This window comes from Antechinus flavipes, chromosome 2 (assembly GCF_016432865.1).
Source record: "Antechinus flavipes isolate AdamAnt ecotype Samford, QLD, Australia chromosome 2, AdamAnt_v2, whole genome shotgun sequence".
Classification (NCBI taxonomy): Eukaryota; Metazoa; Chordata; class Mammalia; order Dasyuromorphia; family Dasyuridae; genus Antechinus; species Antechinus flavipes.
In genome coordinates, this window is record NC_067399.1 from 32,838,985 (window position 1) to 32,959,004 (window position 120,020).

The 120,020-nt window shown below is 43.2% G+C and overlaps 1 protein-coding gene across 1 annotated transcript; it reads left to right on the forward strand.

The window, feature by feature from the left end:
* The first annotated feature begins 19,067 nt into the window (after window positions 1–19,067).
* On the forward strand, window positions 19,068–68,607 carry ATOH8 (atonal bHLH transcription factor 8). Its single transcript, XM_051974380.1, has 3 exons — window positions 19,068–19,984; window positions 40,001–40,192; window positions 67,319–68,607. The coding sequence occupies exons 1-3, from the start codon at window positions 19,202–19,204 to the stop codon at window positions 67,322–67,324; spliced, it is 981 nt and encodes a 326-aa protein (XP_051830340.1). The 5' UTR covers window positions 19,068–19,201; the 3' UTR covers window positions 67,325–68,607.
* The last annotated feature ends 51,413 nt before the right edge of the window (window positions 68,608–120,020 follow it).

Here is a 120,020-nt window from a genome sequence, read left to right on the forward strand (position 1 = left end):
GCTATACACAGGAGAAATTGGATTTGATCAGAGAGAGAAAGAAGGCCCTAGCATTAAAGTGTATTGGGAAAAGTTTTTTTTTTTAATAATATATTATTTTCTCCCAAGGACATGTTAAAAAAATTTAAAATAGTTTTTCTTTTTAGTTTTGAGTTCCAAATTCTCTCCCTCCTCTCCTCCTCTCCCTCCTCTCCCTCCTCTATGAGATGGTAAACAATCCGATCTAGGTTGTAACTGTGAAATCATGTAAAACATTTCCATATTAGTCATTTTGTAGGAAAAAACTCAAACAAGAAAGAAAGGAAAAAAGGAAGGAAGAAAGGAAGAGAATTCAGGCTAGATTCAGATGTCATGAGTTTTTTCTCTGGAGGCGGGTAGCATTTTTCAGCCAAAGCCTTCTGGGATTGAATCATTATATTTCTGAGAAGAGCTAAATCATTCGCAATTCTTTATCATACAGTATTGCTGTTATGATGCAAACTTTTCTCTTGGTTCTGCTCCCCTCACTTTGCATCAATTTATGTGAGTCTAGGAATGGTTTCTTGCAGAGACTGAGATGTTAGCTGGGACATGAAGGAAGACAAAGAAGTTTGGAGGGGGGGAGGAAGAGGAAGAGAATTTCAGGCATGAAGGACAGTCAGTAAAATGTCTGAAACTGGAAGATGAAGTATGATCTTCAAGAAGCTTATATTCCCAAATTGAGAAGACCATATGTAAATACCTATAAATAGGACGGTTCTTAAGCTACTTAGTGACAAATATCATGGACCATTATCCCCTTTTCTCTTCTCTAGGCTAAACTCCATATATATATATATTGGTCTTAAACCATCTTGTTTGCCACATCCTGGATATTCTCTAAGTTTCATTTAATATTCTTCCTTCAACTGATTCTCTTGTAACGTGTCAAAATGGGCACACACATGCTTTTGCTATCTACTTGGTAGATTAGTTGAAAGGCTTAAATGATATGAAAGTATACTGGGTTCGAAATTATGGTTAGTGGTTATTTTTAGTACAGACTAGTGGTTCTTAAACTTTTGTTTTCAGTATCTTTATCCTATTAAAAATTATTGAGGATCTCTCCAAAGCGTTTTTGTTTATCTGGATTATATTTATAGACATTTACCATATTGGAAATAAAAATGATTTTTGAATTTGTAGACCCTCTAAAAGGGTCAGAGATCCCCAGGATTCTAGACCATACTTTGAGAACCACTGGTACAGACAATTTAATATTCTTCGAGTCCAGAGAAAGCCCATGTTAGTGGGCACCTGAGTAGGGGAGTGCCATGATGCAGTACACAGAGTAGGGGAGCATGAGATCAGGGCTTGAGTGCCAATTCTGCACTCAATTGTGCAGACTTTGTGTGCACCTTGTGTGTGCACTTTGACTGTTGTAACATCCATTGACTGAATGGAGGCTATTACTATTTTGCGAAAGTAACTTACAAGTCTTGTCCCTCTGTAGGTCTTAGCTACCTCCCTCTATAGGAGTGATCTCTCAGGTACCTAATTATTTCTAACATACTGTTACTCAACTCCCAGAGTTCTTTGCGGGTTAGTATTTACTCAAAAATAGAGCTTGTGAGCCCCCACCAATGCATTCACCTTTACTATTTAACTAGAAGATATATTACCAAAAAAAAAGATGTGTAATTAAATAACATGGAGGAAAAAAATGGCAGTCAAATAGTTCTCTGGGTATTGCAGTGCACAGAGTGCCAGGATGAAAAAGACTCATCTTCCTGAATTCAAATCTCGCGTTAGATGCTTACTAGCCCTATGACCCCGGGCAAATCACCTAACCCTGTTTGCCTCAATTTCCTCATCTGTAAAATGAACAGGAAAAAAATGGCAAAACGCTTCAGTATCTTTGCCAAGAAAACCCCAAACGGCGTCACAAAAAACCAGAGATGACCGAAATGCCTAAACAACAGCAAAAATAATCCTCCCATAAATATAAGCACAATTAGTGGAAAGAATGGGCACATACAGAGAAATATGCCGAGAGATACATGGGATAGTGTGGAGTAAGAATAAGTCTGTTGCCTTGACATAACTCACTCCATTTTATGATGGGCCACCATTTTGTGAAGCCATATTTTGCTATCTATTTTTCATATTTTTTTCAATATTAAAATAAACATATGTGTGGTATAGGCTAGTAATCAACATGTGTGTGATCATAAGCAAGAAATGCTTATGGGACCCCCAGACAGGACAGACGATCAGTGGGACATTTCATTAAGTGACTTTATCATTAGATTATGTCATTAAGTTTGTGTCATCATTAGATTATGTCATACCAATCGTTACTTGGCAAACAAACAAGATCATTGGCTTCTATTAGGAACCTGAGCATACCCAGTGAATGCCCATAGCTAGAACTATGGGAAACCCATTGTTCCTTTCACCTTTCAGTCTTCTCCTGGCTTACAACTAGGGCTGGCTCCTATGTTCCAACTCTCCTGCATCTGAGATTCGAGCAAACCCACAGTGTTCCCTTAAGGAAACTTATTTTATTTCTTTTGCTGAGACTTTTTGGGTTAAATGACTTGGCAAAGCCACCCAGTAAGTGTTAAGTATCTAAGGTCAGATTTTTAACTCAGACCCTCCTGACTTCAGGGCCAATAGTGTATCCACTGAACCATCTACCTCCCCCAGCATCATTCTCTTGAAGCAATACTGAGTGATTGAAGACTTGCCTCCTTCCTAGGGAGATCCGTGGCCTCTGGATGGGCAGAAAAGGAACCTAATCCTTTTTTTTTTTTTTTAATTTCTCCTTACTTTCTTTTTTTAAAAATATATTTTTAAATTAAATTAAAATTTTAAAAATAATTATAACTTTTTATTGACAGAACCTATGCCTGGGTAGTTTTTTACAACATTATCCCTTGCACTCACTTCTGCTCTGACTTTTCCCCTCCCTCCCTCCACCCCCTCCCCTAGATGGCAAGCAGTCCTATACATGTTAAATATGAAGGAAACTAATCCTAATGGGGCTGATAGCTATATCTCCTCATAGATAAATACAAACTAATGTTTGCAGTCTCTGCTTAATCAAGTGTGATTATAGCAATCAAGGTGTCTAAGTCTAATGTTTTCCCTTGCACTAGTTAAAATACATAATGGTGAATCAGTTTTGTGCAAGGGCTGTGTCTTAAAGCATGGTCCACCCATGGACAGGAATACTGCTTGCTGGAGACGTGGCTGTGATGCTCCATCCCTCCTGGCTGTGAAGCTGCTGTCTCTGCTGAAACTTCGCTCCTCCTCGGGTGATCTCTGTTTCCTGACACTGCACTGATCTCATGGAGGCTCCTGGTTGCCGCCATCCCAGCCCTGAGGTCTCTTGGTCAGAACTCTTAGGAGTTAACTGAACCAATGGACCAATTTCATCTCAAGTCCCCAGCTGGGTAGGAAGCAGAGGGAGCCAGCTCTTCCGCATAGGTGGATGAGAGGGCTCCGCCATGGCCCTTTTAGTATTGAGCCTGTGGTCTTTTCTGCTATAATTCTTCTCAAAGCAAAAAGCCCCAGCATGCTCAAGCATGGAATTAGGAGCAGAAACCAAAGAGCTTGTAGATCTTTCCTCTCTTAAGGAGATCTGTTTGCTTCTCCAAGCCCTACTAAAAAAGTTTTTCCTCTCCAGGAGAGTTTTCAAACTAGGCTAAATTCTTTGGGACACGAAGCCATAACCACTAGAGTTAACTAGAGTTCTCAGGTTTAAATTGATCTTTCCAGGCTAATTCCCATTTTCAAGGTCAGAGTGGCTGAATCTCAGGATTTTCACTGATGGTTAAAAACTCTATTGCATCTCTCCGTATAATGCATTCTCAATGACAAACTGTACCTAGTCAGCATCCATTTTAGAGGCTGATTTGCCAATAAATTTCTAATGGCCCTGCGGGCTCACGGTCCCCTTTTTCTATTATAAAACTCTTCTGGAATTAAATATAGATGAGAGGAAGGGGCAAACTACGGACGACCAAAAAGCTAAGCTCAGGAGGAAATTCATTGCTTGCCTTGAGGTTTAATTTGAATGGGAAACAAAGACTTTCCAACACTCTGTAAAAAGTGAATCTTTTCAACTAGCAAACCCTGAGGTGTTTGAGAAAGCTTCTCGTTGTTCTTTACTAAAAAGTAAACTCCCTGAGGGCAGCTAGGTGACTGCAGTGGAGAAAGTGCTGCACCGGGAGTCAGGAGGACCTGAACTGAAATTTGACCTTAAGCACTTAACACTTCCTAGATGTGTGATCTTGGGCAAGTCACTTCACCCTGTTTGCCTCAGTTTCCTCATTTGTAAAATAAGCTGGAGAAGGAAATGGCCAACCACTTCAGTATCTCTTCCAAGAAAACTCCAAATGGTATCATAAAGAATCAGATAAGGAGGGAAAACAACACAACAATGACAAGCTCCTTGTTGTAAGGACTTAATTGAGAGAATGAATTCTCTGGATTCCCAGTTGTGAATGGGTTGAACACCAAGACATGTCAGAATGACCCATAGGATCCCTCTTTCACTTTTTTCAGTCTGACGGCTCATGTCCCTTGGGATTTCTTCTGTTGGTGGAAGTTCATCCACTAGTTCCCAGCATGCCTCCTTGACTCTAGTTGAATCAGTCTTCCTAATATGTGCTGCTCTGGTTTTTGTCTTTGTTTCCCCGGTGATCGGATAGCATCCGACGTAGTAGGTGCTTCATAAAAATGTAGATGACTCCCACAAACATTTAGGTATCTGTAAGCTCATCAGTGTGGATACCACTTGGTATTGGTGCAGGTCACAGCTCTCTCCTGACTTCTGCTCCTCTATCAGTGAACCAACCGATAAGCATTTATTTAGCATCTTCCACTTTAGTCACTGTGCAAAAATCCGTGTCCTTCGCTGAATCCTCCATACAACACAATGGAGGCTTCTCTCTGATTTTTTTTTTTTCACATCTCAAGGCAATGACTGGATCACCTCCTCTTCCAGTTATTCATGTTCTGGATGGTTGGTTTCTTTATAGTACTCCTTTGAAAAAGCTGTTTAAAAAACAGTATTCCCCCCACCCCAATTACATGTAAAGATAATTTTCATTATACAATTTTGGAAAGATTTTGAGTTCCGAATTTTTCTCCCTCCTTCCCTTCCCTTCTTCTTTCTCAAGACAGCAAGCAATTTGATATAGGTAATACATGTGCAATCATATAAATCGTATTTTGTGGTAGTCTTTACAGACAAGTAATCACTGGGTTTTTCTTATCTTATACCTTTGAGCATGGAATTATCTTCAGAATCAGACGCAAGGAGTTGAGAGGTTTTTTGGCAGAGGTACTGGATGATTTGCCATTTCCTTCTCTAGCTCAGTTTACAGATGAGGAAACGGAGGCAAATAGGGTTAAATTACTTGCCCAGGATCACACAGTGTCTGAAGTCAGATCTAAATTTAGGGAGATGAGTCTTCTTGACTCCAAGCTCAGCAATCTACTCTGTATCCCATTTAGCTGCCCAACAACAATAACAGCAAATACAACAGTGCTGGATCAAGATTATTTTGGGTTCCTGGACTATTATAATAGTCGAGGCAAGAATGCTAAATTTGGAGTCAGAAGGACTGGGTCAAATTCCTTCTAGACTTCTTACTAAGTATTTGAGAGGGGAAGCACCTAGTCCCTTGATTTCACTGTTACGGGAAGGAAATGTCCTCTATCAGGGCGGGAAGGCACCTTCTCTGCACTTTAAGGTCTTAGAGAGTTTTCTAAAGCACTGGAATGTTAAGAGACTTGGCTAGGGTCACACGGCTAGTGTGTATCAGAAGTGAGATTTGAATCCAGATCTTCCTGGCTCTGATGTTAGCTCTCTATCTGCTATACCATGGCTGCCTTTGTGTCACTAATTTTGTGTATCTGGGTGAATCATTTAACTTCTATGAATCGTATTTTCCTCATCTGCAAAATGGGTTTATAATTGCACCTACTTCCGAGGGTTATTGTGAAGATCAAGTGAAATATCCACGTAAAGTGTCTTACAAACCTTAACGCTCTGTGTGGATGTCATCTGTTTCTATTAATAAAGCTCTTTATAGTTTTCAAAGCCCTCTGCAGGTATTAAGTTTAAGTTTAACAAACAGCTCTGTCAGCTCGACACCGTAGTTACCCTCATCTTAATTTCACAGATTAGGAAACTGAGGTTTAGAGGCTTTAAGTGTTTTACCTGTGCTCACGCAGTGTCAGAAACAAAATTCAGTCCTAAGTGTCTATGATTCTAAGTTCCTTTAGCCCACACTCAAAGTGGGGTGTAAACCAGAGAAAAGAACTCTTCTCATCCAGAGCTTCTTAAACTGTGGGTTGTGACCCCAAATGGAGTCGTGTGACTGAATGTGGCGGTTGTGAAATTAAATTTATTATCAGTAAATGTTGACTTTGTGTACCTCCCCTCTTTGTTGCTTGTTCAGTGACCAGCCTAGTAGAGTTTCGGGAGGCTCAGTACCGGAACGAACCCCAGATGATGTGTTGTTTTTGCATAGGGTGAGGCTCATGAATTCTTAGCACCAGAGACTTTAAGTTGGAAGGGACCTTTGAATACATCTCCTTCAACCACCTTATTTTCCAGGTGAGAAACTGAGTCCCACAGGTCAGAGTCCAGATGTGGACCAAATGGGATTTAAATCCTTCTCCGCTATGTCACACTGCCTCCATTTGGACGCAGTAATCTGCAAAAATCATCAACTAAAGCACAAGGAGGAACTTTTCCCAGCAAAGAAATCAGAAATACCCGAAAAGGGGAAGTAAAAAAAAAATCAGGATTCATTTTCCTCGAAGATGGGGAGGGGGGGAAAGAGGAATAGAAAGCTCTAGAAATATTAGAAAATAGGTGAATCTTGTTTTCCCAGTTTTCCACTTTAGGCAAGAAGAGGTTTGAAAATAGCATTTCCCCCGGGGATCTGCCATCTCTTTGATGTGGGCATTCTCTCAAAAATGCAAATAGAAACCCATCTCTGCTCCCCATCCTTGGTGGCTCCTGTCAATCTTCCAGCCTCCTTCTAGGTTTTCTCGTGTTCTGTGGGACCAGTAGAGCGTGGGCCACCTGTCCATCAGTCAGTCATTGCTCTTTCTCCCCACATGACCATTAACAAACAGCTCTGTCAGGTCCACACCAGAGTTACTCTCGTTTTAATTCTGTCAGGTAGTTACTCTCACCTTAATTTCACAGATTGGGAAACTGAGGCTTAGAGGCGTGTTAAATATGAATCACTATGCTCACCAGGGTCAGAAACAAAATTCAGCCCCAAGTCTTTTTTTTTCTGGTGTTATATATGATCAGTGACAGCCCTTGCAGAGTTTCTTCCACATCATTCTGCCTTTGTAATGGGTCCCAGCCTGCTCACACCCATCAGGAATCTCTTTTTGTTGCCCTTTGGGTGACCCCCAAGCATTAATTCTTCTGAGACTATAGTTTTCTGCAACTCAAAGCTATGACGTTTCTCCAGAAGAATCATTTTTTAAAAAGATAATCCTTTAAAAAACAATTTAAAAATTGTTTTTAAAGGAGACCATGATCTAGTCACCTCTCTGGGTCCCAGTTTCCTTATCTGTAAAATGGGTATAGTAACTGCACCTACCTCCCAGGATTGTTGTGAGGATCAAATGAGATAATAGTTGTTAAGTGCTTTGCAAAGTTATAAATGCTACATAAAAGTGCAATTATGATCATTAACGTTATCATCATCATGGGATTTGTCACCAAGACATTATTAACAGAGCCACAGAGTTTGTACTAAGCCCTCCTCATCTCCAGACGTGAGTAACAAATACATATCCGAGGGGATTTAAGAATTTGATGTGAAATCTCTGTGATAACTTCCTCTCCTCGGTCCCCTCCCCCAAGAAAAACAACTTCCAATTCCGTCCAGAATGCATTCCTTGATTATGAAGTATTCCCTAAAAAAGTCAAGGGGGAAAATGCTTGGCAGCTTTGTAGCGTCCCGGCCCCATCGAAAAACTATTTTTACAATTCTGTGAAAAAAAGGCTTCTCTGAAGTCAGAGATGGAAGACTCTAAGGGACGGAGGCGCTGGATGCAGGGCTCATTTATGAACAGTGAAAAGAACTAAAAGGCAGCTTTCGGATCCCTGGTCCTGTCTGGCCCGAAGCCCAACTGACTCACTCGATTTGTGTGTGTGATTTCTCTCATTCTCTTAGAAATCACTTTGTAACTATTTTATAACTTTACTTATCTGGGTATCTATTTTCTATTTAGCTATCTCTGTACAGGCAATTTCACCCTCAGTAGAGTGTAAGTTCTCTGCGGGTGCCAATTTCATTTTTATTTGAGTAAGATCCAGAGTCTGGCATGCAGTAGGGGACTCATAAATGCTTATTGAGTGAGATGAATTGGAAAATGATTGTTGATTCATGGAGGTGGCCCAGGGAGTCAAGCAGAAGAGTTCAAATTTTACTTCACCTACTTCCTAGCTGTGTGATCCTGAAAAAATCACTCAGCCTCTATCTGCCTCAGTTTCTTCTTTTATAAAATGGGAATAATATCAGCACTTCTATCCCAAGATTGCCTCGAATATAGAATGAAGAAATATTTATGAAGCACTATAATTAGTGATTATTATTATATTAAATGTGGAGTTGGTATTGATCCTAGATTCATACCATAAATTCTATGGAGAGTCAGCTAGCTAGCTAACTAAATCACTTTATTTATTTTCTTTTTAATTAATGGGACAAAACAAGCATTCCCATAAGTAAATTATAGTAAAAATGGTTGTACATGAAACTGAAAATCTATTATATAATCACTTGTTGTTCCTTTTAAATATACAACAAAGTTGTATATTTTTTTCTTCTTCCCTCCCCCTATTTTAAGCTCTTATTTTGTGCCAGACACTATGTTCAGCATTGAGCATATACTTTATGTATATATAAAATATTTTATGTATATATAATATATACATGTATGTATGTATATTTATGTATATAATGTATATATAATAGTATTTATTTATGTAGATATTATATTTCATGTATATATAATGTATATATGTATGTGTATATGTATTTATGTATATAATGTATACATAATATTATTTATTTATGTAGATATTATATTTTATGTATATATACATGTACACATATGTGTATATGTATTTGTGTATATATATGTGTGTATGTAATATATTATATATTAATATGCCATGTAAATAAATAATTAATTTGCTTATATGTGTAAGCAAGCAAGATATTTCTTACCCTCAGGGATTTTACATTTGAATGGTTCGTTTCAGTTGTGTCTCACTTTTCATGAGCCCATTTGAAGTTTTCTTGCAAAGTTCCTGGAGTGGTTTGCCATTTCCTTCTCCAACTCATTTGACAGATGAGGAGACTGAGGCAGACGGGGTGAAGTACCTTGCCCAGGGGCACACAATTAGTCTGAGGCTGGATGTGAACTTAGGAAGAGGATTCTTTCTGACTCCAGGACTGGTACTCCATTAGCTGCCCTATATTTGAATGAGAGAAGATAGGAATGAGACAAGACGAGGGGAGTTGGAGAGAATATAAATAAAGTCTGGTCCTGGAGAAAAATAAAGCAAAAAGATTCAATGAGCAGATCTGGGGAGAATAAAGGATGAAGGCAGCCTCATGATGGAAAGTTTAGAGGTCTGCTTTCTTTAGGTAAGAGGAAAGAGGTCTATTTCCGGCCTCATGGGAAGTCAGGCTGCTGTCCATCAAGGTGGTGTGGGTTGAGAGCCCTTGGGAATGTCAGGAACAGGGACCGAAGCATTGACCTCCTGGAGACCCAAAGGATTTTCCCACTGGGTCAACTCCATCAAATAGCAAAGTTCAGAGGGAAAAATACTCCCTTGAAAGCATTTCCATTGGTTAGCTCCATCAAATAGCCAGGCAAAGTTCAGAGGGAAAAATACTCCCTTGAAAGCATTTCCATTGGTTAGCTCCATCAAATAGCCAGGCAAAGTTCAGGGGGAAAAATACTCCCTCAAAAACCTTGTTGGATGGACCGGATAAGGTAGTTTAGTCCAAAGAGTTTGGGTGGCTGGGGCAGCGGGCCAGAAATATCCATAACTTAGAATCTCAATTGGGTGACCTGGAATTGAGGGAAGAAAAAGAAAATAGAAGTAGCAGCCTCCAGAAACTTCATGTGCCCTCTGGGGCTCACCAACGAATGCACATATTCTGGATCCACTTGTGCCCATCGTTGTTGCTGGGGCTTTGTTGGAAGACCAAGGGGGAACAGAATGGGCAGCCCTTCCTGGCTCAGCTCAGTCTCATCTCATGGGGATCACACTCGAAGATCATCTAGATGCCTCTGGCTGCATATGTCCTCCCCCTGCAAGCACAGTACCCATGCCCAGCTCCGTGGCTGATAATGCCCCAAATAGGAGATCAGAAAGATTCCTCTAATCACTGTTGTTGCAAGGACTTCTTCCTACAATTGTTTGGTTTCCCCCCCAAAAGCAATCAGGGTTAAGTGACTCGCCTACAGTCACACAGCTAGTGTCAAGTGTCTACATATTTAATTTCAGGTTCCCCTGACTCCAGGGCTTGTGCTCCATCCTCTGTGCCACTTAGCTGCCCCTCTTCCTACAATTTGCCGATTTCTTGCCTTCTTGAGGAAGAGTATGATACAGGAGAAAAAGAAATCAAGAAAATGGGGTTCTGTGAAAAGAGACAACTCAGAAAGATTTTAGCACTCCAATCAATGCAAAGTCCAGCCAGAATCAGAGAACTCATGATGAAATGGAGAGCCTGCCCCTGGCAGGGAGGGAATGGATTCAGGTTGCAGTGAAACATATTTTGCTTGGACATGGCCAAAGCAAGTGTTTTGACCGACTATCTACTCTGTTTTCCAAAGGTTTTTGTTTTGTTTTGTTTTGGAAGAGGGAGAGGACAAAGGAGAGAATGAAAGAAAATTGTTATTAAATGAAAAACAAATTAAAAAAAAGAAATCTCCTATTTTCTCCTTGAAGTATCTGTGAGATTAAAAATACTTCATCTCTCTCTGGACCACAATTCCTTATCTGTACTCTGGGAAGGATGCGCTACAGTGTCCCTAATATCCCTTCCCAGCTCTTACATTCTATGATTCTGATACGTTGGGATTAAATACATTGTCCCCAGAGACTTCCTGCTAAAATGCAATTCTATTACCTGGGAAAGATATCATTAACAGCTCTGAGCAATCCCCATATGGCTCAATTTGCCCTGTAAATATCTTATATGTTTGGAGTTATTTGCACGTTGTGCGCTGCGAGTTCCCTGAGGCAGAAAAAGGTTTTGCCTTTTTTTTTTTTTTTTTGTAATTGTTAGCGCTAAGTGCATTGTAAAAAGGCATTAAGTAGATATTTGTTGATTTTCTGTTGACTGCCTACCTTGATCAAAGTCTTGCTGGAATGAGAGACTGGAGGAAGGCTTTTTGCTGTGGAGGCAGGGGTGGCAAATTTTGGGGACATGAGAGACTGCTTGAGGAAAGCATAGGGCAGGACCCAGAGCAAGCTGGAGGCCGTACCAAGGCCCTGGGCATCCCAAGCTGACTCCAGCAAACTATTATCTTTTTTTCAGCCATGATTTGATTTCCAACCTCCTTCACAATATGCCCCAAATTCTCGCCTTTCTTGATAGCTGATTGGTCTTTTTAACCCATTTGTCAGAACTAGAAAAAAAGAATAAAAAGATATTTTCCTTCAATTCAGCCGCAGTTGAATTGGTCAGCGACAAAGACCAAAAGAAGTCATCTCATCATTCAATGAAAACAGCTGATTGCTCTTGTAATTGACCAATTTCATTAAAGTGGCCAATTTGGTCCGCAGAGCATGGGTTACAGTAAATGGTAAAGCTGGTCTGTTTGGGCATCTGATCCCTCTTCCTATCCTGGGCACCCCTCCTTCTGCCTCTGGGGAGGGGGCACTTCTTAATTTCTAGCCCCTGTGCTTTCCCTTTCCTGCTCCTATGGAACCAACCTGTCCTGTATTCCATGATCTTAGTACCCTGCCTCCTGGCAAGGGCCAATTGGAGAAAGTATACTTCAAGGGAGATGCTACTGACTGATAATTAATCCGTTTGCTGAGGCAGGGAGGTACAATAGAAAATGCCCTGGACTTGGACGGAAAAGCCCTGTGCTTTAGGCTAAGCTCTGTTGCTTACTAGCTGTGACCCAAGCAAATCATTCAACCTCTCTGGATCTCAGTTTTCTCATCTGTTAAATGAGCATAATAATAATAATAATTGTACAGCATTTCTAACCAGACCATTGGGGAGATCATTCATTTTTTTATGTACTCTTAATACAAGGGATCAATTCTGAGGTAGAGATTTAAGGAACTGAGGGGAGGGATTTCTGGGTCCTGGAAGGTCTAGGCCATCATGTAAGCTACTGCCAGTTTTTTGTAGCTACGGGGTGCCACCCAGGAACCCTAATGCAGCACCAATTTCACTCTTCTGAAGCAGACACCCCTACAGAATCATAACATTTTAGGACTAGTTACAGGCTTAACAAAGGAAAAAACCTTACACATCATAGTACAATTCCCCCTCCCTCCATTTTACAGGAGGAAACTAAGGCACTCTAAAAATTAGTTGACTAGCTCATGGTCACACAGATAGTAAGAGAAGAACCATGATTCAAATCCAGGTCTTCTTATTCCAATTCTAGATTTATTTGAGCAGTTGGAGCAAGCAAGGCTTTCCAAAGCATTCCTAAGAAGGAACTGCCCTTTCCCCACCATATGGACTTGAACACATGACAAGTAAAAGCCATGTCCTGCCCGGGCAGGCCTGAGCCTCAATTTTGAGCTTCCTGTTCTATGTTTGTCTTTATATGCTCTTTCCCCTCTCCCTCTCTTTCCAATTTCTTTTATGTGTTATTTTTCCTTCATTAGAAAGTAAGCTCCTTGAGGCAGGAATTTTCTTGCTTGCTTGTATTTGTATGCCTTAGCTTATTACAGTGTCTGCTTGATGAATCAATTTGTCTTTCTTGGTCTCCCTCCTTTTCTTCCCCCTTCCCTTCCTTCTTTACTTCTTTCTTCCCTTTTCCCTCTCCCTCTCTTCCTTTCCTTCTCCTTCTGTGTCTTTATTTCTTCCCCTTCCTCCCTTCCTCTGATCTTTCTTTCTCCTTCTCCTCCGCCCCTGTCTCTTTCCCTTTCTCCCTCTCTGCCCCCCTCTGTCTTTCCCCCAAAATTCCCTCCCTCCCCCTTCTCTCTCTTTCTCTCATCTCTCCTTTTCTCTCCCCCTCTTACTCCTCGATCTCTCTCTTCCACTCCCTCCCTCCCTCCCCCTATAATTTTTGATAATCAAGCTTTAATCCCAAAATTGAAATGTCTAGACTTATAGAAGCCACCTTGAGAATTTAAAAGGTTTGTAGAGTTTGAGATTGCTCCAGTGCTCTTGGAGAGAACAACCTTTGGTCAAAGGATGAAGCTGATCCTTGACCTGGTTTACATGGATTTTGAGAGAGACAGTGCTAAGTCAAGGTGAAATGTAGTGATTATCCAATTGAACCTCGGGTTGTTTTATTGTTCTACTTGTATGATACAACCTCCCTGAAGATGTAACAGTAGTTACTAGTCACTGATTATTTAAGCTTTGTCGATGTGAATTATGAATCTTTTGTGTCTTTTAGCATTTCTTTGGTATATAGAAAATAATACTTGTTCCATATTTGATTCCCTTTATGGAGCCATGCCCTCAAAACACTGATGAAGTCATAGATCCTTGAATTTATTTTGTATGTTTTAAATTTATTTACTGTGTGTAGCTTACCTTCTCCCCCCACCCAGACTGCAAGCTCCTTGAGGAAAGGGACTGTTTTATTTTTATCTCTATTTTCAGAACCTAGAACATAGTCCTTGTTTGATAAATGGTTATTGAATTGACTGAAATTTGGTAGTCAGGGATTCGCTATTAATTTCTCTTAACAAATGAGGAAACTGAATCCCATTGGTCAGGTAATTACCAAAAATACAGAGCCCTGTACTAAATGAATTATGGAACAAAAAAGAGGAGATTCTTAAAAAGAGGTCCTTCCTTTCCTACTTCTCCCTTTTCCATTGAGAAAGAAGCTAAAGGCAGAAAGCCCTAGGCGGGCATCTCTGAATAAGTCAGTCCTGGTCATAGCTTTTGTGTCTCTGGACTTTATCTAGTCCACATGTTCCCAAGACAAGGACTTTTCCTTCCCAATCATTTCAGGCTAAAATATTGAGCTCCTAGGATAGTGAGACTCACATCGAACCAATTTCAGCATAGTGGAAGGAGCTCTGGGGTTTGGAGTCGGAAGACCTGGGTTCAATGACCCTGGATGAGTCCTTTACCATATCTGAGCTTCCTCTTCCACATATGTAAAATGTGGAGGTTGGGAGGCTGCTGGAAAATCCCTGGACAGGAAGGTCCACTCTTTAGTGTGTGTATTATCCAAGGCAGTTGCTTAGTTGCTTGCTGAGTGGCAGTGCCTCCAGTAGAGGGCCACCAGGGCCAATAATAGTAACAGAGATGTGGTGGGGTTGGGGGCGAGCAGAATCCACATTTATGTGGTGCTTAAATGAGATATAAGTGATCTTATGGAAGTACCAATCACTCAATCAAGAAGCATTTAGAAAGGGCCCACTATGTGTCAGACTGTGCTCTGGCTTCAAAAGAGTCTATTTTCTCCTGGGGGAGACAAGTTTGCAGATAAAAAGAGGCTTTATAATTATTCTGTGGGAAAAAAAAGTTCAAATAGTGTCATTTTTAATTTACAAGTTTAAAAAAAAACCCCACTATGGTTCAGGGTGGGAAAGTCAGATCATAAAGCGAGAGCCAGAAGGAATGGTAGAGGTCACCTAATCCCACCCCCTCACTTTATGGCAGAGGGAAAGGAAGCTCAGAGAGGGGAGGTAGGGGACTGGCCCCGGGGTCACACAGCTGGTGGAGCCCACATCTTGTGGCTCAGGGCCTGGCGCTCATTCTGCGACACCAGGCTGAGAAGGGAGCCCTTAAATGATTCCATCTGTTAACACATCTCATTCCAGCTTTGCAGGCTGAGAAGCTTGTAACTAACAGCCTAAACGCAGCCTGTGGGTTATCTGCTTCCCAGAGGCCCGGTGCTCACAGATCACTGTGACTCGGTCACTTCACTGGGCATTTTTATGAAAGGTGGGCTTCCCTCTCATCCGGGCTGACAGTATAGTGACCGCCTCAGGCCAGGTCCCGGGGCTGATCATCACGGAGGCAATGACTTCCATGGTCTCCGATTTGATCCCTGGCAAAATCAGTGCCAGATTTTGTTTGGACATAGATGAACTTTAGCCTCGCTGCAGCTCAGAACTCAAGATTCATCAGCCTGAATCATAAGCTCCTAGGGAGCCTAAGCAAGAACAGTCCCAGAGCAAGAGGATTTAGAGGAGAAGTCTGTAAGCCTTTCCTTATATAAATGATGTATTCCTTTAACAGGCTGGGGAAGCCTATAGACCAGTGGTTCTCAAAATATGGTCTAGAGAATCCTGGGGATCTCTGAAACCCTTTTAGAGGGTCTATAAATTCAAAAATAGTTTTTATTTCCAATATGGTAAATGTCTATAAATGTAATTCAGATAAACAAAAACTCTTTGGAGAGATCCTCAATCATTTTAATAGGATAAAGATACTGAAAACAAAAGTTTGAGAACCACTGCTAGACCTTCTCAGAACATGATTCTAATTAGTTACATAAAATAAAAATGCATAGGATTATAAGGAAAACCAATTCTATTTAAATAGTTGTCAAAATAGCTAACATAAAAACAATTTCACTGATTCCAGGGAGGAAATCCAACTCTGGTGATTTTTCAAGCTGGAGGAAACCTTTGAGCATTCAGAGTACAAAGGAGACCTCCCTACAGTAGCTCTGAGGGGGAGTCACCTGGAAACCTGGGAAATGGAATCAGGGACCAGGGACTTTGCTGGGAAATAGAAAGTGCCCTGATCTTGGAGATAAGTGTTCTGTGTATGAACACTGACTTATGTATCTCAATTCTGGTAAGCTGCTTTTCTTTGCTGAGCCTCAGTTTCCCCTTTTGTTTGCAGGGTGTAGATAACCTTTAGAGCTCTTTCCAGCACCTCATCTTATGAACAGCAGCAGAGACACTGATGCATTGGAGTGGAGATCTAAACTGTTACCCTTTCCCCTTCCCCCTCATCCTCCCTCCCTCCCCAGGGGAAGCTTCTTCATGCTGAGCTTCTCTCTAGAGCACATCCCAGACCTTCAGGCTCCTTTATGGTCTCCTTGAAAATAGTGACCGTTTTTTTTTTTTGCCTTTCTTTTTATCCTAATGCTTAGCACAGTGCCTGGCACACTACTGGGGCTTAATAAATGCTAGCTGACTGCTCAGATCTCTCGTGGTCCTACTTGTAATATTGTATTATATTGTAATCTATTTGCATCTTATTTCCGAGATCTTAAACTCCAAAAGGGCAGGGACTTTTTCTGTCGGTGTTTTTTGTTCCCTTGGCAAAGCCTAGACATTTTAAACACAGTAATCTACATGTAACAGGCAGCTAATAAGTGTTTATTGAATGGATAAATGACCTCTCTGTGACTCAGTTTCTTATCTGTAAATGAGGAGCTTGGACAAAATGACCCCTAAATCTTTAAATCTATTTTTAAGTCTATGATTGTGAGACCTTCCCAGGAAGTAAAACAGGTATTTGGGGTAGAATAAAAAATAAGGAAGAAGATAAGAGTCCTGTGTGAAGAGCGAAAGGTTTCTGGGGGTGACAGGTACAGGGCTGTGCACAAACATCTTTCTGTGACTCTGAACTTAAAGACTGCTTGGGGGTAAATGGAATGATGGAGGATGGGAGAAGATACTTTTTTACTCTCCTTCCAGGAGATAGTGTGGAGGGAAGGCTTCAATGTGAATCCTTTCCCCCGCCCCCCTCACCCCACCCCAGTCACTTAAGTACATCGCTTCTTTGTACAAAGCTGTTGGGATGTGTTCACTCTAGATAGACCGTGCACTCCATCAAAGCTGGAACTTTTTGCCTTTCTTTTTATGTTCAGTGCTTAGCATAGTACCTGGAACATAGTAGGTACTTAATAAGAACCTGGTGACTTGTGGATCCCACTTCCCCTTTCCATTTCTGAGACCACCTCACATCAGATTTCCCTTCCTGGGAAGAGACTGGCCTAGATAATCTCCCCAATCCCTTCGATCTCTAACATCCGGTTGTTATTATCTTCTCTCATTGATGAAGCCCAGAGTTCAGGCATTAAGAATGGAGGTTTTCCCAGTCCAGACTTTTGCAATCTATCTGAATATTACTGGAATACTGCTGAATAATTTGGGAATTAAGGAGATGAGCCCGGAAGTGGTTCCATCTTAAATCCCTTTTTGGGATTCATTGGCCCATAAACCTAACCCAGAAGGGACTTTAGAAGCCAAGTAATCATTGGAGCATAAGTCCAGAGTGGAAAGAGCCTTAAGAGGCCACTAGTTGAGGGACTGGAACAGCAAGGTGGCAGCTAAGTGAGTGCCGGGCCTGAGGCAGGAAAGCTCATCTTCCTGAGTTCAAATTTGGCCTCAGACACTTGCTAGCTGTGTGATGCTGGGCAAATCATTTAACTGTGTGCCTCAGTTTTCTCATCTGTAAAAAGAGTAAAAGAAGGAAATGGCCAAGAAAACACCAAATGGTGTCACAAAAAGTCAGCTATAACTGAACAAGTTGTGGGATCATATATTTGGAGCTGAAAGGGACCTTGGAGACTACCTAGTCCATCCTCTTTATCTGACAGATTATAGGACCTTGAACATATTCTGTAATCTCTACCTCAGTGAGAGAGACTCAGCCCAGTGCTCAGAGAGGTGGCTGTCAAGTGACTAGTTCAAGTTCAAATGAGTAGGGCAGGGGGGATGTTTGAAGCCAGATTCCCCTGAATCGGAACCCAGTCCTTTCCCCACAATTCCATGTTGCCTCTGAAGTAATCCTGTTTGCAAGAATGAGCCCTGGACTGGGTTAGAAGACCTGGTTCTGAAATCTAGCTTTGTCACCCACGACTCTGACGAGTGTAATTGGGGACCTTCAGTTCAGGAAGACGAAGGAGAAGATCTGTAAGGTGCTGACCCAGACCCCTCCCTTCCAGCTGCTTTCTGTCGATTTCTGTCTCTTCCTCCCTCAAGGTGAAGTCCAGCAGAGCCAGCGCTATGTCTGTCAGCCAAAACAAGACAGCGTTTTCCCCTCCCTCCTACCGCTCCCTCTAACATCATAGCCTTGAGACTCAGAAGGGAGGAAATGTCAATAAACCACGTGCAGGTGATGAGTATTCTAAAAGGACATGGAAAACTCTAGGCAGTAAAAAGTAAATGAAAATCAACTTTGGGGGGATGAGGCAGAAGTTTATAGGAATTACGGGGAGAGAGAGAGAGAGAGAGAGAGAGAGAGAGAGAGAGAGAGAGAGAGAGAGAGAGAGAGAGAGAGAGAGAGAGAGAGTGGACAAAGGAGATTGGCAGCACAGCTGTTTTGAAAAATGCTTCCTGTTTCTTTAAAGGAGCTCATCTGGGCGGCTGGAGGCTGGAAAGTCTCCTGGCTGTGGGAGCAGTCTCCCCTAACAGGCGGCCTGCTGACTGATCTCACTAACAGGGCTTCTGTGTAAACTGAGGCTAAACAAACACAGATGGATCTCAGCGTGCATTCTCCAAAAATGCTGGCAATGCGGCAGCGACTTCAGATGACACCGTGAGCGCTCCGGGAAGAGGCAGCCTCACATCGCTCCTGAGGAGCCCCAGCGGCGCAGCTGAGAGAAGAGAGGGAGAGGGAGAGAGGGAGGAAGGGAGGGAGGGACAGAGAGGGGGAGAGAGAGAGAGAGAGAGAGAGAGAGAGAGAGAGAGAGAGAGAGAGAGAGAGAGAGAGAGAGAGAGAGAGAGAGAGAGAGAGAAGAGGAGGGAGAACGAGAGACAGATTGAGAGCAAGAGAGACAGAGACACACAGAAAGAAGAGACAGGGAGGAAAAAAGGGAAAGGAGGGAGGGGGAAAGTGGGGGGGGTAAGAGAGCGGGAAAGGAAGAGAAGGTAGGAGAGAGAGAGAGAGAGAGAGAGAGAGAGAGAGAGAGAGAGAGAGAGAGAGAGAGAGAGAGAGAGAAGACGGGAAAAGATCCGGGGGGACAGTACGGGAGAGAAGTCCCGCTATCCCCGAACAGGGTCCCGGTCCCCCTCCCCCGGCCCTCACCTTGTCCCTGGCAGGAGCCTAACATGAAAAGCCTCCCGACCCTCGAGGGGGGGCCGTGGCCGACTCTCTGCATCAAGGAGGTGAGCTGCCCCAAAAAGCTCAAGAGGAAGCCCCAGGAGGGGCCGAAGCGCGTGAACGGCTACAAAAGTTTCCGAGCGGACTTGAAAGTGCCGGAGCCCGCGGCCAATGGACTAAGGGAGCGCACCGAGCGGCTGATCCCGGCCAAGGAAGCGGCCGTGGCGGCTGCGCCGCCCGAGGAGAGCCCGGAGCTGCTGCTGCTACCGGCGGACCGCGGTGGCCGAAGCTGCGGCGGGGGTCCCGGGGGCGGCGAGATCTTGGACATGCGGAAACGCTGCTTCCCCCTGGGGCCCGGCCGAGGTCCGCCCCCGTCGCCCCCGCCGCTGCCCGCGGGCCTGGCGGCTCCCCCCGGGAGCCGGGAGCGGCGAGAGGCTCCGCAGACTTTCGGGGAGCAGAGCGTGCGTTCCCGGATCGTGCTGTGCCCGCCGCCCCCTCGCCAGAGCGCTCCGCAGCCCCCGCCGCCCCCCGTGCCCCCGCCGCAGCCCCCGCCGCCGCCGCCGCCGCCGCCGCCGCGTCCCGCGGGAAGTTCCTTCTCGTCCATTTCACACGTAATTTACAACAACAGTCCCGAGTCTTCGGCGGCTTCGCCTCGGAAGCGCCTGGGCGAAAGTGCAGGCGCCTCCTCGGAGATCAAAGCCATCCAGCAGACCCGGAGGCTGCTGGCGAACGCCCGCGAGAGGACCCGGGTGCACACCATCAGTGCCGCCTTCGAGGCGCTGAGGAAGCAGGTACGCCAAGCACGCTCACACCCTCGCGCACACGCCCAGCTCGCCCTCCTCCCCGTGGACCAGCCCGAGGCGGGGGGCGGGGGGCGGCGGCCCCGAGGGCCCAGCTCCTCTGCCTCCCACAGCGGCCGGCTCCCTTGGGTGCCCCGGGTCTGGGGATGGAGAGGGGGGAGAGGCTGGTCCCAGGAGGAAGCGTCCCGGGAGAGATCAGGATTCCCCCTGAGGCTTCCCGCCGATGTGGGACCTCATGGCAGCTAGCATTTATACCTCGCTTTAAGATCCACACAAAGCTTAGCGCGTTCCGTTTCCAGAGCCTCAGTTTCCATCTCTGCAGAATGTGATGGCCTCTGAGATGCCTCCTGTAGTTAATCCCTCCCGCACCCCCCCCCCCATTTAAACATGGCCCAGAGGCTTCTTGGGGTGGGGGAGGCCATTTCTCCTTACTATCTGTCCGCCCGGGGCTGGGGGGAAGCTGTACTTCCTCTCCCCTGCGAGCCCCCAGCAGCCTGTAGGAGTTCTGAACCTCCCCTCCCACAATCCGTGGGGCTAGTCTTTCTTACTGAAGAGGTGTCTGCTTATCTGCCTGGAGATGGGGAGGGAGGGAGATCGGAAGAAAGAGCGCCTGGGATGAGAAGTGACCTTTGCCCCCACCCGTCGGAGGAAGGGCTTGCCCCCTTTGATGGCGATGGTGATTTGCCTGGAATGTCTCCTTTTTCCTGCTCCTTAGACCTCCTCGGGACTCTAATCCAGCAACAGCCCTTTCCGGAGTCCCCATAATGTCTTACTGTCCCCCCTCCTATTATTCTGAATTTAATTTATGCTTGGACATATACATGTTCTTCCCCCTTCCTTCCTATTAGAAGGTGGGGGTTTTGAGACAATCTAGGGTAACCCAGGGTCACACAGGGTCAAGTGTTGGAGGATGGATTTGAATTCAGGTCCTCCTACTCCAGGGGTGGGAGCTCTATCCACTGCACCAGCATGGAAGCTTCTTGAGGACAGGAAACTTTTTTCTCCCTTTTGGTTCTGTGGCTCCTATTACTGTCCCTGGGCACATAGTAGGTGCTTTCTTAATTTGTGTTACATGAACAAATGATGTTGACGTTGATGGTGATGCTGATGAGTCAGAACTCCCGGGGTCAAGGGCTGCCATTGTCTCCTGAACTGCTTTGCAGCTGGAGAGAAAGACAGATTCCTATGACTGGGCAATTTGGTGCCTCCTGACTTTAGACCTCATATTTCACTTTCCTGGCAGCTGAAAATTCCTGTCTTCAAAAGCACTCCCTTGGGTTGGAAGAGGAGGGGGGAAGGAGGAGCAAAGAGAAAGGCGAGGCGGCCTGGAGTCCCATCACAGGGCTGAGTGGACCTCCCTCTCCCCCAGTCCCCGGCTCCGGCCTGAGGTGTGTGGCTGGTCGGTGCTGGAAGCCAGGAAGAAGCAGAGAGATTAGGAAATAGGGCATCTGGAGAAGGAGGGAAGGCTGGCCTTCACTTGCCTGGGAAGTGCAGGCTCTTCTCTGTTCACAGCAGTGTTGCTGGATTAGTGCGCTGGGGAAGGACTGGGGGAGGCAATCCTTCTCCTTCCCCATCCCCACCCAAGCCAGAGCCAAGAAGTTCCCAGTCTCTCAGCCTCTCTGAAGGCACTCCTCTGTCCTGAGGCACCTTGGCTCCCACTGAATGCATCTGGGGCACTTAATATCTCCCGTGATAGTATTTTGGGGGACACTCAGGATCCAAGAAGAAGTCAGGGATGACAAGATCCAAGGCACCCTCTCTTATCCTTTTAGCAGATACGTTGCCGGTGACCGAGGGTGGGAGCCAAACTGATCATTGGGCTCCTCTCTTTCCTTCATTGGTGAATTATCAGCTTAATCGAAACTCTGACCTTGAGTACTGTTACTACTAGTACTAACATCACTACTATTAGTACTCCAGCTACCACCACCACTACTCTTCCCACTACTATTACCTCTACTACTACTCTACTTTCTGACTCCCAAATAGTCAGCACTTTATTATTTAATATTTACTTTAAAATAATATTTAATATTACTTATTATTATTTTGCTGAGACAATTGGGATTAAGTGACTCACCCAGGGTCCCACAGCCAGGAAGTGTTAAGTGTCTGAGATCAGATTTGAACTCAGGTCCTCCTGACTTCAGGGCTGATGCTCGCCACCTAGCTGCCCCCGGCACTTTATTTTAAATGGGCATTTCCTAAATACTTCTTTGCTTTGCAGCAATAAGATCTTTCGAATTTATGAGTACTTATAGCTCACTTAAGGATTTGCAAAGCACCTTACAAATGCTACCTCATCTGATCCCCACAATAACCCTGTGAGGTATTTGACAGATGAGAAAACTGAGGCAGACAACTACTAATCGACTTGCCTAGTAAGTGTCTGAGGCAGGTTTGAACTTGCAAACTAGGTTCAGCCAGGGGTTCCCACCTAACTGCTTAGATTTTATTAGTATTCTTTCTCTTTTTACACTTTGCTTTCTGCCATGATCAGAAGGTATATCTGGGAGACTGGGGAAAGAGGTACCTTAGAGATATCATGGTTTGGGAGAGACAGGACATCTGAGTTCTTATTTTCCCTCTGCGACTGAGTGAATATGAACTTAGTAAGCAAGTCCTTCACCTTTCAGCCTCAGTTTCCCTGTCTCTAGAATCAGGGGGTTGGAGTGGTGATTTCTTAGCCCCCTCCCAGTTTAACGCTCAATGGCACACACCTCTTGGAAGAAAGGTCCTGAAATGACTTTACTTTTGAACTAAAATGATCATTTTAAGAGTAGAGGCAGTAGAGAGAAGAGGAGAGTTTTCAAACAATATATTTAGAAAAAAGCTTTTTTATTCCTGGGAAGGTGAACCAGGGATAGATCATCCCCAAGCAGCTCCCCTGTGATGGCTCCACTAGCACCAGGCAGAGGTCCCTTTGGCACTGTCCCGCCGTGGGGCAGATGTCCTTTCCGTCTGTGGCTCTGTGGCGAGGGGATCCTGCGGCATCCCGCCATCTCCGATGGGAACGTGCATGGGCTCGGACATCAGCTGGCACCGACACTGCTACTTTGTCTGGTGCTTTGTAAACATTTGCTCTTCTTTTAATTGATGCTATTTATTTTTTAACATCAAATTCATTTCTGAATCTAGCCACTGAGGCATCCTTTGGAACAAAGACTTGAAAAAGTGACTCTGGATTTGATGGCAAATCGAGTATCCCATCCCTGTAGTTCCCCATTTCTGAAAGGAAGATAGAGAGGCGCACTTTTCAATATTGTATACAACGCTTTTACTGAATTCACTAACGCTTAAAAAGAACCTAGTGTGTTCAATGCACTGGGCTAGGTGCTAGAGATAAATAAAACAGGGTCCCCGTTCACAGGGAGGAAGCAGACAGAGGAAACCTGGAAGACTAGTGTTTGAATTCTAATTTTTAACACATATTAATTGTGTGACTCTGGGCAAATAATCATTTCTGGGCACCAGGCCAGTGGGGTCAAATAGAAAAGGAGGCTACTAAAATGCCATATTGACTTAGAAAGCCACATATTAACATTATCTATATCCCACAGTATTTTAATTTATTTTACTAAATATTTCCCTATTCCATTTTAATTTGGGAGGATGACTGGTAGCTGTGCTGCTGCCTTGCCATGAGTCAGACACCCCTCCTTGAGGCAGCTTTCTAAGACTACAAGGTACAGAGCTGCCTTGGGAAATGGGGTTCCCTATCCCAAGGAGAGCTCGTCACGTTCCTTTGTCCGCTCTCACGTATAATCTTAGTAGAATTGCTAAGGTTCCCGCATGAATAAAATACATGGCAGGACTGGGTAAGTAGGTAAGAGAGGTGGGAGCAAAGTGGAATGGAGGGTCACTTACAGGGAGGCTGGGGTGTAGGGAAACAGGGAAGGACTTTCTAAAGGAGGTGGAAGCTCAGTCTGCCTCAAAGATTGAGTGGGCTTTCAGCAGCTGGAGATGTGGGGAGGGCGTTCCAGGCCAAGGAAATAAGCATTTATATAGCACCTACTTGTGCCGGGTACTGTACTGGGTTACATATATTATCTCATTTGATCCTTACAACAACTCTGTGAGGCAGGCCTGCTATTATCCCCATTTTACAGGAATTGAGGAAATTGAGGCAAATAGGTTAAGTGACTTGCCCTCAGTCACACAGCTAGTAATTCAGATCTTCCTGACTCCAGGTGCAGAGTTCCATCCAGTTCTCCTCTGAGCTCCTCGTTCCAGGGAACAGCTTGTGCATGGAGATGAGAAAAGGTGGAGTGTGAGGTATAGAAGTGAGAGGAGACAGAGACTAACTCCATTTGCTTATAATAGACAGAAGAGCCTGGACTACTTCTTCAGGAGGCAATGGGGAGCTATAGAAGGTTTAGAAAATTATTTTAATTAATATATATATTACATATATATACATTACAAATACATATATATTTCTATGCACAAGTATATGTGTGTATATATACACAAATCATCTACACATATATGTTTACATATGTATGTACATACACTTGTTTACATATATATGTACATATGTGTGTATATATTAGCAGTGGAATGATGTGATCAGAACTGGGTACCAGAAACACAAATCTGCTGCTTCCTGTGAAAGCTAGAGAAAGAAAGGGGGAGAGACTAGAGATCATGGAGCTGGGGAGAGGTCTGGTCAAGAGGCAGTTGCAACAGTCTAGGCGAGAGGTAACAAGGCCCTTTACAGGCTGGTGACATTGAAGATGGAAAAGCTCCAGGAATGTGGTCCATGTAAAACATGTGGCAAACTCTAAAGTGCTTATACAAATGGCAGCTTTTATTAGTAGTAATAATCTTATTAACCTCAATCCAATGTTGGATTCAGCTCAATCCAACAAGCATTTATTAAGCACCTACTGTATGCTAGGAGCTGTGCTAGGTACAAGAACAATGACAAAATTAAATAATCCTTGCTTTCAAAAAGCTTATATTCTATGTGTGTATATGTGTATATATAAACACATTATAAATGCACACACATATAATATATAAACTGAAGGGACAGATGGGAAAGAGCTTTCAGAGCTGGAGTCCACAAAACATGGTGACTGATTTAAATCTTTTAAAAGCTCTTTCCATCCATTTATTCCTTCTACTGTGTCTGTGAGGTCATCCAAAGAAAGTATAATTAGACCCATTTTACTGGCTGGAAAAATTGAGCCTCAGGAAACTAAGTGGGCTGTTTAAGGTCATGAGATAATTCGGCAGTGGAGCCATATTTATATTCCAGCTCTTTGGAATCCTGGCCCACGCTCTTTCCACAGACCCAACTTTATCAGCTCCATCAGGCTTCCTCCAGACCTGGGGGATTTACTAACAATCCATGTTTGGAAATGAAATTGGCAAGCTCAGGGTTTCTCTCTCTTGCAAAGGAGCAGAGCAGCTCTCACCCCCTCCCCACTCCATCCTCCCTTCCCCATTAAAGGTTTATTAAAGGAAAAGTTCTCTTTTTCCAGCCTTAAGGGATCCCCAGCAAGGGGAGTGAGGGATCCAGAGCATCATGGGATTTTACAGTTGGCAAAGCCCCTGGGATTATCCTTGTCTGTAGATGACGAAAATGAGGTCAGTGACCTTCCTACAGTAAGGTTATACGGGAAGTAAGTGATGGAGATGGGTTACAACTTAGGTCTGATTAGGAAGCTAGAGTACTTTCCAAAGTACCAGTACTTTCCAAAAACTGGATGTCCGAGTTTAAAGATGAGGAAACTAAAGTCTGGAGAGAAGTACCCAAAATTCATGCTGATGGTCATACAGCGATCAAATCAATAGAAAAACCAAGACATGATGATGATGGTGACGGTGATGGTGGTGGTGGTGATGGTGATGATGGTGATGGTGGTGAAGATGATGATTTTGGTGGTGGTGATGATGAAGATGGTGATGATGGTGATGATGATGATGATGGTGATGGTGGTGGTGGTGGTGATGGTGGTGATGGTGATGGTGGTGATGGTGGTGAAGATGATGATTTTGGTGGTGGTGATGATGAAGATGGTGATGATGGTGATGATGATGATGATGGTGATGGTGGTGGTGGTGGTGAAGATGATGATCTTGGTGGTGGTGATGATGAAGATGGTGATGATGATGATGATGATTGATATTTTTATAGGATTTTAAGAGTTACAGAGCTATTTATATATACATTATCATTAAGACTTCACAGCCATCCTCTCAATCAGCACTTGTATTCTTGTGGCCATCCGGCAGGTGAAGCAACCAAGGAGTGGAGGAATTAAATCACTGTTCCTTCTGGGGCCACATAGCTAGGAAATGTTGAAGGCAGAATGTGAACACAGGTTTTTTTTGGACAATGTCTCCAGGTCCCCAGAGTCCCAACCTATAATTTTTTCTGTGATCCCCACCCTCTTCTGTACATACTCTGGGTGGAGTTAAATTGGATGAGTTACCCCTACCCAGATGTGCTGGGACACACACACACACACACACACACACATACACAGTGGCCAGCTGCCATGGACTGTTCCTGGCTAGTCTTTTTTTCTTTCCTTGTCATCACATGAGAGGCGGAGTTTGAACACAGACCCTTGAGGACAAATCTAGGACAGCTCTCCATACACTTGTCCCTTTCCTTAAACATATACGTTATCACCAACCCATTTGGTTTATACAAGCATCCCCTCCTCTCCAGTATCCATGCCTTGGTCCTTTACTTTCTCTGTCTTGGTTGATCAGATCCCTTTTCTCATCTCTCCTTCCATTAAGGGCGAAGGATTTGCACATTAAACATAATCGCTGTCGTTTCTGGGGAAACCCCTTTGCCTTCCCTTATATATTTCAAAGCTCTCACACTTACATTTTAATGCTAACAATGAGAGCTGTCCAAAAGTAGAATCAGCTGCTTCGTAGAAGGCGGTGCATCCGTCCTGGCTGGAGTTCTTCAAACAAGGGCTGGATGGCTACTGACCAGAGTACCGTAGATGATCCTAGCACTGATCTGGATTGGACTAGATCCCCTTGAAGTTTCCTTCCAGTTCTGTGGCCTTGACACCCAACCCTTGCTCTGATGTTTATGTAGGGCAGTTGTTTCTCAATTTCCAAACATTTGTTATTGGTCCATCCTTAAACATCTAGATCAGGGGTCCTCAAACTACAGCCTGCGGGCCAGATGCAGCAGCTGAGGACGTTTATCCCCCTCACCCAGGGCTATGAAGTTTCTTTATTTAAAGGCCCACAAAACAAAGTTTTTGTTTTTACTATAATCCTGCCCTCCAACAGTCTGAGGGACAGTGAACTGGCCCCTTATTTAAAAAGTTTGAGGACCCCTGAATCAGGTAAGGGGAGCCCTCACTCTTCTCTAGGACAGTGACTTGAATCCATGGATGGCTTCTAACTCCAAGTCCAATGCACTGAAAACCTGACTCTGTGCAGTCGAGTTGATGAATGAGAATAAGGAATGTATCTGAGCAACAGGGCCTCCCTCCTTGAATGTTTCTTCAGGCAGGAGGTATGACCTTTCCTTTGGGTGTGAGTAGGATGGAGGGTCCTTAACCTTTTCTGTGTCTGGTAAAGCCAATGGACTCCCTTCTTAGAGTAGTGTTTTTTAATGCATAAAATACATAGGACTGCAAAGGAAACTAATGATAATGGAAAAAGGGGGGAAAGAGTTGGATCCCTGATTATGACCTCCTGCCTTAGTGAATCACAGAATCTTGGAGTCGAAAGAGATCCCAGAATTCTTCTAGTCCAATTGAATTTAGATCTGCAAAAGACCCTCTCGACAACATCCCAGATAAGTGGCTGTTTGTTGTGTCTTTGCCTGAAGTCATCTAGCAAGGGAAACTCAATACCTCCCTGGTCAGTCCATCCTACTAAATACTTTTTATTACCTTGTATTAGCCATTATTTGTGTTCAAGTCTTACCCTCTCTCCCAATAGACTTGAGAGTGGAGTTGTAATTCTTTTCATCCTTCATCTTTGTACCTCCCTTGGGACTAACAGGGCTCTGTACAAAGTAAGTGCTCAAACTTGTTGAATTAAATTACAAGTTGTCATTTAAAAGGCTATGAGGGAGCTCTTCTTTTCTCCAAATACCTCCATGTCCAGAGCCCCTGCTATAAAAAGTATGTCATCTCAGAGTAGTGCTATCAATGATCATTATTAATGCTAGATAACATAATTAATGATAATTTAATAATGATAACTATTAACTCTTAAACATTGAATAACATGATCATTAATAGAGATAAATGTAAATTTTTACAGTCGGGTTTAAAAAATCAACTTCACAAGAAAGCTGATCTCAATAGCAGTTTATCCTCAAATGGTTCTCCAACAACAGTGTCCTGTGGCACCCACGGAAGCTAATGTGATATTAGGTCAAATTAAGAAAGCTACAGTTCACAGAACTAGGGAGATAATAGTACCATTGAACTCTGTCCTAGAGTACAGTTCTGGGACTTTGATAAGCTAGTTGGAGAGGCTCCAGAGGAGGGGGGCAGTTGTAGGGCCTCAGAATCATGCTATTTGAGATTGGGTCAAAAGATCTGTGGATGTTTAGCCTGGAGAAAGGAGGAGTCAGGGTGGGGGGTAATGATCAATATGTTCATGGAATTGAAGAGCTCTTATACAGAAGAGGGGTTACATTTGTTTAGTTCAGAGTAACAGGTGTGCTTAATTAAGGAGAAAAACATCTTCTAATAACCGTTCTAGTTCAGTCATGTCCAAGTCTCTGTGACTCTATTTGGGGTTTCTGTGGCAGAAATATTGGAACGAGTTGCCATTTCTTTCTCCAGCTCATTTTGCAGATGAGGAAACCAAGGCAAATAGGGTGAAGTGACTTATCCAGACACAGCTAGTAAGTGTCTGAGACCAGATTTGAATTCAGGAAGACTGATTCCAAGTCCAGAACTCTGTCCATCTACTGTGCCACCTAACTCCTAACAGAGCCATTCATAAGTAGAACGAGCCATAAGAGGGAAGGAGTTCCCCATCTTTGGAGGTTTTCAAAAGCTGGAGACTGGATGACTACTTGTCAAGGGTGATAGAGACCCTTTTTCTAGTACAAGTTGAGTTAGGGAGCTTTTGAAGTCCATTTCAAGACTTGAGAGAGAAATAGATACAGAAAGAAAGAGAGAGAGAGAGAGAGACAGAGAGAGAGAAACAGACAGAGACAGAGAAACAGAGAGACAGAGACAGAGAGACACAGAGACAGACAGCGAGAGACAGAGACAGAGAGACAAGAGAGAGAGAGACAGAGAGACAGAGAGAGAGATACAGACAGAGAGACAGAGAGAGACAGATACAGAGATAGAAATACAAAGACAGACAAATAATCAAAGAGAGAGGAAAACATAGAGACAGAAACAGATAGAGACAGAGAGACAAAGAAACAGAACAATGGAAAGATAGAAACAGAGAGGTAAAGAGAAAGACAGAGAGACAAAAAAAGACTCAGAAACAGAGAAACAGAGACAGAGACAGAGAGAGATTTCTTATGTGTACACACGAGCTCTCTCATTTCTAGCCTCCTATTCAAGCACAAATTCTACAACATCAAACCACCAGCAGAGCAGAGCAGGGGAGGGTGGGGGGCAGATGGAAAGCCAGCAGTGCACACTTAGCAGCCCAGATGCCCAGCCAACAGCCTTCATGGTTGTCAGATTAAGACCATGTATGCCCAGCTGGAGCCATGCCCTGGAGCCATGGTACTACAGACTCTGCAGGGAAAGATTGTATTAGAGGGATGGGGACTGGAAAGGAAGAGGGGCAAGGTAAAGAACTGAGAGGGAGGGGGCTGCTGGGATGGGAACCTCCCCTCCTTTCCCCTTCCTTCTCTCCTCTCTCCTTCTTTTCTCTCCTCTCCCTTCATTTTCTCTCTTCCATCCCCCCATTTATTGCTGTGTTGCTTGGGAAATATTTGTTTAGTATGTGGCTGTTCCAGCTCCCCAGACAGCTTGTGAGATACTTGGAAAGAATGCTGGATTTGCAGTCAAAGACCTTGCTTCTAATTTTGCTTCTGTTACTTCCAGTCTGTGTGATCTTGGACAAGTCACTCTCCCTTTGTTCTTCTGCCTCTTGGTTGGTTGGACAAGGGGTTTGGACTTGAACATATCTGTGGATCCTTCTGGCCAAATCTCCTCCCTGATAGAGACCACATCTCTGGTTCTTTGTGATGTTAGTTAGATAGTACTCATGAGGCAGGGGTCACATGGATTCCATCCCTACAATTCTCTTCCTCCATCTTTTACTCTTCTTCTTGGAGGCTTCTTGACTGGCTCCCACCATTGCCTCCCAAAGGCTGGCTCCCATCATTATCTCCCAAAGACCCTCCCACCATTATCTCCCAAAGGCCGGCTCCCACCATTGCCTCTCAAAGACCGGCTCCCACCAATGTTTCCCAAAGGCCGGCTCCCACCATTACTTCCCAAAGGCTGGCTCCCACCATTACCTTCCAAAGGCTGGCTCCCACCATTACCTTCCAAAGGCTGGCTCCCACCATTACCTTCCAAAGGCCGGCTCCCATCATTATCTCCCAAAGACCCTCCCACCATTACCTCCCAAGGACCCTCCCACCAATGTCTCCCAAAGGTCCAGCATTGGTTGTAAAAGGGGATCTGAGAAAGGAGTATGGTTGAGTATCACACAACCACACCCAACATCTCAAGTAGACCCAGCTTTCAAGCAGAAAATAATGGGTCTGGAGTGTCTTAGAAGCCTCTTCTCTCGGGGTTTCCATGGCGTTGCTCTCATCCCATTTGCATACTGTCCTGCAGTCGTCCTGTGCTGGTTTTTCTATATGCATGCCCACTAATTCTGGCTGTCCCTTCTCCCTCTCTCCTTTCTCACTTAGCCATCTCCTCAGCTCCCATAAGTTCAACGATCATCTCCATATAGATGATTCCCTTACCTACATATCCAAATCTTTTCTCTCTCTTGACCTCCAGCCTCCCATCTCCAACTGACATATCACACCCAACACATCCAAAGGGAACTGGTTATCTTTTCCCTCAAGTCCTCTTCCTTTCCCAATTTTCTCATTGTTTTTGAAGTCACTCCCTCCTTCCCAGTCACCCAAATGTGGCACCTCAGTTCCAATCTGGAATCCTCATCTCTCTTGTCAAAGCTTGTCATTTCTGACTTTACAGCATCTCTCCCATATGTCCCCTTCTGTCCATTCACAGAGCCAGCCCCCCGCTACTCCCCAGTTTAACTGCTTACCACCTGTTGTCTGGACTATTGCAACGGCCTCTAATTGGTCTCCCCGCTCCATTCCATCCTTTATTTAGCTGACAAGGGATTCCTCCAGGGCAGAGATGAGAACATGATCATACCAATGAGCCTCAGAGGCCCTACGACCTCTAGGATCAAAAATAAAGTCTTGATCAGCATTTAAAGTAACCATCACAACGTGGACCTTCCTACGTTTCCCATCCTGCTTTCTTCCCCTGTATACGTTCCGTTACTCGCTGACACTGGTCTTGCGTTCCTCAAGCACTACACTCTGGCTCTTGATGTTATGTCCCTCTGGTGTCCCCCATAGCTGGAACGCTGCCTCTCCTCCCCTCGGCCTCCCGGCTTCCTTCAAGGCTTAGGTCAGACTCCACTTTCTGCCCTTTCCCGGGCCCTCCTCTGCTCCCACCCCATTGCTGGTGCCTTCTCCAATTTCTCCTGAAGTTTGTGCATGTCGACTGCTCCTCGAGGGCAGGATCCTCCTGACGCTCAGTGCTCAGCACAGTGCTTGGCACAAAGTGGCCCAACTCGGTGAAAAGCCAGCAGTGCTCCAGATCCATCTGCCTCTAGGAGGCTAATTTTAAAGTATACACGGACACAGACATATCGACACACCAATGGTAATGAAACTTAGCAAGGATCTTAAATAGTCACCAAGCATAGGGAGGAGAACATTATTACAGGAGACCCCTATATGCAACTCATCTCCGGGAGAAGCCCCTGATCCCAGGTCCCGGAGCCCAGATTCCCCTAGGAGATAATTCTAGGTTCCTCACCTGCCCCAGAGGCTCCTGGGCCTTCCTTCACTTCCCACCTCTCAATGGAGGGACTGTCAGAGCCAGAGAGTCAGAGTAGAAAGGGCCCTCTGGGATCTGACCGGGGATGAACCAGTCTTTCCGTGAGGCAAGATGGCCGTTGTTTGTTATTTGCCCCTCATTCTCGAAGAGGACCATGACATTAGGGAGGGGATGCCATGGCATGCGAGTGCATTGGATTTCAGCGAGGGAGGCTGGGCAAGGTCACCTGACCACAAGGTCTCCTCAGCGGCCGTCTGGGTCCAGCAGCCAGATCCAGATCAGACTGAGCCGTGGAGGGGCCAGCTTCCCTGGGGGTCACCTACTGAGCATGTGTGAAAGCCCCCAAGCCAGAGAGCACGTGTTCTGTGTTCGAGGCCCAAGCCTTCATTGTGAAGATGAGGAGACCAAGGACAGGGCTTTTCCCTAGATTACACTGGCGACTAGTCTGGAGAGAGTAAAGTCAAGGCTCTGCCTTTAAATTCAGGACTCTTTTCACTCCACCATGCTGCTCCATGAAGGGCAAGTCTTTGTTGGTCTTTGTATCCCCATGCTTAGCACTGGTAAAAGAATTTATAATAATAATAATAATAATAATAATAGCATTTCTGTAGAATTATGAGGTTCATTTGACCCTCATCAGAACCCTGAGAGGCAGCTTCTATTATTATCCTCATTTTACACATGAGAAAACTGAGGCTGAGAGAGATTTATGTGACTTGACCAAGGACTCATTGTCTGAGGCAGGATTTGAATCCAGGTCTTGCTGACTTCAAATCCAACACACTCTCCCTCGGGCTCCGCAGCTGCTTCAGAAAGCTTGTCCAATAGATTAGTGATTCTTGGGCCCCTTACCCTCATTAAGAATGAGTGCCCCAAGCAGCTGGGTTTCCCTTACCCAGAATGCTGTTGACCAGGCTCAGGCAGACAGTCTGTCCCTCTTGTTGAGGTCACTGCTTTTCCAGGAGGTATTTCTCAGGACTACAGCTGCTGGTGGGGGGGAGGGAGGGAGGGCCCAGCAAGGATTCCGGCCTGGTCAGGAATCCAAAGGAACCTCCCTCATCCTCCCCCCAGAGCCTGAGACCGGATTCCTCTGGGGATGGGGGGAAGGGGATGAAGGGGCGAATGAAAGGGATCAGATATTTTTCAAAGAGGAGCCACGCTCTTGTAAAGTCAGCTCTTCCACAGGCAGGCAGAAGTTGTGAGAGCAAATGGCAAACAGGAGTTCCTGCTCTGGACCATGGCAGGAGTTCCCAGCCCCCCTTCACCACTTCCCAGCCAGCTGGCCCAGTCCTCACCTGATGCACCAGACCCCTTTCTGCTTCTTTCCCCTTGTTACCCCCCCTCCTCCACAGGGTACTAGCCAGCCCAGACCCCCAGTCTGAGAGCATCTGACTTGTCTTGCCCCAGGGAACATTGCTGTCACAGAGCCAAGGGCTAATAAAAAAAGCTGGATGTTTAAATGAACCTTCTGGAAATTCTTTGGGCCAAGCCTCCCAGAGAAAACAATAAGACAGGGCCGGTTCTCACAGTGCTGCCCTTGCTATCGCTACCTTCCAGCAGCCTCAAGGAGCTGTTGACCAGCTCACCTCCCCTGGTGCCCACTCCTCTCATTTCTTTCTGCCCTCACCTTTCGTTTGTGCCCATCTGGACACAGGGCTGGGCTCTGTGAGCCCCAGAGGGTTCTCAGCTGCTCACTGAGTCCTTCCCCTCCTGGAGGCCTGGTCTGACTTGGCCTAGGGAGCTTGGGAGTGAAGCTGGGGGCTGAAGCACTGTGGCTTCTCACCCCCAGCCTCCGGGACTGGTACCCTTCCTGTGCAGCACGCCTTGTTTGTTTGTGTGAGCTGATAAAGGAGTTTGGAACAGGGAGGGGGGAAGCACCATGTTCCCCTGGATTCTTGCTGGGAACAACCTCAACTCATTGTTCTGCCAACTTTTTTTGGATGGGCCTGAGTGGGAGGGGGTAGCAGGGACCTTGGAATGTCCTGGAGTCGCCTTTTACTTCTGGTGGGTTCTCCTTCTAAGAGGCTGTATGGTATAAAGAGATAAGGTGCTGGCCCTCGAGGCAGGAAGAGCTGTACTCCCTTCCCACTGGTGACATTTCCTGGCTGGGAAACCTGGCATGGAGGACCAAAGCTCACCTCTTCAAGCTTTGGCTTTTTCATCTATACAATGGGGATGAGAATTACTAGAGCACCGCCTTCTCAGAGCAATATTTCGAGACTCAAATGAAATCAGCTTCTTAGGGCCTTTGAGGAGTTTCCTGTCCTAGATTTTAATTCAATTTAGGAAGTATCATTAATCGCCTACCAGGGGGCAGCAAGCACTGTGATAGGTTTTAGGGATTCAAAGATAAAAGTGAAAACCACCCACTTCTACCCTCAAGGAGCTTACATTCTACTGGAGGGAGGCAATGTATAAGTAGATGAGTTTGAGTACCCACTCTCCTGCTTCCTAGTGGTCCGATCTTTGGCAAGTCTTTCTGAGGAAACTGAGTTTCACCTCATTATAAAAGGAGTCAGTTGAACTAGGTAACCCATGAGGCCCCTTCCAACTTCAACTACAAATTTATGATCCTTTAAACTCTGAGAATCTCTGATTCTGAGAGGCAGTGTGGTACAGTGGGAAAGCCCAATAAATTTGCAGCCAGGGTTCAAATACTATTGACTGTGTATGATTGCAAGCAATTCACATAATATCTCTGAGTCTTAGTTTCCTTGTATAAAATGAAAGATTAGATTTGATGTCCTCTAAGGTCTTTTTTCAGCTCTAAATTGATGTGATTCTCTGATTCTGACTGAGAGTAAAAACAACACAAAACCAAGTGTAACTATGAGGTAGTGGTGGTGTGGGTGTGGGGGTTATGTGGATGTGTGTATATGTGTGTGTACTTGGTAAGCTAACTCTAAAGGCCAGTCCCAAAGGAGACTTTATTTCAGTAATGTTTGGATTTCCTTTAGGAACCTTCTGTACCAAACTCTTGGTATCAAAAAGTACTCTGAGCCTGGGTGAAAGGGGACAGCCCCTGCTTACTTAGGGGGAGAATTACTCAACCAGGAGGATGATTGGGACATTGGAATTGACTCAGAAACCATTTGGATATTCCGAAAGATCCTTTCCCCACTCACTTGACACTGTCCACCAGCCTTCCATTATAATAATCTATCTCCTCAGCATTCCCCTTCCTAAATTATACTATAGGAACCTTCAATTGTTTGACATTTGTGACCTTGACAAGTGACTTCACATCCACTAGGTTAATATATTTAAAATACAAACTAATATTCTCTGGAATTTGATTCTCAAATATTCATAAGAAGACACTTGGGAGACAGTTGGGCCAGACAGACATAATGACATGTGCCGTGGCATATAAAATTTGTCTTCTCTCCAAAGCCTTTTCAACCCCTTCATTCAAGGAAGTTTCAGATGAGAAAGTGGGAAGAAAGGATGGGGATCGGGGAATGGACAGGGAACGAGACAACAGAGTATTGGACTGTTTCATGGAATGCATTCTCCTAAAGTGAAATTCAGGACTGGCAAATGTCAAGTCCTGTATGTGGGCTCAAAAAGTCAATTTCCCTAGTAGAACTTGAGAGAAGCATAGATAGTCAGCAGTTGTTCTGAAAGAGAGCTGGGCCCTTTGGTGGACTGAAAGCTCAAAGCATCAGCAAGGTCAAGTTGGTGATATATTAAGAGAGACCTAAATTCCAGGAATAGAGAAGTGATAGATTGACATTGTACTCTGCCCTCATTTAGAGCATTATGTTCAGTTCTGTTTAAGTTCAGAAGTGTTTAAGAAGGAAATTGATTAGCTGGATGGTATCCATTGGCAAGTTAACCCAGAGGATCTGTTGAGGGAACTAGATATGTTTATTCTGGAGGATACAATCCTTGTATTTGAAGGCTCATGTGGAGGGAGGATTAGTTTTCTTATATTTGGCCTCAAAGGGCAGAACCAGGAATAGTGGGTAAAAATTGCAAAATGGCCAACTTGGGCTTGATATCAGGAAAAAATTTCAACAAATTAGAGCCTTCTAATGGTGCAATGGACTGATCTCAGAGGTGGCAACTTCCCTTTCTTTAGAGGTCTTCAAGCAAAGGCTGGGTACAGTAGTAGTAGAGTTGGACAAAATGACCTTTGAGGTTCTTTCCAATTCGAGGATTCGAGCCTTAGTTCTAAGGCTCTTGGGAAGCTCTAATTGGGCTATTCAGTTTTTATGTGTCAACTAGTGGTTTCGATAATGATAATAATAGTATACATTATCAGGGAAAACTGTCCATTTCTACAATATTGTTTGTGGACCTAGGTATTAAAACAGGGGAAACAAAGAAAAAAAATCTAGATTGTTTTTTGAGCCTCAGTTTCCTTATTAGCAAAAATGGTGGGTTGGACTTCGTAATCTCTAAACTTCCAACTCCAGTATTTTACAATCTTAAATTATGAGGATTATGGTCATTTATGTGACTTCCTTTTTTAAAATGCTGATTTATTATGTAACACTACCAATTGACTAATCATTATATGTGACTGATTGACTTTATTGTAAATTTTGTTTACGTGAAATCCTTTCCATCCATCCATTCACCCAGCAAATATTTGAGTGTTTACTCATTTATTGTTTTTGATTTGTTCAGTTTCAGCTGCAAATGACACTTTGTGCCCCACTTAAGGTTTTTTTGGCAAAGGTACTGCAGTACTATTTCCTTTTCTGGCTCATTTTACAAGTGATAAAATTGAAGCAAACAGGGTTAAAGGATGTGGTCAGGATCACACAGCTAATAGATATCTAAGGCTGGATTTGAATTCATGAAGAGGAGTTGGGAAGACGTGTTCAAAACTAGCTTCACTCTAGCTGTGTGATTGTGGATAATCACCTCCTGTTTGCCTGTTTCCTCATATGAAAAAGACGATAATAATAGCACCTACCTTCTAGAGTTGTTAGGATCAAATAAGATATTTATAAAATTCTCTCAGTACAGTCTCTGACAAATAATAAGCATTGTATAAATGTTAGCTATTATTGCCTAGAGCAGTAGTATCAGATTCTAAAGTTAAAGAGCAAGATGATTAGTTGTTCTTCTGTTTTTTTTTTTTTTTGATAAGGCAATTGGTGTTCTTGCCCAGGGTCACATATCTCATATCAAGTGTCAGATGCTGGATTTGAATTCAGGCTCTCCTGAACTCAGATTCTCCTGATTCCAGGGCTCGTACTCTAGCCACTGTGCCATCTAAATGCCCTAAATTGACTAATTGTTCAGCGAGCATACTTTCACTCTCAGGAAACTAAGTGTTGGAATTCAAATGCTACTTTATGGCACTTTAAAAATATATCTTGGTCTGGATTAGTGGAATAAGGATGATCTGAAATAGTTGCATTATTCAGATTCACACTGCATGTTTCCATTGGGTTGGAACCAGTCGCCTCATTTTACATAATTATAAGTTTGAATGGTGTGAGGTCAAATACATTGGATCACTTCAGGGGATTCCTTATTGGAACTAATTGGGACCCAGCTCTATTACACAAATGTCCTTTGTTAACTTGCCAGGATCTCTGTGCAGCTAGGATAGGCCCTTGGACCAGTTCCTGTGCTCTGAGTCCCAGGTTAGTCCTTAAAGGGTCCCAGGGATTTCTCAGATGTAGCGTACACCGAGTGCTCCGTTAGGGAAAAAGTATTTTGTGTGGAAAATTCAAAGTCTTGACTGTACCTGTCTAGGACAACCTAGATTTTCCCATCATCCCTTATTGTAGTAGAGTGAGAGGTAAATAGGCCTCTCTTTTAACAATGATGATAACTAGCTTTTATATTAGGGCTTTTAAGACAGGTTATCTCATTTATGAAGTTAGTCAGTCAATAAACATTTATCAAAGGCCTATTGTATACTAAGCACTGTGCTATACTTTGGAGATACAAAGAGAGGAAAAAGTCCCTGCTCTCAAGAAGCCCATAATTCAATGGGAGAGACAACGTGCACATTATTATGTTCAAACAAGATATATACAGGATAAATAGGAAATAATCAACAGAAGAAAGACAACAGAATTAAGGAGTGGGAAAGACAATGAAATGTGATTTAAAAAAAAAAAAAAAAAAGAGTGCTGACCTGTAATCCAGGAAGTCTGGTTTCATATTCTACCCTTGACACTTACTAGCTATGGAAAAGTCACTTCAATTGTTTGCCTCAGTGAAATGGGGATTTTTAAAAAGCCTTGTAGTACCTGGCTCACTGGAATCTCCCGAGTACCATCAACCAAGCCTGCTTTCCTTTAAAACTCAGCTCAGACACCACCCTTCCCAATTTCCCAGTGCCATCCCAGCTACATTAGTGCCTTATACAATTAATTTGTGTTTGTTTTTTGCATAGGGAGATATCTCAGAGTAGTGGACAGAGTTGGTCGATCTTGGAGATATCTATGAGAACCTGAGTTCAAGTGTCACCTCAACATATATTGGCTGTGTGACCCTAGCAAATCCACTGAATTTCTCATTGCTCTGGCCACACTCTAAGACTCAAAGTATAGAGAAGGTGCTAATCTCCAAGGCGAAGAAGGAAAGGGAAGAAGCATTGATATAGTATCTACTATATTCTAAGAGTTTTATGCAAATATTATCTCATTTGATCCTCACCACAATCCTGGGAGTTAGTGCTGCCATTTTACAGATGAGGAAACTGAGGCAAACAGAGATGAACACACTAGTAAGTTTCCAAGGCTCGATTTCAATCCAGATGTTCTTAACTGCAAGTCCAACACCCTGTGCACTTATCTATATTTTTCCTATAACATTGAAATCACAGTCCCTATCCTCATATTTTGTATATACTTAAATGTCTACACGATTCTCCTTGGAAGCTGGCACTGTATTATTTTTGTCTCTGTAGGTGCTTAATACTCTTTGACTTTTGACTGATTGGACTTTTCCCTGATGGGGTTTCTAGATCCTTCACCATCCTAATCAGTTTCTTCCAGACATTTTCCAGTTTATCAAAAATAACTGATATTTGTTTGGTGCTTTAATGCTGTAAAACATCCAAACTGTAAAGTTTACACTATACAGAGTTCTTTCCATCTGTTATGTCATTTGAGCCTCATAACAACCCTATGATACCTCATATCATATGAGCATATAAATGCGACAGCAGATATTGTCACACAACTGGGACATGTCAAAGGTAAGATTCCTACCCGGGATAGCCTGTCTTCACAGCCGGCTCTCTATCCACGATGCCGTTTCTTTCCCTTAATGTCCTCAGAACGTGGTGACTAAAATTGTGCGTTACACTCCAATACTTGGAGCTCAGCATGGACTATGATTGGACTTCTTGTGACCTAAATCCTCTTCCATTTGGATTACCTGTCAAAGATCTTTCTAAAATCTTCAAATCATTTTCCCACCGGATCCAGGAAGCTCTGTCGGGAGAAGCCCTCCTGCCTAACAATAATCTAGACCTTCTTGCTGAGTTCTCATCAGCTCATTCAATAGTACATTTCCATTAGATTGTAAGCTCTTCGAGTCCTGGGACTGCTTTTTGCCTTTATTTGTATCCTAGGCCATAGGCACTTAACAAATATTTATCGAATTTAGTTGAATACTCTGAATCTAAGCAATGGCCAGACTTTTCTTGCAGTGGGACCTCTGAAGAGCCGAGGGTTTGATCTAGAATCGTTCTCTGAGTCACGCGGCTTCGTCCACTTCATTCTATTTGTCTTCATGGAAAAAGATACCGACCTGAATTCAAATCTCAGCTCTGCTAGGACCAGTCACATTTCTTAGGTCCCATTTTCCCCGTCTATAGGATGAGGTAGCTGCGCCTTCTGACCCAGACTCGATGATTCTAAGTTGTAACCAATGCAAAGATGTTATCCCCATCTTCCCACGGCCCCCTCGTGATCACAAGTCACTATTGTCGCCCAAGCTGTATCTCTCGGCCTTGTATCTGTCACTAGCCCTTGCCCTAAACGTTTTCTGTTGTCCTTTCTAGGTTCCCTGCTATTCTTATGGCCAAAAGTTGTCCAAACTGGCCATCCTGAGGATAGCCTGTAACTATATCCTTTCCCTGGCCAGGCTGGCTGACCTGGACTACAGTGCTGACCACAGTAACATGAGCTTCTCTGAATGTGTGGAACAGTGTACCCGGACCCTGCAGGCAGAAGGCAGGTCCAAGAAGAGGAAGGTAGGTTCTGCATGACATCATGGGGGATGGTTTCATCATGACCTTGTGAGGGAGAAGAGAGGAAGGCTGGCTCATGAGTTTCGAGGGTCTGTTTGGGGAAGTCTTCTCTAACGCTATCATAAGGGGATAGGCCCACAATGTCAAGGGCAGCTGGTAGCTGCTGGAGCTCTGGAAATCAAAGGGTTAAGTCCTCCAGGGCCTGGGAGAAGAGAGGGATATGTGGAATAAAATAGCTCCGGCCATCCACATATAGTAGACACCATGAGACACTACACTTGCCAGAAAGATTACTTTATGGAGAACTCACACATGGCAAGCGCTCCCAAGGTAGTCAGAAAAACTGATACAAATTCTAGAGAACTTTGGAATTGATTGTAAGACATGGGAGACACTGGCACAGACCATCCAGTATGGTGTGCCCTCATCAGAGAAGGTCCTGTGCTCTATGAGCAGAACAGAATTGAATTAGCTCAGAAGAAAAGCAAGATGCGCAAAGTTAGAGAGCCCACCCCAAATGTTCATGGGGACCTGTGGCAGAGCATCCCGAACTCCTATTGGTCTGGTCAGCAACAGTCGGGCACATGGTAATTCAACTCTAGCATTTTGGTGCTCTTCAAGAATGAAGGACAACCACCAAGGAGTGGATTGTTTTGGGTAATGGATGTTAAAAGAAAAGAAAAAATTGGTAAATGGGTCATACATACCCATGGAACTGTTCTAGGTGGGACCATAGTTCTTATAATGAGAGTCCTCTCTCTGGAACATTGAATGTTTAAGTGTGTAACAACACACTGGGCCTCAGTTTTCCCGTCTGTAAAGGGGGGGAGGATCATACCCAATAATTAGTCTGTGATGCTGTGTAATGAAAGAACTATGTTCTTCAATGAGGGTTCTGCCAGGTTGTTGTGCTGTGAGGAGTACTAGCGAGGCGGCGCTCAGTGACAAACTGCAGGTGTTCCTTTTGAGCCTCAGTTTTCTCATCTGTAGAATGAGTCTGGGCTAGAAGATCTTTAGGGTGTCCGCTAGCTGGAGGCATTTTTTTGATTTTACGTGACTGGAATGAGGCTGGCAGAGGGATGCAGACAAATTTTTTCAAGGACAGAATCAATGAGAACATAGGGGATCCCATGCCCCCCACTTGGGTTAGGGACCCTTAAAAATCGGGGCTAGATTCTAGGGATCTCAGAATTGGAAGTGACCTCAAAAGGCTTCCAGTCTTAAAACAGAACTCCCTCTGAGATCTCTCTAACAAAAAATTGGTCCTTTAACCTTTGCCCAAAGCCTCCGTTGAGAGGGAAAAGGATTTCCTCAGCTAGATCATTGCACTTTGGGATACCCCCAATCTCTGGAAGAGTTTGAACAGCCTCTTGACAACTCCCCCAGAGTAGCTATGACATTGGGCAAAGCGGGAGTCTAATCCCTCTCCCTTGTGACAGTTGTTGAAAAGCTTGCCGGGTCAGGGCTTTCCCATGTGCAGGCTGAGGGAAAGGGGGAGGAGAGATGGGGATTCTGAATGCTAGGGAGGCCGCATAGTCAGTCACTCAACAAGCACTTCGTAGGGGCCTACTATGTGCTGGAATGTGCTAAGCGCCCGGGTCCTAAGAAAGCTGCTGTCCAGCGGCCCTCAATTTCACTGGGAGAGGTTCTCTGGGCATGTAAGTCACGGGCAGGTAAACGGGCTCCATCCGGGTCAGAAGGTCTGGCGTCTTGTCCCGACCTCTGCCTTTTACTAGCTCTGTGACCTTAGGCCCATCTCTCCCCATCCCCGACCTCAATTTCCTCATCTGAAAAAGGCTGGACTGGTGATTTAGGGTGTCTTCCAGCCCCGAAGCTGGGCTCCGACCTCCCCTCTGCCCACATACTCCCTCCGCGGGCACACATCCCTTCTTTCCTCGCCTCCACCCCCGTGCCCTCTCGCTTTCTTGGGGATTCACCCCGATTATCCGGGGGTCCAGCCTTCCGGCCCCAGGATGGGGGGGACCCATCTGGGAGCTGTCCGGGAGCTCTGGCCCGTGAAGGGGCGGCAGCAGGGAGGGTCCCCCATGGGGCCGCCTCCGGCCCTTTCCGCGCATCTTTGAGGAACTCCTGCCCCGAGCCCCAAGAAGCGGCTCTTCCTGGGACCCGACCGGCCCAAGCCACGTGGGCGCCGTCGGATGGGCCTGCCGGCCAGTCGCTAATTGCAGTGCGCATTCCGGCCGTTTATTTACCGCGAGACCAATTAGATGAAATCACCATCAAACGAGGTGGGGGGGAGGAGAGAGAGGAAGCCTAGCCCCGGCTGGCTTTCCTCTGGCCGTGTGACACAGGCAAATTAGAGCCGTGATTGATGGCTCCGCGCTGCCGCCGCTGCCGGCCCTCGGTGACAAAGGGAGTCTTGTAAACTCCGAGTGAACCGCCCCGGAGCCGGGCGGCGGGGCGTGGGGGCGGGAGCCCGAGCTGACCCTAGACGCCCCCCCCTCCCATTTTACGGAAATGGACTGGCCCAAGATCCCAGAGCTGGGATTCGAACCGCGAACCTCTGGCTTCCTCATTTGGAGAGCTCCTTGAGGGGAGGCTTCAGGTTTGCCTTCCTTTCTAGCCCTCTTCCCCCCAACGCGGTGCCCGCCTGTGATAAATGCTCGTTGGAGGGACAGCTCAAACTTTCCAGCTCACCAAGCTGCTCCCTGGGAGGATAGGGCGGGCAGAAATGCAATGCGGTGTGGCCTGGACCTCGAGGGAGGAGGACCCGGATCCTCCTGCCTCAGACCCTAGCGGTGTGAGCCTGGCCAAGTCATCTAACCCCTGGGCCTGGATTTCTCATCCCTAAAATGAAGGTTGGGGTTAGAGCCCAGATTCTTAAACTGTGGTTTGGGAGCCCACAGAAGGTCTCATAACTGAGTGTGAAATTATGATTGTAAATGTTTGATTTGTATACCTGTTTTATATGTCCCAGTGCCCCCGGGGCATGTAAAAACTCCTCACCAGAAAAGGGGTCTCAGTGGAGAAAGTTTAAAGAGTCCTGGGTTGGATGAGTCCTCTTGGCTCAGCACCCTATGGCATCTCACCTTGAGGAGTGCCCCTTTTTTCTTCTATTCATACGGCTCCAGACAGCACAGTATAGCGCATGGAGAGCCATCCTTCTTGGGAGAAAGGAAGCCCTGGCTTCAAATCTTGCTTCTGACCCCCACTGACCCTGGGTTTCCATGTGGAACCTACGCCCTCCCCAACTCTATACACTCCCAGTGTTGACAGGATCCCCCATTAGGGCAAAGAAAAAAAAAAATCAACCAATAAGCATTTGCTAAGTTCCTACTATGTTAAGGCACTTGTTAATGAAATCACAGGCTAAGCTTTTAAAAACAAAACAAAATTTGTGTTAGGAACTGTACCACTCTCTTGAAGGTTCTGTTTTTCACTGAGGATATATAGTATGTAAAGCTATGCACGTGATTACCTGATGATAGAAGAGATACTGATAATAACTAGCCAGGGAGAGAGAATGATAGATGGGTGGATGGAGAGATAGATAGATGGACAAACAGATAGATGCATATCTAAATGAGCAGGTGGATGGATGGATGGATAGATAGATGAATAGACGATGGATGGACAGATGGATGGATACATAGATAGATAGACAAATGGATGAATATCTAAATGAACAGATGGATGGATGGATAGATAGATGAATAGACAGACATGGATAGATAAATGGATGGATGGACAGATGGATAGATATATAGATAGATAAACAGACAGACAAATGGATGAATATCTAAATGAACAGATAGATGAACAGACAGATGAATGGATGGATAGATAGATGAATAGACAGACATGGATGGATAAATGGATGGATGGACAGATGGACAGATACATAAATGGATAGATGGATGAACAGACAGACAAATGAGATTGACAAGTGAATAGGTACATAGGTGAACAGATAGATGAATAGATAGACAAAGATGGAAGGATGGATGAATGTACTACTTGAGTCAGACAGCAGAATGCTTAAGGCTAATCATCTATTCGATGTGAGATAATGGCTCTATATACATATATTTAGATGAGATGGTGATATGATGGCTCTCCTCACCATGGCTGCTTGCTGAATGTGTGGTGGTGAGGTAATTGTAGGCAAGGATTGGAGGGCTTAGGGAGACAGTCAGTCGCTCTGCCGAAGGATGAGGAGGAAAGAGAATTCAGGCTCTGGACTCCAGAGTCCAGGATTAATCTTTGGTAAGCCCGGTGGCAGCTTACTGGCCTCCTTCACTTCTCCCCCTAAAGACCAAGGACTTTGATTGATCCTGACTCTGACTGATCCTGAGGCCCTCCAGAGAGCTAGTCCAGATAGTATAGGTGGATAAATAAATGGACAGATGGAGAAAGCTAGTTGTTGTCTAAGAGTTTTGGAGGCAGTAGGCAGATGGATGTCTCTTAAGCCCAAACAGAGAAGAGGAAAGGGCAGAGCCATGGTGCTCTCCATTTATATGGACTATCTTCTCCAACCCCCTCATGCCTATTCCTATATTCCACTCGATTCCCATATTCTACATTTACTGGGGAACCTTGGGCAAGTTACTTCCCCCAGCCTCAGTTTTTCTAAATGTAAAATGGAGTTACAAATACTCTCACACCAGACCGTAACCTCAAGTCCACTAACTGAAAATATAGCATCGTTTTGTTATCTTCCTCCTCTCGTTGCCTTGTGAAACCATTCTGAAAACTGTGGCACTCTATATTAAGTGTGAATTGCCATTTTGTTCTCAATTGAATAGATGTTCAGATCCAGTTGAGATAATCCTATGTTCTTATGACCAGTACCGAGTGAGCAGGTGTCCCCAGAGATGTCCCTAATAATCCGACTCTAGCTCTTCCCTGTAGACACTGAAGTTCTGTGCCTTGCCCTGTAAATGACCATGTTCAAAGCTTTACTTGGAGCTACAACAATTCACAGGGTATCCCCCACCGTTTACCAGGTTGGGCCCATAGACTTCAACTACAGAGTACTCCATGACACTCTGTCATGTAGGACTCACTGTCCTGCATACACCAAGTTACTTTTCATGGGGTGAGGGAAGAAATGCAAGTTGGGGGACTTTGTATTTCTGTAGTTGAGGGTCTCAGCCTGGGGGTATGGACAAAGGGAGAGAACAGTCTCATCTTCCATCAATGTGTCCTGCCTTTCTGCTTTCACTTGCCTTAGACATCATTTTCAGGAAGTCCGATTCTGACATTGCTTAAAAGTAAGAAATACAAAAGTCAGTCAGCAAGTCAGACATTTATTAAGCACCTACTATATGCAAAATACTGCACTAAGTTCTGAGAATTCAAAAAAAAAGGCAAAATATTTGATTTCCACCTTCTCCATCAAGAAGAATGATTTTCCATCTGGAAAGGACACATGGGATCTAGAAATATGGGATCTGGAGACAGCTCGGTGAATAATGAACTGGCCCTGGAGTCTGGCTTTAGACAGAGCTGTGTGACCCTGGGCAAGTCACTTCACTCTGTTTGCTTTAGTTTCCTCACCTTAAAATGAGCTAGAGAAGAAAATGGCTAAACCATTTCAGTATCTTTGCCCCCAAAAAACCCAAATGGGGTCACAGAGAGTTAGATATGATGAAACAACTCAATAACAGCAAAGAGTAGGATAAATATGGCTTTGAGACAATTGAGCAATAATAGGTTAGATCTTTGAAAGACAGCACCTACTATGTAATTGCTTTAAAGAAGACCCAGGGTCCTAGAAAAACCTGTGGGTGTGATCACAGAATTGCTAAGAAATCCCTGAAAACAGAAACAGTTTGGAAAGCCTGAAGGGAGAAAAGATGTTCCCATTTTTAAAAGTATGCAAGAGGTGGGGGGCATCTGGAAACTAGAGGCAAGTAAGTTTGATTTTACTCCCTGGGGTGGCATTGAAAATAGATCGATGATTAAACAGGAGATCATAAAAAAAAGTTATGTCAAATTAACCCAATTAATAATAAACCCATGCTCAGTAAATTATGTCTGGTTCTTCTTGACCTGTTTGGAGTCTTCTTGGCAAAGACACTGGAATGGTTCCCCATTTCCTTTTCCAGTTCATTTTCCGGATGAGCAAATTGAGACTTAGGTTAAGTGACTTGCCCAGGGTCATCCATCCGGTAAGTGTCTGAGGCTGTATTTGAACTCAGGTCCTCCCAACTCCAGGCCTGATCTCTATCCACCATGCCCGCAGCTGCCCGTAGATGTGGGATTTTTTAATTCTCTGAACCCAAATGATTTTGACAGACTGGAATGCTGGGTAGAAGCCAGAAGGCAGAAGGCAGCAGAACTACAGTAATTCCTGTTTTGGGGGTTCAGAAGGAAAATCAGTTGCACAAGAACAGGCTTGGAAAAGGCCCAGTCTGACAGCAGTTCCCTTGAAAGGGACTGGGCTTTCTTTGTTGTTGAAAGCCAAGAGTGTGCTCCAGCTACTCAAAACCTCCTGTGAGCTCAAGTTGTATTCCCAGAAGCATGGCGGCCACCCTATGGAGGCCACATTGGAGCAGCCCGACCTCATGTCGCATCCTTAAGTTGGAGTGTCTTATTTTAAAAGAAAAATGAAATCACCCGTTGTAAAACTTCATATTGAGCCCGATACAGCCCCTGCAGCTTGTTTAATAACGAGTTAGAGTTTAATTAGAGTTGTTAATGAATTCCAATGAATAAAACAGGATCCCTTTCCTTTTCCTCCCATGGCTCTCTGGCTACTTTGCCCTTCCCCCTCTCCCCAACCAGAGCAGAAGTGACCCCTTATAACTAATATGTATAATCAGACCACAGAAAAAGAAGAAAACAAGGGCCCCCGTAGGGAGCCGGGAGAGGAGGGGGGGCTTTCCAGAGCTGCTGCTCTCTTTGGAATGGCTCCTGACTGCCAGGAGGAATTTCCCTAGGAAGCCAGGCCCTGAGGCAGAGTTTCCAAGGGCTCAGGTCCCTGCTAATCCTTCCCTATCCCCACATGAAAAATAAACATGCCCCATGAGTTAGTACCCTCCCAGGCCTCTGGGCACATGTCCATCTGCCCCCTGGGGGAGGCCGATTCTGAGAACTCTTACATAGCTTATATTGAGGGTCATAAGACTGAAAGCTGGAAAGAGTTCCAGGAGATTATTTGGTCCTCTGATTCCTAGCCTTGTCCTTTTATAGGGGTTATGCCGTCTCCCCATTGGACCCCACGGCCTCTCCGCTAGAATGGATAGAGTATTTAGATGGACACTTTGGGGAAGTGGAAAAGAGCCTGAAATTTCCCCTGAGCTGAGTCCTGAGATTTGAGTTCAGACCCGGGCTTTGCAGATTATTATCTGTGTGGTCTTGGCCAAGTCACTCTACTTCAGGGCCTCAGTTTCCCCATCTGTGAAGTGAACGGTGGGTCTCAGTGAGCCATGAGGTCCTTTTCAGCTCATTCAGAGGGTGTTGAGTATAAGAGGAGTAAAAACAGATCTGAAGTCACGGGACTCCCTGATTTAGAATTAGGGAAGGATCATACGTGCATCTTAGATTGGACATTTGAGTCCAGTCCTTATTTTTCAGAGAAGGAAACTGAGGCACAGAACAGTTAAGCCATTTGCCCAAAGTCAGTGTTTGAGGTAGGATCTGAATTCAGGTCTTGCAGATTCCAAGTTCATCAACCTCATTCTTGAAGTCTAATCCTCCTCATAGTTCAGTTAAACAGATGCCCAGAGAGGGGGAGGGGACACATGCTTTTGCGGATCTCCAAGACCCTCCGCAGACTGAAGCCATTCTCCCTTTTCAGCCCACCCCTTCTCACCCCCCTTTTTGGACCAGCCAAACTGGGCTTTCTCACCTTCATGGCTCAGTCTGATCCTGCCAGAAATTCCCTCCCCTGCCTTGCCTTTTGAATACTCACTCAGGCTTTAAGGCTCAACTCAGAGTCTTTCTTGATCCCTGATTTGACTTATAATCTTTACCTCCAGCTCCCTCAATAGTTCTCGTTTGCTTCCCCAAAGCATTTTTCTTTGGTTTTTTTTTTGTCCTGTTGATTATAGCTAGCTATAGATGCATGCTATCTTCTGCTATTTATTATAATAGCATGTCTATTGTCTAATATATTATCTAATAGATAATAAACCCTATGAGGCAGCCTCATACAGCCCTCTCCCTACCACCCTATATTTAATATGGATAGGGAAGGTTCTAGATCTGAGTTTTCATTGGTGGAGGGAGTCCTTGAATGAGGAAACTCCGTCTCCCTCTCCAGACTGACATCTCTGCAGCCATAGTCTTAGAGAACGTTGAACATTTTGAGAATTTCGGTGACTGACTGGCCCACAGTCACACAGCCTCTTTGTTTCAGGGGTTGGATTTGAACCCAGGACTTCTTGGTGGCAAGCCCAGCTCTCTATCTGCTATATATCTCTGCCTCTGTACACACAGTAGGAGGAGAAGGGAATAAATATTTACAAAATGCCTACTTTCGTTTGGGCACTTCACTAAGTTCTGAGAGTTCAGATACAACAGGGAGACTACCCTCAAGGATCTTTCATTCTACAGGTGGATAAAAAATAAATGTCAGGTAATTGGGGGAGGAGGGAAATGAGGATGAAGGCAGAACAGCCTGTAAGGGAGGGGGATCAGGAAAGATGTAGAAGGTGCTTCAGCAGAGCCATAAAAATAACGAGAGTCTAAGAAGAGGCAACGAACTAGGAAGGGTGTCGGATGCTTGGAGGGGAGCCGTTGCAAAGATTTCAGGACCGGAAGTTTAAGGCAGAAAGAAGGCCAGTCTATTTGGACCAGACAGTATGTGAAGGGCTATAATGGGTAATCAGGGTATTGTATCAGCGGCAAGGTGGAAGGGAAAGAGTGTGGGACTGGGGCGACCCAGAAGACTAGGGTCTTAGTTGCTGCCAATCCACTGGGTGACCCCGAGCTGATCCCTTCTTTTCCCCAGCCCCTGGTCTTTGTCCAATGAGGGGGCTCCGGACTAGGTGATTTCTAAGCTTTTTTCCCGCTTTGGCATCCACTGACCCAATTCCATAATCATGCTGGGAAGGCTGTGCCATATAACCGACCTTGGGCCTCCTCCCCCCACAGAGCAGACAAGGCTCTAAGTGAGAAGGCTGTGCTTCTTTTTCCCAATCCCTTTCTTCTAATCCTACCCCCCTTCAACTTCTGCCTGAATGACTCAGATCCTTGCCCTGACCCCATTCTTCCCTCTGGCTTTCGTGGGAGACCCAGATCTGGAGGATTACAGGGTGGGCAGGGCTGGTGGGAAAGGACGTTTGCTTGGGTGGCAAGGCTCACAGCACCCCCCCCCCATTGCCTGGGAACAGTCTAGTTCCCAAATTTATGGAAGATAGAGCTCTTTCCCTCCTCCTTCTCACTTTTTTTTCTTCTTTCCCTCCCCCTCCTTTTCCTCCTCCTCTCCCACTCCTTCCCTTGCTCCTTTCTTCTCTTCTCCTCCCTCTTCTTTATTTCCTTTCCCTCCCCTGCCTCAATTTTCTTACCCCCCCATATCCTTCTTCTCCTCCTCTTCCACTGCTTCTCTCCCTCCCTCCCTTTTCCTCCCCCCTTCCCTTCTTCCTCTCCCTCTTACTCTCTCTTCCAGACAATTTGTCTTAGATGTCCAAGTCTGTGAAGTCTGTCCATATTGGGGGAGTGAGAACAAACAAATACCAAATTATCTTCTGAGCATAACAATGGATGCAATTTCTCTTTCCTGGCATTCGATGACATCGCCATTTGCCACCAGCTGTTTGTCTGAAGGCAAAGGCTTCAGCTGCTGTTTCTCCTTTCATATATGACACTGTTCACTGGAGATCTTGGATCATAAGAACAGCTTGAATTTCTAGGGCAGATTATTCTGCTCATCACAGTCTGGTGGTAAATATTCTTTCCCCTGATTTTGTCAATAACGGTTAAAGAAGGTCACAACTGAGGTTTTTGAGAGTTTGAGGAACTGGCCCACAAGAGGTAGGGATTGTGGAACAGTGGAAAATGCACTGAATTTGCAGCCAGAAACCCTGACTGCTGTTGACTATAGGACCTTAAAGAAGTCTTTAAAGTTAAAGAAGGCCCATTTTTGGGGCCTCAGTTTCCTTATCTGTAAGATGAGGGATGGCGTTAGGTGGCCTCTGAGGACCCTTCCAAATTTAGATTTTATGGTCAGATGACATCCCAGCTCCTTTTTAGCTTGAAATCTATGAAAGTCACACCAGAAGGGAGTGGCGAGATTGAGGTCCACGGGATATAGAGTTAAAACTGGAGTTGAAAGGTCATCAGATCCAGGTTCGATTGTCTTGGATAGTGGCCCAGAAAGGGCAAATCATTTACCTCCTTGTCACAAAACTAATAAGTAGCAGAACTAACATTTGAACTCAGAGCTTTTGACTTCCAACCATAATGCTTTTCCTACTCTGTAATGCTCCCTCAGGTTTCCATTGTACATTTCTAATCTGTTCCACTGAATGTATTCATCATTTTAAAGGAAATTTGGGTTTAGGGGAAGCTATTTTTCCATTCTTCTTTTCAAAACCCCTCCTGCCTACGCCCCTTTTCATATGAATGGATGTGCCTAATTGAGAGAATCAGACAGAGACAATGGGAGAGAGGGACAGGAGACAGAAAGAGATGGAGAGAGAGGAGAAAGAGACATCCAGAAAGACAGAGACAGAGACACACACACACACACACACACACACACATAGAAACAGATACAAGAGGAAGGAGAGGAGAAGGAGAAATAGAAGGAGGAGGAGGAGGAGGAGGAGGAGAAATAAAATGTTGAAAGAAAAGAAGAGAAAGAAGAGAAGATGATGCTTGACAAGAAAAAGAGAGACAGAGAGAGACGAGGAGGAGGAGATGATATTGAGAAGAAAAAGAAAGACAGAGAGACAGAGATAGAGACAAGAAGGAGGAGGAGCAGGAGAGGAGGAGGAGGAGGAGGTGATGTTGAGAAGAAAAAGAGACAGAGATAGAGACAAGGAGGAGGAGGAGGAATGATGTTGAGAAGAGGAAGAGGAGGAGGAGGAAACGGAGGAGAAGGGGAGGAGAGGAGAGGAACGTGCTGAAGAGTTCCCACTCAGAAAACAACAAACATCATAACAAACCACATGATACACACAGTGATTAACCGACACAAGGGATCCAAGAAATACAGACATGCTTAGTGAAATGCACACCCGCCGCTTTGAAATGTTCCCGATCCCCGCAGTTCTGTAGCTGCTCACAGCGAGGCAAGCCAGCACGCAGAAGACTTTCCGCCTCCAGCTTTTAAAAGGACCCCAGAATACACATGGCGGCCAAGAGCCCTCAGACCTGGGCCCCATTGTCCCATCTGCCTCTGCCTCCTGCTTCTGCCTTCTTTCCCCTCCCCTCAGCCTCTGACCCCTTTGTGACACGTAGAAACCCAAAACCAGAGGTCACCCCCATCTGGGCCTTCATTTTCAGAGTAGGAAACTAGGGTCCAAGGGAGCTTGGTTTGTCTAAGGTCACTTCCGTTTGGTTTTGTGTCTTTCTAATGCATTTATCGTGTAATAATATACATTAATTGCACCAAGGCAGCAAGGGGACCGGGCTTCGTCCCCCTTCTGACCCAAACTCGCCCAGGGTCGAGTCACTTAAAACTTTTCGGAGAGCCAGGAGACTCTCTCCTAGTGTAGACATGGGTTGCCCTCAGTTGGCAGAGCTGGGGATTGGTGTTACTTGTGTTTCCTTGTGAGGGCTGGGTCTGTGTCTTTAGACGACATAACTCTCCCAGTGTGTCTTCTCTAAACTCTGTGGCTCCCTCCACAAGTGTGCTGTAGACGTAGGGAACTCTCTGTATGACCAGTCCCCCTCACAAGTCTTCAAGGGTTACCTAGACCAGGGGGCGATCTGGCCAACAGAGTTTGAACCCCTGTTTTCTTCCTTACTGTCCTATTGCTCTGCCCTGCGTAGGTACCTCATCTTTCTTCATATCTTTATAGATGCCTTGGGGGGGGTCAAAAAAACAACCCTCATTATTCTCCCTCCCCATCTTCCCCATTTCTCATTTTCTTAAATTCTCTGTGCCTCAGTTTCCCCTTTCTAAAAGTAGATGCCTGGATTTGATCTCTTGATTCCCTTCAAATCTCTATATGCAGAGTACAATCCCTGGCATGGATTTAGTGCTTAATAAAGCTTCTCTCTCATTCTCAGTCCCTGTCTCTTTCCTTTCCCTCCCCTCTTTCCCTATCTCTCTCCCTCCCTCCCTCCATTCATCCAGAGTTCTTCCAGTCATCCGGGTGGGAAACTTTGGCTGCAGCCTTTCCCTTTCTCTCACCCTGCCCGAGGCCCATAACCGATCAACTGCCGACTCTCCCAGTAGAGTGGAGACTGCTTGAAGGCAGGAGCTTTTTGCTTCTGCTTCTTCCTTTCTAATAGACAATAAATAAGCTTAATAATAATAATAATAAGCTTAATAAAAGCATTTGGCACTGACTCGGGTAAATCGAAGTGAGCAGAGCAGGAATCAAAATCCAGTTTCTGGGCTCCCAGTCCAGTGGCCTTTTCCCATAAACCCCTCTGGCTCCCCCCCCCCCAGGTCCCCCTCTAGTTCTCCCGAGAAGCAACTCCTTTATTAGCCCAACCGTACCGAGCTGTCCCAACGCCGAAGCCTCTGGAACCCCCCCTCCCCACGCCCCGCAGGGCTACACTGTGGAGAAACATGCGAGCTTTGATGAAAGCCGTTCAGCCCGGAGCATGGCGGGGGTGTGGGGGCCCCCACCAGCGTTGGAGCCATCCCTGACTCCGGCTGGAGGGGGGGGGCGGAGGGAGACAATAGGGCGGGTGTCTTAAAGCCCCCAGTAAACCCCTCCCCATTCCTCCGGAGCAGCCCTGCCAGAAGCGGCCTTGCATCTGGCGGCAGCTGGGGCGCCGGCCTGCTTCTCATTTGGGCCCCTTTTGGTTTCGATTAGTTGTTGTGTTAGTCAGTAACGCAGTGGAGTCCATGGGAGCTGAGCTGGAGCACAGGGTTTTTTCCCCTTCTCTCTCCCCCTCCCCTCCGCCTGTCTCTCCCCCTCCCCTCCGCTCTCCCTCCCTCTCCCCTCCGCCTGTCTCTCCCTCCCTCTCCCCTCCGCCTGTCTCTCCCCCTCCCCCACCCCTCCGCCTCTCTCCCCCTCCCACCCGCCCCCCCTCCTGGCAGTCGCAGACTCCAGATGTTCAGAACGCTGGTTGGGAAGTTCTCCTGGCGCCACTGAGGGCAGAGGGCAGGGGAAAGGCACGCGAGCTGGAACCAAAAACACTCAGTCACTGCAGGATTTGGCCGCCTGCCCCGGCTCTCCGCTGGCACATTCCCCAGCTCTCCCCTGGCCATCTGTTCCCCCAAAACACTTTCAGAGCCTCATCATCACTCAGGATACAACATTGAGAGCAGCTGTTTTTGAGGCAGGAGGAAAAACCGTGCAAAAGGTCCTTTGTGAGAGAGGAAACTTCGTTATGAATAACAGCCCCACTGTCAGAGCGCCGTAACCGTGGCGGCTGGGCCTCGGGGCCTGAGCCTTCAGTTTTCCCCACCTTATCTTTTTTTTTTTTTTTTTTTATGTTATGTTATATTCTTCTTTTCTTCCATATTAAAGCGGTTTTTAAAAAAATGTTATATTCTTCCTCCCCTCCACATTAATGCGGTTTTAAAAAAAATGTTATATTCTTCCTCCCCTCCACATTAACGCGGGCTTTGTTTTTATGTTATAATCTTCCCCCCTCCACATTAACGTGGTTTTTAAAAAATGTTATATTCTTCCTCTCCTCCACATTAACGCGGTTTTTAAAAAAATGTTATAATCTTTCTCCCCTCCACATTAACGCAGGTTTTTTTTTTAATGTTATATTCTTCCCCCTCCACATTAACGCGTTTTTAAAAATATTATATTCTTCCCCCCTCCACATTAACACGGTTTTTTTAATGTTATAATCTTCCTCCCCTCCACATTAATGCAGGTTTTTTTTAATGTTATATTCTCCCCCCCACACATTAAGGCGTTTTTAAAAATATTATATTCTCCCCCCCTCCACATTAACGTGTTTTGTGTGTGTGTGTGTCTCTGTGTTATATTCTTCCTCCCCTCCTTATTAACGAGGGTTTTGTTTTTAATGTTATATTCTTCCTCCCCTTCACATTAATGCTCCCCCCGCCTCCCCTCCAGGTGTGTATAAAGGCCCGCTTATGAGTGCTCGCCGGCCCGGCGGCTTTCCGTTGCTCTCTGGGCTCACACTCCCTGGGCTTGGGGACAGTTGGAAGGGATGGAGTCCAGTCTGGAGGCGGCGCCATTGGGGAGGGCAGAGTGTGGAGAGAGCCTGATTGATTTTTAGATTTTAAAAAAGAACAACACGGCAGCAGAAAGTAATTATATCCGTCACCCTAAATAAACCCAGAGCATAAAGCTGTTACAGTGCAGAACGGGTGGGGAGAGGCAGGGAGGGGACTGGAGGGGAGAATGATATAGAAACCTTGTCAGCTCATCAGAAAGCGGGCCGAGACCGAATTCTCATTAAGAGCCGCCCCCCCTCACCCCCACCTACCCACCAGTCCCGTGGGCAGCCTCGCTTATTAGCCCATTGCATCACACCATGGTGGAGTCTTTCTTGAGACTTCCCTAATGGGAGAGCCCTCCGAGGCTTGTGGGTTGGTGTGGGGAATTGGGGTGCTTTCGTTAAGTGAAGCTTTTGGGGGGTCGTCTGCCGCCTGAGAGAGTGACTGGGAGGCCAAAGGGATTGAAGGACTAAAGTAGAGAGAGAGTAATTGAGTAACTGGCCCAACTTCAGTCCCTTCCCTCCCTTTTCACCAGGCCCCATACTCCCTGTCTGTCTGGGGTGCAGTAACACAGGGCCATGTTGTCCTTTCCCCACCTTATTTAACATCTGAAATGGACAGAGACTCCTTCCCGGAGCTGGGGTTTCTTGCGCGTGTGGTGTCTGACAGAAGAGGCGGGGGGTGCGAGGGAGGGAGGAAGGGATGTTTTCATGTGTCAGATAGTGACAGGGGACCCTGAAAGTCCCTCGGAGTTTGTCTGTTTTTCTCTTTCAATTCTCCCTCTTTCCTACCTTTTTTCCGACCTCCCCCCTCCCTCACAGCACAGCCACTCCACTCCACTCCAGCAGTGGAAAAAGGCGATCATAAAGTTTGCCGGTGGGTGGTCAGCTTTTTACGGCCCAAGGCATGGGATTTGGAGGACCTATTTGTATTTCATCTGTACTTTGCTCAGCCTCCAACACTTCATTTTTCCTTCTTTCCTCTCCTCTGTTTTGCTTTTGGGTTCCAGTTGGAAAGAGCAGCAGCCCGAGAAAGGCTAAATATTTATAATTATCCGAATATCGGGGGCATCCATCTCATCTGTCCAAAGAGTCTGAGCTCCCCTAAAGGATCTGGACAAGTGTCCGTTAGACAGGCTCCCTCTCCTGAAGGGTAGAGGGAACAGAGGGAGGGGGACCGGAGGGGGAGGGGGCAGGGGGACTGACTTCCAGAAGGGTCCTGGTTCCCTAACATTTAAAGGACTGTTTATTGCTGGGAACCCGAACTGAGGAAGGCCATTGAGAAACTGGAGAGCTTCCAGAGAGGGGCAACCGATTCTTATCCATATATCGGCCCACTGCAGGTCTGACTCAGTCACTCCATATGAATTAGAACCGGAGCTGGGGCGGGAGGGGGAGAGACTGGTTTTGTGGTTGCTATTTTTTGTGCTAAATCCTAAGGACTTAGCACAGTGGCAGGCAAATAGTAAGTGCTTAATAAATGCTTGTTGACTATTACTCCCAAGCATTGCTTCGCCTCTCAGTGATCTAGGCCATTCTCTGTGACTCTACGATGCCAGGAAAGTGCCCACCTCCTCATTCCAGTAGTGTAATAACACTAGTGTTTAAGCCCTCTTCTGATCTCTAAGGGGCCACGAGGTGGCGCCAGTCAGAGTCAGTAAGACATTCTTGAATTCAGATCTAGGCTGCGACACTTACTAGCTGTGTGACCAAGTCTCTTAACCCTGCTTGCCTCAGTTTCCTCATCTATAAAATGGACTGGAGAAAGAAATGGCAAACCGCTCCAGTATCTTTGCCAAGAAAACTACAAATGGGGTTACTAAGAGTAGGATATAACTGCCACAAAACAGCAACTAAAATGTTTTCTGAAGCTCCTTTACAACCTAGCTCCACCCTCCCTTTCTGGACTTGTACATTAGTCTTCCTGTTATTTCTCATTTCCCATCTCTGTGATTTTTTACAGATTATCTCCCATGCCTAGAATTTACTCCTTCCTCCCCTTTATTTTGTGAAATGCCTAATTTCCCTCGAAACTCTATTCATGCCTCTTGCCTGCTGACAAATTATATAAGTACACTTACATAATTTATATAACACCTTCCTTCCTTCTTTCCTCCCTCCCCTCCTCCCTCCTTCCTTCCTTTCTTCTTCCTTCCTTCCTTCCTTTCTTCTTCCTTCCTTTTTCTTGTCCTCCTTCTAGTCTTCCTTTACTCTTTCTTTCCTTCCTTCTCTCCTTCTTTCTTTCCTTTTTCTTCCTTCCTTTATTCCTTCTTTCTTTCTCCTTTTCCTCCTTCCATTCTTCTTCCTTTCCTCCTTCTTTCCCTCCTTCCTCTCTCCCTTCTTTTGTTTTTGAAGAACCTGGACCCTCAATAGAAGAACCAGGGTTATTGACACTCATGCTCCCACTCATGAATATCATCCTATGTAGGTTTGACTCATGTCTATCTTGGATGTCCCCAAAGAGTGGAGAAGGGCCCTAAATCTGTAGCGTTGACCAGGCATAGTACAGCTATTTATTTCTCCCAGTATCAAAGAGATGCTTAGGACACAAAACAATTGATACTAAAACATCAAAACATAAAATAGTTGGTGAGACTGCTGAATGGGCATTTATCTTTGACTCCGCTCAGCACAATCTCCTTCGAGCTCTGTGTCTGGTGGCAAACCTTGCCAGGGCTGGCCACTTCCCTCTGTGGATGATTGTCTTCTCCAAGAGGCATTAAACTAGCCCTAGGGGGCATCTTCCAGAGGGCAGCTGGCACCCGCTGGTGCAGTTGAATTAATAGCTCCCCACCTCTGGCATTGCCTCCAAGACTAGAAACAGCCACATCCCGATGAATGTTTAGTAGTCTTTGCTCAGAAAACATCTACAAAGTAGAAGAGGCAGCCAGAAGTCCGAGCCCAGAGGTCAAGCTCACCTAGCTAAACCTCTGCTTGTCTGTCCCACGTGAACAGGGACCATTCACATCGTCTATCAAGAGGTGTGTGTGTGTGTGTGTGTGTGTGTGTGTGTGTGTGTGTGTAAGGGAGACAAAGCACATGTTCTAGAGGGAGAGATTTTGCAGTTCCCCTTCTATAGCACTGTAGTTTTGTTCACCTTGCCCCCCCCCCCCACTCCTGCCCCTTACCTGCCCATCCCCAAGCTGTAATCAGAGTTTGCTCCATTATCCCAAATCACCAAGGGCTTTAATAAAAGAAGTAGCCCAGGCTCCTGTGAGGGGAGGAGGGGGGCTCACAAGTCCCTTCTTTTATATTTACTTGTGTAAACATTGTCTGGGGCAGCTAGGGGGCGCTGTAGTGGATAGAGTGCTGATCCTGGAGTCAGGAAAATTCATTTTCCAGAGTTCAAATCCAGCCTCAGACACTTATTAGCCATGGGACTCAGGGCAGATTAGAATTAGAAAGCTAGGCAAGGCCAGCTAGAACACTGTCCTTAATAGTCTACTGAAATCTATGGACCCTTTCTCAGAATGTTTTCAAATGTATAAATATAAACGATTTTTTTGTGTGTGTCCTTCGTGGTCTGATGAAATCTATGGACCCTTTCTCAGGATGTTTTCAAGTGCATAAATAAATAGGATTAGAAAAGTAACCAATTACAGGATATAGTTAACAAACAATATATTTTTTAAAGTTCATGGACCCAGCTTAAGAATCTCTATGCTACATTTCTTGCTTCTTATATGAATAAGGGATAGATGGGAGGGAGAGAATTTGGAACTTAAAAATTTTTTACATGTAAATATATATATATAATATCGATATCTATTTGTATTTATCTATATTTCTTTCTATGTATGTATGTATGTATCTATCTATCTTTGTGCTAAAAAAAGGTTCACTGATCTCAGATAGGCCCTAAAAAAGAAAATAAAAACTATAAAGAAGACCCGGTAACAGAAAAATTTAACAATCTGGGGTCATTTGGTGTAACAACAACAATAGACATTTAAATACAGCTCAAAAGTTTTCAAAGTGCTTTTTTTAGCATGTTATCTCATTTTGTACTCACAACAATGTTGGGAGGTAGGTACTATGAGTAACCCCATTTTACAGGTGGAGGAAATTAAGACTGAGAGCAATTACTTAACTTGTTTAAGGTCACCTAGTCAAGAGTCTGCCATCCACCACGCTGTATACTGCCCCCCCTAGCGGTTAATTTATTAGTAGTGAATGAAATCATTGAAACTTCAAACTTGGGTTTTGTGTTATAGGAAAAGATTAAATCCTATTCCAGGCCTTGATTTAAGAAATTCAACAAGCCGAAAGGCCTGCGCCATGTTTTTTGGACCATCTCCATCTGAAAAGGTTCATTTCATTTGTAAAGGTTAGCTGATGAGGAGTTGGGAAAAGGAGGGCCGGTCTTGGTCCGCTGCCTGGTCTCTCTCCCTGTCTTCTCTGCCACTGGTTCCCTCTTCCTCCCGTCCCAGGCCTGGACATCCCCTCTCCCCATTGGGTGTCAGTTGGAGTGTGAGTGAATGTGTGTCCCGGTGGGTCGGGCTGCAGGTGTTGCTTTGGAAGGAGTTCTTATTACAAATGGCGTCATCTGGAAAGCGTCACAGGGTTGGCTAGCAGGTGGGAAGCCTCACAGGCTCAGTCCCTTGGGCCGTGGAAGATCTCAGCATCAGGACCCAGTGACTCAGTGCTGGACGGGAGGGAGGGAGGTTGAGCCCGAGGTGGAGGGGCTCTCAGCGGGGAAGGCCTATGTCCCACACAGTGCTCTCCCACCGGCTGGGAGTCCTTCTTGCTCCACCCCCAACCAGGAGATGGTTCTAAAAGCCTGCCTCTTGCCTTCTCCCAAGCCTTGAAAAGGCAGCATGATGGAGGGGCAGAAGTGCCAGGCTTGGAATCAGAAAAACTGCCTTCAAAGCCCACCCTGGGCTTTGGTGACTGGAACCTTATATATTCTATCAGACTCACTATCTTGGTTAGTTTTATTAAACTGCTTCTCTTCCTCCCTTTCTCCCTTTTTCCTTTCTCCTCCTGTCTTCTCCTTCCTCCTTCCTTCCTTCATTCTAGCCATTTCTCCCTCTCTCTTTCTCCCTACCTTTCTCTCTTTTTCCTTCATACTTTCCCTCTTTTTCTCCTCCCCTCCTTTCCTCTTCCCTTCCTTCCTTTCCCTCCTTCTCCCATCCTTCCTTCATTCTACTTTCTTTCTTCTTTCCTTCCCTCCCTCCCTGTTTTCCTTCTTCCCTCTTTCTGTCCTACCCTCCTTCCTTTTTTCCTTCTTTTTTCTCTTTCCCTCCATTTCTCTTTTCTTTTCTTCTTCTTCTTCTTCTTCTTCTTCTTCTTCTTCTTCTTCTTCTTCTTCTTCTTCTTCTTCTTCTTCTTCTTCTTCTTCTTCTTCTTCTTCTTCTTCTTCTCTCTCTCTCTCTCTCTCTCTCTCTCTCTCTCTCTCTCTCAACTATATTTGGAAGTGAAGATGCTAGCAAAAGACAGCATTTAAAAAAAAATCTTCCTAATACTTCCCAGCCAGAGAACATACCTTGGACATTTTACTTCTCTTTGCCTCAGTTTCATCATCTCTAAAAAGGGAATAATAGTGGCTCTACCTCTTAGCTCCTTCTGTTTCCTTCAAGACTCAGCTCTATGTCTCCTTCTGCAGGAGGCCCTTCCTGGTCCCCCTGCCAGTGCCTTCCCCTTGGAGACTGGCCAGTAGCAATAACATTAATATATGAATAATGGATAGCAATAATTAGCCGAGACTAATACGAATTCTATCATAAAGGGCCGGGTAGGTCATGGAGTGAAATGAAGGGGACTCTGTAGGGCAATCCAGAGGGAGGCTGTGGCTTTGAGAAGTGAGTGGAAGAGATAATAACAATAGTAACTATTTAAGGTTTATGACGTTCTCTTCCTATAATTACCAGATGAGATAACCAGCAAGGTATGGTTTGGCCCCAAATTATTTACAAATGTGGACATGGAAGCTCACGGAGGCAATGTGATTTTTTTTCATGGCCTTTGTGACTAAGAAACAGCAAAGCTGCATTGGGACCCAGTTCTCTCGATTCACAGTCCGTGGTCTTTCTACTACATCCCATTTATGATATCCCACTTCCTAACCCCAGGCTTTTGCACAGTCAGTACCCATGTCTGGAGTGTGTTCCTTCCTTACCTCTGCCTCTGGGAATCTGACTTACCCAGTTGTTAGTGCTCCCCTCCCCTAAATTAATTTGTATTTATTTTGCATTTACTTATCAGCGGGCCTTCTTCGCGTAGTGGAAGCTCCTTAGTCAGTTGAAATGAGTTTTGTAAACATCTTCACTGGGCCAGTCAACTGCAGAGCTCTGGGGGTACAAAGACAAAAATCAAACAATGAACGCCTGACCTCAAGGAGACTACATTCTAACGAAGAGCTCTAAGGGCCCACAAGCTTGAGCTATAGTAAGCCATAGGGAGCCACAGCAGATTGAGTGAGGGAAGGGGATGGAAGAATGGGGATGCAGGAAAGGAGTGCCCACAAGCTTGACCTACAGGCCATAGGGAGCCCCAGCAGATTGAGTGAGGAAGGGGATGGAAGAATAGGGATGCAGGAAAGGAGTGCCCACAAGCTTGACCTACAGGCCATAGGGAGCCCCAGCAGATTGAGTGAGGGAAGGGGATGGAAGAACAGGGATGCAGGAAAGGAGTAGATTTGTTAGCAAGGGGATAGGCTTGGAGACCAATGAGGAAGCTTTCACAATAGTCCAGACGAGAAGCGACAAGGGCCTGCTTTCCTTTCTGTACGCACGGGGCCTACCCTCGTGCCAGGCAATTTTTAAGGGCGTAATAAATGTCATGAATTAAACTGGTGCCCGAGGGTAGGTGAGATGCCAAGGACAGCCCCGAGCGGCCTGAGCCAGCACCCAGAACATCCTCACAGAGGAGATTTCCAATTATAGCGCGAGGGTCAGCCCTCTGGCATCCCTCCAGGACGGTGGGAAGGTTGGGAACACCGTGTGCTTGCCCCTGAGTCTAAGTGGGGGCCACGTAGCCCAGGCCCTCTCAGCCTCGGGGGTGTCTCTCCTCCTGGCCCAATGTGTAGCAAGCTTTTGCTGTTTCTGAAGTGTGGATGCTCACGCTAAGAATGAGCCCTCAGAGTCAGTATGAACACCCCCTGGTGGTCACTCCCAAGGCAAAACAGCCCCTGTCCTCCACCAAGGCTCGCCACCTTTGCAGAGGGGACCGGGGCCTTGCCCACGTAGGCTTCTACTCCTGGGCCCCGGTTCTTGGTCCTCCAGATAAGGACAGCTGACCAGGTGGGAAGGAGGTCCCCAAGGGCCTGTCTGCTTCTGCCTCCTGCTGGCAAAGTACCAAAGGTGCAGGAAGGAACCTCCCCATAGACCCAGTCCATGACTACCTACCTTCTCAGAAATACAGTTTGAGGGGCAGCCGTTGGTTAAAAAACAAACAAAAAGTGTCCAAAATGCCATTATTAGTCATTAGGGAATCAAAGACCATTGTTCAATTCAACACTAAGGGCCCACTCTGCAAATCGAGAGGTAGGGGGTACAGGACAGAACCGGAGGGAATGAGTTCAAATCATGTCTCTGGCCCAGGCTGGCTTCATATTGTGCTTGTTCAGTCACATCCAGCTTTTCTTGACCCTGTTTGGGCTTTTCTTAGCAAAGATAGTTTTCCACTGCCTTTTCCAGCTCATTTGACAAATGAGGAAACTGAGGCAGGCAGCGGGCCCGGAGTCACACAGCTGGTTGGTTGGATGGTTGTTGTCTTTTGTTCTCGAAGAGGACCAAAATGGCATCACTATGTTAGAACGGAGTTACAATGTGTCTGACAGTGGCCCAGCAGACACAAGCTCAGAATGGTCGGCCCCAGGTCGGCCACAAATAGTGCCCCTGAACATTTGGGGCAGCTGCTCGAATTTTGTGTATCTTATCTTTTCTTTGGGTTAATTCAGTTCTGCGCCTAGAGCCCAGCTTCTTCTCTGATGAGGATACTCCATGCTGAGCGGTCCTGTACCGGTTCTAACATCTGTAAAGATGCCTTGAGAGAGTCCTTGTATTGCTCTTTCTTTTTGGCAAGCGTACATTTGGCACTTGAACAATGTGGCCGGCCCAACAGAGTTGAGCCCTCTGCAGTAGAGATGGAATTCTGGGCAATTTAGTTGGAGAAAGGACCTCGATGTCTGGTGTCTTATCCTGCCAGGTGATCATCAGGATCTTCCTGAGACAATTCAAATGGAAGCAAAGGGTCTGAGGCTGGATTTGAACTCAGGTATTCCTGGCAGGAAGTCAGACACTCCATCTACTGAGCCACCTCACTGCCTCATGTGCTCCATAGCCACGGGCAAGTCAATTAACCTTCTCTTTACCTCCAAGTAATTCTTTGAGCCATAAATGCAGATCATCGATGAAACCAGATCTAGAACTAACTCCCTTCTTTCCATTAAAGAAGGCATTGCCTAAAATGACACTTCTATCTGCATTCATAAAAGTGTTATTAGTAATTTTAAAATCCACATTAACCTATTACATCTGTCAATTATGTCATTTGGGCGAACACAAAGTCCTGAGTGTATAAATGAGCCTGGGGTACGAGAAATGAGCTTGAGCCAGAGGTCAGCCCCCAGATCCACATGGCTGAGGAGAGCCAATCCCTCGTCCTAAGGCTCTCAAGCAGAGAGGATCATGGGCCAGCCTGGGTGCTTAGTCTGGGATTCATTTAATGTCACTTATCTGCTCTTGAATTCCCTTTGATGTCTGTGCCTGAACCGGTATATGCTGTTTCTCCTTGTTAATAAGCTCTAGAACACATACTCCTATTCTAGAGTGTTTGGAGATAAGAGCAGAATTTATAGGTCCGGTATTCCAGGGATTTCTGGGATTGAGGTGGCATTCAAACTCAAGTCTCCAGCTTTGTGGCCCTGTGCTTTTTCTATGACCTTAATTTAGTCTAAGGTTTAGTTGTATACTGAACTCTGGGCATGCTGCATCACTGGGACTGAGATGGGAAACAGGAAAAGGTGAGAGGGGTTTAAAGACTTCCACTGGGGGGGAGCCCAGCGCCTCTGAGGGGAAGAGGGAGGGCACAAACGTTTGTCTAGTACCTGCTGTGTGCCGGGCACTTTACAGCTACGATCTCATTTGGGCCTTGCAAACTTGCTGAGGAAGTAACTGCTTTTGTCACTAAAGCAGGGAAGCTGCTCCTCCAAGGACAGGGGTTCAAATTTAATCCTTGAAGTCGTAATGCTTAGCATATAGGAAGCAGTAGATAAAGGTTAGCTATTATAATAATAGAAACAGCAGCAATATGAGTGATAGAAGCAATAATACTAGAAGCAACAACTATAGTAGGAGCAGCAGCTATAATAGGAGCAGCAGCAGAAGCAGCAGTAGCAATAGCAGCATTAGGAGTAGCAGCAGCTGCTATAGGAGTAGCAACAACAATAGTAGGAGAAGCAGCAGCAGCAGACATAGAAGGAGTGGTAGAAGTAGGAGCAGCAGCAGCAGTAATAGCAGCATTGATAATGTCAGACAGAGCAGGAGCAGCAATAATAATAATAGGAGCAGGAACAGGAGCAGCAGGAACAGCCATAGTAGGAAGAGCAGCAGCAGCAACAGCAGTAGCAATAATAGGAGTAGCAGCAGAAGCAGCAGTAGCAATAGCAGCATTAGGAGTAGCAGCAGAAGCAGCAGTAGCAATAGCAGCATTAGGAGTAGCAGCAGCTGCTGTAGGAGTAGCAACAACAATAGTAGGAGAAGCAGCAGCAGCAGACATAGAAGGAGTGGTAGAAGTAGGAGCAGCAGCAGCAGTAATAGCAGCATTGATAATGTCAGACAGAGCAGGAGCAGCAATAATAATAATAGGAGCAGGACCAGGAGCAGCAGGAACAGCAGCAGCAGGAGTAGCAATAATGGTAGCAGCAGCAGGAGCAGTAATAGCAATAGCAACTTTAGGAGTAGCAGCAGCAACAATAGCAGAAGTAGCAGTAGCAGAAATAGAAGTAGTGGTAGAAGTAGGAGCAGCAGCAGTTGGAGCAGCTGCAGCAGTAATAGCAGCAACATTAATAATGTGAGCAGGAGCAGCAGAAGCAGTAGCAATAACGGTAACAGCAGCAGCACTAGCAGCAGCAGCAGCAGTAGGAGTAGCAGCAACATTCATAATGTGAGCAGGAGCAGGGGCAGCAATAACAATAATAGGAACAGTAGCAGCAGCAGCAGTAAAGCAGCAGCAGCCACAGCAATAGTAGGAGCAGCAGCAGCAGCAACAGTAATGGTAATAGCAGCAGCAGCCACAGCAATAGTAGCAGCAGCAGCTGTGGTACTAATTCTGGTAGTGCAAGTGGAACCATCACAGTTTATGAGTAGGGGAATACCAAGGCCATATCTGTGCTATAGAAAAATTGGGCTGCTTTGTAGAAGATGGATTGGATGACCCTCCAGCCTAGATTGGTGACCCCGGGAGAGGCCAGGCCCAGGGTGTGGGCCCTTCTCTGTGTACTCAGGTATTGCAGAGAGGTTCCTGCGGCTGACCCAATCCTTCCCCTAAACTGACAGACAGCTTTCCGGAGGAGTCGGCTCCTTTAGCTTGACCACCAGGAAAGGTGAGGGTAGTAAATTATGTCCTGCCGAGTCCCCTCCCCCTCTCATCCCATGGGCTCACTTCCCCTTCCTAAATCCTCCCTCAGACTCTTAACAAAAAGCAGATTCCTAGAGGGTCCTAGAGAGCACTGTGGGCTCTGAAAATAAGAGAGCCATATTTCTCACATCGAGCCTCTTTCCATTTTAGCCACTCTCCATTGGAGAAAGCTTTCCCTTTGCCAAGAATCGTTTTTTCCTCTTTGGACACTCCTTGCCCCCTCTCATCCCAGGCCCAAACCCCAGCTATTTGCAAACTCCTTCATTTCAGCTTTTCCGAAGTGGGTTGTTTTGGCCAGCAAATCTGGCGCTTCTCCTCTTCCCATGAAATCCCAAGCCTAGATTCCAGATCTCTCTTTCCATCAGACAAACATTTCAGAAAAGATGCCCTTCCCCTTCCTCACTTGTAATGAATAGCCACCCCCAGGATGAGCTTCTCAGACTGTTTGTACATCCAGGATGAGATCAAAAAATGAGGACTATCTTAGAGCCAGAAGGCAGAGTTGTAACTAGAGTGGGGCCTCTGGGCCTTGGCCCTGGGGTGCTGAAATTTAGGGAGTGTCCACAGTGCTTACAGAGCTTATAGCTCTGCCAGAAGAGGTCTTAAGCATCAAGTGATATGTGCTAGTGTCTTGGGGTCTTTGGGGTCTGGGTCTCCTCAACTCATGTTCTCAGAGGGGTCAACGTTGTGGGTTTGATTCTAAACGAGTCACTTGGCTGAGTTTCAGGATAAGAATTAGAGGGTAGACCTCTAGCTCAGAATCCCAGAAACTCAGAGTTTGAAAGAACTTCTAAGACTGATTCTAACCTAGAGCTGACCAAGAATTCTCCTTCCAGCACACCAAGCAAATGGTAATCTAGCTTCTGCTTGAAGCCCTCTAGTGATGAGGAGCTCATGACTTCCCTGAACCCAATCTACTTCTATTTCACCCTAATGATTAGAAAGTTTTTTCCCCCTGACATCAAGCCTGCATTTGCCTCTTTGTAGCTCCAGAAAAAAAAAAAAAGAAATTCCTTTTCCATACAACAGCCCCTCAAATACTTGGGAACAGATACCATATCTTCCCGAGCACTTCCCTTCTCCAGGTGAAATGCTCCTTCCCAGTTTTCCAGCCAATACTCCAATAAGTCTATCTTTAATCCCCTAAGGTTCTGGTCACCCCACCATATTTTTTAGCTTCTCAATGTCCTCCCTAAAGTGTTCTTCCTAAAATGTGGCACTTAGATTGATCACAATACTTTTTTTTACTACCTTTTTTCCTAATTTTTTTATTTGTTTGTTTGTTTATTTTAACACACATTGCTTTATGAATCATGTTGGGAGAGAAAAATCAGAGCAAAAGGGAAAAAAAACATGGCATAGGACAAAACCAGAAAAAAAAAAAAAAAGAATTGAACATAGCATGTGTTGATTTACATTCAGTCTCCTTAGTTCTTTTTCTGGATGAGAGATGGCATTTTCTGTCCAAAGTCTATTGGGATTGCCTTGGATCTCTGAAGTGCGGAGAAGAGCCAAATCTTTCATAGCTGATTATCGGACATTCTTACTGTTATTGTATACAATGTATTCCTGATTCTGCTTGTTTTACTCAGCATCAGTTCATGTAAACCCTTCATCATTTTTTATAGAACAATAATATTCCATTATCTTCACATACCACAATTCATTCAGCCATTCCCCAATGGATGGCCATCCACTCATTTTCCAGTTTTCTGTTATCACAAAAAGGGCTGCCACTAATACTTTTGCCCATGTGGGTCCTGTTCCTTCCTTCATGATTTTCTTGGAATACAGACCCAGGAATGGCACTGCTGGGTCAAAGGGTATGCACAGTTTGACAGCCCTTTGGACTTAGTTCTGGAATGGTTGGATCATTTCACAATTTCACCATCAATGCACTAGTGTCCCATTTCCCCCACATCCCCTCCAACATTTATCATTATCTTTTCCTGAAATCTTAGCCAATCTGAGAGGTATGAGGACCACAATACTCTTGATGTAGTTTGAGTGAGACAGAAAACATATTATCAAACAAGGGAATGAGATGGTTAAATGTGCTTCATTTTCCTCATGTGTAAAATGGGACAGTGGGACTAAATTGCTGAGTTTCATTCTGTGTTCTGGGAAGGACAGTGGTAGTTGTCTTAGATGACCCCCATTGAGTTCTGTGTTCATTCATTCATCTATTCATTTATCCATTTAGTCTTAATTATGAAATCCTTCCTGGTCTTCCAGAAGGACTACCGTGTCCCTCTTGCCCTGAGAAATGGCTCCATTTGACCGCTCTAATTCGTTACTTGTGGTTTCTTTCAGGAGTGATCATGGCTTTGAACGGATTCTCTGCTCTCCCTGCTGAGGAGCCTCTTCTCCAGCCCCGGCCAAGGGCACAGTCGATACCCCGCTTCTACCCCAATGAAGCCTACCTATAGCTCCCAGCCTCTAAGCTGCCTCTCCTCCTCGGGGATGAACACCCATTCTTAGACTGCCGATGGACTGGACAGAGAGATCGTGAAAAGACCCCACTTTCTCCTCTTTTCTTGTCCTTCCCTGACTTCACCCATGCCCCACTGGCCCTGTTTGATGCGATTGAATGTGCCCCTTCTCCCTTCCCTCTTTAACGGGGGAGATCAAAGACAGAAGACAGGAGGATTTCCCGTTGCCCACCCAGCATCCTTGGGCCATCGCCAAAGATTTGACCGACTTTTATCTGTTTGAATGTTACATGATTAGTTTTTGTTTGAAAACACCCCACATCCCTCACCCCACTTTGAGTCAAAGAAAAGTCAGGAATTCCATCTGGATCCCACAGAAGGAGCCAGCTTCTGGGGACACAAAGATTCTGAGCCCTAAATGCTCTTCCTTCTGGTCCTCTTTGGCTCCCAAGTTCCCAGCACTTCAGTTGGGTTACAAGCAAGCATTCCTGAATGGAGACACACAGATGTTTCAGTTGGGTACAATGCGGACCGTCAAAAGGTTTGATCCTGTTCTCCGTCACATAACCCTTCTCTTTGCCCTGAGCTCAGTCTCACAGCTCAGTGAGCACCTACCCCCCTATATCTCGGTGGGTTGAAAGCTGTGGCTCCAGCTCCTTTGCCCATTTGGGGAACTCAGAGACTGGGGCTTGGGAGAGGGCATTTCCTCATTTTCTTTTAGCCAGACCAAGACACCTAAAATGCCCCCTCCCCAGGATCTTCTCGTGGCCAACAAGAGAGGAGCAAAAGGATTGGTTTTTTTCTTTTCAGGGAGGCGTTGGAGGGAGGGCAAGGGGCTCATTCATTCCAGATCCTACAGGCAGAAGGGAATACCTGACTTGGGGAAGAAAAGAGGTTGGGAAAGCGGGCTAGTCTGGAGAGTGGGGCTAGCCTAGGGAAGAGCTCCCGTGGCTTCTCCTGGACCTCCTCCTGCTCTAATGGCCAAAGCATCTTATTTCTGTGCTTTACTGTTTGCTTCAAATTGAAGTAAAAACCAAAAAAAAAATCTATATGGAAACACACACTTGTCTGGACCGAGTGGATTTTGTGGTGGACAGAGATTTGTATTGTTGAAATTATAACAAGTAACGTGAAAATGCTATTTGAAAATAAAGAAGTACATTGTTCAAAGCGGTGCGGCATTGAGTGGTGGTTGCCATTTAGCAGGGCCCCCCCCGGGGATTTGAAATAATGATCTGAGGGATTCAGGGCTAAAAATTTTTTGAAATAAAAAATTGCAAAATGTTATGAATAATATGCTAAATTACCTTGAAAGTTTAAAACACATTTTGAAGGCGCAGTGGAAAGACTGGAGTCAGAAGACCTGCTAATTCAGACACTTACTAACTGTGGGACTTTCAGCAAGTCACTTGCCCCAGTTTCCTCATCTGTAAAATGGGGATAATAATAGCAGAGTTGTTGTGAGGGATGCCACATAAATATTCGTTGCTATTATTATTATTATTATTTTGTTGAAAGTGGCTCAAAGAACAAAACAAGTTAGGAACCTTTGGTATAAAAGGGATAGTGAACTGGCCTTGAAAGCAGAATGAGTGAGTTCAAGTCCCCTCTCTGATGCATTAATTGCTGTGTGACCCTGGGGAGTAAACTCTCATCCCTCTAGGTCATTCAAGAGGGAGAGATCTTCTCTGACTGGGAGTTCCCTATGCCCAGAACATCATGGATTTAGTCCTTATTCCCTATCTTACTCAAGCCCCACAACTGCCAATGAGGTAGATATTGTAGGTAACATTCTACCCATTTTGCAGACAAGTAAATAGGTTCAGAGATAGTAATTCAATTCAATAAACTTTTATTAAGTGCTTGCTTTGTGCCAGGCACTGTGCTACCTACAAAACACGTAAATACAAGTCATTTGTTGTTCAGTTAGTTTTAGATACTTCACGATCCTATTTGGGACCGTGAAGAGGGGATTTTCCCACTGGTTCTTCTTCCCCATCCCCCCTACTTAGATCAGCGACCCTGTGTCCCTCTCTTCCTTCTCACCTTGCTTCCCATATTCCCCTTCGGCTGCACCACAGGTACTGTGGTCTAATGGAGGTCCTGTTGTGTAGACATCAGGACATGTGGATTCTTGTCCTCACTTTCCCAATGGGTGATCCAAGGTAAGAGTTCACCTCTGGGAGCTTCTGTTCGCCCATTGGGAAGGACGGTCACCATGGAGAAAAGAGCTGAGGTAAGGGATGGAACCATGGGGAACGGAGCTGAGCAGATACCGTGTGAGTGACAATTGTTTCCCAGAAGCCTGGACGTCAGTTTGATCCCAAAGCAAGCCCACTATGGGACTGATGGTAGGCTGGGGAGAGAGAAGGACACAGACCTCACAGCAGAATGGATGAAGATGCCTTGGACTCTATTGGGAAGATCAACAGATCAAGTGTCAGGACCCTGCCACTCACGGCACCATGGTAGGTCTAGATTTTCTCCTCTAAGGGCGTAGAGTAGATCAGATCTGAGTCCTTTTCAAGCCCTGGTGCTCTCTAAGATCCATAACTGTCCCTCCTCACATCAAATCACCTTGGGGGCACAAATTAAGTCAAAACAGCTAAGAACTACTAAGTAAGGGTCAACTATGGGCCAGGGTGGGCCTAGGGGTGCAGAGACAAAAGAAACAGTCTTTGCCCTCACAGGGCTTATATTCTACTGGTATGGGGGAGACACTCTCCATTCAGATAAGTAAATCAAATCTACCTGGGTGAATACACAGAATTAAAAAATCACTTTGTGAGGGCAGAGTCTTAACAACTGGGGAATTTGAGAGGGACTTCTTGTGTTGAGGGTCCAAGGGGTCAGGGGCTCTTGGAACAGGGTAATCCAGGCTTGAGTGAACCCCCGAGCAAAGTCAGGGAGGGATGAGATGGAATGGAATATTGCAGCTAGCCTGGGATCAGATCAATGAAAGTTTAGTTAAAGAATGGAGACTGAGGCTAAAAAGATGGAGCAGGAGAGGATGTGACCTTGTGTGTGATCCTAGGATCTAGGGATAGAATGGAAAGCATGGTCCCTGAGTTCGCCCAGCCAAATTTCTCTCTGAGCAGTCCCTGGATCCTACTTTTCATGAAAATAAGAAGTGTTGACAGACCATGGGACAGATGATGCTTTGTGGACTTCTCACTACAAAGAATATATAGGAAGGTCCCATCCTCTAAACCAGTGGTTCTCAAAGTATGGTCTAGAGAATCCTGGGGATCTCTGAAACCCTTTTAGAGGGTCTACAAATTCAAAAATTGTTTTTATTTCCAATATGGTAAATGTCTATAAATATAATCCAGATAAACAAAAACACTTTGGAGAAATCCTCAATCATTTTTAATAGGATAAAGATACTGAAAACAAAAGTTTGAGAACCACTGCCCTAAACTGAAGCCATAGTCCAATTTCAGACTGAGTACTGTCATTCTATTCCAGGCTCAACGAATGTAGGATGGAGAAGCTGGGATAGTGGAAAGAAAGAAAACAGACTGTTGGGAAATGAAGTCCTGAATTCAAATCTCAAATCTGACACTGTGTAACCTTGGACATAATTACTTAACCTCCTTGAGCCTCAGTTTCCTCATTTGTAAAATGGCAGAGTTATATTAAATGGTCTACAATCTATGATCCTAGGAATAATCCTGAGTCAGATCCATATCCCATCTTTCACATAATGTCTCCTGCCAGCTTAGAGGGGGCTCTTCTCTGAAGAGTGACCTCAGTGGGTCTCTCTAAGGAACTTTAAACTGAATCTGACCACAGCTTTCCTCATGCATTTATTTATTCCAGTTCTTGTTCAAAACTCAAGCCATGATTCCCCAACCAACAGTAATAACTATGTGGGGTTAACTTTACTCACAATGATAATAGCACATATACATATTTGCATATATGGCAGATATTATGTATTTAAAACCAGCATTTATTCAATTAGTCAACAAGCATTTGTTAAATGACTGGCACTGTGCTAAGTGCCAGGGATACAAAGGAAGGCAAAACCAAAACAGATCAAAATTAACAAAAAGAAATCCATGTAGGAATATAAACACTTTAATTTTGAGTCCCTTGTGGATTACTTTTTCAGGTTTAATTTTTTGTGCTTTTTTGAGTCTTCTATTTGAATGTCAGATTTTCTACCCAGTTCTGGTCTTTTCATCAGGAATGCTTACAAGTCCTCAATTTCATTAAAAATCCATTTTCCCCTAACGGATTATACTCAGCTTTTCTGGATAGGTGATTCTTTGTTGTACTCCTAGGAGTTTTACCTTCTAGAATATCATATTCCAAATTCTCCACTGTTTTTAATGTAAGAGCTGCTAAATCTCGTGTGATTCTGACTGGAGGCTCCAAAATATTTTAATTGTTCCAAGGGAGCTCCAAGATTTGGTTATAATATTCCTGATATTTTCAAATTGGGATCTGTTTCAGGCAGTGATCAGTGGATTCTTTTAACTTCTACTTTATCACTGGATCTAAGATATCAGTGCAGTTTTCCTAGATAATTTCTTGAAAGATGATATCTAGACTCTCTTTATCATGTAATTTTTCCAATGAAATATTCCAATTTTTTTTCTATTTTTTATTCTTCTGATGTCTACTGTTTTTTTTTTTTTTGAAGTATCATAGAATAGGATGGGAAGCATAGAAAACATGGGACTATCTCATTGGAAAAATTACCCACCTGAAAAATAGATCCAGGAGAGATAATTTAAGAATAATTGGACAACAATTTGGCCTATTCTGCTTTTTAAGGAATTATTTTCTCCTTTCTTCAGTGCATTTCTTTTTGTCTCTTTTACCATTAGGTCAATTCTGGTTTTAAGGTGTGATTTTTTTGTTGTTTCTTTTAATAAGCTGTCAATTTTCTTTTCATAATTTTCTTGAATTACCCTCATTTCTTTCCCCAATTTTTCCACTACCACTCTTAAGGCTTTCTTTAATTCTTCCAGTAATTCTTTCTAGCCTTGAGTTCAATGAGCTTTTTTCTTTGAAGATTTGCTTGTAGTTGTTTTCATAGCATTCTTTTCTTCAACTTATGTCTTGGTTTTCTCTGCCAGTGCAATAGTTTTTAATAGTCATGTTTTTGGGGGGTGTTTGCTCATTTTCCTAGCCTATTTCTTAACACTGAACTTTATGTTAGTCAAACTCTAATCAATGGGGGGAGATGCTGTGCCAAACTTCAGGCTTTTTCATGCTGCTGTTTCCAGAGCCAGTTTGGTAGTCTGCAAGTTTGGGGTATTTCCAAAGTGATGGGATGTGGGGAGAGGTACAGTCACTGCTCTCTTGGTCTGTTCTCCGGCCTTCACTAAGGAAGAGCCCCTGCTTCTCTGTAGTAGGAATACTAGTGCTCCTTTTGGCCCTGAAACTGTGACCAGGGCTTCCTTTGTGACTCACTGCAAGTGCTGCAACTCAGAATTGTTTGTGGGAAATAGAGTTCAGCCCATCAGTGCCAGCAAAGGGTCCCCTGAAATCTCTTTCTGACCAGTTGTCAAAACTCCTTGCATCCCTGGGCTGGGAGCCTGGAGGCCCATCCTGTGTTCCTGCTGAACCCCGGCCCTGCGCCCACTCCTGCATCACAGATCTCTCCTGTGGACCTCCTCAGCTGTCTTAGTTTGGAAAAATGTCTCCCTCTGACCTTTTGTTGGCTTGACCTCTCTAGAATTTGGTTTGGGGCATTACTTTAAAGTTCTCTGGAGAGTTCTGCTGGGTCTCAGGCTGTATTCTCCATCTCGGTTCCACCTCCAGGATGATTACTTCTGGGATTCAAACCCAGTTCTTTCTTGCTCTAAGCCTCACATTCTAGCCAACAGGCCATGTTTCTTTTCAGGTTTTCCTCACTGTGACTTTATTATAAAGAGAGACAAGATGGGTCACATGGAATGTTAGGCTGGCTGTCAGAAAAGGCAAAATTCAAAACTCTTACCCGCAGCTTATACTCCAAAGAGATACTAAAGAAGGGAAAGGGACCTGTATGTGCCAGCATGTTTGTGGCAGCCCTGTTTGTAGTGGCTAGAAGCTGGAAAATGAATGGATGCCCATCAATTGGAGAATGGCTGAATAAATTGTGGTATATGAATGTTATGGAATATTATTGTTCTGTAAGGAATGACCAGCAGGATGAATACAGAGAGGCTTGGAGAGACTGACATGAACTGATGCTGAGTGAAATGAGCAGAACCAGGAGATCATTATATACCTCAACAATGATACTGTTTGATAATGTATTCTGATGGAAGTGGACCTCTTCGATAAAGAGAGCTAATTCAGTTTCAATTGATCAAAGATGGACAGAAGCAGCTACACCCAAAGAAAGAACACTGGGAAATGAATATAAACTGCTTGCATTTTTGTTTTTCTTCCCGGATTATTTTTACCTTCTGAATCCAATTCTCCCTGTGCAACAAGAGAACTGTTCGGTTCTGCACACATATATTGTATCCAGGATATACTGTAACCTATTCAACATGTAAAGGACTGCTTGTCATCTGGGGGAGGGGGTGGAGAGAGGGAGGGGAAAAATCGGAACAGAAGTGAGTGCAAGGGATAATGCTGTAAAAAATTACCCTGGCATGGGTTCTATCAATAAAAAGTTATTAAAAAAAAACTCTTACCCGCAGCTCAACTCCAGATAAATCGCCTTTCTGAGCCTCAGTTTCCCCATTTACAAAATAAACTCTGTACTCAAGAAGCACTTAATAAACACAATATATACCTGGCTCTTCTCAGCCTTAATGGATTTCTCTGACTCATTCACATCAGTCATGCCCCTCAGAGCCTTATGTTCAGCATCTTTTAAGTTCCATTTGGAAACAGTCTGTGCTTTCAGTTACCACTTGATTTAACTGTTAGAAAGAGAGGTCAGCAGTGTGAGATGGTCCCAGAGAAATTGCCCCATAATTACCCAAGACATTCTTTGGTCTCTCCCTTCATGACTTGCTGTCTCTCTGTGTTTGTCCGCATCCAAGGGTCCCACTCGCTGGAGCCCCTGAGCCCCATCCACTGGAGGCCCATTGGGACCAATCTGCTGCAGATTGACATTCTCCTAATCCAAATCCCCACACTTTTCTCCATACTCCATCAATCCTGTGCCAGCAGAATCTCAGGTCTCCACCAGGCTCCAGCTAAACCGTAAATCCCAACATCAATCACAGAGCAGGCCCATCAGCCCACTGGGGCCCAGATCCACACAATCCTTACAGTCCCACTCAAACCAGAAAATGAGCAAAGACCTTTCACCCCTTCCTCCTAAATTTAGGATTCCTTGACTTTAGGATTAGAGTTTTAGGATTGGAAGAATCCTAAAAAGCCAAGTCCAACTCTCATTTCCCAGATAAAGAAATTGAGGTTTTGTCTAGTATGAGCCATTGGCATGAAAGGTTTGCAAAAACCCTTTGCTTACTATTATTAATTACCTAATTACTTAGCAATTAGCTCATTTTCTCCTCATGACAACCCTGAGAGATCAGAGGTAGTATTTTTATTCCTATTTTATAGAGTGGGGCCTAGAGAGGTTAATGAGCCAGAGTAGCTAAATCAGGATTTGAATCCAGGCCCTCAGAGAACACAAACAATAATGTTCTGTAAGAAATGACCAGCAGGATGATTTCAGAAAGGCCTACAGAGACTCACATGAACTGATGCTGAGTGAAATGAGCAGGACCAGGAGATCATTATACACAGCAACAACAAGACTGTATGAGGATCAATTATGATGGACATGGCCCTCTCCAGCAATGAGATAAACCAAATCAGTTCCATTTGTTCAATAATGAATAGAACCAGCTACACCCAGAGAAAGAACTCTGGGAAATGAGTGTGAACCACTACATAGAATTTCCAATCCCTCCATTTTTGTCCGCCTGCATTTTTTATTTCCTTCACAGGTTAATTGTACACTATTTCAAAGTCCAATTCTTTTTGTGCAGCAAAATAGCTGGACATGTATACATATATTGTATTTAACATATACTTTAACATATTTACTATGTATTGGTCTACCTGCCATCTGGGGAAAGGGGTCGGGGAAGGAGGTGAAAAGTTGGAAAAGAAGGTTTTGCAAGGGCCAATGCTGAAAAATTACCCATGCACATATCTTATAAATAAAAAGCTATAATAAAAAAAAAAGAATTACCAAAAAAGAAAGAAAGAAAAAGAAAAAAAGAAAGAAAGAAAGAAAGCTTCCTTACTGAAGTGGGCCAGATGGAGAAGAGAGACTGTATGGAGGAGATCATTGAGAAGCTTCTGCACCAAGCCGGGCTAAGAGGAAGAGAGCCTGGTCTATGAGCAGTCACTGGGGAGAGGAAGTGACCGGTTCACAAACACCATGAATCCTTTCTCAGCTTTTAAGAGGGAGACAGGGGAGAAACTTCACATTCCAAGGCAGGTGGAATTTCCCATCCGGGGCCAAAGTCAATGTTTGACTGAGGAGTGGAAGGAAGGCAGCGGGGAGGGGGTGATGGTCAGGTGGGATAAGGGGGTTCTCGGCAGGGCTCCAGATCTCATTGGAGACATCACAGGAATACAGCTGGAGATTGTGTGTTCTTGGGCATTTTAACTGAAGCCAACTGTCAAGCCTGTGAGACCCTAGGGAGTCCTCCAACTTCAAGCAGAAGGAGGGGTTTCTAGAGGACTGGGAAACACCCAGATTCCCTTCCCTCGCCCATCTTTTGCCTTCTCTGCAGCCAAATTGCTGCATGGATCATAAGATCATAGAGTTGGATGAGAAGGGACCCTCATTTTTCAGATAAGAAAAACTAAGTTCCAAAAAGTGAAATAACTTCTTCCGGATGATAGGATTGTAGCAGGTATTCTCTGGTAGACTCTCTCAAAACCAGGCTGCTAGATCCAGGGGTATCCCGAATGATTTGTGAATCTCTCTTTTCTTGTCATCAGCTTGAGCCCCTATTTTAGGGTTCTCACCAAGTTTACTATCAAAGGTCTCAGATGGGACCTTGTCCTAACTACTGGAATGGGTCCTAAATGTCACTTCCAAAGGTCCCTCCTTGCTCCTTAGTGTATCTACAGTGATATACCTGTGGGCTGGGATATCTGGTATACTTGGGGGCCCACTGTGTTCATGTTTTGAAATTACAAGGTCCTCTTAAAATGGAAAGCAGCCAGTACAATGGCAAAGGATTCTAAGGATTGTCTTTTACTTGTTTTTAGGTTATCTCTCATCCCACTGAGTCCTTAAAAGAAATATGAGACTATGAGTCCCATGAGGACAGAAATCATCTTTTACTTTTCTCCTCTCTATCTCCTTCCATGCTCAGTATGGAAAGGTGTGGTCTGGGTCTCTTCTCATAGTTATTCTTTTGAGTCATGCTTATTCTTTATGATTATGTAACATTTACTTTTGGTTTTTAAAAATTGTTCTTTTCTTTTCACTTTGCTGTAGTCATTGTATATATTGTTTTCTTGGCTCAGCTTATGTTACTATGCATCAGTTTCCGTAGAGTTGTGTTCATCACATTTGTCATTTCTCACAGCATCTCAATACTCCTTTGCTAAATTCACGTGCCCCAATTTATCTAGATGTTCCACAATCAATGGACATTGACTTTCTAATTCTTTGCCATTACAAAAAGTCCTGTAACAAATATTTTGGTGCATCTGTGGAATTTCTTCTTATCAATGATCTTCTTGGGGATAAATGCTGTAAAAAAAAATCTCTGGGTTCCAAAAGGTATCATGGAATATGGGGTAAGATGTTGGTCTCAATCTAAATTTTGCCATTTCCTGAGGTGATCCAGTCTCCTGGTGGAGTGCTCATTTATTATGAAGTTGTTCTTTGCATACAGCATCACTTTGTCCCTTTTTGACTACTACCCTTTGCTTTTAATTCTTTCCTCTGGGATGGAACACAACAAGCAGAGTCCCCTTTTCTCATGATGGTTCATCAGGTACATAGATACTGCTTGTCTCATCTGCTCTTCTGGCTAAATTTCTCTTGCTTCCTTGGAGCTGGGAGTGATCTCTAGCCCTTGCTCCTTCCCCAGCTCCCTCATGCTCAGAGTAAGCTAGACTGGAGAGAAGGGACAATGCTTCTCATTAGTCCATGAGCTTCCAGAACTGTTTTCAGCACCTTTGACCAAAGGGACACAATATGTATTTATTCTCTAATATGTCTTTTATGCCATTGAATCCTCATTCTTTTTTTTTATGGGGTCCAATGCTTTGTTAATATTTATCAACATCTATGCTAAAGACCAGGGGTTTCTCTTTTGAGGGTTGCCTTAATTTCCCTCCTTACCTCGAGCACTTTTCAGAACCTTTGACCAAGGAGACATGATATGTATTTATTCTCTAATATATCTTGTTATGTCATTGAAATTTTGAATCTTCATTCTTTTTTTTTTCCAGAGGGTCCAATGCTTTGCTAATGTTTACCAACATCTATGCTAAACCAGGGGTTTCCCTTTTGAGGGTGGTCCTAATTTTCCTCCTCGAGTTCTCTCTTCAGGTCTTTTGTTTCCCCTTCAAACTACCCTTAGAAATCTGGTGGACGTTTTATTTTCTTTTCAGATGTTCCAATGACATTGATCACATTTATCTCCCCTTCAGATTGAGGTTATGTTTCATGGAACATCTTCATCATAGTTAAAGCTTTTCTTTGCTTATTTATTTTCTTAGGTTCTCTATTATCTGCCCCCTTCATGAACCTCCTTAGGGGATCTGTCTTGTCCCCCCTGCTTTGTCATTATTTTGGTTCATTTTGTACATTTCTCCAAGTCTGAAGTTGGAAGATGGGGGCGGTGGGGAGGGGGAACAGGCTTCTCCTTCACCTCTTCCTTGGCTCAGCAGACTTTGCTGGACGTCCCAGGACTCTAAAGAATTCTCTTCTGGTTGGCTCTGTTTTTTTAAAAAGGTTTTTCCTCCAATAATTCTGATGCATTTGGCCACCCTCACGCGCGCCCTGCGGTGCCCACACTCTGACAGGCACTGCTACCCAAATGCCCCGCGGAGAGGACCTCGTCTCATCTCCAGTTTCAGATTACGTTGACAAGCGCCCAGAGGGATTTCTGTAAACAGCCGCGTATGGCACACAGAGAAATCTCCATGGGGAAGAGGGGCCGTGACCGTGACCGGCCTTGTCAGAACCCAGTCTCCCCGCCTAGAAGAGGATTTTGTGGTTACAGCCCCTGCCTTCTGAGGCGCATTCCCGGCCATACAGGCCGGCATTTAGGAGAAAGAAGGAGCATTCTCCTTGGGTGGGGGCCACCTTGGGCGCAGGCTTCTCGCCCAGGGGCAGGGGGCAGAGGCAGGGACAGGAGAAGCCATTCCTGGACATTTGGGATCTCTGGGATTGTAGACAAGTGCGTTTCTATGCGCATAAGTGCATGTGTACACACACTCTCTCTCTCTCTCTCTTTCTCTCTCTCTCTCTCTCTCTCTCTCTCTCTCTCTCACACACACACACACACACACACACACACACACACACGCGCGCGCGCGGTTGCCCACGTTTGTTAACGCCGAAGACTCGGGCGCCCAGCTCCCGTCCAAAAGCAAAGCTCCCCAGCACAGCTGGAAAACATCGAGGCCTCCCGGAGTTTGGAAACTGAGTTTTACGAGGACCTGTGAGTGGCCCGTGGGAGCGCACAGCTGACGGCTTCTCTCCTTTCTTGTGACTCTGGGTGGGCAGGGAGCAGAGAGAGGGAGGCGGCGGGCTCATTGCAACAGAATCCCTTCCCCCAGCACCTGTTTCCCCAGGACACCCGGGGGTAGCCCCGCCGCCAGGATTTAAACCCCTTGGTCAGCCTCCAACACAGATAAACTCCAGCACCTCCCCGCGGCCTCCGCGTTCAAACTCCTCCGCTTAGCATTTACAGCCTGGCTCTGACCTTTCTTTCTGGACACATCTCCCTCCTCCTCCCTGCAGCCTCTGGCCCAACCACCCCATCTCCATCCGCGCCTTTTTACAAGGTTGTGCTGCCCCTCCGCCTCCACGCCTGGAATACGCTGAGCTCTCCACATCTGTGTTTTAGAACCTTTTTTTTTTTTTTTTTCAAAGCTGAGCTCAAGTGTTACATTCTCCTACACGGGGCCTCTCTTGATCCACGCAGCTGTTGGGTTCCCCATCCTCCAAATCATATTAAATCTACTTTTATGGCCCATCATCTCCAGGATTACTCCCTCTGCCAGGAACTCCATTCACAAGCTGGAATCTCCAAAGAGATCCTTAGGGATCTTTCCTTATCTTTCCTTACCAATGGGATTAATCTCCTTTTGGAGGAAAATTAAATCTCTTTGTGAACTTGGTGAGATTTACCTAGCATTTTCTCCCGCTTTAAATGACCTTATTCAGCTTTTCGAAACATAATCCATGACTCTCCCTTTTTACCTTCCACCACAATCTCCTTGCCCCTTAAGGATCTCATGGGAACTTGCAGGCTTCTAGTATCGTAACGCCATTAATCGAACACCATTAAGTTTCAGAAAAGAATGTTGGAGGGGATGCGGGAAAACGGGGACACTGATGCATTGTTGGTGGAGTTGTGAACGAATCCAACCATTCTGGAGAGCAATCTGGAATTATGCCCAAAAAGTTATCAAACTGTGCATACCCTTTGATCCAGCAGTGTTTCTATTGGGCTTATACCCCAAAGAGATACTAAAAAAGGGAAGGGGACCTGTATGTGCCAAAATGTTTGTAGCAGCCCTGTTTGTAGTGGCTAGAAACTGGAAAATGAATGGATGCCCATCAATTGGAGAATGGCTGGGTAAATTGTGGTATATGAATGTTATGGAATATTATTGCTCTGTAAGGAATGACCAGCAGGATGAATACAGAGAGGCTTGGAGAGACCTACATGGACTGATGCTAAGTGAGATGAGCAGAGCAGGAGATCATTATACACTTCGACAACGATATTGTATGAGGATGTATTCTGATGGAAGTGGATTTCTATGACAAAGAGACTTAACTGAGTTTCATTGGAGAAATGATGGACAGAAACAGCTACACCCAAAGAAGGAATACTGGGAAATGAATGTGAACTATTTGCATTTTTGATTTTCTTCCCGAGTTATTTTTACCTTCTGAATCCAATTCTCCCTGTGCAGCGGGAGAACTGTTCGGTTCTGCAAATATGTATTGTGTCTGGGATATACTGCAACATATTTAACATATATAGGACTGCTTGCCATCTTGGGGGGGGGGAGGAGGGAGGGAGGGGAAAAAACGAGGCATAAGTGATTGCAAGGGATAATGTCGTGTAAAAATTATCCTGGCATGGATTCTGTCAATACAAAGTTATTATTAAATAAAATAAAATTAAAAAAAAAAGAGTGGAAGACAAAAAAAAAAAGTTTCAGAAAAGAGATTTGCTGAAAAAAAAAAAAAAAGGAAGGAACAAGTCAGTGTCCCCGATGTCTTGACCTATTGATGAGAAAGTAGATCTCTAATCTCTAGAGCTGGATATCTCCTGTGGGAAGAGTGGAAGTGAGAATTGTGCAGATACCCTCAGAGTGGGGAGAGATGAGGATGATCAAGAATGGGAAAGCGCCAGTCAGCTCAACCAAATGCTCACATCTCTGGTGTTATTGAAAGGAATAATTTTGGCTCACCAAAAACCATGTCCCTCTATGAAAAGGCAGCTTTCTCCCAGAACACGCATCCAAGTGAAAGTCCTTCCATCACTGTGTCAGTCTGGTTCTTGGAGAAGAGCACATGATTTCCTCTTAAGTTTGATATTTATGAATTGGTCCAGATCTTTTTCTATCTCTAGTTCTATAGAGAAATTTAAGACAAAGCAAATCAGGAGCTTCCTTTGTCTCACATTTCTTTGTTTACTGCCTGCAAATAGATCGGATTCCCGTGTATCTTGTTTACCTAAATGCAAACAACACTTGAGTCTCATTTCCCCACCTTGATCTAGGATCCTTATTCAATTTAACCTTATCTGCAGTTTTTGCTTAGAGGATACAAAACTGCTTTTAAAAGTTAGTTTTAGGAGTTCTAAAGTTGCTTTTGGTTTGTACCATAAAGTAAAATATGGTATTTAAAAACAATTGCACACAAATTCTGGGGGAAATGAGTTAAAGGTGAGGGGGAAAATGGGTTATTTTGTAATCTTATTTTTTTTTCTAAACTCTAAAGTCATGCCATGAAGTCCAGGGCAAAATGGGAAGATTAATTAAAATTTCATGCTGTTCTTTCCGTGAAAAACCAGAACAGTTATTTCCTGTTCCTGGATTTAGAGTCTTGTTCCTGGATTATGAGAATCTAAGAAAATTTACTCAAAATGAAGCATCTTGCTTTGAGTTACAGGACTGAGGGGGGTCAGCTATATCCCAGAAAATCCTGCTTGAGAAATAGGTAAATTTATGCATTTCTGTAATTATCTTGTTGGCTTGGATTTTAGGGGGAACTCTTAGGACTCCACTCACATTGTGGTGGAAGGTAAGAAGGGAAAGTCATGGATTATGTTTCAAAAAGTTGGATAAGATCATTTAAAGTGGGAGAAAATGATAGGTAAAAACTCACCAAGTTCACAAAGAGATCTCATTTTCTTCCAAAAGGAGATTAATCCCATTGGCAAGGAAAAAGAAACATTTTCCACTTGGAGCAATCTGTTTGCAGACCTCACAACTGTGGTCAGACTCCCCTTTTCATAATTATGAAATTATACTCCTACTAATGTTTAAGTACTTGATGACATTCTGAGCTATTTTGTGCCCGAAAATTGTGGGAATAATTATATACTGATTCTGAAAATCACCTGGTAGGATAAGATACCAGACACTGAGGTCCTTTCTCAAACTAAGCTGCAAAGCATTCCAACTCTACTGCAGAGAATGTAACTTCCTTGGGCTGGTCACTCTGTTCAAATGCCAAATGTACACTTGCCAAAAAAATGATTTTATGGAGAACTCACACAGTGAGTGTTCACACGGTGATCAGAAGAAAAAAAAAAAAAACGATACAACGACACTCTCAAGGTATCTCTTAAGAACTTTGGAGTAAAAAAAAAATTAAAAACAAAAACAAAAAATAAATTAAAAAAAGAAAAAACAAACAAAAATTCTGGAGTCAATTATGTGGCATGGGAAACTCTAGCACAGGACCACCCCGCATGACACACCCTTATCAGAGAAGAGGCTGTGCTCTATAAGGGAAGCAGAATTGAAGTATCTCAAAAAACAAAACAAAATACCACTTGATGTGCAAATTTAGAGGAGCCACCTCAAATATTCACATGGGCTGTTTGTGTCTGACCTTTGGGAGAGCATTCTGAGCTCATATTGGCTGGATCAGCCACAAGCGGACACACGGCAATCTGACTCTAACATGATGATGTCATTTTGGTCCTCTTCAAGAACAAAGTTCAACAACTAACCACCAATTTCTCTATTGGAAAATAAAGTTATTCTGATTATTTGAATAGGAAAAACTGCAATTTTATGGAGAAAGTATTAGTTCTATTTTGAAACCACTTAATTGCTTCAGCAATGGTACAATGGAAGGCTGCCTGTCTACAACACCGATCATCCTTAGATAAAATGAGGAAATCCACATCTGTCAATTGATCAATGTCTCTTAACCTTCCTCTCAAGAAAGACTGTTTGGGGGCAGTTAGGTGGCACAGTGGATAGATCACTAGCCCTGCAATCCAGAGGACCTGAGTTCAAATGTGATCTCAGACACTTAACACTTCCTAGCTGTTTAACCCTAGGCAAGTCACTTAACCCCACTTGCCTCATCAATAATAATAATAATAATATTCACAGTTCACTTCATTTCTTAGCTCCAGATTAACAATAGGTCAATCTTGTGGAGGAGAAAGAAATTTGTGACCAAAGAACTAGAGAGCATTACTGATCACAAAATAGAAAATTTTGATTTTATCAAATTAAAAAGCCTTTGTACAAACAAAACTAATGCAAACAAGATTAGAAGGGAAGCAACAAACAAAATATCTTCACAGTTAAAGGTTCTGATAAAGGCCTCATTTTCAAAATATATAGAGAACTGACTCAAATTTATAAGAAATCAAGCCATTCTCCAATTGATAAATGGTCAAAGGATATGAACAGACAATTTTCAGATGATGAAATTGAAACTATTTCCACTCATATGAAAGAGTGTTCCAAATCACTATTGATCAGAGAAATGCAAATTAAGACAACTCTGAGATATCACTACACATCTGTCAGATTGGCTAAGATGACAGGAAAAAATAATGATGAACATTGGAGGGGATGCGGGAAAACTGGGACACTGATGGATTGTTGGTGGAGTTGTGAACGAATCCAACCATTCTGGAGAGCAATCTGGAATTATACCCAAAAAGTTATCAAACTGTGCATACCCTTTGATCCAGCAGTATTACTTCTGGGCTTATATCCCAAAGAAATACTAAAGAAGGGAAAGGGATCTGTATGTGTCAAAATGTTTGTGGCAGCCCTGTTTGTAGTGGCTAGAAACTGGAAATTGAATGGATGCCCATCAATTGGAGAATGGCTGGGTAAATTGTGGTATATGAATGTTATGGAATATTATTGTTCTGTAAGAAATGACCAGCAGGATGAATACAGAGAGGCTTGGAGAGACTTACATGAACTGATGCTAAGTAAAATGAGCAGAACCAGGAGATCATTGTACACTTCGACAACGATATTGTATGAGGATGTGTTCTGATGGAAGTGGATTTCTTTGACAAAGAGACCTAACTGAGTTTCAATTGATAAATGATGGACAAAAGCAGCTACACTCAAAGAAAGAACACTGGGAAACGAATGTGAACTATTTGCATTTATGTTTTTCTTCCCGGGTTATTTTTACCTTCTGAATCCAATTCTCCCTGTGCAACAAGAGAACTGTTCGGTTCTGCAAACATATATTGTATCTAGGATATACTGCAACATATCTAACATATATAGGACTGCTTGCCATCTAGGGGAGGGGGTGGAGGGAGGGAGGGGAAAAACTGGAACAGAAGCAAGTGCAAGGGATAATGTTGTAAAAAAAATTACCTTGGCATGGATTCTGTCACTATAAAGTTATTATAAAATAAAAAAATTTTAAAAATCAGTAGGTCAGTTCCCTAAGGCAGGTGACATTGTACCATCACTATTGTCTCATAAGAGCAGAAGTATTAATGTGAACATTTTCTGCCTCCATAAGGCAAGTGTATTTTATTATTACTTCACAGTCAGAACACATGCCCAGAGGCTTGCTGATTGATATTCTTCTGGAACATATACCTAAAGATTTGGCATCTCCTCAGAGTTCTGTTAAAACATTTCTGTTAAATATTTCCAATAGGAAGGAAGAATGTTATAACACTTGGGAAAATAATTGGAAGTCAATTCAATCTAGTGTGATGTATATAGCACATCCTTTGCTATTAGACTAGTTGAAGAATCTTTTTACCCTTCTCTCCCCTGCTTTAAACTTCCACTGAGAAATAGCTGGAAATGATCGCTTATTATGTTTCTAAAAATATCATTTTATATGTACTTAGATGTGGTGTGCATCCATATGTTCCAAATCACTAAATCACAATGTAATAAAAAATTATATCAAAGTGTTTCCTTTTATACTTAATCATTGGTGTTTTTCAATAATAAAAATTCCTGTCTTTCTAAAAGAAAGAAAAAAAGAATGGAAAGAAGAAAAAAAGAAAGGAAGGAAAGAAGAGAAAATGAGAGGGTGTAGTGAGAAAAGTTGTTAAGAAACAATCTTACTTAATCCAAGGGGCCATTTCCTCTTGTACATAAGACGTCCTTGAAGACAATGAGTAAGCTAGAAGTAAGGCTGAAAATGTGCCTTTGGAAGTCCTTTTCTTCCTGTGTGGAAGGTTCCCCTCGGGTATAGTTTTTGTTAGCTGCCTTTTCAAAATCCATAAGTAACATTTCTATTCATCCCAAGGAGCCACAGTCTCCAAAACTCTCCATCCTTGAACCAGTGCCTCTCTACATCCTTCTGTAGGCAATTACTGTAATCAACTGCTTACTACTTTGGCAGCCACTGCTGTTGGCTCTAGGGAACTCTGCTATCAACTCTGGTTGCTTTTAGGACTTCTGAATGACATCTGGATCTTCCAAATTCAAAATACTTGGACATGTCTACCTTGGAGTAATCATATACATACTATCAGAAAAGGATAAGCACAATAGAGACAAAGGTACATGTGCTCAAGGGCGGAGGGAAGTTGCATTGGAGAATAGGGCTTACTTCCACTCCCCTTGCCAGCTTCTCACAGAGCTCCTCACTAGTCATCACGTAGGAAATATTGGAAGGGCCTCCCCCTTTGTATGAGCATTCAGTTCTGATAAACACAGTCATTGCTTGCATTTTCTGTACTAAAAAGATGGATTACACTAGTACCAGGTCCCTAGGTTTGAATGGTTGGAAACAGGCTCCCAAGGTGCAAGTGTTACATTGGAACAAGCTGGTGATGGTTGTGCATGCTCTGTATGAGCCACTAGGTTTTCTTTTTTTTTTTTTTTTTGCTAAGGCAATTGGGGTTAAGTGACTTGCCCAGGATCACACAGCTAGGAAGTGTTAAGTGTCTGAGACCAGATCTGAACTCAGGTCCTCCTGTCTTCAAGGCTGGTGCTCTATCCACTGCACCACCTAACTGCCCCTGTTGAGCCACTAGGAAGGGCAACTTTAAGTGTGTATTAAGAATTAGACCCTCTCCAACCAATTCCTCCTCATTATATTTTGTAAATAATTAAATGGCCTCCTGTATGATCTCCCCATCTCAATCCTCCTCCCTTTCCATCCCATCCTTTCCACAGCTACCAAAGTATGACCACAGCGCTCTGCTGCTCCTTAAACATCAGTGGCTCCCCATGACTTTAAGGATTGAATACAACTCCTCTCTTCGGTACAGTATGTAAAATCTTTTATAACCTTTATACCATTTCATTCTTATAATGTAGCATTCTCTTTTATGTATCCACAGTCTGGTCTCGCTCTTCTTCACATATAATAATAGTCCAACTCCCATCCTTATCCCTAAATACAACTTGTGCCCCATGCCTGGGATTTACTTTGGTCTTTCAAAGCTCATGTTGAGCACTACTGTCTTTTTAGATAAAGTCTTTTCTGATATGTTCCCTCCCAAAAACACTATATTTATTCTATCCATATTTTGCATGTCCTGGTGGCTAGATTTCACAGTCAGAAAAACTTGAATTCAAAGCCTACTTTTAACTTAAGGAATTTAGGTGTGACCTTAGGTAAATCATTAACCTCTTGATGCTCTGGGTAATTATCTAAGAATGGAAGTTTCAGAGGAGGTGCCAACCTGTACTGGTAGAGGAAGTTTTCTTACTGGAAGTTGTCTATAGTAAAGAAATCACAGGTGGGTCTAGTTCTTGGCCCAACTTTATAATTTGCATATACTTGTATATGAACCCTTTTTTCTCCTGCTAAAATGAAGGCTCCTTGACAACAGGGACTAGTTCAGCTTTGTCTCCTCAGCTCCCAGCACCGTGCCCAACCCATAGGATGCTTCAGAAATGCTCACTCTCCTATAGATAGGAGTGGGATGGAGAATCATGGCCTCTGTCCAGCTATTTCAAAGCAGGAAAAAGGCCAGAGGGAGAGGGGAGGAGATAATATTCCTTTTTCAAATTTTTCTAAAAGTGGGGGGTTGAGATAAGAGTTAGAAGAATATTGTAGCTGGAAATATGGTCACAAGAATGGAGGGCAATGTGTAAAAGTGTAGAAACTAAGGCAGCAACAGTGATCAGAGAAGGTCTGAGGCTCTTGGGGGAAGGGATAGGGAAAAAATAGCCTCCCATCCAGTGGATTCATTGCTCTAAGGCAATGGCCAAAATCCCATCTCAGATTTCTTGGCCCAGAATTCTTCTATAAAATTGTTGCAAAGATATGGCAGCAGCATAATTGGTGAATTTGATCCAGCTGAGAATTGCAGATCTCCATGAGACAAGTATAAGGTTGGGAGTGGGGGATTCCCTGAGAGTTGACTGAGTCCTGTCACCCCACCGAAGAGAAATCATGAAAGCACAAGAAGGGACAGAGGAGGAGGAGGTTCAAGATAAAACAGCTCTGCTAAGAGGGATTTCAATCCAACCCTAGAATCTCAGAAGGTCTGAGCCCATAGGAGCTCTAGAGCTGATCTTGGTCAACTCCCCTGACAGAGGAGAAAGCTGGTACCCAGAGAGGTCAGGAAATCTGCCCCAAACTACACAGCTAATTGTAGCAGAGCATGAACTGGGACCCAGGATTCTGAACTCAACCTCATCTACTGGTTCTTTCTCTAAAGAAAAGGCAGACAGACAGTATGTAGGGTGGAGTGAATTTCTAGTATTAATTATACCAGAAGCTTTGGTACCGACCAATCTTTCCTCACAGGAGAACAATAAAGAAATAGTGACCTTGGAAAAAAAAAAACCCATATCTTGAAATTTTAAGGCAGCCTAGAAAAGTGGAACTTAGCCTCATCTGACCCAGTTTTTAGTTTATATTATCTTTTCTTTACACAGGAATGGAGCTAGGTAGAGCATGGAACACTGGACGTTGGAATCAGGTAGACTCAGCTACATTTGTTCAAATCCAGACTCAGACACTTACTAGCTTTGTGAATCTGAGCAAGTCACTTCACCCTATTTGCCTCAGTTTCCTCAACTGTAAAATGAGTCAGAGAAGCTATGGTAAACCACTCCAATATCTTTGTCAAGATGGGGTCATGGCAAGTTGGACATGACTGAAACAGCTACACAGCAGTATGAAGGTGGCTTTTCAGTGCTTTTGTTTTCCCAGAAACCACTTGACTTGATTGTAACTTACTTTGATTATAAGCTCCCTTGAGGATTGGAACTGTCTTTCACCCTTTTGTATCCCCAGTACTTAGCATAGTGCCTGGCACATAGTAGGTGCTTAATAAATGTCAACTGATTGAATGATGATGGGGTTAGGTTGCATTCTCCATTCATACTTTCACTGGAACATTAGAAATTTGCAAAACAAACAAACAAACAAACCAATAATAACAACAAACACAACTGATTAGGATGAGAGAAAATCTATGACTGAAGAAGAGACCACACTTCCTGGAAGAAAACTCAAAACACGGGGCCTCCTGGGAGAAAGTGAGCCAACTGAGCCAATCTATTCCAGGCCTTCCATGTCAGCTTAGGTATCAATAAATGTCATGCTAATAAGAACAGATATTGACATGGGGCTTCAGAGTTTTACCAACCACTCTCCTTGGTTCAGGAGTTCTTAACTTCAGATTTCTGAACTTATTTATTTTATTTTACTTTTATACTGAACTCATTTAAAAAGATATTTTGAATACTGTGACTTAATAAATTGGTTTCTTTTGTGATCTTTTTTTGTGTTTTGTTTTTCTAAAACATCATTTAAACACTTAAACATCATTTTTAAACATCATTCTGGGGAGAGGCCTTCACCAGCCTTCCAAAGAGACCCATGACACACACATTATGTTAAGAATCCCTAACTTAGAATTGTGGGGATTGAAATTATCCCACCTACAATAAAAAAGACTGAGGCAGAGCTCCAAGCCACTTTATTAATAATGTAAACAGTCATTAAATGTTTACTGAATTTAACTGAATGGCTTAATTTACTCATTGAGATTCAATTCAAAGAACATTTGTTGAGGTCCTATTTTGTGCCAGGTAATATGCTTTATGAAGACAAAGGAGGAAACTGTCTTTGCCTTCTAGAACCATAATATCTAGTTTAAAAAGAGATTAAGATAGGCATAAGAATAAGTCTAATTGAGTGTGGAATATCATGAAGGTACATATCATGAGAAAGATGTCAAAACGCATGAGTGTGGATTCAGGTATTGAGGAATCACACAATCAGGATTACTCAATATCTAAAACATTCTTCTGTGGCCTCAGTTTCCCATTTTTTAAAATGAAAGGATTGGACTAGATTGCTCCAGAGAATCTTTTCAGCTCTAGATATGGGATCTATAATTATATGATTTGCCCCCACATGTAGCATTTCCCTCAGTTTTATGGGAACAGTAACAAGTTCCGCTTAATTATTTAACATCACATAGCTTTTAGGAAGGAATAATCACTTGACAAATACAGTCAGAACAAAGTACAAACACTGTGGAGGGCATAACTCTACCTATGCCAGCTCATTTTGGGGGGAAGGGGAGTGGCTCAAAAACTAGCTCAGTTCTTTTGTAGCATATTTCTTTTGGGGGTTCAGAATAAAACATTAAATTGAAGTAGAAAGATGAGTTGGGGAGAGGTTGGGATGTTTCTGGGAAGTGATGTGATAGACTGGTTTTAGGAAAAACAAGATAAAAATTTTCCTGTGTGAGCCTAGGGTCAAAGGGACCCGATTCAAGTAAATCTTCTGACATAAACTGATTGTGTGTTTCTGGCCAAATCACAGCCTGTGAATGACCCAAGAGTTGATGCTGATTTGCATTATTGAAGGGGGTTTCCTCACTCAGAAATCCCTAGGCCAATGACCCAGATCATGAATTCCAGTAGAATGTAGAGGAGGACTGGAGAACAGATGACATGATTTAGATGTGGATGGACAAGATAAGATGTATAAGGAGCATTTGTATAAGCCGACAGACAGACAGACAGACAGGTAAGCAAGCAGATAGTTAAGTAGGTAGGTAGACAGACAGACAGACTGACAGATAGATAAGTAAAAAAAAACAAGTAGACAGGTAGATAAATAAGTAGATAGGTAAACACGGATACAGATAGATAAACAGACAGGTAAGTAAATAGGTAGATTGATAGACAGGTAGGTAGGTAGGTCAGTAGCTGCTTAGATAGATGATAGATGGATGGACGATAGATAATATATATATATATATATATATATATATATATATATATATATATACATATATATATATATATTTGTGTGCACACAAACACACAATGAATACAAGTGATTGGCGGGGAAGGGAATGGCACTAGTTGCTAGAAATATCAAGAAAGACTTCATCTGTGAGGTACTTGACCTAGATGAAGTCTTTCTTGATGTTTCTAGTTTCTAGTGAAGTAATCCAAGGATTCTGAGAGATAGAGGTGAAAAGACAGTGCTCTCTAGGTAGGAGGGGCAGCAATTTCAAAGGCATGGAGATGAGAGATGGGGGCATTCAAAAAGCAAGTAAGCCAGCATGGCTGATCACAGCCCACCTATGTTGATCTTGAGCCAATGTCGCAGCTTAGCCTAATGCAGTAGCTTCTCTATTTTGTGTACTAGGGAATCTTAAAAGACCTCTAAAAATTGATTGTCCCACTTGTGCAAGGTTTTACTTATGGAGAAGGAGGAAAACAGTTTCCCCTTATGATTCAGGGCATGGTTGAGTGACATCCTGGCAAGAAGCACAGACAGAGCCCCCATCGGCGTTGCTCCTAGAAGTATCTGGATCCTTACAGATGACTAGAGGACTGCTTGGTCTGACCAATGACTGTAATGACCAGCCAATTACCCACAGTAGAATTGAGTCAGAGGAACACACAACAAACACTCCATCTTGTTCTCTTTAAAAAGTAAAAAAAAACAACAGCTGCATTTTGGGTCCTGAGAGAGAGACAGAGAGTCTTCTTGGCCAAAAAACTCTTTCATGAGGCACAGGCCTCGGGCCTGTTCTAGTTAAAAACTTTTGGAAAATCTATAAACTCAAGTTCCTGTTTCCAAACTGGAGAAAGGTCATGAGGAGGGCTCCCTTTGGATTCTTGGTACTACTGCGCAATTTAATAACTAGATTTTATGCACTTCAGGGTTTGCAAAGTGCCTTACAATATGATATTGAAGCAATCCTGAGAAGCGGGATCCCCATATTATAGATGAGGAAACTGAGGGATTCATGTGAAGTGACTTATTCAGGGGCCCATAGATAGTAAGAATATGAGGCCAAATCTGAACCCAGAACTGGTTGGTCCAGTTCAAATGACTAAAAATGCATAAGAGGTTCAGAAGAAAATATAAACAGGACAGTTTTAAAATTAACATGTGAAATTTATCATATACTTAAAAAAAAGAAAATGCTAGAGAATATACAAATTAAAAAAAGAAAAAATGCTATGAAATGGATTCACAGCCCCATATATCATCGTCTTTATTACAGCTTTTTATTTTCAAAACATATGCATGGATTCAACATTGACCCACGTAAAACCTTGTGTTCCAAATTTTCCCCCCACTTTTCCCTACCCCTCCCCTAAATGGCAAGTAAGCCAATATATGTTGTTAAACATGTTAAAATATATGTGTTAAATCCAATATATGTATACATATTTATACAATTATCATGCTGCATGAGAAAAATCAGATCAAAAGGGAAAAAATGAGAAAGAAAATAAAATGCAAGCAAATAATAACAAAAAGAGTGAGAATGTGTTCCACAGTCAGTTCCCACAGTCCTCTCTCTGAGCATAGATGGCTCTCTTTATCACAAAATCATTGGGACTTGTCTGAATCAATTCATTGTTGAAGATAGCCACGCCCATCAAAACTGATCATCCTATAGAGTTGTTGCTGTGTATAATGATCTGATTCTGCTCATTTCACTCAGCATCAGTTTGTGTAAGTCTCTCCAAGCCTTTCTGAAATCATCCTGCAGATTATTTCCTACAGAACAATAATATTCCACAATATTTATATACCACAATTTATTCAGCCATTCCCCAACTGATGGGCATCCACTCAGTTTCCAGTTTCTGGCCACTACAAAGAGGGCTGCCAAGAACATTTCTGCACAAATGGGTCCCTTTCCCTCCTTTAAGATCTCTTTGGGATATGAGTCCAACAGAAACACTGCTGGGTCAAAGGGTATGCACATTTTGATGGTCCTTTGGGCACAGTTCCAAATTAGCATCTTCTTTTAGTGTTCTTCTGAGTGCTTTGGGGGGAGGGGGGTATTTAAGTTCAGAATTAAAAAAAATTAAAACAGAAAGGGGAGAAGTTGAGGAGAAGCTGGGAAGTTTCTGGGAATTGACATGAAGACCCAAATTTTTAATAATTTGACTCCTTTGAGCCCCTTGAGTTCTTGACTCCTATACCCAGGGCACTATCAGCAAAGAGTCCTAACACTGACTGGCTGAGCAACTTGATTCATTCAGTTAGAACAGAAATGAAACTCATCTTTGCCCTGGATAAATAAGGAACTGAATGTGTGTTACAACTGGTCTGTTTATGAAACACAAGAGAGGCAGCGAAGACGGCTTTGGTTACAGTGTGGCTTTCTGACACGTCCTGACTGTGTATCCTGTGCAAGTCACATAACCTCTGAACTTTCTAGGCAACTTTCTAAGATCATGTCTTGCCGAGTGGGAGTATTTCTTCCCTGGGAGATCCTCCTATCAGTGAAATCACAGAGCTGGTTAAAAACCACAACAAAGAATCATTAGATTATCCAAGTTCAATAACACTCAGAAACCTTGTTGCATGTTGAGATATAATGTTACTGATTACAGAAAGAATCTGTTTGATATCAACAAACACTTAAGTAGAAGTCGGGGTTGTAGAGAATTCCCTTTAAGGACAAACTCACAGGTCTGGACCCAAAACAAATAAACAATGAGCTAGGCTCTCTGGGCTAAACTCTTCTACAGGAAACAGTGTCCTACTGTGGGAAAAACCTGAATCCAATTAAGTAAAATCTGTGAATAGGGAGAGAGACCCAATAATTGGAGAAATGAGAAAGGGTTTAAGGACTGAAAAAGTGGTTAAAAGAGGTGGGGGAAAGGAGAGGGAGGACTAGCTTTGTGATCCTAGATGTGCCTCAGTTTCCTCATCAGTAAAATGGGAGTAGTAATATAATATACAGAGTTGTAGTAAGAAGCAAATGAGGTGTTTGGAAAGTAATCCACAAATCTTAAGACATTATTTACATGCTAGTCATTATTATTATTCTGAAAACCAGAGGTATGGAAGACATGCAAGAAAAGCAGCCTAGTTGAGGCAAAAGCTCTTAGGCCATTTTGACTGGAAAGTAGAACATTGAATTGTTTTTTTATTTATTGACCTAACTTCTTATGCTTTTATTGACATAGGAGATGGCCAAGTGAGGAATTCTTTCCATTAATGTGGATCTGAACCTTTTCTGTAACTTCTGGTCTTAGAGAGTGGTTAAAGAAAGGTTAAAGGATCAGCCCAGGGTCTCGCAATATACATACACAGCATTTATTAAGTACTTACTGTATACCAACCACTACAGAGCTGGTTAAAAACCACAACAATAACCTAGGAATACAGATACAGACAATCAATATACTGTCACCCAAAAACCCAGTTCTGACCCTCCAAGGTGCTTATGTTCTAATAGGGAAATAGATCTGCAAAGGGGACAAGAAGGGAGAATATTTACATTACAGGAAGGGGGAATAGTCCAGAAGGTCAGGAATGGAGCAGGAGAAAAGCATCTGCCAGGATCTGCTTTCCTCCATGGGGCCATGCTTGGGCAGGAGGGTCTGGCTCTGCTTTGGCCCAGGGTTTGTCCGCTTTTCCCCTTCTTTATAAGCGTGCACTGGAGATTCTCAGCTCTGCCAATGAGCCATGTTCTGGCCAGAGCTGCTGCAGGAAGCACAGAGCTGATTCCTCAAAGTCCTGTCATTCTGCACTGGCCTGTGAGCCCGCTGCTGATTAGCTCTAATTAAGTGATGAGGATAAACATCCCCCGTGTTAGACTAAGAAGGAACATTCAGTAAAGGGAAGTACGCTGGATTCCATATTGTTTCCTGATGAAGTACAATTGAACTGTCACCCTGTCTAAGTCCTCCTCAGTCAGTCTATGCTGCTTTTTTCTCTGCTCACTCACACCCTCCTGTGAGGGAGACACCTGATTTTACTTTTCATCTGTGGAGTCCCAAACTACCTACACTTGCAATAGAAGGATTATTGCATGGGAGATGTGTAAAGATTGTACCATTGTATAAAGATGTATAAAGATTATACCACTGGAGATGTATAAAGCTTCTCTGGCAGAGGCAGCCTAATTTTTTTTCTTTTACGACCCCATAACCACTATTTTCCTTGAATGGCTCAGCCTCTTGTTCTCCAAAGATCCCCTCGTTCTTTATTGGTCACCCTGACCAGAGAAACTAAGCAATCAGTTATGCTGGGGGAATTCAGCTGCACACCCCACCCCATCTCTGAAAAGGGACAAAACTCTCCACTGAGATCTCTACTTCAGCAAGGACTCAATCTGACTACTGAGATCATCACTCCAGAGATGGAAGACTAGTGTAATTCCCTCATTCTACAGATGAAGAATCTGAGGCACAAAAAGGTTAACTGAATTTCAGCTGTGAACATTTACATTGCCCTATTCTTTAAATTGCTGTCTTTTGGAGAGGACTCATGAATTCTTGTGATTAGACATATTTATTAATTTTTAATATTGATAACAATGCTGCTGATGGTAATATGGTTACTGAGTCTAATTAAATTGAATAAAAAAGTCCTTCACTCCATTTTCCTCTGAGGTCTCTAAGAAATGCTATTGATATGGATTAAGCTTGTGCATGAAGCTAGATTTGAGATAACAGCACCATACATGGGATGATGTTTGAGTGTGTTAGCCAAGCCATGTTGCGCTCCTCCCATATTCCAACATTGTCTCGGACTTCCTTGATCTGTTAAAAGTTTCATGATTTGATAAGTTAAGCGGGAAGGAATGGGGGAAAGGGGATACCAACCACTACAATAAGTTAGGAATACAGATATAGACAATCAATGTACTGCCACCCAAAACCCAGTCCTGACTCTCCAAGGTGCTTATATTCTAATAGGGAAATAGATCAGATAAAGAAGATCTGCAAAGGGGACAGGGAGGGAGAATCTCTACATTATAGGAAGGGGGGATAGTCCAGAAGGTCAGGAACAGAGCAGGAGAAAAGCATCTGCCAGTATCTGCTTTCCGTAGATAGGAGAAGGTCACTGTAAAAAATAAAAATAAAAATAAAAAACTTTCTTTTTCTTATAGCATCCTCAGTCTTTATGGGAAACTGGGATTGGGGCATGGGGCTGGGGCTGGGGCTGGGGCTGGGAGGATATGCATTTAAGTTTAGAGAACCTAGATTCATATAAGTGGCTTAACAGAAAGAGTTTAACAAATGTTTCTTGATTGATTGACCACTCAAATAAAGACAACAAGAAGAAAAACATGAAATGGTGTTAAGGGACAGGTCAATTCTCCGAGAGCCTCCACAGCTGTGGATCATAACATCTGAAGGAGATGCAGGGCAGCCTTTGCTGACACAGGTGTTGCAGACTGGGAACGAGATAAGTTGGAAGCAGAGGGAAGAAGAGAGAGATCAGACAATGCAAGGGCCTCTCAGTGGAGAGGTCAGAGAACAGCACCTGACTCTCAGTCTCCTTGTATCATCTTCTCACAAGAGGAGATCCATTCTGGATTGGATCTCCAGCAGCCACTGTCAGGTGGCTCCCATGTATTCCAACAAAATGGAATCTGGAAATCCAAAGCACATAAAAATTCCTGATACTCTTAATCAATATTTGAAAACCAAAGCCAAAGGTGATATACAGATTCAAAAGAGTACAAAGAACAGAGGCTTCACCACTTCTTATCTGTATGGCCTTGGGCAGGTCACTCAATCTCAATTGACCTCAGTTTTATCATCTATTAATTGGGGATAAATTGCTTAGACTACCTACCTCATTGAGGTATTGAGATTAATAATAATGATGATAATAATAAAACTAGCATTAAGGTTTACAAAGTGCTTTACAAATGTGATTTTATTCTCACAACAATCCAGGGGGAAGGTATACTATTATCTCCATTTTACAAATTGGGAAATGGAGGCATAGATTAAGTGACTTATTGAGAATCAGGCATCCAATAAATGACAGAGGATGAATTTGAACACATTTTCCTGAATCCACTTTGCTGCCTGCAATGTATATGGTGAGCTTGCATTTATATTGTAAACATGAAGGACTACGTAATTATTGGTTTTCCTTATTATGCTTGTATGTAATCCTAAAGCTTAATGTGATTATTAGCTCTCACTCCAAAGCTCATTATATGTCATCAACTAGATTGTTGGTAGCTCCTTAGGGTAGAGGCCATCTTATTATGTTGTCTGTTGGTCCATATTTGTTCCTCGTTGCACAAACCACAGAGGTGCATTGTATTCATTGTTCCTCAGACTGCAAACAGTTGTTCCCCAGGTCAGCTGGATGGACATGGAGGGAACACACAGAGACAGAATTCTGAAATCCCCATACTAAAATGAGACCTCAGAAAATCATCATGCCTTGCATTCAAGAAATTAATTCTGGTTCATGTCCCTAAGATATAAGAGAAGTCAGATCACAGGTTGTGATAAAAACTAGTTTTAATGGTAATAATGATAACAAAAACCTTTTTAATGCCAGATCCATTGTCCATGTTGGGATGAACAATGGCAGAGTATGGAGCCAGGGTGATCATGTGTGCCCCGAGACCATTTTGGGAGGTGTGAAGGTCTGATAAGATCCCCCAAGCATCAGCCAATTGGGATCAGAAGATACCATTCTTTGGCTAAGCAGCATGGCCGGCGTGACATAACTGCTCCCATGAACCTTAAGAAATAGATGGGGCAGCACAGAGTTGCAACTTGATGCTATTCAGAACAGTGGTGATCATCAACTCGACAGAGGCCAGTGGAGAAATGAGTGCTCCTTTGTGTTTTCGTCCAATAAGAAGTCACAAAAAGGGGGAATTAATCAGAAATACCAGCCCCGCCTACTAAAAGTTCTTTGATGCAAACAGTGCCGACAGATGCAAACAGGTAAATGAGGAGAGCCAATAAAATGGATTGACATTATGAATGCTCTTGTGTTCAGTCATTTTTCAATCATGTCTGACTCTTTGTGACCTTATTTGGGGTTTTATTGTCAGAGATACTGGACAGAGATAGTATTTCTATTTCCTTCTCCTGCTCATTCTTCTGATGAAGAAACTGAGACAAATAGGACTAAGTGGCTTGCCCAAAGTCACAACTAGTCTGACACAGGAAGAGAATCTTCCTGACTCAGCATTCTATCCACTGTGCCACCCAGCTGCCCATGAATATTTTTATTATGCATCATAATCAATAATAACATAATAACTATTGAAAATAGATCAATGATCCAACCTAGTGCAATTCTCCAAATTAAAAAAAATGTAACTAATTGTAGACAAGGGCTTCATCCTGCCTTCATCATGTGAATGATATAATTTATTACATGAAAATGTGTTATAAATCACTGTATGATGATCAGCAGGAAATCATTTCAATTCTAAACTTAGATTAAAAGGAAATAAGGTTAAAAATCAAGGGGTTACTTATATGTGTAAGAAGAGAGAAAAGTTAAGGAGCATCAAGGCACTGAAAATCTAGACTTAATAAAAACTCCAGAAGTACAACTTAATAAAGAAATAATTCCCCCAAAATGATGTTGATTTTGAATGATTTTGAAAAGGAGATAGGTTTACTTAGATTGGAATTTCAAAAATTCTTTTTGAACACAATGGCACAAATTCAGCTAAGATTTTGGTGTCAAATGTAATTTTAAAAATCTACTATCTGCTATAACCATCATGAACCTATATGTTCTTTCATGATATTTGACAGGGAATGCAAAATTCTGCTCCCAACTTGACATCTTGGGATTGTTGGCCCGGTAATAACCTCAGGAAGAAAAGAAAAGTTCCCCGAGAATATTTTTAAGGATGGATATTAGATAGCCTCATGGCAGAAGAGGCTGGAGAAAACTACTGAAAGAACCATGGAAAAGTGTCAAAATATTACATTTATATCTACTTGGTACTCGCAGCAAAACACGTGGATGTCACATTGCCCATTTTTATTCCTTTGCATCTCCAGGACTTAGCAAAGTATGTGGCACACAGGAAGAGCTTAACAAATGTTTTTTGATTGCTTGACCACTCGAGTAAAGACAAGAAGAAAAACATGAAATGGAATCTGGAAATCCAAAGCACGTCAGAAATTCCTGAAACTTTTAATCAATATTTGAAAACCAAAGCCAAAGGTGACATACGGATTCAAGAGAGTACAAAGAACAGAGGAGACAATTAAAAACCAATCACAAACCCTAACATAGAATCTTAAGAGTAGACACTCTGGAGATACATTCTCATGTTATTAAGGTACTAGATCAGAGCATTTTTGCCCCGTTTTAGGTGAGGGTAGGATGATTTGATAGATTTAGTCACTTCACTGAGCCCCATTCTTATAATAATATAATATACAATAATGTAGTGAGAATTCTAAAGCCTAGGTATCAAATATCATTTTTTGTGGGCAAAGTTTCAATCTAATTTAGTTCAATAAATTCAAGGATTTTTTCCTGGTATGTGTTTTTAAAATTCAATAGGCCTTTGTGAACCATAAAAAATCCACTTAAACAAAAATCCAATTATTATATTAATAATTGAAAATCGAAAATATATAATACAAGAATAAAAAGGGTATAAAACATAATTCCTCTTCTGTGGTCAGAAACTGAAAGCAACACTTTCCAGGTAGTCTGTGTTCTGTAAAATATTCCTGGCTCCCTTTTGCTCTCCCTTTCCCTAAGGATGTCTTCTTTTCCTCCATCTTTAAACCTATGGTCCTATTTAGCTGAGTTGGTAAGAAGTGTATTTTTATGTAATTTGGTATGGTCATAAATCTAGATAGGTTTAAATAGAAATGTTTTAAGCCCCTGAGGGGGGGAAAAAAACCACATGCTCCTAGCTCAGCCTGAGGAGTTATTAATTGACTGACTCATTGTCCCACCCATGAAGTAGTGCCTTTGTCCCCAGAAGTGTTGTGTCCATTTAGGACATAGAACAGCTAGGAAGTGCCAAAGAGGATAGAGCACTAAGCCTGGAGTCATCAGGAAGACTCATCTTCCTGAGTTCAAATCTGGCTTCATCTACTTAGTGGCAGTGTGACCCTGGCTAAGTCACTTTACCCTGTTTGCCTCAATTTCCTCATCTGTAAAAGAGCTGGAAAAGAAAATAAATGGAAAACCACTACAGTATCTTTGTCAAAGATAGCCCAAAATGCTGTCATAGAGAGTCAGTTCTAGCTGAAACAACTGAGAAACAGCAAGAGAATTTGAGTGACCTACACAGAGACATATAAGTAAATGACAAGGATTTTAATCTAGGCCCTTTGCTTCTGTATCCAATACCATTTCCACTATACTGTGGTCCTTTGAACTTGGGATTTAATAATTTTAAGGATTTGTTATTCCCTGTGTGGGACCAAAACAATCCTATCATAGAGTAACAGTGGGCAACCATCCCTGCCACTACCATCATCATCATCATCATTAGAATTTGTAGAGAGCTTTGAGATTTTCAGAGCACTTTATAAATATTATCTCAAATGGTCCTCATCACAATTTTGGGAAGTAAGTATTATTATTATCCCTATTTCACAGATGAGTAAACTGAGGCCTAGGGAGGCCTTGATAGAAGTGATCATTGTAGTATATATTGGAAATGGAACTATTCTGGGATTAAGGGACCTGCATTCATATACCACTTTTGATGCTTACTGTGTAATCTTGGGCAAGTTTGTTTGTTTTTTAGGCAATTGGAATTAAATTACTTGCTTAATCACACAGTTAGGAAGTGTTAGGTGTCTGAGGTTGGGCTTGAATTCAGGTCCTCCTGACTTCAGGGCTGGTGCTCTATCCACTGCACTATCTAGCTATTCCTCTTGGGCAAGTATCTCAACATTCCTGGTCCTCAGTTTCTTCATCTGTAAAATGGGAGGGTCAGACTAGATGATCTCTGAGGTCCTTTTGGTTCTAGACATATGATCTTTTCTTTGTAATCTTATCATGACTTATCTTTATAATCTTATCTCTCTTCAAAATGAGGGTGATTTCCCTGCATCATACTGTCCAACAGAAGGCACCCCAGAGGGCTCTGGGAAGAAGACCAACGGGGGCCCTGACCTGGGCTCCAGCTCTTAGAATCTCTCTGAGGTTTCATTTCATGGCTCAGAGCATCTGGTTGATGACAAGTTAGAATGTGGTGGTCTGTTCGTGAGAGCTGGAGCCCAGGACATCTCACGACAGCTGTTCTCTGAAAGCATTTAGAGGTTCCCACTTCTGGGGTGTTGGGCTTTTTTATCCTCTTACACCAGAGGGCAAACAGCTGCTCTGGTGCTGAGCAAGGTCATCGCATCGGCCTCGGGTCTGAAACTGGTAAAAATATAAAGTAAATTTCCCCTACTTTCCCTGAGATGGTTGTTTTGGGGAAACAGTGTCGTTTGCAAAGTGGGCGCAGCTCTGGATTTGCCATCAGGAAGCTGGAGTTTGAATCCTGCCTCAGACATTTAACAATCCTAGCAAAGGCATTTCTCCTCTTCCAGCTTCTGTTTCTTCATAAAATAGGACTTACCTCACAAGGTGGTTGTGAGGACCAAATGAGGTATTTGCAAAGCAATTTGCCAAACCATAAGCCCTGCAGCTGTTATTATTACTATATAAATTGCTGTATACACTAGAGCTTTTCATCTTTTCATCTTCTTCGTCTCCTCTGCCTTCTCTTATCTTCCTGCTCCTTCTTCCTCCTTCTTTCTCACTCTCTCTTTCCTTCTCTCCTCCCACTTCTTTATTCCTTTTCATACCTCTTTCTCCTTTTCCAACTCCTTCCTCTCTCTTCTCTTCCTTCTTCACCTATTCCTTCTCTTCTCTTCCTTTCTCTCTGTGTCTGTCTCTCTTCTCTCTCCCCTCTATCTTGTCTGTATCACTGTCTTCTCTCTCTGTTCTGTTAGTCTGCTTGTCTCTCTGTCTCTGTCTCTCTTCTCCCTCTCTGCCTGTTTCTCTCTGTCCCTGTCTTTCTTCTCTGTCTCTTTCTTTGTCTCTCTTTCTGCTTGTCTCTCTCCTCTCTCTCTGCCTGTTTCTCTGTCTCTGTCTCTGATTTTTCTGTCTCTCTTCTCTCTCTCCCTGTCTCTCTTTCTGTCTGTTTCCCTCTGTCCTTATCTCTCTGTGTGTCTCTCTTTGTCTCTCTTTTTTGTCTTTGTTTCTCTCTCTTTCTGCTTGTCTCTGTCTCTCTGTCTCTGTCTCTCTTCTCTCTCTCTGCCTGTTTCTCTGTCTCTGATTTTTCTGTCTCTCTTCTCTCTCTCCCTGTCTCTCTTTCTGTCTGTTTCCCTCTGTCCTTATCTCTCTGTGTGTCTCTCTTTGTCTCTCTTTTTCTGTCTTTGTTTCGCTCTCTTTCTGCTTGTCTCTGTCTCTCTCTGTCTCTTTCCTTGTCTCTCTGTTTCTGTCTCTGTCTCCCTTCTCATTTTCTCTCTCTCCCCCCCTCCCCGTTTCCTGGAGGAAGCTAGAGAGTGAAACGGACCGAGTCAGGAAGGCCTGGGTCTCCCCGGACAATCCCCCGCGTCTGTTCCCCCTCTGCAGATGAGGGGATCGGCCGGCGGCCTCCGAGGTCTCTTCCTGCTCCAGGCCCTCGGTGCCAAGTACATTCTCCATGGTCAGCTGGGCGCCCCTGAGGAAATGACTTCCCCTCTCTGGGCCCCAGCGGCCTCCCCCAGCAGACGAGGGAGTCGCCCCGGCTCTCCCGTCTGATTCCAGCCCCAGTTTTGAGAGGCCTACAACGCAGAGCGCCATAACTGAATCCTGCTGGAAGAAAGGCCTTTTTTGACGGTTTTAAGAGGATGGAGAGGAGGAAGTCGGGGGAGGAGGGATAGGATGGGAAGATCAGGTGGGAGGAGGTACGCTCCCTTCCCCCACCCCATCGCCTCGGCGTAAAACCCCTCGAAGACGTCCGTGCTCCTCCTAAGAAGACAGAGAAGCCCCGAGAAGCGCGAGGGCTTTCCAGAGACTCCCGGCTCCTAGGCCGCCCCTCCCCCACGCCGCCGCCCTCCCAGGCCCCTCCCCCACCTCGGTTTCTCCCGGGCTCAGCTCCAGTGGGGCTGGGGGACTGTGGGTGTCCGCACGTGTGGGGGCATGTGGGTGTTTGTGGGCCCCGATGCTGTGTGTGCGTGAGTGCGTGTGCGTGCGTGAGTTGCACCGTGTCCCCCAGCAAATTTACAGCTCCGCGGTTACTGTGTGGGCTGTTTTGACTCTGTGCTTGTAGCCAAGCCCAGACAAACCACGGAGGGCTGGAAGCCATTCAAGCTTTTACAGGCCTTCAAATTGGGGCTGGAGCCGGAGAGGAAATACTAAAATCCTGTATATACAACTTCTGTCTGTGAGCGGGAGCGAGATGCCATGGAAATCAGCAACACAGCGCTGGGGGAATGTACTGGGGCTTAAAGGCTGCAGCCCTCTCTCTGTCTCTGTCTCTGTCTCTGTCTCTTTTACGCTCCCTCTTTTCCTCCCTCCTCCCTCTCTCTTTCTCTGTCTCTCCCTCCTCATCTTTAAAATAATAAACTAAGATGACTTCAGTAATAGTGGGATTTATGAATAAATAGGGGTGTAGATGACTATTGAGACACGGTCAAAGAGTTTGGTCTGAGCTCTGTAATTAAGGAGCCTTCTGAATAGATTTTGTAAGAAGCTGATTTGATTGAAACTGTTTCTGGTTAGAAGGTAAGCTGAAGTTGTTTTTTCCTTCTCCATCTACACACACACACACACACACACACACACACACACACACACACACAGACAGACTCCCCATTACTCAAAAACATGCCAGCTGCACAGAATAAGCAGGATTCTGCAACCACCTGGATCCAGTGGTCCCTCCTAGTAAACTATGTTCTTCCTGGGCATCTCTCCTGTCTACCTCCCCTTTCCCCCCAGCAAGAGTGATAGATTTGAAGGCTGCATTTCTCTCTCTCCCCTTCTCCCTCACCCTTCTCTCTCTCTCTCTCTCTCTCTCTCTCTCTCTCTCTCTCTCTCTCTCTCTCTCTCTCTCTCTCTCTCTCTCTCTCTCTCTCTCTCTGTCTCTCTCTCTCTCTGTCTCTGTTCTGTCTCTGTCTGTCTCTGTCTCTCTCTCTCTCTCTCTCTCTCACACACACACACATACACACACACACACACACAATTACATGACTTAACCTGTCTGAGGTCAGATTTGAACTCATGCAAATGGGTCTTCCTGACTTCAGACCACCTAACTGCCCACTTCAAACAGTGTTACTAAGTGTTTGTGTCCAACTTCTTTTGCTTCTAGGATTAAATGTAGACCCCTCTGATGGACTCCTTTTTTATGTGCAAACATATTTATACAATTCTCTTGCTGCACGAGAAAAATCAGATCAAGAAGAAAAGAAAATGAGTAAGAAAACAAAATGCAAACGAACAACAAAAGAGTGAGAATGCTATATTGTGATCACATTCAGTTCCCACAGTCTTCTTCTCTGGGTATAGCTGGCTCTCTTCATCACAAGATCATTGGAACTGGCCTCAATCATCTCATTGTTGGAAGGGGTCACATTCATCAGAACTGATCATCACATAATCTTGTTGTTGCTGTGTATAAAGTTGTCTTACTTTTATTCACTTCTCTCAGCATCAATTCATGTAAGTCTCTCCAGGCCCCTCTGAAATCATCCTGCTAATCGTTTCTTATAGAACAAATATTTATATACCACAATTCAGCCATTCGCCAGCTGATGGGCATCCATCAGTTTCCTGCCACTACGAAGAGATCTGCCACAAACATTCTTGCACATGTGGGTCCCTTTCCTTCCTTTAAGATCTCTTTGGGATATAAACCCAGTAGTAGCCCTACTGGGTCAAAGGGTCTGCACAGTTTGATAACTTTTTGATTTTGATGGACTCTTAATGGGCTGGCTCCAGTCTTCCTTGCCAGGCTAATCATACATTTCTCTCCTGTACTCTGTGGGGAAGTTAACCTGACCCACTTGTTCTCCATCCATGTTATCCCATCCCTTGCCTCATTCACTCACACCTGGGATGCCCTTCCTTCTCGCTCTCCATTTCTTAGAATCCCTCCTTTGATCCTTCTAGGCTTAGTCCCAATGTTGCCTCTGACAGAGTCCTATTCTAAGTCCCCCAAGCTGTTCATGGTTTTGCCTCCCTGCAAAATTACTTGGCATATAGTTTGTGATTATTTTTCTGCATGAATGTCATATTCTCCTAGTATAAAACATGCTCCAGGGCAGGACTACTTTCCTTTTGTCTTTGTATACCCAGTGCCCAGCACAGCGCCTGGTTCACAGCAGGTGCCAAATAGATGCCTGCTGAGTGACTAATGCATGACAACTCTAAGCCAGGGACTGGGGACAGAAAGACGAATGAGAGTTCCCTGTGCTTAAGGAGATCCCAGTTAGAGGAGCTTTCTAGCTGCAGCTGACAGTTGAAGATTCTCACAATCATGTTTTTAAATGCATAAAATAAAATAGAGGATTCATAAAGGAAACGAATTTTGTTAACACAAAGATGTCTTCCCCACCCCCCACCAAGTTCTTGGAACCAGTGAAATCTATCCACAGATGCCTGAGAAAAGAGAAAGGCTGCAGACACTAGTTAAGGACCTCTTCCTTATTGGATCATAGATTTAGCGCTAGTATGAAACTTGAAGGCCATACATTTTACAAATGATGAAACTGAGGAATAAAGAATTAAGTGCATGAGGCAAGATTTGAACCTAAGTCATTTTAGGTCCAAGTTTGCCACTCCATCTACTGCTCCATACTCTCTCTTCCTAATTAATGCCAGGCTGTCCAAAAAAAAAAAAAAAAAAAAAGGGCAGAAACCACCTAATCTCTGTGATGGGATCTACATTCACCCCAGTGCTGCCAGTCCAGAGTAGACAGATGAATGGATAGATAGATAGATGAATATATAGACAGACAGAAAGAGAGAGAAAGAGAGGGGGGTAGATAGATAATGTGGGTACATAAGATAAATATAGTTAGATGATGGATAGATGAGTAAACAAATAGACAGGTGGATAGATTAATAGAAGACAAACATAGGTAGATAATGTGGAAAGAGATAGATAGATATAGCTAGATGATAGATGGATGAACAAATAGGTGGAGAGATAGATAAACACAGATGTACAGATAGACAAATATATGGATAGATGGACAGATAGACAAGTAGATGTATATATGGACAGATAAACATATAGATAGACAGATAAACATGGATGTACAGATAGACAAATATATGGATAGAAAGATATATAGATAAGTATAGATGCATAGATAAACAAATATATGGATAGACAGATAAATAGACACAAATAGAAGGACATATGGACAAACATAGATAAACATAGATGTATAGATAGACAAATATATGGATAGATAGACATATAGATAAATATAGATGTATAGATAGATAAATATGTGGATAGATAAACAGATAGACATATAGATAGTCATAGATGTATAGACAGACAAATATATGGATAGATATATAGATAAATATAGATAGATGCATAGATAAATATATGGATAGATAAACAAATAGAAGGACATATGGCAAACATATAGATATATAGATAAACATAGATGTATAGATAGATAAATATATGGATAGATATATAGACATATAGATAAACATAGATGGTATAGATAGACAAATATATGGATAGATAAACAGATAGACATGTAGATAAACATAGATAGATATACAGATAGACAAATATGTGGATAGACAGATAAACAGATAAGCTAGACAGACAGATGCATATATGGGCAGATAAACAGAGAGCTAGATAGGCAGAGACAAATAGATGGACATATAGATAGCTGGATTGATGGACAAATGGATAGGCAGAGAGACAGACGGACAGATAAACAGCCGTATGGATGAGTGGACAGATGGATAGGTGAAGAGACTGATGAATGGACGATGGGGTAACCTCAGTGGTCTCTTCCAGCTTCAAATCTATGTTTCATGATAGATGGCAGACCAGGAATTTGGATTCACATATCTGTCAAATTAAATGAAGTTCACATTTTGGATCCAGTGAACCTTTCACCAAACTCGAATCTTTTCCCCAAATGGAGAGAGAATCAGTTGTTAGCCAGGAAGCCTTTACAGTATCACCTTTGCTCTTTGGCCTTTATCTTTCAGGCTACTTTATGATAACTCCAAGTTCCATCTGACTTTCTTTTATACTCTCTCTGTCTCTCTCTTATACCTCTTCTCTTCCCCCCTGCTTCCTCTCTCTCCCCTTCTTCCCCTTCCTCCCTTAAGGCGCCCCCCTCTACCTCCACCCAGTCTTTTCTCAATTTTCAGTCAATAGTTTGAGACAAGTAATTTTAACCATTCAAACAAAGCACTGGCTCCACCTTGTGGCAAGATGCTGAAATTGCCGCTCCAATTCTTATAAAGGGATAAAGAGAATGGAAGTGGGAGTTATAAAACAACCTGGAGAGTCAGAGAAGACTCAAAATGTTTAAAGTTACAAGGGAATATTGAGATCATTTGGTCCTCGTGTTCTAGAATTCTGAAGAGGCAGCGTTTACCTGAAGTCCGTGGCACTTGTTCGGTCTCCACGTCTCCCACTCCCAGAATCTCTCCTTCCTCATGTCCCACTTTTGGAATCCCTATTTTCTTTCCCAAAAGACCTAGAAGATCTGAGTTCAAATCCTGATTATGACACATGATCTTGGACAAAACACTCAGTCTTCCAGGCAACTCTGTAAAACTTATTTGTGGATAATATTAGGAAGGGTTTCCTCATGGGAAGTTCCCCACACTGATCACATCATAGATCCAAACTTGAAAGGTCTACCATGGAGAGGGCGAAGGCAAGGAACAAGTATTTATTAGGTGCCCGCTCTGTGCCAAGGATCATAGTAAGCATGTTACAAATATTATCTCATTCGATCACAACGAATTGTGCCCAGGACTAGGAAAAGATTTGTGTCTTTAAAAGTTCCAGAACCAGGCTTCTTAGTGGAGATGGATCACTCCGTCCCTATTCCTGTCTCCCTCCCATCTTGCAAATCTTAACTCACATAGACTGGTTTGGGGGCTGGGGAACTGTGGCTTCTAAAAGAGGGATGTCATGTTTTTCTAGCAGAATCTGGCTTATTATACGCTAATTCCAGAGTCCCATGGGAAATATCTGTTTTGGTGCATGTCTATGATCTCTGCAAAAGAGAGTAACAGGGTTATTTCTACAAAGATAGACAGAGTAAGTCAGGTATAAAGGGGGACTGGACACTGAGCCAGTCCTCGTCAGCATACACAGATTGCCACTGATGCATTTCTCATCTATTTTCTTACTATCTATAAATACACCACCCTTAAAAACCTCTCTTTTTATTCATTTACCGCCATTAAATATCATCCCAGATCTCTCCTATCTTTTGTGACTGGGCTCCAGGAGGAGGTGCTTCAATGGGTGCTTCCACTTCCTTTCTTCTTCTTAATTTTCGCCAGTCCTACTTCCTTTACTCCACCAAAATAACTCTTTCCAAAGTTACCAGTGATCTCTCTTTTTAAAAAATTTGTTGTTTTATTTTTTCATGTTATACATGTACATTCACTTTTAAAATGCACATTTCTTTTTAAAATAACTTTTTATTGACAGGGGTAATTTTTTACAGCATTATCCCTTGCACTCACTTCTGTTCCGATTTTTCCCCTTCCTCCCTCCACCCCCTCCCCCAGATGGCAAGCAGTCCTTTACATGTTAAATAGGTTACAGTATATCCTAGATACAATATATGTGTGCAGAACTGAACAGTTCTCTTGTTGCACAGGGAGAATTGGATTCAGAAGGTAGAAATAACCTGAGAAGAAAAACAAAGATGCAAGCAGTTTATATTCATTTCCCAGTGTTCTTTCTTTGGGTGTAGCTGCTTCTATCCATCCTTTATCAATTGAAACTGAATTAGCTCTCTTTATCGAAGAGATCCACTTCCATCAGAATACATCCTCATACAGTATCATTGTTGAGGTATATATCTCCTGGTTCTGCTCATTTCACTTAGCATCAGTTCATGTAAGTCTCGCCAGTCCTCTCTGTATTCATCCTGCTGGTCATTTCTTACAGAACAATAATATTCCATAACGTCCATATACCACAATTTACTCAACCATTCTCCAATCGATGGGCATTCATTCATTTTCCAGCTTCTAGCCACTACAAACAGGGCCGCCATAAACATTTTGGCACATACAGGTCCCTTTCCCTTCTTTAGTATCTCTTTGGGGTATAAGCCCAGTAGAAACACTGATGGATCAAAGGGTATGCACAGTTTGATAACTTTATGAGCATAGTTCCAAATTGCTCTCCAGAATGTAAATGCACATTTCTTTATGAATCATGTTGGGAGAGAAAAATCAGAACAAAACCATGGGAGAGAAAAAAAGGAAAAAGAAGTGAACATAGTATGTGAAGATTTATATTCAATCTCTATAATTCTTTTCCTGGATATAGATGACATTTTCTATCCAAAGTTTATTGCAATAGCCTTGGATCACTGAGCCACTGGGAAGAACCAAGACTTTCATAGTTGATCATTACACAGTGTTACTGTTACTATGTACAATGTATTCTTAGTTCTTGTTTCTCTCAGCATCAGTTCATGTAAATCTTTCCAAGCCTTTTTAAAATCAGCTTGTTCCCTATTTTTTTTTTATCAAACAATGATATTCCATTACCTTCATATACCATGTACCACAACTTATTCAGCCATTCCCTGAATGATGGGCATCTACTCATTTTTCAATTCTTTGCTACAACAAAAACAGCTGCTACATTTTTGCACATGTGGATACTTTTCCCTTCTTTGTGATTTCCTTGGGATACAGACCCAGTAGTAGCACTGCTGGGTCAAAGGGTATGCAGTTTTATATCTTTTTGGGCATAGTTCCAAATTGTTCTCCAGAATGATTGTATCATTTTACAACTCTACCAACAAGGCATTAGTGTCCCTCTGTTCCCACATCCCCTCCAACCTTTATCAATATCTTTCCTGTCCTTTTAGTCAATCTGAGAGGTGTGAGGTGGTGCCTCAGAGTTGTTTTAATTCACATTTCTCTAATCAATAGTGAATTAGAGCATTTTTTGTATGACTGTAGATGGCTTTAATTTGTTCATCTGAAAATGGTCTGTTCATATCCTTTGGCCATTTATCAATTGGAGAATGACTTGTAGTCTTATAAATTTAACACAGTTCTTTATATATTTTATAAATGAGGCCTTTATCACAAACACTGTAAAAATTTTCTTTCCCAGCTTTGTACTTCCCTTTTAGTCTTTTTTTGTGTGTGTTGGTTTTGTTTGTGCAACAAAATTTTAATTTAATGTAATCAAAATTGTCTACTTTGTATTTCATAATGTTCTCTCATTCTTCTTTGGTCCTAAATTCCTCGCTTCTACAAAGATTTGATAGGGAAATTATCCCTTGCTCTCCTAATTTGCTTATGGTATCACCATTCACGCCCAAATCACGTATCCATTTTGACCTTATTTTGGTAAGGAATATGAGATGTAGGTCTATATCATGTCTCTGACATGTTATTTTCCAGTTTTCCCAGCAATTTTTGTGAAATAATGAGTTCTTATCTCAGAAGCTAGAGTTTGAGGGTTTATCAAATACCAGATTACTATACTCATTGATTATTGGGTGTCATGTGTATCTAACCTCTTCTGTTGATCTACCACTCTATTTCTTAGCCAGTACCAAATGCATTACTGCTACATTATAACAGAGTTTTAGGTCTGCTACTGTTAAGCCACCATTCTTTGTTTCTTTTTTTTTCCCAATGATCTCTTAATTGCGACATCCAATGACTGTCCTCAGACCTTCTCCTTAGATTCTTTTAAGCCTTTGATGCTGTCAATCCCTCTCCTGTGTAACACTCTTTTTTCTCTAAGGTTTCTGGGATACTGTTCTTTCCTAGGTCTCTTTCTACCTTCTTAGTCTCCTTGGATGAATCTCGGTCCAGATCATATTTGCTAGCCATGATGCCCCACACACCTCTATCCTGGTTCCTCTCCTCTTTTCCTTCTGGAATATTTCAGTTGGTGATTTCATAAGCTTCCATGAATTCAATTATCGTCTATGCTGATGATTCCTAAATCTACTTACCCAGTCCTAATCTCCCTGCTGATATCTAGCCTTGCATCTCATATGGGAGATCTTGAACCACAGGTCTCAAAGACATCTGCAACTCAACGTGTTCAAAATTGAACTCATTTTTACCCCTCAAATCTCTCTCCTTCCAAACGTCCTTATTATTGTCCAGAGTACCACCATCCTTCCAAGCTTAAAACCTAGAAGTCATCCTTGACTTCTCACTCTTTCTTACTCACAAGTCCTCACTATCTCATTCCTCCCCCCAATATCTGTCACCAAGACCTGTTAATTTTTCCTCTGTAGTGTCCCCTGAATACAACTCCTTCTCTCTTCTGACAGTGCCATATTCTACCCTAGCACAGGCCCTTATCTCTTCACGGCTGAACTATTGCAATAGCCTTCTTCCAGATATCCTGGATTTCAAGAGGATTCCTCTCCTGTCCTTTCAAAATGCACAAGATTGAATCCATTTCCTTCACCTAAAATCAAAGAGCAGGTTCCTTGAGGAGAAAAGTTTGCATGTTAGACTGTGAACTCCTTTTGCCTTTTTTTGTATTCTCAGTGCCTGATATATAGAAAGCCTGTAATAGATGCTTCTCCTCACTCCAGTACATCTTTCATTCATCTGTCAAAGTGATTTTCTTAAAGGTCTGATAATTTTCCTCTGCCCATATCTTCAAGTGGTCTCCTCTAGCTTCCCAGATCAAATATTAAATCCTCTGGCCTTCAAAGCTTCTCCTCCCACCTCTCCAATCTTCTTCCTCCTTCTTTTTAATCTTATGCCCTCCCATGGACTTCTTCATGCCAGTGAAGCTGCCCTATTCCATGAACAAGGCACTCCATCTCCTGACTCTGGACATATTTTCCCTGCTTTCTTTCATTCCTGGAAATACTCTCTCTTGGATCTCTGCCTCCTGGTTTCTGTTGAGCTGCAGCTAAAAATGCCCCCTTCTATGGGAAGTCCTTTCTAATCCCTCCTAATCCTAGTGTATGCCTTCTCTTGATTGTTTCCATTTATCTTCCCTTACTGTGTTGTACATAGTACATATGATGTACAATTCCAACAGATTTAGGATGAAAAAAGCCATTCACATCCAGAGAACCATGGAGATAATGTAGATTGAAGCATAATATTTTCACCTTTTTGTTTGTTTGTTTGTTTGCTTTTTCTTTCTCATGTTTTTTTTTTTCCCTTTTGGTCTGATTTTTCTCGTACAATATGATAAATATGGAAATATTTTTTAAAGAAGTGTACATATTAAACCTCTATCAGATATCTTGCTCTCTTGGAAAGAGGAGCGGTAAAGGAAGGAGGGAGAAAAATTTGAAACACAAAATCTTACAAAAATGAATGTTGGAAACTTTCTTTATGTGTATTTGGAAAAATAAAATGCTATTAAGAAAAAAGAAAAAACCCAGATATTCTGGATTTCAAGAGGATTCCTCTCCTGTCCTTTCAAAATGCACAAGATTGAATCCATTTCCTTCACCTAAAATCAAAGAGCAGCTTCCTTGAGGGGAAAAGTTTGCATGTTAGACTGTGAACTCCTTTTGCCTTTTTTTTGTATTCTCAGTGCCTGGTATATAGAAAGCCTGTAATAGATGTTTATTGACTGACTAACTGAAAGAGGCTGGGGATCCTTTTTCCCAGAGAGTCATGAAGTTATGTAATAAAAGTGCCAGAGAAACTTTTGGTAGACATTCTGTAATTGATTCCCATCTGAAAGGAGCCTTTTTTTGATTTACTGGGGATGTAACTTAAAGGGACTAGTTGGGTAGAACCTTGGCTTCTCTCGATTGGGCTTCTTCCAGTGTGGCAGAATCTGACTGAAAGAAAATGTTTTGAGAGAAGACAATGTTCTGGGTCCTTCCTGTCTGAGGTCAGCATATGGCTTGTTGAATATTGGTTCAATTTGTTTTCCATATTTGTCATGTTGTATGAGAAAAATCAGACCAAAAGGGGAAAATCTCATGAGAAAGAAAAAGCAAACAAATCCACATTCAGGTTCCCTGGTTCTCTGTCTGATGGCTTTTTCCATTCTAAGTCTATTGGAATTGTCTCAAATTAATGAGCTGAGAAGAATTAAGTCTATCATAGTTAATCATTGCACAGTTTTGCTGAAGGTTATCTTGGTTCTGCTCACTTCGCTCAACATCAGTTCATGAAAGTCTTTCAGCATCAGTTCTTATAAGACTTTCCAAGTTTTTCTGAAATCGGCCTGCTCATCATTTCTTATAGAACAATGATATTCCATTACATTCATATACCATAACTTATTCAGCCATTCCATGTCAAGGTTTTTCACCAGCTCAGCTTTCAGGCCCCAAAGAGTAAAGAATGACCTTTGAGATACAGCCTGGCAATAGCAGAGATTAGAGTTCTCCTAGACCTTAAACTTGAATTAGGTGGGACCAAGACTTAGGTAGAACTGAATTAAGTTTGAGCACTCCCCCTAGAGACCAAGGTGATATAGAAGAGACTGTATCCTTCAGATTCTGGAGAAAACACTTGTAATTCTTTTCATTTTCTTTCTTTTTGAAATAAATAAACATTTGTTAAATTAAACTGGTTAAATCAAACTATTGTATTAGTTACTAATACCTAACAGTGGCACGGGAGGGGGACACAACTAGAATGAATGGCATTAGAGAGAGTAACAACAGAGCATATTTACTATACAATGGATCACAAATGATAAGATGGACAATTTTGGTTATATGAAATTAAACAATTTTTTTACACAAAACTCCAATGCATCTAAAATTATAAGAGAAAGTTAAATGGGGGGAAAATCTTCACAGCAAGTTTCTCTTATAAAGACACACACACACACACACACACACAGAGAGAGAGAGAGAGAGAGAGAATCAGTTCAAATGTATAAATAACTACCATTCCCCAGTTGAATACGAAAAAGAAGTATTCAAAAGAAGAAACCTAAGCTATCAATATCCATATGAAAAAAAAATTCTCCAAATCATTAATAATTAGAGAAAGGTAAATTAAAAGCATATCTGAAGATCTTTCTAATCAAATTGATTAAGATGACAAAAAAAAATAGAAAATGACATTATGTTGGTGGGGTTGGGGAAAAATAGGCACGTTGATGCATAATTGGTTGCCTTAACTTTCTTCCTGGAAAGTAATTGGACTTAAGCCTCAAAGTCACTAAATTGTCCATACCTTAAACAAAGGATGATGCTATAGGTCTATACTTCAAAGAGAACAAAACAAAGAAGAAAAGGACCCATATCTAAAATATTGGTTATAGCAGCTCTTTTTATAATGTCAAAGAACTGAAAACTAAGGGAGTGGCCTTCATTTGGGGAATGGCCAAACAAGTTATGATACATGAATAAAATGGAATACTATTGCACAAAAGAGTACTGTGTATAAGAAATGATGAAAGGTTCGGGCTCTATTATGGCAACCCCGCAAATACAACTTCTTCACAGTACTTCTTCCCCTTTTGCAGTCTTCTTAGACTTTACTCTGCTTTCTGCACTCTATGATACAGTGACATTGGTCTCCTTGATGTTCCTTGTACACAATATTTCATTGGCCAATTCTGCATTGGCCATCCATAGTTCCTGGAATGGTCTCCCTTGTGCCTCTGAATTTCTCTGCCTTTCTTCAGGGTTTGCCTGAAATCCCATCATTTGTAAGTAGCCTTTCCTGCCCCACTCATCTTTTTTTCTCTCTTCACCCCAGCTGTTAATACTTTTCCTTCCTTATTGCCTTTTAGATATCTTATATGCTTCTAGTTCTTTATATTTTATTTTGAGGCACAGGGGAAAGAAAAATGGGCCTGGAGTCAGAAAGATCCAGTCCAAATCCATCCTTAGACATTTCCTACCCCTGTGATCTTAGAGAAAACACTTAACTTCTGTCTGCCTCAGTTTCTCCTTCTGTAAAATGGGGATAATAATGATACCTATTGTGAGAATCAAATAAGATACTTATAAAGTACTTAGGACAGTGCTTGGCATGTAGTAAGTGCTCTAAAATGTTAACTATTATTATTATCATTTTTTTCTCATTATAATGCTACACCTTTGACTACAGGGACCTTTTTTATCTTCCTTTGTGTCTCCAGAATCAACTATGGTACATAGTAGACACTTAATAACCTAATTGTATTATGAGTGTAAGGTCATAGGATGATAAATTCAAAGTGGAAAAGGAATACAGAAATCAACTAGTACAACTCCCTGATTTTACAGATGAAGAAACTGAGGCTCAGGGAAGTCAATTGAGTCAACAAGTCCACATTGGTCACAAAGCCAATAACCCTCTATATTATGTAGCAGCAGAACTTAAAATCAATAAACAGGCATTTATTAAGCACCTACGATGTGCCAGACACTGTGTTTAAAAAATTAGTTCCAGTATGAGAGTCCATAGTGTCATGATATAATAGTGGGCTGACTGAAAATGGCCTGGGGTCTTGCGATCACCTGCAGTGGCTCTACTTGCTGCCAAAGTACATTGAAGGCTTGGTGGGGCTGCCTCCACCACCAAAAGAACAGCTACAAGCAGTTTTGCATACGAGGGTCCTTTTCCCTCAAAGGAGAAGTTTTAGTTTTAAATGCTCAAAATAACATTGTTGAGGGGCAGTATAGTGCAGTGGCTGATAATCAGCCTCAGAGTCGTGAAGACCAGGGTTCTGCCCTGCTCCTAACACCTCCTGGCCACGTCAGCACAAGTCTAACTTCTTAGCTGTTCAGTCATTTTTCAGTCCCATACTGTTTTCCATGCCCTATCTTGGCAGAGATACTGGAGTGGTTTGCCATTTCCTTCTCCAACTCCCTTTACAGATGAGGGAACTAAGGCAAACAGTTAGGAGACTCATCATTCACACAGCTGGTAAGTGGCTGGGGTCAGATTTAAACTCAGGAAGATGAGTCTTCCTAACTCCAAGCCCATCACTCTGACCACTGCAGTGCCACCTCATTGCTGAAACCTCAGTGCCTCCAAGAAACTCAATGGCTATAAATTATAGATGTGTGCTCAATCTGCCCCATTAGTGGGAGTTTCCACACATTTATTTTGCCAACAAAAATTTACTTAGTTGAAGAAAAATAATTATTTTATTTTAAATAAATATTAAAGTATTAATTATACTTTAAGTATAATTATTTATAAATTAAGTAATAATTATTCCTTTTCTTTATAAGATCCTTTGTTATATAATGCATGTATAGCATACATATTATTATATAACACATAGGAAATGTGTTATAAAAATGGAAGAAGGGTCCTCTTCATGGCCCAAGACCCTCCATTTCTAGACCTTGGCATTTTCTCTGCCTGTCCCCCAAGCCTGACTGCCCTCTCTCCTCACCTCCTCATTGTGATTTCTCTGGCTTCCTTCAAATTCCAGCTAAAATCCTGCCTCTAGTAGAAATGTTCCTGATCTCCCTTAACACTAATGCCTTCCTAATGAATTAGCAAAACGCCTTTGCTAAGGAGGTGATTACCTCATTTATCCTGTCAATGTCTTGTTTGGACGTAGCTGTCTGCATGTTGTCTTCCCCGTTAGACTGTGAGTTCCTTGAGGAGAGGGATTCTCTTTTGCCTTTCTTTGTATTGATTTCCGGGTTACCAGACTAGAGACCCTATAGAAGCCTGCAGAGATGAACAAACTGAGACTGAGGGAGGTTACATAGAGAATAAGTATCACACATAGGATCTGAATCCAGATCGAAGTATCTTGTTTCCAGCTTCTTTTTCTTGTCTGATCTTGTTGCTTAATACCGCACGAATCATTCTGGCTGACTCTGAGGAACACGTAATCCTCAGCAGGCACTCCATGGTATCAGAACTATGGATATTTATAATCCTGAGCAGAGTAGGAACTCAACAAATATTTGTTAATTAAGAAAGTTACTTTGAGGATTATCATCTTTCAATTAGCTTAAACTTTTAATACTAAAGACTCAGGGAAAGTACTCTGTTGTCCAACACCAAATACTAGTGCTTGCTTGCCATTTGCATGCATGCATGATATGTGATTAGACAAAGGAAAACCACTAGTTGCCTCCATTGTCATTTTTAGCCCAGGACCAAGAGCCTTTTCACCTCCATGAACGTCTCTGGCAAATTTGAAGGTCTATTCTATGAATGAGGCTGCTCCTAGACCATGACCACTTTTATCCTGTCCTTGGCAGTCATTCAACAAGCAGTGCCGGGCACTGCTAAGTGCTGGAAAAAAAGACCAAAGAGAGTTTCTTCTGTCAAGGAGCTCGAAGTTTAATGGGGGAAAGAACGATGATGTACAAAGAAGATATAGTCAGGTAAATTAGAGATACAACTCAGCTGATTTCTTCTCTCATTGCCTCTCTGGGGGCTTCTGTATCATTTCCATTGGGCCTCAGCTTATTTCTATAGATATGGGGGGAAGATACTAAGTTAATAAATGATACAAACAATGATCTGAGCTTCTCTGTTACCATGCCATGGAAGCACCACCAGTCCAATAGCAAAAGCATTTAATCAAGATATAAAAACATTCTAAAATATAAAATGATAAGATAAAATATAAGCAATCATTTTCTGCACCGATTTTTAAACAGGTACTACCTCCCACAATTCCAAAAGGGGTGGATGGAGAAGAAACTTCTCAGGGAAAAGGGACACGAGAGTGTCCATTTACAAATGAAGGCATTGAGTGAAAAAACCTGTCAATACTTTTCTTCTCTCTTCTCAGCATGATGACAATACTAAAGATAATAATGAAGAGGATAATATTTACAATGATGATAATAATGATAATGATTGTTATAACAGTGATTAACAATAATTATATATAATTATAAAAACTCCTATCTATATAGTGTTTTACTAGTACTAATAGTGATTAATAATAATTACATATAATTATAAAAACTCCTATCTATATAGTGTTTTACAGTCTGTAAAGCACTTTCCATGTATTCTCACTTAATTCTCCCATGATAATCCTAGCTGTGTAGGTATCCATTTTGCAGAGGAAAATGAGGAATGAGGATATGAGCTAACTTTCCAGGGCATACGGATAAGGAAGAGTCTTGAGGCTAGATTTGAACTCAGGTCTTCCTGACTCGAAACCTGGCACTCTATGGCACCACCCAAGTCAGACTCTATCTAGAGCAGTGAGCAGAGTTTCAGGTTCCACAATTTGAGAAGGACATGGCCATGATGAAGCAATTAGGAGAGCGAGCAAAGGATGGTGTGTTATAACACATGAGCCTTGGGAGAGATGGGGATCCATCGATGAATGGGATTTTCACTGTTCTTGGCTCAACAAGTAGTTATTATTTGTTATTTATTTATTTATAAAGTTATTATTTCTTCTACCAGAATAAGAGATGTGTGTATGAAGAAGAAAAGATTCATGGGAACCCATTACTTCCTTCGGTTGTTACATCTAAGAATAATTAGTCCCACTTGCTCTTCGTGGCCTTAAGAAGCTGAACGAGAACCACTGAGTAGCAGTAATAGCAATGACAGCTAACATGTTTGTAAGATTTAAAAGCATTCTATGTTATATAATTTTATCCCCTGATTCTCAGAGAGACCGGGATATGTGCAGGGTACAGACGTGACGTTTCTCATGTGGAAGAAACTAGGGGTTTTTTCTGGGAAAGGAGTGATGGCCGGGCAATGGCAGCGCCTTGGTAGATCCTTGCCAACACATTTCACAACTTGTCACTAAGTGGTGCAGTGGGTAGAGAGTATTTAGAGTCAGGAAGACACAAATTTAGATTTGACCGCTTAGCTGTGTGACGGTGGGGGAGCTCCTTAACTTCTCTGTGCCATTTTCCTCATCCATAAAAGGGGATCATAAGAGCACTGACCCTGCAGTGTTATGAGGATCTGACGATATATGTAAAGCCCTAGGTCACCCTTAAGATGTAATAGAAATTCGATGTGGCGATGGGGATAACTGGTTCTGGTCAGTGAACCATGTGGTATAAAGGAAGCTCTTTGGCCACGGAGGTTTCAAAGGGCAGGAGCAGGTCTCCACCCTCCCCTCTGCTTGGACCTCGCCTCTTAGTTTGACCCCCTCAGTGATATGTCTGGTGAGAGACAAAGGGGAGAAGGATTTAGGGCACTCCCACTGAAGTTAACATCTGATCCCACCAACACGGGCCTCTATTCTCAGCCTTGCATTTGTTCCTTTGTTCCAAATAAAGTTGGAAAATAGGATCAGCAGAGTGAGCCATCGAGTTCATGCTGGACTCCAGACTATGTTTTTATGCTGAGGAGAGATACATGACCTTCAGGATCCAGCCCAGAACTAAGCAGAAGTGATGCTGTATTTGGCCAAGGGTTTTGTGGGACCAATGCTAAGCAGAAACTGTGGCCCATTCTACCCAGAAAGCAAGATGTGTAGAGACGTTGGGGGGAAGTTTGTACTTCTGTTTTTTCTGTGTCTTTAAATAAAGATCCCTCTATAAAAGCTAATTGGTTCAACAGAACTGGAGCATTAGTCACTTGTAACCAACTACTCAGGGGCATCTCTAGACATTGAAGGGAGTATCTAGCAACTTAATTTTGAAAAAGGGAGTACAGAAAGTACTGACTACATATACTCACAACAATATTGAGAGGTAGGTGTTATTATGGTTTCAATTTTACAGGTGAGGAAACTGAGGCAAACGGCGAGTTGCCCCAGGGTCACATAGTTAGGAAGTGTTTAAGACCAGGTTTGAACTCAAGACTTCCTGGCTCCAAGGTCAGCGGACACTTAAATGTAAAAGAAAGTTAAGATTTCAGTGGAATAAAAGGTAGAACTGATTTGATCTATCCTCAAATGCAATGGATCGAAGTGGTGAGCTCCCTGTGACTGGAGACCTGAAAGCATTGGGAATGGATAAAGGGGGTCAAACCCCGGGTATTCAATGCTGCTTTCAGCTCTAGGATTCTACAACAAATGGATAGCATGCATACGTAGCTTGCAAAGTACTTCCACTATACCAAGGCTGAAAGGCAAGATTACTCCCATTTTAGAGATTCAGAGAATGTGGATTGGAGAAGTCCTGACTTGCCCATAGGTTTAGTAAGGAAGAGATGCAGGACTCAAATCCAGGACTTCTTACTCCAGGTCTAAAGCTGTTTCCAGTAATCCCTCCTGTAGGACTCCAGGACACTAAACAGGATTAGAAGCAGTGAGGTGACACCATAGTGCATAGATCACTGGGCTTGGAATCAGAAAGACTTCTTAGAGTTCAAAGCCAGCTTCAGACACTTACTAGCTGTGCGACCCTGGGCAAGTCACTTTACCTTATTTGCCTCAGTTTCCTCCCCTGTAAAATGGACTGGAGAAGGAAATGGCAAACTTCTTCAGTATCTTTGCCAAGAAAAACCCAAATGGGGTCATGCAGAATGGGACCCAACTGAACAATAACCAACAAGCAGGGACTGGTGAGTGAAAGATTACTCTTAGTGAGAAAGGTGACTATTATAACTTACTTCTATTTAAATCTTATTCTAATTAGGTTTCATCCTTTCAGAGAATAGTGTTTATTAATACAGAATAGTTATATTAGTGGTGATTATTAATGCTGATTATTAAAATAGCAAAGCATAAACATTAAAAGGCTAGGGTTGAGGATTGGAAGCAAAAACATAA

Coding starts and splice junctions, on each gene's coding strand:
- ATOH8 (XM_051974380.1), top strand. CDS start 19,202: ATGAAAAGCCTCCCGACCCTCGAGGGGGGGCCGTGGCCGACTCTCTGC. Junction 19,985..40,000: donor TCGAGGCGCTGAGGAAGCAG/GTACGCCAAGCA, acceptor TGTCCTTTCTAG/GTTCCCTGCTATTCTTATGG.